The sequence below is a fragment of the Bos indicus genome, chromosome 12, assembly GCF_029378745.1.
Source record: "Bos indicus isolate NIAB-ARS_2022 breed Sahiwal x Tharparkar chromosome 12, NIAB-ARS_B.indTharparkar_mat_pri_1.0, whole genome shotgun sequence".
Taxonomy (NCBI): Eukaryota; Metazoa; Chordata; class Mammalia; order Artiodactyla; family Bovidae; genus Bos; species Bos indicus.
In genome coordinates, this window is record NC_091771.1 from 15,760,516 (window position 1) to 15,904,694 (window position 144,179).

A 144,179-nucleotide genomic window follows, 5' to 3' on the forward strand; every position below is an offset into this window, starting at 1 on the left:
GGAGGATGGTTATTCACTTTGCAGAAGGATCTACAATGGAATTCTTTAAGTTGTAAATATTATATGGGGTGCTTAGCTTGTGATTTAGTTCATCATTTCAGGAAGAGGTCTACTGGCACAATGCACTCTACTTCTGGGATTTTGGTGTTTCTTACTTAAGATGATTCACCCCTTGCTTCCCAACCCACAGCAGCATCGGGACAAGCCAGAACTCAGGAGATCATCCTAGCGGTAGCTGCTTTGAATCCACAGGTTTGATCCTAGAACTCTAAGCCTCTCATCCTTTATGGTGACAGGTCCTATAAGTTGGCTCATGTAGTACAGATTCTAATTGCTTTTAGTTTGCTTTGTGGAGCTAGAGATTCTGAAAGCTAAGACCAATTCTGCCCAGTTTCCCTGGCGTTAAGACCTTCTCCTATGATTTAGGAATTAGATCTCCTGGCAAGTACAGTAGTAGGGATGTCTGACCCTAGTAGGGAAGGAAAATACTGTCCCACTACCATCACTGACTCAATGGATGTGAGTTTGAGCAAACTCTAGGAGATGGTGAAGGACAGGGAAGCCTGGTGTGCTGCAGTCCACAGGGTTGCAAAGAGTCGGAAACAACTTAGCAACTCAAGAACTACTGAGTTCTTGGCTTCTGAGTTCTTGGCTAAGACTCCTGTAATAAAACACAGATGCACACAAGAAACAAACAGGAGTTTATTAACATGTCCACCTCATGTATATGTGAGAGACACCTGGAGAAAATGAGTAACTCAAAGAAGTGGCTTAGAATTCAGGCTTGGACTTCCCTGCTAATCCAGCAGTTAAGAATCTGCCTGCCGATGCAGGGACATGGGTTCGATCCCTGGTCCGGGAAGATTCCGCATGCTGTGGGGGCAACTGAGACCATGCGCTGCAACTCCCGAAGCCCTCAAGCCCCAAAGCCCATGCTCCACGACAAGAGTGGCCCACGCACTGCAACTAGAGAGGAGCCCCTGTTCGCCGCAACTAGAGAAAGCCCGTGTGGCAATGAAGACCCAACACAGCCAAAAATTAATTAATTAATTAAAAAAAGAATTCAGGCTTAAATATCATCTTAACAAGGACAGGAGAGGAGGATGAAGTCCTCCTGTTAATGGGAGGAAAAATTGACTTCCAGGAAAGTTGAATGGACCCTTAGAAGAACAGATAGGAGAGATGATAGTTTGTGAGGAAGTTTGTCTGAGTGAGGTAGTGACTTCTCTTCTCTCCTGTGATACAGTCCATCTTCCCTGGTTGGTGAAATTCCTAGGGAGATGGTTTATGACAGTGGACTTCCTTCTGGAAAATCTCTTTAGGTAGATATGGGGCGTTCAGAAAAAGCCTTCTCCGTGTATTTGCTATTTTCCAAGTGCCTAGGGCTCAATATAATCAATATGTCAAAGTGGCATGTTTTGGGGTGCTGCGTCCTGAACTCCCACAGTCATATTTTGGGGAGCCATATTCTGCTACCCTGGAGGCAGCCATGGCCAAGTCTCTGACCCCAGCATCCAGCGTCCTGGTATCAAGGTGTTGAGAAGCAGAAGGCGACACAGTGGTATTTCTGCCAGAAGAATTTGGTGCTATATATAGCTAGGTAGTTTTCGTTGTCTGCTCTGTCCCCGACTCTATGACTCTCTGGCCCTCCTGTGAACTACCTCATATATTTTCTGCTTAAACTAGCTACAGCAGATTTATTGGCCACAACCAGAAAGCTTTACTGACACACTCCCCGATTCCTGTGTGTCCTGGGTGGTTCGCACTCTGGGCTATGGTGCACTGCTCAGCTCCAGAGGACACCATTCACATGGGCTGAACCCTTTCCCTCATGAACTGCTCTGGTCTTGCAAGCCTCTCATCGGTGTCTCAGCTCTGCTGCTCCTGCTGCCTTAGTTTGGGCCTCACTCCACGGCTTGTACTGTAGCCACCCAAGCATGAAGGGAAAATTTTCTACAGAGATGACAACTCTATCAGCTCTCATGACATTCTCCAAGGGATTAAAACTCTTTAAGGCTATAGTTTCTTCTGTCCAGACACTTAGGACAAAATATTCCAGGGGCTGGGTGCATTAATCATGAGTTTTATTTTCAATATTTTATGATGTTTTGACATGTTGGGGACTTGAGGACCCCAGAGAGGGACAGCCCCTCTGAAGGTTAGATGAGTCATTCCTCAAGAGAGTAGACAACGTCCCTGAGAGCATGCCTTTGATGTGTAAATCAACCAATCCTGAATCCACAATACTTTGGCCACCTGATGTGAAGAGCTGACTCATTGGACTAGACACTGGGAAAGATTTAGGGCAGGAGGAGAGGGGGCAGCAGAGGATGAGATGGTTGGATGGCATCACTGACTTGATGGACATGAGTTTGAGGAAACTCTGGGAGATGGTGAAGGACAGGGAGGCCTGGCGTGCTGCAGTCCATGGGGCCGCAGAGAGTCCAACATGACTGAGCGACTGAACAACAACCTTCCTCCTTTTATCAGGCACCTGCTCTAAATCACCTCAGGGGGCAATAACCTTGAGGAGGCCACTGAGATTCAAATACCCAATCCTCAACCCGCTCAGCTGCCTCCTCCGCCTCACCCAGCCCTTCTCAGGAAAAGCACAACGGTGGCTTTTGCCATGTTGCTTCACCCTCATTCCTGTCTCCTGTCTGCCCTGATGTTTCCTTGTGTGGCTCTGGGTAGCACGGGGACCCCCCCTCCTCTTGGAAATTTTTACATAATAAACTTTTCACTCACAGGTATTTGTCCCTGTGTCTACATCTTATCATATCTGATTAAAACAAATCCTGGCCAATTGAAAACACTGGGAAAGAAACTATTTGAGCAGTGCTACATAGTATCACAGGCTTCCCAAGTGGCTCAGTGGGAAGGACTCCATCTGCAATCAGGAGAGGCGAGAGTGCGTGACTGAACGTCGCTTGGTCGTGTCTGACGCTTTGCGACACCATGGACTGTACAGTCCATGGAATTCTCCAGGCCAGAAGACTGGCGTGGGTAGCCTTTCCCTTCTCCAGGGGATCTTCCCAACCCAGGGATCGAACCTGGGTCTCCTGCACTGCAGGCGGATTCTTTACCAACTGAGCTATCAGGGAAGCTGAGATGAAAGAGACATGGGTGTGATTCCTGGGTCTGGAAGGTCCCTTGGAGGAGGAAATGGCAACCCACTTCAGTGTTTTTGCCTGGAAAATTCCATAGAGAGAGGAGCCTGGTGGGCTACAGTCCATAGCGTTGCAAAGAGTATGACATGACTGAGCCTACACGCACAGTATCATATTCCAAAGTCTTTATTTCTTATGATGAACTGGACTCCTCAAGACAGAACCCTTGTATTTTGATTGTCTTCTGCCTCAGCGAAGTTACATGAAGGATTCCCCATCAGTGCATTCCCTCTCATTGTTGAGTCACTGACCATCAGACGCGAAGTCTCCCTTATCGTTTATTTCAGAGAACCTAAGAACTAACATGAGTAAGGCTCTCTGTGACCTTCTAGAATCTCTAGCTCTTCTAGAATTTTGGAGGTGAATGTGTAGATTAAGACTCTAATAGGATTGCACATCTGGAAGAAAGCTCAAAACACCTGTAGAATTTATAGTTACTCTACCAAGTCTCTAAACAATTACAGAATCTTAGAGTGATAAAGGAACCTAGGAATTACCTAGATTCCTCCTCTGTGACTCTCTTCATCATTCAGTGCTTGCTTATTTATTTTTCGACTGCACTGGGTTTTCACTGTGGCATGTGGGCTCCTAATGATACACAGACTCACTAGTTGTGGCTCACAGGCTTAGTTGCCCCACGGCATGGGGATCTTAGTTCCCCATAGGGATCGAACCCATGTCCCCTGCGTTGGAAGGTAGATTCTTAATCACTGACCACCAAGGAAGTCCCTATTCAGTGATTCTTCATCAAACCCTCTTCCTGTTGAATGAATCCCTTCTGCCATTTCTGATGGTCAGTGACCCATCCATTTGATCATGCCATTGCATGTGTGTTTAAGTGAATTGTTGTGTATTCTAGTGCCGAAGTTGATGAACTACAGCCCGTCGGACAAATCCAGTCTGCTGCCTGTTTTGTAAATCGAGTTTTATTGGAGGACAGCCATGCTCATTCATTCAGGTGAGGTCTAAGGCAGCTTTCACACCACAATGGCAGAACTAAATAGTTGCCCGAGAGAACATATGGTCTGCAAAATCTCTAGTATTTACTATCTGGCTCTTGTCCTAGCAGATAGAATGGGCTGGAATCTTGGACCTTATTTACAAGTTCTGCAGGGACAATGCCAAGTTATTTCTCCATGAAGCATTTTTTAATCATAATAGCTTCCATCAAGTTCCTCCTCAAACCATGTCAGTTAAAGTCTTCATCATTTCATCATTTCGTTAGCTCTTTATTCTTCAAGGCTGTTATACATCCATTGAGTCAGTGATGGTAGTGGGACAGGTTCAATCCCTGGATTGGAAAGATCCCCTGGAGAAGGGAATTTCAATCCACTCCAGTATTCTTGCCTGGAGAATCCCATAGACAGAGGTGCCTGGCTGGGGGCTACAGTCCTTAGGCTTGCAAAGAGTTGGGCATGACTGAAACACACAGGGTAATAAAAAAATAATCTCTTCAGAAAGGAAGATGGGCAGACTTCCTAGCAACCCTACCTAAGATCAGAGTCTCCTAATCTCAGGGTCCCTCTCCCTAATGCTCCCCAACTCTGTGCTCAGGTAGCATCTGTTCATTGTCCTATTGGAACTGGGGCTCAGGAAACCTAGACTCAAATATTATTCTTGTTGTAAATAATAAATTGTCTAGGGACTTCCCTGGTGGTCCAGTGGTTAGGAATCCGCCTTCCAATGATAGGGACACGGGTTTGATTCCTCTTCAGAGAACTAAGCTCCCACCTGCCTCGGGGCAACTAAGTCAGTGCGCCACAGCTAGAGAGAACCCCACGCACTGCAACGTAAGATCCCGCACGTGGCAACCAAGACCCAATGCAGCCAAAGAAAAATGTCCCAGTCCATCTGGGCTCATTGTCTTCTTCTGACCAGAATTATGGATGCATGTCATCTAAATCAACCAAATGCCACTGGGCTGCTGCTTAGAAACTGCTGGGCCATTAGACAGTTGCTTGATGCACATGTAAATGTATTTATTTTGTCTCGTTGAGTTCACTATGAGGTTCCTGAGGGCAGGGACCAAACTGTTCTTCCCTTTGTATCCTCCAGTAAGCCCAACACATGTAAACACTACTATTTTGTTGCTCTTGCTGTAGGCTCTCATACATCCTGTCCTGAAGTGCTCTTCTTGATGGTTGCCTGAAGATGTGGGACTGTTTATAAATTGCCATGGCTTCCATGTGCCCAGTTGACTCAAGACTCTGGGCTCTCAAAACACCCCAGGCTTTGTTAAACAATGGAGGTGAGTTCCAGTCCCATCAGTGCCCACCCAGAGGGCAGCCCACTGTGAATGCAGGAGCAGAGTCTAGGGAATAGCCCCACCAGCCCTGCAGCCAGAGAGCTGGCCATACACATGGCTCCCCAGATTAGGAGCAGAATAAGCAAAGGGCAACACTGCCAATTAGGGCTTGCTGTGGCTGGTAACCCACACCCACAATAGGACAAATGCACTTTATGGACTTGTTCCTCTTAGGTTTGCCAGATTTAGCAAATACCCTAATACTTTGATTTTACTAAGTGGTCCTACTCTCTGCACTCTCCCCTCTAGAGCCCATTCCCCAACTGAGCCTTGCCCTCGGGGTGTGGCCACATCACTAAAGCAGACCCAGTGATAATGGTTTTCCTGATTCTCATTTTTCACAGAGCCTCGCACCTGGGCTGGTGAAGATGTAGATCTGAAAGTTTAGAGGGTGGACCTAGACTTCCAGGAGACCTTCCCTGAGTTTTGCTGGCTGCCTTGATCTTCTGTCATTGTTTGCAGGAAGCAGGATCACCAGGTAGGTGGTGGGCTTGGCTTTTGAATGATCTGGAAGCGTTTCCATTGCAGGAAGGGGGACCCCTTCCAGGGCCTGAGGGTGGGATCAAACACTCAGAAATGAATGATCAGAGGAGACACATGTGCTGACAAAGCAAAAGACTTTATTGGGAAGGGGCGCCCCGGTGGAGAGCAGCAGGGCAAGGGAATCCAGCTGTCACATGGCTCACAGTCTTGGGCTTTATGGTAATGCAGTTGGCTTCCGGGTCGTCTCTGGCCAATCATTTTGCTTATTGCCCATGTGTGGTCTGAATCAGAGTCCTTCTCAGCCAAGGTGGATTCCAGTGTGTGAGTTTCTGGGAGGTTGGTAGGATGTACCATCTCCTCCCTTCTCCTTTCGACCCTCTCCAGTTCTCTGGTGAGTTTTGGCTGTAGCATCGCATTCTTTATCGGGACCTCCTGTTGTGAGACAACTCAGGCAAGCAGTTTATTTTCATGCCCAGCCAAGGCGGCCAGTTTCACTCAACAGTTCTCTAACATTTCAATGTATTGAGGTGCTTGATTTCCTGTTGATTGTGTTTTGTTTTTTAAATCTGTAATTGCCAGGATTATAGAAATCAAGAAATGTCTATCTCTGTGTGTTAACAAAAGTTGATACAGAACCTAGGAAGAGGCAGAGAGAGGGGAAGATGGAATTACCTCCTGGATGGGTGATAATCCACGTCCCCAGCTTTGATCCTTAATAGATGCTTTTTCCATGGGCCCCCTTGCAGAGGGTGTACAGAGTATACCTTGTCTACCTCTAGGCTAATAAGAAACTAGTTCAGTGATTTCCTTTCCTCTCGCCCCATAGGCAAGACTTATGTGGGGCTTAGCTCTGAGCCGCTGCTGAAAGTGGCCTGATAATTCACATCCCCCACGGACGGCCCTGGAACAGTGACACCTGCTCATGCGTCCTGGGGGAGATTTGCAGGATAAATAAATGACTCCCTGGGGATTTGAGAGGTAACTCCCTGTCAGGGCTAGGGGCAGAGATTTAAATATGAATTACCATCCCAGCCTGGCAGGGGTTTATAGGATGAGCCGCTTATGTGCTCATGGGGAAGATTTACACAGTCCCTTCATCGGCACCAGGCTGCCAGAGTTGTGACCACGTGGCACTCGGCACTGGGGGCCCTTCCATGCTGGCTTCCGTCTGCCAGCCCCGGCCACGGCTCCGGCATCACGGCTGGTGACCTCCAGTGTCCTGCCTGCCCAGCTCTCTTCTCTCCCTCCTCTGTGCCTGTCACCCACCACCTCTGCCTCCAAGGGACAGGAGAACAGAGTTCCCTCCTCTGTTGCTCTAGGGAACCCCCGCCTGACTCCTCTCCTCTCTGGACTCTGTTAGTTTCCTGCTCCCCCATCCGAATGTAACCGGTCCCTTCCCGTCAGCTTCTTTCCTGCCTTCCTCCCTCTCAGGAAGGACCGGCTTGCTTCTTCAGGAGGTTTTATCTGCGCCTTTGTTTTCTGTGGCCCCTGTTACCACCAGTGTGCTCAGCTCTGGATTTGAGAATCCAATCATTGGTCACATAACCCTTGCAGAATCCTGGGGGAAAGAGTGTTAAAATCAGAATCTTGGGTTCCACTCTGAGTCTCCTGAATGAGAATCTCTGGTTTCTGGATCTCAGAAATCAAGTTCTGTTGATCACTCTTTATGTACATACATATGCACACACACACACACACACATATACACTTAATTTACTTATTTTTGACTCTGTCAGGTCTTCGTTGCTGCTCAGGCTTTTCTCTAGTTGCAGCGATCGGGGGCTTCTCTCTAGTTGCGGTTCATGGGCTTATCATTGCTGTGGCTTCTCTTTTGTGGAGCATGGGCTCCAGGCGTGAAAGTTTCGGTAATTGTGGCGTGCTGGCTTAGTTGTTCGGCAGCATGTGGGAGCTTCACAGACCAGAGATCAAACCCGTGTTCTGTGCAGGCCAGGCGGAATCTATACCACCAAGGAAGCCCTGTTGATCATTCTTAAGCACATTCTTAAGCACACTGAAGTTTGGGAAATAAAGCTCTGCATCCCAGGGAGGGTTCTGGGCTGGACCTCCCTCCCTGGCTGAATTTCTCGATGGGTGAGTGTCCCCCTTCTTTCAGTGGAGTCTCTCTCTGGCACTCAGCAACCTTACTGCACATCTTTAGCGTATTTTGAGGGCAATGGAAAGTATTTGGGACACCCCAGGGTGCAGAACTGTTCCAAGAGAGGCCATGGCCTGACAACTAACTTGGTTCATGAATATTCATGCTGGTCCTGTGGTCAGTTTTGATCACTCAGCTCAATTCAAGGCACTCTCTATAAGCCTCTGTGAGAGCAGGAAGTAGGTTCTGGGAAGAAGGACATAAGGAAGAAGATGGAGGTTAAGAATTGACAGGCAATAGGATTAAAATTCTTGCTCAATCCTGATCTTGCGAGTAACTAACAGTGGCCTGAAATTAAAGAATTAAACCATGAAGGCTCCCTTGACAACTGATCTGATAGGCCCAGAAGTAAATTTCAGGGACCCTGCTGTCAGACAGAGGCAGGGAAGAGCTCAGATAAGGGGTGCTGGTAGGAAGGGGGTGGGCAGTGATGGCCATCGGGGAAGGCTGTGGTCCCTCTTCTCAAGGCAGCACCAGAGGCTGAAATAGTCCTGGGGGCACATTAGTTGCCAGGGCTTTTATTCACCTTCAGAAATACTTTCCTCCTTGCATCCAACTATGACTTTGAAATGGAGGCAGAAAAATGAAACAGGGAGAAAGATAATGAAACATAGGTCAAATGTGGCAGCTGGTGAATTTCTGATAATTGCACTTTCCCGTATAGCATTTCATTTCTATTCCCTGAAGTCGCACAGAACCCTGTGGGGAGGAAAAAACTCCAGCAACAAACAATAACAACAAGCAACTCTGAAGGGTTCAAGGAAACAATATCAAATGCAATTTAATGACATTTTTCATGGGAGACAGGGTAGAGATAAAGTGATATTCTAAGCCTGCTTCTTCTAACATCATAAGAAAGCCTAGAAAATAACATAAACATCAATTTAAGTCAAGTAAAATGATCCTTGATTTCCTTTCTGTCTCTCTCATCTCAGTACCCCAAAAAGAGGTTAAAAGGGGAGAGGAATATTTATAGTATAGTATTCTATATACTATACTATATTAGAAAAGGCAAACTCTAAGCCATGTAGGTAACCTATGTAGTAATCTGATTTGGGGGGAAAAATAAATGCTTATCTACAACAGATTGTTTGGGTCTTGTAACAGTGAAGTTTTTCTTGGCTGGCTGTTCTCCAGGTTAACACAATAGAGAGCTCAGCAATTCTTAAGGAAATCTTCAGAACAAATCATCTGAAGGTCTAACAATCTACTGGGAGACTCTGCTCTGGATGCTATTTGTAGCTGAACTTTAATCAAAGCGTAATTCTTTGATGTCGCAACCATGATCCCTTCCCCTTCCACCAGAAACTGCATCCAAGTGGAAGCTTCAACAAGCCTCACTTCTTTCCCTTACACTGAAGCCACTGGGATCAGAGTCACTGATTCACTATTGGCCTTGGAGATTCTGCCTCTTACCAGGTACTCAGCCTGGAGTTTCTCTGTGACTTTTATCCTTGTGGGAACCAGGCCTTAATGTGAAAAGTGTGCTGGCCTGGGTGAACGGGATACTTGTTGGGTTGCAGTTAAGTAGCCGGATTAAGCTAGATTAGTGCTGGGCTACTTTCTTCGTGTAACATCCCCTGACCTGTTCCCTCTCAGTCCCTCAGCTTCATGGTTGAGGGTCCTGTTTTTGCATTCACACGTTATGCCATGTTATAGTCACTGCCCACTGTTGGATATTTCCAGTCTCTTGTTGCAAAGTGAAATATTTCTTTAGGGTTTGGTCTACATGTGGAGTGAGACAGATGACCAATGAGAACAAGTAACGAGAAGCTGTACTTTTGTAGAGTTTGGTCTTCTCTTTTGGACAGGAATTGCCAACAGGCTGGTTTTGTGAGGCATAATTTTTCCATGAAAGTCATCAGATAGAACTTTCCACACTAACTACAATAGGGAAGCATCTGGAATAGGGAAAGGAATGCCCTGGAAGCTGCTTTAAAGCCTCAGACTCCCTTCTCCAAAACAATTTGCGCCTTCCCAATAATTTGCTATTTGGCTGGCTTGGCTGTCATTTCTGTCCTGTCACTGTGGCCACTGGGATCTTATTTCTCCTTCCAAAATCCCCTTTCCCCATCCTGATGTATGCATCAGAACTGTCCATGCAGTGATAATGCTGGTAAATGTTTAATGATTAGTTCTTCAAATGGGAAACACCTTGGCTTATCGCACTGCCAATTTCCATGGTGTAAACGCTGCCACCACGGCCAATTTCAAGCTGTTCCCGTGAGATCACCAAACATGGGGATGGTAGCACAGCATTATATAGAATGTTCACCATACGTATGTGATCAAGGTAAACAATCTCAAGAGCATGGAAAATAAGAGTAGTGAAATAATTAGGAAGTGATGAGTTTCAAGTATTTATTACTCTTGTTTTAATAGAACTTAACTGTAAATTTATATAATTTAATTTTTAATCATGGCTATGCTTAACAGTTTGTAAAATTCCTAAAAAATTTAACAACTGTTACACAAGCCAGCTCTAACATACCACTCTGTCTTGGTCTGGGAAAAGATGGAGTAAAGGGAGAGATGAAAGGGTGTATTTAATACTAAAGTACTAAAAGGCCTCCATGCCATTCAGACTTTATGCATGGCCCTTCTGAGCCATGGGTCCATAAATTCCTAGAAATGACATAGTTGGTATTGGTTCGAAGCCGGGACTTTGGAGCAAGACACACTGAATTCCAGTCTCCGCTGTACCATTTGCTAGCTCTGTGACCTTAAACAGTGCCTAATCCCTCTTTGCTTAGGTTTCTCATGGGTGAAATAATAGTACCTGCTTTATAAGGTTGTGTGTGTCCGTGCTAAGTAGCTTCAGTCATGTCTGACCCTTTGCGACCCTACGGACTGTAGCACGCTAGGCTCCTCTGTCCATGGGTTTCTCCAGACAAGAATACTGGAGTGGGCTGCCATTTCCTTCTCCAGGGGATCTTCCTGACCCAGGGATTAAACTGGCATCTCTTACATCTTCTGCATTGGCAGGTGGGTTCTTTACCATAGTGCCACCTGGGAAGCCCTCATACAGTTGTAATGGAGATTAAATAAGGCAATATGCTCAAAGTACTTAGCCCACTAAGTTACATAATAAACCCTCAATAAATGGTAGCCATGAGTACCATTGTGATTAACCTGATCAATTTCTAAAAGATCCACAGTCTCCACAGGTGGTGATGGGATCTACCCTAGATGCAAGTTCATGCAGAGAAGGATAATTAAGGCAATCTTCTTCCTTGCATGGTCTGATTCCATTGTACACGGACCATTTATGTAAGCTCAGCCTCTAGGCTGGGATGTCCTTCTCACCACACTTCCTGCTTGAAGATCACATGCTGGTAACTCATTTCTTGCTGTGAAGGGCTGCTGTCTTCCTAGGCCTACTTTAAAATGCAAATAAAACTGGTCCCCCACATCTGTGGTTTCTGACTTGACTGTACTGAGCCTTTTTATATGAGGGACTTGAGCATCCATTGATTTTGATATCTGGAGGTTGGTGGCGGGTGGGGGGCTTATCCTGACACAGACCCCTGAAGATATAGAGGGCTGACTGTACTGTTTAGAAAGTGGGTAATAAGTTTGCACCTAGATGTGCGAGTGGCAGTCAGATCCCAGGGCTCTACATTGAGCTGCCTCCTGGGAATCTAAAAACGAGGAGCCTGAAGTGGGTGATGGGATACGGAGTAGGGCCTGAGATCACTGAGGACCCCACTCTTTGGTTCCCCATCCCTGCCATGTCCCTCCCCACACTTCCAGGTCGACCAGTTTTTTGAGCTGAGATGCCTCTAAAATCAAAGCCACTTCACACTCTGTGTCCCTGCTCCCCCAGGTCCTGGAACCAAGACCCAGTGGACCCTGGGGCCCACAGTCCACAGATGTGGTGGGAATCCCTGTTGTTTTTAGTTTGCTCCTTTTTCTTCCATTCTTAACGCATGGCTATCGAGACAAAGGCCTTCTGGGGACCATCGTAGATGGGTGACAATAACCCATCTCTACCCTGTAGTCTAAACCATTTCTGGGAACCAAAAATATCAGTTCCTGTCTGGGCTCACTTATTCATAATACAGTCTTGTGTGCACTAATAATAACCTAATGTTATTCTCAGTTTGGCTCACGTAACTTGGCACTACAGGAAGGCAGAGATGATGTCTGCAGGAGCCCTAAGGCCCTGTGGACAGTAATTAGACTCTTGCTGAGGTTTGATTTGTTTATCTTGGGCACCTGTGATGCTACACAAATGTTTCAAAGTGGTGGAGGACCAGGAACCAGAGGAGGAATGCAACTTCCGGAGGCAACAGACTTACAGCCAAGTGGGGAGGGTCTTAGGTTCTGGGGAAGGGCCTGGGGGTAAAGGAAGGAGCCAGTTTCTCCCCACATGAGCCAACCGGTCTTGGCTTGTTCTGTTCTTGGCGGGAGATGCTGGCGCCTTGTAGGATGCTGTGACGGTGCTGAGAAAAAGGACTCTTTCCTTGGGGCTGCAGAGCTGGTGTCTGCCTCCATCAGTAACACGATGTTTATTAGCCTCCTTAGGGCTCTTAGAGAATAAAACTCCAGCTCCCAGGCCCCAGCAGTTACTGTGTAAGTAGAGGGGGCTGTGTTCTGCACTCCTCTATGGACTGGCACCGCCCTTCTGGAGCTGGAGCTGCAGGTTAACAGCACAGGTGACCACAGGGTTGTTGGGGGAAGGTTGCTCTTGTGTTTCAACATCAGTTATTTTTGGCTGAGAAAAGATGGCTGATGCCCAGCCAGGGCATGCTGCCTGAAACTGTCCTCAGTGGGAGGCCTGCCAGGACCCAGCCGAGATGGCCGAGGTGAGGGAACGGGGCTGAGAGCAATGTCTGGTTGGCGAAAGGTCCACGAGTGAGCGTCATGTGGGGCTCGGGGGGCCCACGCTTCTGGTGCGGATGGGGAGTGGCCAAGGAGAGAACGAAAATGACAGGAGGAGGTAGGAGAGGACCTCCTGGGAAGACTTACAGGTGTTCAGCTTTCGTTAGAAGAGACGACATTGACTAAACACGCTTACTTTATTCAGAAACCCGAGAGACTTCCACAACAAGACGTTGGCATATTGTTCTGACGGCCGAATTAAGAGAAAGCCACTGTACCCACAGGCAGTGTGGATTTTTGTGGCCTCTTCATTCACCCTGCAGCAGAGTGGTGGATGCAGACTGACCAGTGATAGCATCTGTGTGCTGAATGGGGCCCTCGGCATGTTTTATGTATTTATTTTTTCAGCTGCATCGTGTGGCTTGTGGGCATCTTAGTTTCCCGAGCAGGAATCGAACCCATGCTTCTGGCATTGGAAGCACAGAGTCTTAACCGCTGGACCACCGGGGCATTTTAGAAGTAAGGAAAGGAAGGAGGACTCTCCCAGGTGTCTGAGTGATGGGGCCAGGCCTCCGGGCCAGAGGGCCAGCTGCACCCTCCGAGTTTCTTGTGTCTGCTGCTGAATCATGGTTCTGAACTGTCCAGAGCAGAGGAATCCTTGCTGGATACAAAAGCACTCCACCCCGAGGGAAAACACTGATGGATTTTATAACTTGATAATAAAGCTCTCTCCGGGGAGAATGCCCTCCCAGAGGTAGGAGATTAATTTTATCTTTTGCTTTTTTTGGCTGCTTCTCTTCCCCTGTGTCTTACCCATTCTTTTCTATGACTTGCTCAACAAAGGGCAAAGCGGTTTTCTAGAAAGCACCAAACCCTTGAGGCCTTTGATTTCAGAGCAGGAAAAAAATGGCCCGGGCTGAGGGCAAGCTCACAGCAGCCTGCCAAAAGAGGGTTCAACCTCTTGCCTGCTCCCCTGAACCCCAGGATCAACCCAGAGGACACATGGCATGATGGTACCTCCAGCCCCGCACCCTGGAGGAGACGCCGTCTAGTGTCCAGGCAGTGTGGCCCCAGAGGTTCCTGGGAAAGTGGCAGAGCTGTGTCTAGCTGGTCTGCAATACACACCCCCGAGCTGGCCAGGCCCCCTTCCGTAATCTGCTGTCTCCACACCCTTAGGAGTTAGCTCAGTCTGAAATAGACTAAAAGGAGGAGGGGGAAATGATGTGGACACTCAGTCTCCTTTCAACCCCAAGAGTCTGCCTCGTGACCTCGGTGACTGTTGCTCGTTTGAGAAGCAGGAGGGAAGGGAACTGCGGGTGGCAAGCAATCACCATTCTGATGGAATGTAAAACTCATTCTGTAAAACTACACCAACAAATCAGGACAAACGTCACACCAAGGTCTTGCATCACAGGATGTTTACATAATATAATGCCCATGGCAGACAGATACCAAATACCACAAAGTACCTGAGACAAAAAAACAGAAAGGAAGGAAGGAGGGGAGGAGGGAGAAGAATGGAAGGAGCCCGGAGTCCTGGTACGCAGAGATCTGAGGGCCCAGGCAGTTTCTTGGTAGAGGGGTGGCCGCACGTGAGTGTCCGGCGGCCTCTGTGTCACATCTCAGCCTCTGAAGAGCAGATCTCCGCGGCTGCAGAGATGGCAATCCCGATGGCCAGGCTGCCGTTGTCGGAGAAGTGCTGGGCCAGCGAGGTGTTGATGACGAGGCAGTCCCCATTGGTGATGACCGAGTCCACGCACTCCAGGACAGACCGGGGCGTGGCCTCCCACTTGAGACACCGGTGGTTTCTGTTGAGCTCCAGGCGATAGGTGAAGCTGTCGGCCTGGGTGGGGGTCCCGATCAGCATCATGGTGGCGAAGAACTGGGGGTGCCCTGCGTGCCTCTCCTGTTTCCTGAGCACCAGCAGGAAGTGGTGGCCAAAGCAGGAGTGGATGATGAGCCAGTCGGCCGGCGCCGGGAGGTGCATGTCCGTGGCCAGGAAGACAATGTCGGCCCCCTGGAGGATGTCCACCCTGTGCATCTGCTGTAGGTGGGGCACCACCACCTCCAGGTGGCCCTCCCACTGGCAGGAGAACAAGGGGCACAGGCAGGGCATCACCTGCGTGGCGGGCGGCCCCACCTCCTGGTGGTGCAGGTGGTGGGGCCGGGCGTGGTGGCAGAGGCGGTGACGGGGCTGGAGGGGGCAGTGGCGGTGGCAGTGGTGGTGGGGGGCGTGCGGAGGCGGGTAGCTGCTGGGCTCCGGGGCGCTCTGAGTGACGGCGTGTCTGCTGGACACATACTGTAAGAGAAGGAGAAGAGCCTTAGTGGGTTCGTGGCTGTGAGATCAGCCTCTCTGGCTGAGGACCACCTACCGCCACCCCCTCCACCAACCCCTAGGTTCAGAGTGTGGAAAGCAAACGCTCCAGTACAGGTGATGACGTGCAGTTGCTCCATCTGACTCTTTGAGACCCCGTGGACTGTAGCCCACCAGGCTCCTATGTCCCTGGGATTTTCCAGGCAACAATACTGGAGTGGGTTGCCCTTTCCCTCTCCAACCGATACAGGTAGACAAAAGCTTTATTTTGTGGAAAAAACAAAAAGAGAACCTCTAGACTGTTTTCTGAAATGGCAGCACATTTTACATTCCCATCAGCCAAGTAAGAGGGTTCTGATTTCTCCATGTCCTTGTCAACACTTGTTATTATGTGTTTTGACAAATAGGTTAATGAGACCGAATTAATTGTTTTGAATGTTTTGCCAAATTTAGATGCTGAAACATCTGTACATTTGCGTGTCATTTCAGGAGACAATGTAAATTTACCCAATTGAAAACAGAACCTCCTTCAAAAGATTCCTCCTGCAAGAAGAGACTTTCCAAATGTATTAGAGTATTACAAAAAAAAAAAAAAAAAAAACCTTAAAAAAAATGAGGGACATGGTGGATGTCTTGGGTGGTTGAGATTCTGAAAACTCAGTCGAAGAAAATGCAATATTTATGCCTTTCTGATTCTTTAATAAGATACTCAAACAGGCAATTTTCCCCTTTGAATAGCATGCATTATGATGGTCATAAGTAACAAAGAAATCAATTTTTCTGTTCTTTTTTGATATTGTTGATATTTTTGTGCAGGGACTGGAGGTCAATGGATCCCCCCCCCCCATTTTATCATTACTGATATTTTTAGAACAAAATTTCGGTAAATACCGGTTTGTCCTTCCAGTGCTGCCAGGGATTGGTACTATCTGGGGTGCCCTTCTGGGTTGTAAAACAACCATGGCACGCAGAGCTGACTGTGTGCCACTGGACTGTGGTCCCCAGGGCGGGAGTCTCAGCTGTGACTCCTGGGACTTGGCTCTACCAGGCACACTTCTGACCTGCTTTAGACTCATTGTTAAAGAACAACTTACCAGGGGCTCACCACCAGGCTTCCTAGGTGGCACTAGTGGTAAAGAACCCACCTGCCGATGCAGGGACACGTTAAGAGATGCAGATTCAATCACTGGGTTGGGAAGATCCCCTGGAGAAGGGCATGGCCACCCACTCCAGTATTCTTGCCTGGAGAATCCCATGGACAGAGCCTGGTGTGCTACTGTCCATAAGGTTACAAAGAGTTGGACACGACTGAAGCGACTTAGCAAGCACACACGCAGTATTGATATAAAATCAAAGGAAGGAGGGAGTTAGGAAGAAACACCATAGCCTCCCTTTCTCCCCTCCCTCCAGCCTCCTGCCGGTGCCTCCTGTTGGCTGAATGCAAGCAGAAGGAAGCCCGGGAGATGCACTCAGCCAGGGTCAGCTCCCCTTGGAAATGTGCTTGTGAAGAGGGAATGTCCACCTGCATGCAGATGTCTCAGTTCTCTCCTTTGTGATGTTCCTTGATCCCACCATGCTGGGCTTCCTCGGCCAGGCTTTGATAAGGCTGGTGAGGGGGAGGTAGGGAGGGCTGATACCTGTCCACAATCATTAAGCCGTCTGATGAAAATGTATATACCAGCTGACACATGCACCGCCTGGGCATGGGCTGAGAATACTGAACAGGGTACCATCCCTGCTCCCGTCTCAGCGGCTCACTGTGATTAGTGTAACATAACACAGTGCAAGGATGTAGGATGCCGGGAGGAACTCTGAGCGTGCAGATTAGGGGCGGTAGCTGTTCTGGTCAATGCAAAGCGCTGTCTACCCTCGGTGAAGCAGGAAGGGCGATGCTCTAACAAAATGGGCAAAAGGTTTGTAACAGGTTCCAAGGAGCCGGATCTGAAAGAACATGGGATGTTTAAGAAATGAGACGTTCCAAGTGGCTGTTGCTAGGGGATCTGGCAGAGATGGCGAGGAGCAGGGCCAGAGAGCAGTCGGACCATGTTGCCAAAGAGTGGGCACGGAGGTAGCACCCAGCCCTAGGGGCAATCGGTAGGAGGGCCCAAAGGCTTTAGGGAACCCCCTCAGGCAGTGCGACGCCCCAAGCCCAGCAGTAGAGCTCGCACTCAAGATGGGACCACAGTGGAGTCCTGGCACTTGTCCAACCCCTGGACTCGAGCCAGGATCATTCCAGGGAGACTCTCCCCTTCCTTCCTTCTGGCCTCATCTTCTCCTGGCCTTCCCATTGTTTAATTGCTGCAGGGTAACAAAGCCGTCAGGGATGTATTCCAGAGTGAATGACTATGCAAATACATCGTAAACTCACAGAGACTCTTGTGCTTGCTTGCTCTGCCCTGGGAAGGCGCTGAGAATAAACACAGCCTTAATCCTTTATTTCTTCATGCTCCTTCTCCTGATGCAAAATATGTTTCATTTATATACACGATCTTTGGGGTGAGCGAGGTCACAGGGCCGCTGGCTGGGAGAAGGGATTCTTTTAATTGGCAAAATGCTAATCGTTTTGGAAAATGAATTCTAATCTTCCCATCTCATACAGTGGATGTGTGAGTAATTACTTTCCTTCACTAAACTGTTAATGCAACATTAGTGATTACACTAATTAAAACTAATGAACTCTTCCAGGCTGATAAACCCCTCAGTCAGTCCAAGATCGCCTTCCTTCCATTGGCTGTCCTTAACTTGCCATTTGGAAGAGAGATCTTGAATTAACCTTTAGAATAATTCGCAAAATTGGGTTTAGAAATGTTAGGCTTTATGGACTGGGTATAATTCTCTCCGCAAGCATTAGTGAGACCATTTCCACTGAGGGTGTAATTGAATTTAAAGACATCTTCCTTAATTTCATCAGCCACACTCCCATGGTTGGTAATGGCTATCCCTCCAAATCCTGGTGTCCAAAGAGGAAACCTGCCCCTGGAAACACCATGTGACCCTTTCTCCAGCCTCTGCTCCCTCTGATCTGTGAGCTCATTTGGAGGACTGCTCTGTCCTTCTGCCTGATTCCAGGAACAGTGCCATGCTAATGGAGGCATTTCAGCTGAAGGTGGGTTTTGCACCCAATTTCAAATGACAGTCATGGGTTTTGAGTTTGCTCATGTCCTTATTTATGAGAGTTAATGAAGTGAAGCTTTTAGTACTTTCAGCAATGCTATCGATGTATTTCACACACAGGAGGGAAGATGGGGAGGAGTTATATTTCAGGGCAGGTATCAGAACATTGGAAAAGACCCTGATGCTGGGAAAGAGTGTAAGCAAAAGGAGGGAGGGGGTGGCAGAGGATGAGATGGCTAGGTAGTATCGCCAGCTCAATGAACATGAATTTAAGCAAACTCCAGAAGATAGTGGAGGACAGAGAAGCCTGGTGGGCTGCAGTCCATCAGGTCACAGAGTCGGACATGACCTCGAGACTGAACAACAGCAACAACCACAACGTTGGAAAACAGTCACGGCCAGAACCTAGCCGGGCATCAGGTCTGCAAAGACGGAAGAGTAATTGTATCTGCTTCAGGTCCCACTCTGTAGTGTTTAAAAATCCCCTCTGTTTCTGGGAAGGATGGTCAAGGCTGAAGGTTTAGTGTTTCCCATTCCATTTTCTCACCTCCCCCCCACCTCAAAACCTAACATGAGTGTGCATGTGCACACGAAACCCAGGAGGGCTCTGGAAAAGCTTCCGCCAAACAGTCAAGAAATGAGTTACGCTGAGATAGAAAACAACGATGGGGCTTTTATTTCCACTAGACTGTCTTCCTTCAAAAATGTGTCTTATGCTGCTTTTCCCCAGACTGTTGTACTTAGAACACGGAATGAATGAGATCTTCATGTGGGCAGCATGATAATGTCTGTAATTTTCTTTAAAATGCTTCAGTTGAGAGATTGTGATAGAAATGTGTACATTTTTAACCTACACTCCAGGGGCTGTCAATTCCCTAATCAGGAATTCACACTTCGAGGTGATCACCTAACATTTTATCCGAAAGGCCACACTTCAGAGATAATGACTACAGTTGCCTCGCTTAGTATCCATATTTCTGATCTACACCAGATGTTGCTAATTAACATTTCCACAGAGGTTTCCATTGGTGAAATTAGTAGTTTGTTAATCAGCATAATAGATGTACTAAGATTGTTTAAAACATTTCAGAATAATTCTGTACTTTAAGGATGAACCCAGGAGTTTGTTCCATAACTATTTCTGAATCTAGCCACTGAGTCAAGGACTTCCCATGGTCTGATGCCGTCTCTAAGAATATCAGAATCTTTTTCTTGTTAGATCACTACATACATACAAACTTTTCTTGCTGGCAGTCAAAATTATATAAATTGAGCAAGGAGACATTGGTTAGCAAATACACAGAAACTTTGAGTCCTGAGCTATATATGCCATGTGTGAGTGTGTGCTAAGTCACTTCAGTCATGTCCGACTCTCTGCAACTCCACAGACTGCGGCCCTCTGTCCATGGGATTCTCCAGGCAAGAATCGTGGAGTGGGTTGCCATGCTCTTCTCCAGGGGATCTTCCCAACCCAGGGACTGAACTTGCATCTCTTACATCGGCAGATGGGTTCTTTACTACTAGTACCACCCAGGAAGCCCCATATATGCCATAACTAATTAGAGAAGAGGGAAACGAGTTATTATTGTGAAAAGAGGAAGATAAAAATTTGGGTGGATCGATTTTAAAACCCAAGGTCTGTGGGTGAAAAGGGGTGAAAGGTATCCATACAGGTGTCTATACAGGTACTGTTCCTATGGTCTCAAAAATCTCCTGACCAAGCTGATCATCTTATAAATCCAGACCCTGGCTGTGTGAGAGGCTGGGAAGAAATATGTGGACAACACTGTGAAAGCAAAAATATAATTCAGTCCTCAAGCACCCTGGGCCTTTCTTGAGTTCCTGGATCCTGGCCCATGGCCGCCCAGCAGGTGTCCTGGAGCGTATCCATGCAAAGGCCACTGGCCTTCAGTCAGAGGCTCTGTCCTCTACCCTTCCTTCCTGTAGAAATACGTGGGTGTGTATGTGTGTGCACATGGGTGAGCATGAGTTGATAGCTGTGGGCTCATTGTGGTTCCATGGTGGTCTCCTGGTGGTTCCTCCCCCAGAATTCGAGAGTGACGGGACACTGGGACCTGATTCACGTCCAGGCACTGGTTCGTGTCCAGCCGCCATTACAGGAAGTGTAATAACAGTGTTAAAGAAGCAACTTTTCCTGCCAGTTAGGCACTCTCTTTGCTTTTACTTTTTACAGCGATTACTTCCCGAGTCTCAGCATCCTCTTTATTCTTAGCAGATGATTTCTTACCATCTGGGAAGGACGGTCTGGTGGACCGACGCCCACCTGTTAGACTGATCTGGACCCACTTTCCCCACTAGGACCAGTGACCTAACAGAAGGCTGGATGCCCCCATACCGCCTCTTCGTTTTCTGTCAACAATCACCAGGAAGCAACTTCAACCCAAGATTACAGGCCCGCCCCCCGCTGCTCCCTCCCCTTTAAGATGAGGGCCTACTGGGTTGTGCCTTCGCACCCTGAACTGGCCTTCTAGGCCGCACTCCAGATAACAGGGGTCCTAGAATTCCCTACCCAAGGACTCTTGCCTCAGCTTCCAGGAGCCTGAGCTACTTCTAGGATCCAGTACCCAGAAGGCGGGCAACGGCAGACGTGAGGTGTGGCCAGTGGGGAACTAGCTGGAGCTTGGATGGGTGGGCCGCGGGTGTGCACTTGCCTCTGCCTTGGGACTCATCGCAATGCAAGACGAAGCCTCAGTAAAAAGAAAGTGAGACAGGCTGCTGGCCGGTGACTGCAGTCTCCGGATCATCTCAAAGGGCTAATTATTAAAGCAGGAGGGTATTCGAAGAGTCGCTTCCCTTGATTTTTAGCCTCGAGGTATCCAGATAGGCAGCGTGTGGGCCTCCGCCGGCTCTTTGGCCTCCAGCCCCCGCGAACGTTAGGGGCGGGTCTGCCGTCAAACCGCGCCGCGGAGGAATCCCGCACCAGTGGCGGAGGGATCACTATTTCTTCCCCGACTCCGCCTTTCATCCGTGGGCTTTTGAGCATACTAATGAGTTTTATGAGTCTTATAGATGAAAGACCTTTCCTTAAAAGCAACTTTTTGAGTCATCAGACTTTTATATCTGCAGCCAGCAAGTGAATCCCAGGGCCTCTAGGGAGCCGTTGATAGGTTAAGATTTAATTACCTAAAGACTGTAAGCATCTGCATCGGATGACTTCAGGACCCCGGGGTGACTCAAGGGCAGGGCCTAGCCTGCTAGGAACACAATCTCAGCCAATCTGAACAACTGCAGGTTGTGGGCAACGGTTTTGCTCGTGTGCCTGGTGTTGCAATAGGTAGGATCAGGGCTGGGGGTGGGTTGCTAAAAACAGTTACACATGCGAAAGCAAACTTCAGCAGCACCAGTGTTGGCAGGCTGTGAGTGGGTGGCAGTTAGTCCTGGGTGGTCTGAGACATGCTGATGGCCAGGCTGCCCCAAGACCTCATGCCACCCTTGTTTGTGTGGTTCTTTAAAGACATCTTGACCAGACATTCCATAAGTTCAGCTCTCTCCAGCTGGACTCGCTACCCTCCCCATCGCCCACCTACAATGCACGCTACTACTACTACTAAGTCGCTTCAGTCGTGTCCAACTCTGTGCGACCCCACAGACAGCAGCCCACCAGGCTCTGCCGTCCCTGGGATTCTCCAGGCAAGGACACTGGAGTGGGTTGCCATTTCCTTCTCCAATACCTGAAAGCGAAAAGTGAAAGTGAAATCGCTCAGTCGTGTCCGACTCCTAGCGACCCCATGGACTGCAGCCTACCAGGCTCCTCTGTCCATGGGATTTTCCAGGCAAGAGTACTGGAGTGGGTTGCCATTGCCTTCTCCGACAATACACGCTATGGCCTGGCTAAGTTGTATTCCTCCTTCCAGTGTTCTGTGCTGACCAGTGCAGGTCTGTCTGCCCTGTGTTCCTTTGTGACACAGGATACACTGAACATCCAATTTTGCTGCGGGACTGTGATGTGAACTCAGGTTCCTGAACATTGCATCTTTTCTTCCCTGCTGTATCCTCAGTGCTGGCAGAACTTGGAACATGGTTGGTACCCAAGAAATATTCCTGGAGATGCTGAATGAGTGACTCTTCCCCATTGAGCTCTCACCCTAATACAGTCCAGCCACTCACTATCTGGCTGCTGCCAATCTAAGGCAAGTCAGCCTCACTGCCTTTCTGGGCTAATGTGGCAGCCTCTTAACTAGTTGTATTGAGTTGAAAGGTGACCCCCAAAAGATAGGTCTACATCCTAACCCCTGGAACTGTAAATGTGACTTTCTGTGAGAAAAGGGTCTTTGCAGATCTAAATAAATGAAGGATTTCAAGAGGAGATCACCCTGGATTATCCAGAGAGGCCCTAAATCCAATGATAAGTGTTCTTGGGAGAGACAGAAGAGAAGACGACATAGACACAGAAGAGGAAGCCATGTGAGAATGGAGGTGGAGGTTGGAGTGCGGCTGCCACAAGCCAGGGAACACCTGGAGCATCAGAACCAGAAGAGGCAAGGAAAGGTTCTCTCCTAGAGCCTGCAGAGGGAGCGTGGACCTGTTGACAACTTGATTCTAGCATTTTGGCCTCTGGAACCATTGAAAATAAAGTTCTAGTATTTTGAGCCACCAAATTTGTGGTAATTTGCAGGGCAGCCCTAGGAAATGAATACGCAAGTCTTCCTGCATCCATTCTTGGCCTCATACAGACCGTAACTTTTGTCACAGAATCTTTTAATGGTCTTCCATCACTGTCAGGATGAAACACAAACTCCTACGTGTGCCATCAAGAACCAGCATACTCTAGAAGATGTACAGGTGGCCAGTAAGCACGTGCAAAAATGTTCAGCCTCACGAATTCTTAGAGAAATGATAATCAGTGAAATCACATTGGTCAGAATGGCCATCATCAAAAAAGTCTACAAATAATAAATGTTGGAGAGGGTGTGGAGAAAAGGGAGCCTCCTATATTCTTAGAATTTAAATTGGTGCAGCCACTATGGAAACAGTATGGAGATTCCTTTAAAAACTAAAAATAGAGCTACCATAGGATTCAGCAATCTTGCTCCAGGGCATATATCCAGAAAAGATGAAAACTCTAATTCAAAAACACACCTGTAGCCCAATGTTCATAGCATCACTGTTTACAATAGCCATGACATGGAAGCAACTTAAATGTCTATAGACAGATGAGTGGATAAAAAAGATGTGGTATATATATAAACACATTAAATATATAGGGGAATATTACTCAGTCATAAAAAGTGAAATAATGCCATCTACAACAACATAGATGGAGCCGGATATTACCATACCAAGGGAAGTCAGACAAATATATGATATCACGTATATATACAATCTAAAAATGTGATACAAATGCACTTATTTATAAAACAGAAATAGACTCACAGACATAGAAGACAAACTTATGGTTACCAAAGAGGAAAGAGAGGAGGAGGGATAAACTGGGACTTTGGGAGTAACAGATACACACTACTGTATATAAAATAGATAAACACCCAGGACCTGCTATAGAGCACAGGAACTATATTCAATACTCACAATAATCTACAATGGAAAAGAATGTGAAAAAGAATATATATATATATATATTCTTATATGCATAACACAATCACTTTGCTGTAAACCTAAAACTAACACAAAGTTGTAAATCAACTATACTTCAAAGAACAAAATCCCATATTCTCTGCATCATCTTTTTTTTTTTCTCTGCATCCTATTTGCTACTCAGCCTAAGCACATTGACCTCTTACTGTTTTTTTGAACACACTATCCACACACTTGCCCCGGGTTTTTTGTCTATTCCCCTTACTTGAAACAATCCCACATACCCACGTGGCTCACTGTCACACTTCATTCACATCTCTGTCCCACAACTGCCTCTACTCTGAGGCTGTCCTTCACTTAACTGTTAAAGAAACCCTCTCAATCCCCTTACTCTGCTTTAGTTCAATTCCTAGTATTTTTCAGTTCTATACAACTATACATTATAGTATATGTAGGTCATACATTTTTTTTTGTATACTGTCAGTATTCCCTACTGCAATGTAAGTTTCTTGGGACTAGGAATTTGGCTGTGTTCACTGTTGTATCTCTAGAACATTATAAGGTACCTTAAAGAGCTCAATAACTGTTTTTGTTTGTTTTTGAATGAATGGTTACATTCCTTTGGGTCTTAAACTTTTCCATCTGGGTTGGGAAGATCTCCTGGAGAGAGAAATGGCAACCCAGTCCAGTATTCTTGCCTGGGGAATCACATGGACAGAGGAGCCTGGGGGAGTGGTGTGTACAGTCCGTGGGATCACAAAAGAGTCAGACACAACTGACCGGCTAAACAACAACAATGATGACTTTCAGGCCTGTCTCATCCTGGCTCCCAGTCCGTCTCCAAATCTCCCAGCACTGAGGAATTCATGCCTACACATCTGCATTCCTCTGAATCTTCCAGGTCCAAGATGATAGAAGCAAGGGTTTCCTCTCTGTCTGCTTAGGACCTCTGCTCAAAATTCTGGTTTCCTCCCTGAGGCTTGCTTTAGGATGACTGGGACAGGGAATGGCCTCGCTGTCAGGAAACGTCTACAGCCAGACGTGGATGTAGCCAGTCTTTCCCAGAATGATTGTCAGCTCAGTATCCCTGGGCTAACACCAGAGCTGCATAAATCTAGAGCAGAGAACCAGGTCATTTCACATACAAAAAAAAAAAAAAAATCCATCTTCAAACAGCACACTTAATTCCCAATAATCATTTTAGCAAATTGGGCCTTCCGATAAGCCTGCCCCTAAAATAGGAAGTGTGTCGTTTGACCAAGGGTGGATGGGAAGATAGTGCTGCGGGGAAAAAGAAAACATTTTTGAAGGCAGACCCGCCAGGGTATGAATCCTGGCTTTGCTATTAAAAGCTCTGAGGCTGTGGGCTCATTAATTAACCTCTCCATTCTTGTTTCTTCCTTTATAAGTTGGGAATTGTAATATCTCATAAGGTTGGAGTAAGGACTGAATGAAATACAAAATATTGGGTTGGCCCAAAAGTTCGTTCGGTTTTCTCCATAAGCTGTTACAGAAAAATCCAAGTGAATTTTCTGGCCAACTCAACACATTGTATAGTGCCTAAGCCAGAGTAAGAAGATATTATTGTCATTATTGCCATCATCACTATTATTATCATGGTTATTGAATAGCTAGCTGCTGAAGATATAAGCTAAGGAAATTCACTCTACATAATTTCTAGATTCATAACTGAATTGGATGGAATCATAAAAACACCAAAACCTTTCCAGACACCCCCTCAAACCTCCCTGACAGCTCTCACTCCAGACCAGTGTTTGCACTCGTAGAAAGCCTTTTACTCAATATTTTCATCTCGTCACTAGCCAATGGATGCTGGCTGCAAGGTACAGAGTAACTTAATCCATGTAGAGAGCCTAGTTTAGTGCCTGAAACATAGGAGGTACTCAATAACTGATCGTTATTATCTTCATTATCATCATCTACTTGGACAGTAAGGAGATCAAACCAGTCCATCCTAAAGGAAATCCACCCTGAATATTCATTAGAAGGCCTGATGCTGAAGCTGAAGCTCCAATACTTTGGCCACCTGATGCGAAGAGCTGACTCATTGGAAAAGACCCTGATGCTGGAAAAGATTGAGGGTAGGAGGAGAAGGGGGCGACAGAAGATGAGATGGTTGGATGGCATCACTGACTCAGTGGACATGAGTTTGAGTAGACTCTGGGAGATGGGGAAGGACAGGGAAGCCTGGTGTGCTCTGGTCCATGGGTTTGCAAAGAGCCCGACATGACTGAGCGACTGAACATCATCATCTACTAGCATTTTGGGCACTGCAAAGCTGCTGGAAAGTTCAGGCAATTCTATGAGCAGGTGTGCATTGGTCCCCCCAGCTTCTTAGAAGCTCATCCCTTTCTCCTCCATTGATCGAGCATTTCTCCTAGGGCCTCTTACCCATGGTGGCCAGGCCTAAGTGGCATTACGTAATGCAGTGCCCTCCCCTAAGACAGGCTCTCCCTGCTTAAGAGAGCCTCTTCCGCCCTTTCTGTGTCTTTTTTTTTTTGGCTGCACCATGAGGCATGTGGGATCTTAGTCCCTCGACCAGGGATCAAACCCACAACCCCTACATCAGAAGCGTGGAATCTTAACTACTGGACTGCCAAGGAAGTCCCTTTCTACGTCTTTAAAATATGTTTCCTGAGAGAAGATTGCCCTGTGTGTCTGCTTCCTGGAGCCTCATGCCTACACTACCCACGGCTTACCTGGTATATGGCTATTAATATATAGTTGACAAATGAAAATTTGGTAAAGGCAATAATATTCATGTTGATCTGAACCATCATTTTAAATGACCTCTAAGCATCTGCTATGTGGAAGAGTTCCTGAATAAACAAAGGCATGCCCACACTGGGATGGCTTAAATGAAACAGATCAACAGTACCATGTGTGGGCAAGGAAGTGGAGCGGGTAAAACCTCAGACACTGCTAATGGGAGTATAAATTGGTACAGTCATGTTGGGCCACTTTTGGGGCAATATCTGCTGCAGCTAAATACAAGCCAGCCACTTTGACTCAGCACCTTGATCCCTCAGCATTCATCTGTTGGGAAACAGTTCTCTGTTCAACTCTTGCATTTCTGTACACCTGGCAAGCCAGGCATTCAATGTCTGTTGTTTCAGATTATGTTTTCAAGGATGTTTGCATATTGAACAGCCTTGAGATAGAGAGATACTGTTTCACTCTGGAGCAAAAGAAAGATTTGCTTACAGCCTTGGGACTCAGATGGGGCTTCCCTGATAGCTCAGTTGGTAAAGAATCCACCTACAACGTGGGAGACCTGGGTTCGATCCCTGGGTTGGGAAGATTCCCTGGAAAAGGGAAAGGCTACCCACTCCAGTATTCTGGCCTGGAGAATTCCATGGACTGTATAGTATATGGGGTCACAAAAAGTCATACACCACTGAGCAACTTTCACGTTCTTTGGGACTCAGATATTGTATCTCCCTCTAGAACTAAGGGCAAGCATACTTACTGTCCATTATAAAAAATTGGTTGGGAATACTTCCTGGTGGTCCAGAAAGACTCTGTGCTCATCCAATGCAGGGGGCCTGGGTTTGATCCCTGGTCAGGGAACTAGATCCCACGTGCCACAACTGAGAGTTCACGTGCCGCAACTAAAGATCTTGCATCTGCAACAATCAGAGATCCCACGTGCCACAACAAAGTCCTGCTACAGCCAAATAAATCAATAAAAATAATTATTTTTTTTAAAAATTAGAACTCCCCGAGCATTTGTAAGGCACCCTACTGTGGGTGGGTGTCATTTGGCCTTCTCTGTGTTAATTACTCTTTGAGGATTGAGTCTCAAGGAACTGGTGCAAAAATGCAAATATTCTGGCTGCTGCTGTTGCTGTGAGTGGGAAATTGCCTGACCTCTCTGAGCCAGGAGTGTTGTGTCTTCTGCCAGCTTCAGTGAAACAGGTAGGCTACTTTGTGAGCCAACCAGTTGAGTAAAATCTCAGACTCCTTTTGGTTACATTGAGCCCCTGACAGAAGTGAGCAAAGTAAGATCAGCAAACATACACACAGATATTTATAGAAGGATTAATTCACAGTAGCTAGAAATCTAAAAACCACTAAGTGTGCTTTCAATGGATACACTACTGTCTAAGCTGGGATGCTATCTGGCTGTCACAGGAGAGTGAACGACTGCTACACATATGGATCCATTTCAGAAACGTCTTGGTTAACAGAAGCTAGACACAGAGGAGTACATCCTGAACGATGCCATGTGTATGAAGTTGAAAAACACGTACAGTTGACCTATGGTGAGAGGTTTGTGTGGGGGCGCATCGACTAGGAAGAGACGTGAGGGAATCTCTGCGAGGGGGCGGGGCTGGAAATGTTTCAGCAGTTGCTGCTGCTGCTGCTAAGTCGCTTCAGTCGTGTCCGACTCTGTGCGACCCCATAGACGGCAGCCCACCAGGCTCCTCTGTCCCTGGGATTCTCCAGGCAAGAACACTAGAGTGGGTTGCCATTTCCTTCTCCAATGCAGGAAAGTGAAAGTGAAGTCGCTCATTCGTGTCCGACTCTTTGTGACCCCATGGACTGCAGCCTACCAGGCTCCTCCGCCCATGGGATTTTCCAGGCAAGAGTACTGGAGTGGGGTGCCATTGCCTTCTCCGTTAGTAGTTAGGTGGATCAAAATCTGTTATGTACTAGAGATTTGTGTACTTTACTGCACGCTATACATGAAAAAACATAAACCAAACAACACATAGAAAAGAAGAAAGAAGGACTTCCCTGGTAGTCCAGTGGTTGAGAATCCGCCTGCCAACACAGGGGCCATGGGTTCCATCTCCGGTCCAGGAAGATCCCACACGCTGCAGAGCAACTAAGCCCGTGGCGCCACAACTCCTGAGCCTGCGCCCTGGAGCCCAAGCTCTGCAGCAAGAGAAGCCCGCCCACCGCAACTGGAGAGTAGCCCTCGCTCGCTGCCGCTAGAGAAAGCCCGTGCGCAGCAATGAAGACCCAGCTCAGCCAGAAATAAATAAATTAATACAGTTTTTAAAAAAAGAATCTTACCGTTAAGATTTTTAATACGGATTTTTAATCCGTATTAAAAAAGAATAAAGAAGGAGACTGGGGGAATGGGGGTGGATGGCTCTTGTCTCCAGGTCACTGTTAAATGGGCATACTGTACGGTCCTTAAGGCAGAAAACTTTTTTTTTTATGTTCCCACGTGTTCATTTGCTCCTCTGTGGATCTTGGTGCCCTGTGATGCTAGTAACTAGGGTGACTGGAGGACAAGGGTGGGAGTTAGAGAAGGGCCAGGCACTGGGCATCCACGGAGAGTGAGAGTCCCTTGGGCTTGGAAGATGGGGTCAGACTGACACTTCCGGGGAGACTGGAAATTTGAGGAAAGGATTGAAGGGATGCATAGCCATGCCTGGAATGGGGCAGGGCCAGCCCTTTGGTCGTGGGAGCAGAAGACACTTTTTTGAGTCTAGATGAGGGGCTAAGGACTGAGACTAACACCAGGGCAGGACCGAGAACTAGAGGAGACCCGCCTCTGGCTGTGGGACGAGAGCTGTGTGTCTCCTCTCTCTGGGGCAAGGCCCCCCTCACCCCTGCTGACGGCTCAGACTCAATCCCCTTGAGCAAGGTAGGGGCAGGTGTTTTATTGACTCTAAAGCTCTCCCAGTCGCTGGGTACATATTTAATAAAAATTTCAGGCTTAAGGGGGCGACTTGGGAAGGCAGGAAGGAGAATTGCTGCCTGCTGGGCTTGGAGGGTGAGCAGTCCAGCCAGTCCCTAATAACTCCTTCATCCAATATTCATCTCTGAGTTATTACGGTCACCATGCGTCTCTAAGGAACATGATTATTAGTGTCCACTAAGATAATTAGTCCAATATACTTCAAGGCGGTTGAAAGCATCCCCATAATTGTATTTCTTTCTAGAATTCACTGTGGCTGCATTTCAACATTGGTCCCGTTTTGGTCCCATTTCCTTCACTTCCTCCCAGAGTCCCAAACACTCCATCTCCTAAAGGGAAGATGATCATGGGGCCCCAGACTCCAGCTGGGCCCTCTGCAGGCTATGCTGGTTGAACCCTGCACAGCACCTGCAGTGTGGGTCCCCTCTAGGGTCACCCCAGGAAGGGGGCTAGGCTGGCTTTCTATCACCCCATCATTCCCCTCGCTCTTAGGGGATATTCTAGAAGGGCAAGCGCATGCCCTGCACTCATGTGAATCTTCCATAGCATCCCCGGCAGTTCCATCAGCAGAAAAACTCCCCTTTCACTAATCCACTGAGAGGGGGCTAGACCTGTCTAGCTCAAACACCGCAGCGTGCATGCGAATGACCTGGGCATCTTGTGAAAAAGCAGACTCTGACTCAGCCAGCATGTGTGGGACTGAGATTCCTGGATTTCAAAGCTGCTGGGTCATGGACCACAGTTTGAGGAGCAAGGGGCTAGACGCACTCTTCCTGTCAGCTTAGATCCTACTGGGCATCTCCTGGACTCAAATAGATGGTTCTCAATGGTCTCAGACATTTCTCTTAACTCTCTGGTTCTTTAACAAACTTCAAGGGCACCTTCATAACAGGCTCCCCTCTTCTGCAGGATAACGACTTGATCTGTCAGTCGTGTGGGGTCCCCGGTATCCAGGCAGAGCCTGGTAACATGGACTTGCTTCCCAGGAGGGGCAGAGGGGGAAGAAGGGAAGGCAGAGCACTGAGGGACTTTTTAAGCACAGAGTGGGAAGTTGGTTTATCTTCTTTATTTTCACAGTATTTAAATTCATTTTTTAGGAGCGAGTTTAGCTTTAATTAATAAATTCTTCATTTTTTTTATAGCTGCCTGTAATTTCCCACTATTTAATTTAATTGGGTTTTCATGTTCGGAATTTAGAAGCAGCTTCCTCCTCCGAGTTTAAAGTAGTAAAACATAAACAAACAAATATCACCCTCTCCAGCAGCGTCCGTTGATTTCCATGCTGTTCTGCTGTCACATTTCTTGTTGTTCAGTTGCTAAGTCGTGTCTGACTCTTTGCAGCCTCATAAGCTGCAACACGCCAGGCTTCCCTGTCCATCACCAATTCCCAGAGCTTGCTGCTGTCACATAGTGAATTCATTTATTCACTCAGTCATTCAGCAAATCTATATTAAGCAATTAGTATGTGCCGTGGGAGGTGCACAGGGCAATGAGTCCCCATCTTCTCAGAGCTGACTTTCTGAGCAATGGGACCACGTGCTCATAGGTGTCAGGCAGGGATTTGTAGAATGATCAGGGTGTGCTCTGTGTGGTGTCTTGTAGACAGAAGCTGAGGGCAAACTGCTCTGTCCTTTCTGCGTCCTCCTCTGTTAATGTCAAACCCAATGGTGGGGGTGGGGTGCTTCCCTGATGGCTCAAGCAGTAAAGAATCTCCCTGCAATGCAGAAAATGCAAGAAACTTGGGTTCGATCCCTGGGTGGGGAAGATTCCCTGGAGGAAGGCATGACAACCCACTCCAGTATTCTTGCCTGGAGAATCCCATGGACAGACAAGCCTGGTGGGCTACATTCCATGGGGTCGCAAAGAGTCAGACACCACTGAGCTATTGAGCATGCACACGCTGAGAGAATGGGGGTGCGGGTAAGAAAAGCAAAGAGGGCAAGGAACGTGGCTTGGGTGGGGATGAGGAAGGAGCTAGAATCCATGTAGACTCTAAGGTCTGATCTCTGTATAAATTCCTTGCAGGAAGCCAGGTTTGGAAGGACTTTATCCTCCCCAGCCCTTTCCCTATACCACCATGGCCAAAAAATTCTTCCACGAATCTAACATCCAAGAATATTTCAGAAGGGAGATAAGTTGATGATGGCAGGAAGGCCTTCCTTCATAAAACATAGGAATGACAAGTCCTCGATCCTAGCCCTGCCAACGTGCCAGCCTCGTGATGAAGAGTCGGAGTGAGCGAAAGTCTCTTCAGTTTCTCCCCATTACCGGAACTTGGCATATCCACAGCATTTGAACTTGGCCAAGCAGTTAACAGTAATTTCCTGGCTAATCGTCACAAATCTTTGCAGACAGATCTTGAAGTGAAACTTAAATGTCCTTGTGAGGGCTTAGAAAGGAACCGAGGTGTAGAGTGGAAACCCCACCCCACCCCCTCTGCCCACCATGTGTGATGGGGAGTGGGTAGCCATCAAGACTCCTGCAGAAATGCGATGTGGTCCCAACTCTTCCACTCCTTCTGAAACCAGAAGCAACTCTTTTTGTTTTTTTTTTTCCAGGCCTTCATTTCCATGACTGTAAAATGAGAAAGTTGGCACCTGCCCCTTAACTGGAGGATGTGAAGGAGATGTTATGTTAGAATGTGTTTTAAACAGTGAAATCCATTTGGAAGAAAGTATTATATGAATGCAAATCAGGCAGGGGCGTGCCCCCACTTAATTATTCTGGCAGACATCTGCCAAGGACCTGTGTAAAGCGCCTTACATGCATCACCTCACTGAATCCTCCTCTGGGCTCCAGGACGTGGGAACCATTATCAATGGCAATTTGCATCCCGGGAAACTAGAGCAGCAGAAAGAAGGATCTTTCAAGACTCTGGGGTTAGCAGTAGTGAAGCTGGGTTTCGATCCTTGGGAATCCGGCTTCCGAGCAGGGGAACTGAGCCCACCCAGGGGTTCCTGCCCTCTTGGTGTGCAACTGAAGCTCAATTATCTGCCTCTGGATTATCTGCAGCTCATATTTCATTTTATTCCAAGCTGACTCTTTCTCGCCATCCAGTTCAGCTCATTAGTTGGCAGGGGAGCTTAGGGACTTAAAAGTAATCCTAATATTAAGTAAAGAGCAAAGCCTAATTAGGAAGATAAATCTTCTGGGGAAAAAAATGTATGCAACATATTCCAGAGTCAAACCTGGGTGCTTTTTCCCATCTTCTAGATGATCTACATGGCTCACCACTGTCCTCTTTTTCTAGCCCAGATAACTATGGGTTGATCATGGATCTTTTTTTTTTTAATGGATTTTTTTTTTCTGATGAAAAGGAAATGTATCCTGGTCAAAGAAATTTCAGAAAATTCTGTACAGTATAAAGAAGAAAATAGAAAACTCAGAAGACCACCGTCCTGTCAATAGCACTATTAATATTTTGGTGGTGCTTTTTTTCAATGCCTTTTAAACGTAAATACCTAAACATTGTATGTATGCCTGGTGGGCTAAAGTTCACTGGATCTTGAAGAGTTGGACATGACTTAGCAACAGAGCATGCACGTATTGTGTGTATGATCTTGTACACATTTTTTTTTTCCCATTTGAGAGCTTATGGAACGATACATGTCAAAATATGCTGATTGACACCATCATTTTTACTGGCTCCAGTGATCTCAGAGAACTCATGGAGAACTCATGTGGAGGTGGCATAATTGGTTTCGTACAGATCTGGCTAAGAGAGACACAGTTGCATGTATTCAATCGTGACTGAGTCATTCATTCAGCAGACCTGGCAGATCCTGGCATAAAAAGAAAACTAAGATTCAGTTCAGATCCTCTGAGAGTTCACTGTCTTGTCTCAGAGTCTCTGGATCTTTCTCTTTTGTGGCCCAACCTGCTTGTCCTCTGTTGTCCCCTCTGTCCTTGTCCACAGAGTCCAAGAAGTAGCTCTGTCCCTGGAAGCAGCCAGGCCTTATTCATTGCCCTTCCCCCTACTCCTTTCCCTTCCCCCCTTTTGCCTCTGGGTTTAACAGTAGCATAAAACTAATTTATGGCTCTTGCCAGGAAGAGGACAAATTTTCATCTCAGCCCGTCATGCGAAAAGCTCCAGCACAAAATGAATAATTGGTGACCCATGCTACCTATTAGAGATTGTGCTGGGGTCACCTCGTTTGTTGTTTTAACACAAGAAATTAAGGGCCCTGGCAAGGGTTTCCACGGGGACTGAATTGGTAATGAGGTAGAACGTTGTCTTTGTGGGTGACCTCTTCCAGTGCCATGATCACAGCGGGGGTGGGGTGGGGAAACTCGGGCCTTGCTTCCGCAACCATCCCACGAGAAGGGCTGACTCTGCCTGTACCCACTTCTGCCTGTAGGCTCAGGGCCATTTCCCCCCAGGGTCCTTATCAGCCAGCACAGGTAGGGTGTGCTAGACACGGTGTGATGAGTTGAATGGAACGTAGACAGAGATGTTGCTGTTTCAACCATCAGGGGGTTCGCCAGCACAAGCCATATGTGAAGCCATATGTTTCTACAATATAAGACAGCGTGGAGTGATGCAGGCTGCCTTCCCTGCAGGATCAAATGGCTTGAGTTGTAGGAAAAGCCTTGTGCAGGGGGTGACCCTTAAAATGGGCCAGAAACAAGAGGTGAGAGCTGGGTGGTGGAGAGGTGGGAAGAGAGAACTCCTGGAGGCCAGGGAACAGCTTGAGCTCAGTGAGGAGCTAGTCTTTTCATGGGCGGGTGAGGCCTTAGCAGAATAATGAGAAATAAAGGTGTGACAACATTACCAAGAGCTTTGGAAGTAAGTTGGGGGTTGGGAGGGGTGGCATGGGGGTTCACGTTGGATTGGTTCCGTATCCTGGATACATGATCAGGATACACAGGGTAGACTGAGTGTGGCATGCTTTCTACTATAAGTGACTGGAAATCATGATGGAAATAAATTGTGTGTGTAGGGCTTTTCACCCAGCAGGGGCTCAACAGATATTTAATAACGTGTTACATTATGCATTGCTTTGCCGTCTCTTCAGTGAAGAACTATCACCCCGAACCATCACTTTCGCATTTTAAAAGTGTTTTCATACTTAGTGTCTCATGCAGTCCTGAATATACGGAAGGTCAGGTGCACTTGTCACCCCATTGATGACATTTGCTGATATTCTGTATGTTCCAGGCATTGGTCTCGACAGTAAGTGTCAGAGAGGCTGAGCTTTGGTGGAGATTCTGCCAGTTTATGCTGACTCTGGAAGAGACGGGGAGCGGGAGGGGAAGATGCTTTAAATGGAAATTGGGATATGTAAAAGAATCAACCAGAAAATGGGTTTTAAAACACAAGGAGTTTAAGGTTCGATGAAGTGGCAGAATGACAGGGGTATAGTTTTTTTCCCATGGCCCAGTGACGCAGGTGGTGAGTTTACAGAGCGAAGTGGGGTGAGCCAGGGCAGGAACTGTTGAGGAACTTTGCCTCTTGGATTATGGTTCTTGAGCTAGAAGGAGGGTGGGAAAATCTTCAGCATTATTAGGGTAATTCTCAGCCAAATATCCATACACTAGACTGAGGGGTCACTTTGGCTGCCACCGTTCGTGCTTTAGGAGAGGGAGTGGGGATGCTCTAGGAGGATGCACTATTTTAGAACAGAGCAGTGGCCTCGGTGAGCCTCACGCAAGTGCCACGCTAGCTCTAGTTGTGCATTCACACATGCTGTCCCACATGGTGCAGTGGGTAAAGAATCCACCTGCAGTGAAGGAGATGCAAGAGACATGGGTTCGATCCCCGGGTTGGGAAGATCCCCTGGAAGAGGGCATGGCAACCCATTCTAGTATTCTTGCCTGGAAAATCCCACGGACAGAGGCTCCTGGTGGGTGACAATCCATAGGCTCCCAAAGAGTCGGACATGACTGAGCATGCGTGCTGTCCCCAATTGTTTGCATCGAAGCAAGCGAAGGAAGACAGAACCAGGAGTTCTGGGTTGAAGCAGCCTTGCACCAGAAAGCTTGCTCACTAGCGTGTGAGCCACAGTAATGTACTCTCCTAAGTAGTTTGAAAGTGGGGACTGTGCTTTATACAACTCTGACTTGCTTGGGTCACTGATAGGTATGTTCAGTTTGGTGCATTTCAGTCGCTCAGTTGTTTCAGACTCTTTGCGACCCCATGGACTGCAGCCTGCCAGGCCTCCCTGTCCATCACCAACTCCCAGAGTTTACTCAGACTCATGTCCCTCAAGTTGATGAGGCCATCCAACCATCTCATTCTCTGTCATCCCCTTCTCCTCCCACCTTCAATCTTTCCCAGCATCAGGGTATTTTAAAATGACTCAGTTCTTCACATCAGGTGGCCAAAGTATTGGAGTTTCAGCTTCAGCATCAGTCCTTCCAATGAATATTTAGGATTGATTTCCTTTAGGATTGATAGGTTTGATTTCCTTGCAGTCCAAGGGACTCTCAAGAGTCTTCTCCAACGCCACAGTTCAAAAGCATCACTTCTTCGGCACTCAGTTTTCTTTATGGTCCAGTTCTCTTTCCATGCATGACTACTGGAAAAACCATAGCTTTGACTAGATGGACCTTTGTTGGCAAAGTAATGTCTCTGCTTTGTAATATGCTGTCTAGGTTGGTCATAGCTTTTCTGCCAAGGACCAAGCATCTTTTAATTTCATGGTTGTAGTCACCATCTGCAGTGATTTTGGAGCCCAAGAAAATAAAGTCTGTCACTGTTTCCATTGTTTCCCCATCTATTTCCCACGAAGTGATGGGACCAGATGCCATGATCTTACTTTTCTGAATGTCGAATTTTCAGTTCAGTTCAGTTCAGTCTCTCAGTCATGTCTGACTCTTTGTGACCCCATGAATCGCAGCACACCAGGCCTCCCTGTCCATCACCAACTCCCGGAGTTCACTCAGACTCACGTCCATCGAGTCAGTGATGCCATCCAGCCATCCCATCCTCTGTCATCCCCTGCTCCTCCTGCCCCCAATCCCTCCCAGCATTAGAGTCTTTTCCAATGAGTCAACTCTTCACATGAGGTGGCCAAAGTACTGGAGTTTCAGCTTTAGCATCATTCCTTCCAAAGAAATCCCAGGGCTGATCTCTTTCAGAATGGATTTGTTGGATCTCCTTGCAGTCCAAGGGACTCTCAAGAGTCTTCTCCAACACCACACTTCAAAAGCATCAATTCTTCGGTGCTCAGCCTTCTTCACAGTCCAACTCTCACATCCATACATGACCACAGGAAAAACCATAACTTGACTAGACGGACCTTTGTTGGCAAAGTAATGTCTCTGCTTTTGAATATGCTATCTAGGTTGGTCATAACTTTCCTTCCAAGGAGTAAGCGTCTTTTAATTTCATGGCTGCAGTCACCATCTGCAGTGATTTTGGAGCCCAGAAAAATAAAGTCTGACACTGTTTCCACTGTTTCCCCATCTATTTCCCATGAAGTGATGGGACCGGATGCCATGATCTTCGTTTTCTGAATGTTGAGCTTTAAGCCAACTTTTTCACTCTCCTCTTTCACTTTCATCAACAGGCTTTTGAGTTCCTCATCACTTTCTGCCATAAGGGTGGTGTCATCTGCATATCTGAGGTTATTGATATTTCTCCCGGCAATCTTGATTCCAGCTTGTGCTTCTTCCAGCCCAGCATTTCTCATGATGTACTCTGCATATAAGTTAAATAAATAGGGTGACAATATACAGCCTTGACGTACTCCTTTCCCAATTTGGAACCAGTCTGTTGTTCCATGTCTGGTTCTAACTGTTGCTTCTTGACCTGCATACAGATTTCTCAGGAAGCAGGTCAGGTGGTCTGGTATTCCCATCTCTCAGAATTTTCCACAGTTTGTTGTGATTTACACAATCAAAGGTTTTGGCATAATCAATAAAGCAGAAGTAGATCTTTTTCTGGAACTCTTTTGCTTTTTGTATGATCCAACGGATGTTGGCAATTTGATCTCTGGTTCCTCTGCCTTTTCTAAATCCAGCTTGAACATCAGGAAGTTCACGGTTCACATATTGCTGAAGCCTGGCTTGGAGAATTTTGAGCATTACTTTGCCAGCGTGTGAGATGAGTGTGATCATGCAGTAGTTTCAACTTTCTTTGGCATTGCCCTTCTTTGGGATTGGGATGAAAACTGACCTTTTCCAGTCCTGTGGCCACTACTGAGTTTTCCAAATTTGCTGGCATATTGAGTGCAGCACTTTCACAGCATCATCTTTTAGGATTTGAAATACCTTAACTTGAATTCCATCACCTCCACTAGCTTTGTTCGTAGTGATGCTTTCTAAGGCCCACTTGACTTCTCATTCCAGGATGTCTGGCTCTAGGTGAGTGATTACATCATCGTGGTTGTCTATATCATGAAGATCTCTTTCATATAGTTCTTCTGTGTATTCTTGCCATCTCTTCTTAATATCTTCTGCTTCTGTTAGGTCCATGCCATTTCTGTCCTTTATTGAGCCTATCTTTGCATGAAATGTTCCCTTGGTATCTCGAAAATTTTTGAAGAGATCTCTAGTCTTTTCTATTCTATTGTTTTCCTCTGTTTCTTTGCATTGATCACTGAGGAAGGCTTTCTTATCTCTCCTTGCTATTCTTTGGAACTCTGTATTCAAATGGGTGTATCTTTTCTTTTCTCCTTTGCCTTTAGCTCCTCTTCTTTTCACAGCTATTTGTAAGGCCTCCTCAGACAGCCATTTTGCCTTTTTGCATTTCTTTTTCTTGGGGATCATCTTGATCATTGCCTCCTTTACTATGTCATGAACCTTTGTCCATAGTTCTTTAGGCACTGTGTCTATCAGGTTTAATCCCTTGAATCTATTTGTCATGTTTACTGTAAAAGTGTAAGGGATTTGATTTAGGTCATACCTGAATGGTCTAGTGGTTTTTCCCTACTTTCTTCAATATAAGTCTGAATTTGGCAATAAGGAGTTTGTGATCTGAGCCACAGTTAGCTTCTTTTCTTGTTTTTGCTGACTGTATAGAGCTTTTCCATCTTTGGCTGCAAAAACATAATCAGTCTGATTTTGGTGTTGACCATCTGATCATGTCCATGTGTAGAGTCTTCTCTTGTGTTGGAAGAGGGTGTTTGCCATGTAGAAGGTATATGCTAAGTCACTTCAGTCGTGTCCAAACTCTGTGTGACCCCATAGACGGCAGCCCACTAGGCTCCCCCATCCCTGGGATTCTCCAGGCAAGAACACTGGAGTGGGTTGCCATTTCCTTCTCCAATGCAGGAAAGTGAAAAGTGAAAGTGAAGTCGCTCAGTCGTGCCCAACCCTCAGTGACCCCATGGACTGCAGCCCACCAGGCTCCTCCGTCCATGGGATTTTCCAGGCAAGAGTACTGGAGTGGGGTGCCATTGCCTTCTCCTAGAAGGTATGTAGAAGTGATCAAAGAGTGTCTGTTGGTTTGCCTAAAGCTGGAGTGTATGGATTTTGTTTTCTTCATTTATTCATCACACTTTATCAGCCATCTTCCATGAGCTAGGAGTTGTGATATATCCTGATGATATGTCTATCATCATTTATGTCTGCCCCTAAAGAGAGCACAGTTTGATGGAGGGACAGGCTGGAAAACAGACATGGCAATACATCCATGGGCAGTGCTGTGTTAGAAAGAAGCCGAGGGAGGAGTGGGAGCAGAGGGGAGACAGGGAGAGAGGTCCAGCCAGGGAACGTCTCATGGAGGAGGTGACAGCTGAGCCCAGCCTTGATTGACAAGTGGGGACTGTCCTGGCAAAGGGCAGGCTATGAGGAGACAGCAAGGACATTCAGGTAGACAAGAAGCTAGGACATGTCAACAGAGTTCAAGGCTACAGACAGTTCCGCCAGTCTGGGAGGTGGAGGTGGTCAAGGTGATTGGAGATGGTGAGAAATGACACAGAAGAGTCCTTGGAACACGTGGGTACCCTGCTAAGGAGTTTGGATCTCATCATGAAGGCTTTGGTGGGGCCACTAAAGGATTTTAAAAGAGAGGGGAAGAGGCTGACATAAACTAATTTCTTACTAAAACTTTGCCAGGTGGGTGGGTTGGGATGTGAAGAGGGATATAAGGTTAGTAGCAATTAAAAATGTGTATTTTTATCAGTTACACAATCCCTTTTTGGAGATGCATATAGTTGGACACTGAAAACAGATGGATTCCTATAAAGTAAACTGTGGTTGAAACTTTTACAAATAGAATGGTTTTACATATTATATCTTTAAAAATAAAATCACTTTACATGTTATTTAGGTGAGTTCATTATTACCATTCCTATATTACTATATTAATGTTGTTATAAGTATATATGAATTAAAACAAATCTATCTCTAAAATACAAAGACTGCTTTTCCACTGCATATACTCTAAGGCTGTGATGTCATACATTTAAGTTTTATGTACAATATCAGGTATTATTTTTTTATAGTTTTTCTTTTGAACTCATTTTATTTTTTAAAAATATTTTTTGTGGGCTTCCCAGGTGGTGCATTTTTTTCTTTTAAACTCATTTTTTAAAATTTTTATTTTTTAATTGGTGGAAAATTGCTTTATAATTTTGTGTTGGTTTCTGCCATACAACAGTGTAATCAGTCATAATTTATATATATATATATATCCCTTCCCTCCTGAACCCCTCCCGTCCTGCCATCCCACTGCACAGGTCATCACGGAACACTGAGCTGAGCTCCCTGTGCCGCATAGCAGCTTCCCACTGGTTATCATTTTCACACATGGTAGTGTGTATATGTCAATGCCACTTTCTCAATTCACCGAACTTCACCTTCCTCTGCCACGTCCCCAAGTCCATTCTCCGCTAGGTTCGTCAGTACCATTTCTCTAGATGTAGAGAACCAAGTTGCAAAAAAATTTCAGAGATTTCCCATGTACATGAATGCAGCTTCATCTATTGCTAACAACTCATACAACCATCTTGCAGTGATCAAAATCAGGCAAATAAAATTGGTGCAATACTCTTAACCACTTACAGATCTTTTTCAAATTTAGGAATACGTTATTAATACTTCCTAAGTCTTGATTGCCATGTGTTTGTTCAGGGAATCACTCACAGGGAATTGTTCACAGGGAATGAGAAGAATGTTCACAAGAATGAGAGGAAAACGGCTCTTGACTTGATGGGACACGGATCGTGTCCTGTGTGGAGACCCTGGATTGAGCGAGCAGGGTCTAACTTCTTGTTTCACATTCAAATTGATCCACCAGGGCTAGAGTCCAAAGGTGAGACACACAGAGGGCTCTCCTTTCTCCCAGGAACACCTTGAGTCATTACTAAGGACTGTGGACAAATATGAAATGAGAATAAACTCAGACAGAAAGGAAATTTGTAAAAATTATAAAATTACTTCAGTCTATGCAAATATAAGGGAGTTCCAGGTTAAGGGAGTTCGTGGTTAAGAATCTGCCTGCCAAGCAGGAGACTCAGGTTTGATCCCTGGGTCAGGAAGATCCCCTGGAGGAGGAAATGGCAACCCACTCCAGTATTTCTGCCTGGGAAATCCCATGGACAGAGGAGCCTGGAGGGCGATATACCAAGGGGGGTCACAGAGAGTCGAACACAACTGAGCGATGTATGTGTACGTTCCCTGGAAGAGATGAGTTCACACAAGTGAACCTCAGAGATGGCAAATCTGAAAAGCAGTAGAGGAAGCTGCTGTTCCTCTCTCACATCCTCCGAAGATATAACCCCCAGGCCCAGACGGCTCCACACACGACTGCCGCCAAATCTGTACCAAACAGATGATCCTCAGCATATCTAAATGGTTAAGCAGTCCAAAAAGAAATCTGATTTTTTTTAAAAGCCCACCAAAATACTAATTATAAAATTTAATTAAGACAACATAAAAAGAGAGCTTAGACTAATCTCACTTATGAATACTGATATAAAATTGTAATAAAATGATACAACTCGAGTATGGCAGCAGCATATTGAAAGAATAATAACCCTTGGCTAAGAAGGGTTCATACCAGGGATGCAAGACTGATGGCAATATTAGAAAGTCATTAATATGATTTACCATATAAGTAGATCAAAAGGAATCATGTAACTATATTCCTTGATGTTGTAAAGATATTTGATAAAGCAAAAAAAATGAGAGACACTATGTACAAATCATATATCCAATAAGGGGCTTATATCCAGAATATATAAGGAACTCTTACAATGTAACAAGAAGACAAGTAACCCAACTAAGAAATGGGTTAAGGCTTTGAAGGGCTTCCCTTGTGGCTCGGCTGGTAAAGAATCCGCCTGCCATGTGGAAGAGTTGGGTTCGATCCCTGGGAAGATCCCCTGGAAAAGATAAAGGCTACCCACTCCAGTATTCTGGCCTGGAGAATTCAATGGACTGTATAGGGTGGCAAAGAGTCAGGTACAACTTAACATGTTTCACTTTCACTTTCTTTTGAAGATGAATTTCTCAAAAGAAGTTATATAGCCAACAAGCAAGTAAAAAGATGTTCAATGTCATGAGCTTTTAGGGAAATACAGTTCTAAACCACAATGAGATACCTCTTCATACCCCCTAAGATGGCTAAAATTAAAAAACAAACAAAAAAGGTAACAAGAATTGCTGAGGATGTGGAGAAACTGGAATCCTCATACACTGTGGGTGGAAATGTAGAATGGTACAGCCAGAAAACATTCTGGCTGCTCCTCAGAGCGTTAAACGTACAATAACCACATGACCCAAACACATATGGATTGCTTTAGTGGATTTAGTTGAGCGGAAAGTTACCATTGTGTGTCTTTAGAGATAAGGATCTCCCAACTCTTCTAATGAGTTATTTATTTATCTGGTGGCACGTGGGCTCTTCGTTGGTGGCACACAGACTGTCGCGTTATGAAGGGCAGGCTTAGTTGCACTGAGGCATGTGGGATCTTAGTTCCCTCACCAGGAATCAAACCCATGGCCCCTGCATTGGCAGGTGGATTCTTAACCACTGGACCACCAGGGAAATCCCCTGAGTTTTAGACTCTGCATCTACGTTCATCCATAGAGGCACAGGAGTGAGCGGAGAGCTATGGACCTGGAGAAGACAGCGTGTGTAGACAAATCAGCACACGTGGTAGGAGTATTTAGGAAATTCTCAAGTACTGGAAATCAGGGTTTGATTCTCTGTTTCGGTTTTTCAAATTTTTTGATTGTCTAGAGGAGATTGAAGAAAATAATGGAGAACATGTTTTTCTTTTTAAATTAATCTAATTGCTTTACAGCGTGGTGTTAGTTCCTGCTATACAATAACATAAATCAGCTCTGTGTATCCATATAGCCCCTCTCTCTTGGGCTTCCCTCCCACCCCCTTGGGTCATCACAGGGCACCAAGCTGAGTTCCCTGTGCTGTACAGCAGCTTTCCACTAGCTGGCTATTTTATACATGATACTGTATATATGTTAATGCCACTCTCTCAGTTTGTCCCATCCTTTCTTTCCCAAGAAAATGTTAATAAGGCAAATTACATTTAAAAATGCATTGGGTATAGAGCTGTTCATTTGTGTTAAATAGTGCAAAAAATTGAGGAAACACTCTTTTAGTGTGTTCTAAGATAGTTATCTGATTAAGCCAAGGGGTCATTCACACACTGAAGTGTGAGTGATACTCTGACATGTACCTTTGCTGGTTCACTTTTATCTTGTTAACATGAAAGAAACTCTCGACCAACACTCACAGGGAAATCACACACATTCATCAGCTCAGTGGCGATGTCTCATGATGACCTGGTCTTGTCAAGTGATGCTCAAATTGTAACTATAAGTTGGCTATGGGTATAAGAGTCCAGCAAAACCTATGAAGGCATTCTGTGTGGCTATATGGAATTTAAGATTAAGAATATTGTGTATTTTACTATTTTTTTAGACTGGTCACAGGTAGTTTATATCAGTAAAGTTTATAGTAAACTTATGTATATGTGTGTATATATACTTTTTACCCCAGAGAGCTGATTGCTAAACTTTGATCAGAACATCATGTCAGGGAATTCCATGGCAGTCCAGTGGTTAGAAGCCCCTGCAGGGGGCACGGTTCAATCCCTGGTCAGGGATCTAAGATGTTACAAGCCATTCTATGTGGTCAAAAAAAAAAAAAAAAAAAGAAAAAAAGGACACCATTTCTTAGGCCCCTCAAAATGTGGACAAAACTCTGGGCAAAAGTGGGGAATCTTCAACTTGGCTAAGATTGTTTCCACTCTTGGTGGAATGGGAAGCCAAGATGTAAATTCAGTTATAGAGAAAAGAATGTTGTATTTCTTACACTTCTCAAATTATGAACATGTCTACAATTTGGACCTATTTCTCATCTCAAAGGTCTTAGTTGATTAAGAAGCTTCTGAGGCTGCAGTGCCCTGAGTTTCTGCCTTCAGTGGCATGTCCCCACACGGGGGATGAGCTGGCTTCCAACCCCGTTGGAACAATATTGATGGTCTACTCTCGGTCCTGATACATAAGAGAAGTCGATGAGGGTCAGTGAGTCCTGAAGCGGACATAAATCCTGAGGCTGCCTCATATAACCCTTGAACTTTCAGCAGCTGCTGCCTTAAAGTAATTGGCTGAGTTGTCGGGAGTGAGGGTGGAGGGAATTGGGGATACTGGGGGCTCTATAGAACCGAGACCTTTAAATGGACTCCATAATTTCCATTCCACACTTAAGGCTGCCCTGGAAATTTATAGACTATGGTTTGGAAATCATTACAAGTACTGGACATGTTTTTTTGTGCCTGCAGATCAGTGGAATGAACATCTCTGAATGTTCTAACAAATGCCCTAGATAAATCAGATGTGCCCAGTAGAGACGGAGAGCCATGTCTCTCAGGGGTTTTGCCAGGCATGACTCCTGATTGTGGGCAGTTCAGCTGCTTCAAGACTGCAAGGAAAGTCTCAGCCAAGAGCATCAGTCCTTTTGGGCCATGTTCCTCTACCCTGGGTGAGACTCAAGTTGGGAGACACTGGACTTAAAAGTGCCCAAGGGGCTTCCCTGAAAGAGTCCTACCTTCATACTGACCTTGTAAAATGTTTAAAATATATTAATTTTTTAAAAAGCAAGGTAAGACCATATATGGATAATGCTATTTAATGCTCTTCTTGTAAAAATACAGTCAAACATGTTGCATTAATATTTTACTGGAAGCACAAATAATAGAATTGTGGTGATCACTGGGTGGGATTGACTATAGGCAATTTTTTTTCTCTTGGTGGTTTTCTATATTTTATAAGCATCCTTACAGAGCATGTGCTGGTTTTGTCATTAGAAAAATAAATGCTATTTTTTAAAAAATGTATGTCGCAGGGAAAGAAGGAGAAAGAGAAAAAGAGGGAGAGAAATGAAACAAAACATAAACAGGAAAAAAAAAACAAACCCGTATCCATTTAGAACTCCTTTCAGCAGCTAGGTCCAGGGCAGTCACTTAGCTGTGAGCCCCCTGTTGGAGCCAGTTCTGACCCATAGCCCAAAGTTCCTAAACCACTGCAAAGTCCTGGGGTGATGACTGAAGGCGCAATTCACAAGGGTGACTAAGAAGCCATCAGCTTGCATCACAGTGGCCCACAGCCAGCGTTCTAGACCTCCCAGGAGACCAGGCTCTACAAGAATAGCTGGTAGAGATGCCAGCCCCTCCGGTTGCTCAACTCAACACCCTCCTTTCAACGAAAGAAAGAGACCACCAGCTTCAGCCGTGTCCCATGTCCATTAGGGATGCTCTGCCGAGGCTAGCTGGCTGAATGGGTGGATGCACTTCTGTTTTGCACAGGAGAGGAGACTGCTTCCACTCAGGGCGTGGGTGAGGAATGGTTTGCACCAGAATTGCACATATATCTTGGTTCTTGCACGTGTTGTCGGGCTGATGTACTGCTGCTGCAAACCACTCTGGATACTTAAAATCCAGGAGGCATTTTTCAAACTCTGCTTCCAGTGGCTGGTATTTGGGGGCTCAGACACGGGGTATTGATGTGTCCTGGAATCAGAGTAAATCGCTCTCAGAAAATAGAAAAGTACTGAAACCCATGAAGGACTGGAATTTTAGCCCAGCGTTTGCATGGAGCCTGTCAATTTCTCACTTCTAGGCTCAGAGTCGGAGGCCAACATTTAGAGAACTATGTGCTGCTCTATTCATGTGGATGATAGAAATCTAGAGTTGATGCTCTTCCAAAATGATTATTTTGAACAGATTCTTCTGCTAAAATTTGACTGTGAGTTGTCACTACTGAATCACTTACAGGCATCTCTGGAGATGTGAAGCAACAAACTTTACAAACTTCCCTGGGCTCCCTGGTTCATTGTCTTTAGGTGAGGGTCTGCATGTACAGCCTGAAAGAGCCTAGAACAGACTCTCTGGAAACTAGGCACAGAGTCAGAAAGAAAGAAAACCAGCAGCTCACTTGTCCGTATCTTTCTGCTTGGCTTTTGCAGGAATACAGTGAGGAACTATTCTATTATGCTTAGGGGCAGTAAAATAGGGAAGGAAGTTAAAAGCATGAATTTTGGAGACACGGATTTGAGTCCTGGTTTAGCTGTTCATTTGCTGTGCAACCTAGGGAAAGTTACTTAACCTCTCTGAGCTTCCTATGTAAAACCAAGACAGTAAGAGAATTCTGTCATAGGGTGATTTTAAGAAAAAGAGAAAGTCCTGTACCATAGCACATTATCTGGGACAGAAGAGTTGCTAGTCAGTATTGGTAGTGGTGATGATGATAGCGATGGTGCTTGTGGTGAAGGTTTTTGGAACTTAAAGGCAGGACTAATTGGAGGGGGTGAAGGGTGGTGGTAGGGGGTACTCTGGCCAGGAGGGAGGCAATGAACAGGAGAGAAATTAATGTTTTCAGCCTAACTAGATTTTGAAAACTCTGTAATTGTGCTTTGTTTATAGGACAAATAGATGTTCTGGAAGTATTTTTAGAGCCTTCTAAATGACACCTCCTATGGGTGACTTTTCTTAATTTCAGGAAACCACTATCAGAGTCTTAGGGCTATGAAACTGTGGTCCTGGCATACTCCCTGTCCTGACGTTCCTTGCAGACAGGAAATAACTGCTTCTGTTGTCACCTGCTCCAGTTTCTCCTTCCAAGGGTTCCCTGGGCCATCCTATCCTCGAGCTTGCTGTTCTTGGTTTAACTTCCGTTTCTCATGTCCATCAGCCTCTACTTACGTAGGACTCGAAAGTCGTTTAGGGGAAGATCATGCAAATGGAAGGTGCTCTGTCTCTGGGGAACCAGGGAAGGTCTAAGCTGGTCCTGCTGTGAGGATGGCTCTGCATTGGGATCCTATGGGAAGGCTCTGTCTGGACTTTCAGAGATTCCTCAGCTGTCAGTTTGGGAGAGAGAGATCATTTGGAGAGGGACAGCTCACCTGGGAAGGGCTAGATCTCCTGGGAGAGATGGATCATCTGGGCATGGATGCCAGGGACACATTCAGAGAACAGGAGCCAGGCTCATGCTGTGCGCTCTTTTTAGCCTGGAGTCAACCAGAGCACAGCTCCCAGCACAGGTGGAGATGAGAAGAAGCAAGTGGGCCACATCGAGCAGACCAAGGACTTTGAGGAGGAGCTGCCAATGGGCTCCCAAGCTGCTCAGTGCAGAAGCGTGACCTGAGGTTGATCGTGCAGGCCAGGCTGGAGATGGGTCCCAAGCTCGCTAGTTTTCCCAGGACGTTCACTTTCAGGATCTCTTTTTGTCCTCACCTATGCCCCAGGATCGTTGATTCAATGGACATGAGTTTGAGCAAATTCTGGGAGATAGTGGAGGACCAGGAAGCCTGGCATGCTGCAGCCCAAGGGGTTGTGAAGAGTCAGACATGACTGAGCAACTGAATAACAGTAACACCCCAGAAAAGAGGACGGACAACCCCCGAGCCCATTTTACACAACCTGGACAGGGCAGAGTGATGGTCCCATTCCTAGTTCATCCTTTTTTTTTTTTTTTTTTTTCACCTGAAAGAGGTTAAAAACAGTGCCTGCTGATGAATTCCTCAAGGACTTTGTTAACCGCATCCCATTACTCTTCACAGTCATTCTGGAGCAGTGGGTGGCTAATATTACATGATTATAATGATCATTATCCTGACATAGAGTCTCCGGGAACCTGCGGCATTACTGCCATACTTTTCTGTGGCACATATTGGGGGCACGAGTGTGTGTATGTATATGTATGCATGCGTGCGTGCTAAGCTGCTCAGTTGTATCCTACTCTTTGTGGCCCTATGGACTGTAGCCCATACAGTCCAGGCTCCTCTGTCCATGGGACTCTCCAGGCAAGAAGACTAGAATGAGTTGCCTTCCCCTCCTCCAGGGTATCTTCCCGACCTGGGCATCGAGCCTGTGTCTCTTACATCTCCTGCATTGGCAGGCAGATTCTTTACCACTGGTGCCACCTGGGAAGCCCCCGTATATGTATAGATGTATCGATACATAGATAGGTAGGTCCTGTTGATTCTTCAAGGAGATCCAACCAGTCAATCCTAAAGGAAATCAGTCCTGAATGTTCATTGGAAGGACTGATGCTGAAGCTGAAACTCCAGTACTTTGGTCACTGGATGCAAAGAACTGACTCACTGAAAAAGACCCCAGTGCTGGGAAAGATTGAAGGAGGGAGGAGAAGGGGACGACAGAGTATGAGATGGGTGGATGGCATCACTGACTTGATGGAGATGAGTTTGGTGATGGACAGGGAAGCCTATGCTGCAGTCCATGGGGTTGCAAAGAGTCAGACATGACTGAGCAACTGAATGAAACTGATTGGTTCTGTTCTCTGGAGAACCCTGATTAATATATGTGGTGTATTTTTATAATGATAAAATATCATTATCTTTAGGTTCACTTGAAAGTGTTACATCTTATCTACCAGGAAACACCATGTGTTCTGGCTTTTTCTGTTGATCACAGGTGCTCACAGTATGATCCCAGAGGGCTTGGTAGGAAAAAAAAGTACAGCCCTGAATTCCATGCCTGCCCCAGCCCGCTGAGTTTCTAGAGTCTAGACAAGTCAATTAACTTCCTGGGAATCAGTGTCTTCATCTGTCACATAGCTGACATCAGCAGTTAAGGTGCCATGGCAGCTCAGGGAGTTTCATAATAAGAACGAAAACAGGTACTACTTAAGAGAACTCTTTCCAGGAGCCAGGCCTCCCATGAAGCATGCCATATGCATCCTCTCATTTCATTCTCACAACAAAGCCACAGGTTAGGAATCATCATCAACCCCGTTCTAGAGATGAGGAAACTGGGGCACAGAGAAATGTAGCTGCATTGCCCAGGTTCACACAGGAGGTTGGAGGCAGGAGTGAAGCCCAGGCTAGACCTTCCTGCTAGACCTGCATTGAGACCAAGGACCGCGGTTGGAGCCCCCTCTGTGCATGTTAGGTCACTTCAGTCACGGATCATAGCCCTCCAGGCTCTTCTGTCCATGGGATTCTCCAGGCCAGAATACTGGAGTGGGTTGCCATGCCCTCTTCCAGGGGATCTTCCCAACCCAGGGATCAAACCCAGGTCTCCTGCACTGCAGGCGGATTCTTTGCCATCTGAGCCACCAGGGAAACCCGAGAATACTGGAGTGGGTAGCCTATCCTTTCTCCATTGGAACTTCCCGACCCAGGAATCGAACCCGAGTCTCTTATGTCTCCTGCACTGGCTGGCGGGTTCTTTACCACTACACCACCTGGGAAGCCCCCCCTGGTTTGTGTCTATTCTGCACCGTCCCATCACTCTGCTCCAGGGGAAAGAAAGGACACGGGAAGGGTGCCCTGAGGTCTTGCAACCTGCCGGCCCCTGGTTCCACCAGCCTCTTTATCTCAGGATCCTGGTGACCAGACAAGACTGGCATCAAGACAGTGAAGTGAGGCTTATCTAGTGTTCATATCCCAGCAGAAGGAAGGGAGCCCCGTATTTCCACTAACATGTGGAGTGGGAAATTATGTGTATGCATCTATTTTTTTTAAGTGTTATAAATTAGAACAGCTGAGTCATAAAAGCCCTGCAGGAACAGCATTCATCCGGATGTAAATGTCAACAAAACCCCCAGGACAGCAGCCCTCTGGGGTGCACCCTCTGATTACTCTTGCTCTGAGCAGTCACGGAGCACCTCCTCACCTTTGCTTGCCTCGCCTCACCGAGATGCTGAAGGCTCATGGGGCTGCTCTCTTCAAAGCATAGAGGTATGAGATGTGGGCTTCCACCTGCCCCAGGCCCACAGATATTAGGGGCAGGTCTGCTCAATGGCGATGGTGCCTAGTGGTTCTCAAGTCCTTCCGCGTAGCCACTTCCCTACTTCTCACCTCTTTCCCTGAGTAACCTGGGGAGAACAGACTCTCCACCAGGGCCGCTTCTGTGAGTCTCTGAGTTCCCTGAAGCTTCTCTTTCCCCTTCTTTCCCAGATCCTGGGGTCCTTAGAGCAGCCTCACTGGGGAATAGCTATCTGTGGGGCTTTTTCCTAACATGCTGCTGCCTATCCTGTTTCCTGGGGGGCCCATCCCTGCCCCCTGGGCCTTTGCACCACATATCCTGTCTTCCTGGAAAGTCCTCTCATCCCCAAACTCTCCCAGCCAGGCTCTGTTGCTCCTCCTGTGTGTTCCCCTCTGTGCCTTGTACACAGATGCGTGCATGCGTGTTCAGTCGCTCAGTCATATTCTACCGCTTTGTGACCCCATGGACTGTAGCCCTCCAGGCTCCTCTGTCCATGGGGATTCTCCAGGCAAGAATACTGGAATGGGTTGCCTTGTCCTCCTCCAGGGGATTTTCCTGGCTCAGGGATCAAACTCTCTTCTTCTGCATTGGCAGGCGGATTCTCTACCATGAGCCACCAGGGAAGCCCTCTAATTAATGACACAAAGATGCAAATTACAAGCATGCCTTATTTTAGTGGCTCCATAGCCCTCTTAATTTTATCATCACCTAGATAGGACCCCCAGGAAATACCTGTTTGTGATGATTCGGTTCATAATCAATGAAGTGGGGCAGAAAGGCAACGAAGGGGAGGATTTGCAGCTCAGCAAGCTGGGTAGAAGAGAGAGCAGAACAAATGTGCCCTGTGAGATGCCTGGAGGTTCTTCTTCACGTGCTAGATTGATGTCTGGTTCTTATCTTTCAGCACCACCCTCCAGGATGCCGGGCTGAGGGCCTGGGGAGGGGGCAGAGTGATTTATGGGGGCCATCAGCAGTGGTTACAGGGAATGCATCATACCTGTGTGCTCTTTGCTGGGACTACCTGCTTCTGCTCTTGGAGCATCTGTCCCCAGCTACAGGGGACGTGTGGGACCCAGGGCATCTTGGAGCAGTCTGGGTCCTGGAGTTGCCAGTCCAGGCTCCCCGGCGTTAGTCCTAAGAGCCTTCCAGCTACTCACTACTTTCTGAAGACACTGAGGTCTTGACTCAGATCTATTATCCTGCTCCTGTAATTGGGGAACCATGGGCGGAAAAATTGCAGTCTTTTCGGAATGTGATTTGGGGACTTGTTTTTCAACTCTGTTGTAAATTTCTTAGAGGGGAATATGTGTATTTGTGCTAAGTCGCTTCAGTCATGTCTGACTCTTTGCAACCCTATGGACTGTAGCCCACCAGGCTCCTATGTCCCTGGGATTCTCCAGGCAGGATTACTGGAGTGGGTTGCCATGCCCTCCTCTGGGGGATCTTCCCAACCCAGGGATCAAACCCACGTCTCTTAAGTCTCCTGCATTGGCAGATGGGTTCTTTGCCAATAACACCACCTGGGAAGCCCAGAGATTTTTTAAATATATTACCCCATAATCACTCATTACTTTTTCAAAGTGTAGGCAGACCTCAGAGAGATTGCAAGTTCAGTTCCAGGCAGGCATGATAAAGAGAATATTGCAATAAAGCAAGTCACACACAGTTTTAAATTTCCTAGTGCACATAAAAGTTTACACTATACTGTAGTCTATTAAGTGTGCATTAGCATTATATCTAAAAAAGCAATGTACATACCTTAATTTAAAAATGATTTATTGCCTAAAAAGTACCAACCATCCTCTGATAATTCAGGGTTGCCACAAAGCTTCAAACCTTCCATTTGTAAACAACACAATATTTGTGTAGCATACTAAAACGAGGCATGCCTGTATAGTAGGCAGCATATTAGATCACATGGAAACACCCTGAGTTAAATGGGTTTGTTTTATAACTAAATAAACTGCATTTGAACTTGAATCTTTTCTGATCTAAGCTTTAAATCTGAATTATTACTCAAGAGTGATTAATGCCATGGAAAAGTGAGCTAAAGTTTTCATTATCAAGTGTGCACACAGAAAGAAAGAGAGAGAATGGGGGGAGCAAAATTTATTAATTAATATTTATAAGAATTGCCTCTGGGATGTAAGGTTATGGGCCATTTAAATTTTTAATATTTTTATTGCCAGATTTTGAAAATGAACGTGTATTTTTCATACAATCAGGAAAATGTTATTTTTAGAAGAGTCAGTATCCTCAGTACAGTTGACACATATTTGTTGTGTGAGAGCGGGGTATGCACAGACATGGGGGATGGACACTCATCCTTACTCTGAAACAAGAGGAGCTGGTCTGAAAGCTACTGTGCTCTCCACCTCCTGCCCCCATAGCCTCTATCCCAGCCTTAAATATTACCTCCATGCAGTTCTGTTTATTTGCTTTATTAAAGAGCATATGGAGGCTGCAGGTCACCTGGTTCTCGTGGACGTCTATGCTCGAGAAGCCCGAGGGATTCTTTTAATCCTCAGGGCAGACAGCTTCTCCTTTGGTTTAACTGGTCCCTTCTGCTGTTGATGTTCAGTCACTGACTTGTGTCCAACTCTTTGTGACCCTATGGACTGTAGCCCACCAGGCTCCTCTGTCCATGGGATTCCCCAGGCAAGAATACTGGACTGGGCTGCCATTTCTTCTTCCAGGGGGTCTTCCTGACTCAGGGATTAAACCCTCATCTCCTGCATCAGCGGGTGGATTCTTTACCACTGAGCCACCAAAGAAGCCCTGCTGCTGTAGCTTCAAGCTATTAGCTCTTCTTTGAACCTCAGTTGAAGGTGGGCACCATAGTCCGTAATAGTGTTGGGTCTACTTGCATAATAACAGAATCACAACTCATATTTGCAGGAAGCTTCTGAGTGGCGGTTTCTCTTTGCTCAGATGATTTGCCTGGGGAGCTTTTACTGCCCCACCCACCCCCGCCTGCTGACTTAATCAGTCTGGGGTGGCCCCCCCCACTTCTGGAGGCTTGTGAAGGCTCCCTAGGTGATTCTGATAGACAGCCAGTGCTAAGAAGTGCTGCTTCCAAGTTTTTAAAGCACTGGTCTACTATTTTAGCTGATCCTCAGAACCGCTAGAGGCAAGGCAAGTCTGCCCCAGTTTCTGAGGTAAGTCTTTTTATAGCCACTACTTTAGAAACCTTAAGTCTCGTGTTCTACCTCTGGAGTTTTTCCATTTTTTTTTTTCTTTTGTGAAACCTACGGCTGATATGCCTTCAGCTTTAAAATACTCCAATTACCTGAATGTTAACTCTCAGCTCTGGAGAGCTTGGTCTGTTCTGTGATTCCCCTCAAGCACTGGCAAGAATTTAGCCTCAGTCTTTTACTGTCCATGAAATTAAAAGATGCTTGCTCCTTGGAAGAAAAGCTATGACAAACCTAGATAACATATTCAAAAGCAGAGACATCACTTTGCCAACAAAGGTGGTTTTTCCAATAGTCATGTACAGATGTGAGAGTTGGACCATAAGGAAGGCTGAGTGAAGATGTTTTCAAATTGTGGTGCTGGAGAAGACTCTTGAGAGTCCCTTGGACTGCAAGGAGATCCAACCAGTCCATCCTAAAGGGAATCAACCCTGAATATTCATTGGAAGGACTGATGCTGAAGTTGAAGCTCCAAAACTTTGGCCACCTGATGCGAAGAACTGGCTCATGGGAAAAGACCCTGATGCTGGGAAAGACTGAAGGAGGGAGGAGAAGGGGGCAACAGAGGATGACATGGTTGGATGGCATCACCAACTCAGTGAACATGAATTTGAGCAAACTCCAGGAGATAGTGAAGGACAAGGAAGCCTGGCGTGCTGCAGTCCATGGGATCACAGAGAGTCAGACATGACTTAGCAACTGAACTACAACTTTTACTATCCAAAGACACCAGGAAGCTTTTCCTACTCTGCTCCACCCACATTATCCTTCCCTGCCCTTAAGACAAGAGGTCCTCAGATGCACATGCCTTCAGCACAAGTAGATACCATGAAAATGTTCGTCTGGTGGTTTAATCCCATCGACCCACAGTGGCGAGGGGAGAGGGGTGTGTGACACTGGTTTGTATCAGGAGTGTGTCCGCCCCACCTGTCATCTTGGGTGCCTCGCTTCTTGCTCTGAGCCTCAGTCTATCCCTCTGAAATGTCATCAGGATGTTGTTTTGCCAGCCTACATAGAAGACCCTACAAAGTTCAAAGACACGTTTTGTTCCGTTTCATCTCCGCTCGCTGTAACTTAGGGCAATTTTTACATCCCGTTTTACGAACCAGGCAAATTTGACTTAAAGAGGTTTAAGTGACTTATTCAAAATCACACAAATAGAAACCGGCAGAACTTGGTTTTGAAGTCAATTCCTATTAGTTCCAAGCCCTTAATTCATCTCACTGTGCCATATTAAGTTCCCTGAACACGTCAATTATGTTCTCCGCCCCCGAGGGTTGTCAGTGGGATTGAGTGTGATAAGACCCAGGAGCAGGCAAGGCACCTGGCCCTTCTTGCAGTCACTAAAGCATTGTTATTAATAAAAAGATCAACAGTGACCATGGCCCCACGCCATGCATTGTCTTTCCCACACCTTCCTTCTCTCTCATCTCTATATTGTCAAAGGTTCTGGGCCTGATGTCATCTAATTAAAGCAGAATCTCTGGGGGTGGTGCCCAGGTTTGGGTATGTTTCCCCCCTTCTTTTAAAGGTTGCTAGCTGAGTCTACCATGCAGGCAGCGTTGGAAACCACTTGATAAAATCTCTCTGGACCCCTAGACTACATCACACAGAGCCTGGAATGTAAAGAAAGTGGGGTTGTGGATTTGTAAAAATAGTACACTGGAACTGGAAAATCCAGTTTTAAATCCTGCTCTACCACTTATTAGAGAAAAGGACTTATTCTCTCTGAGCCTCAGATTCCTCAATTTAAAAAAACAAAAATAGAAAACAGGCTGTCCTCTCATGTCTGTAGGGCTGGGCTGAGAAACTGGGAGACTTAGCCCATGCAGGTGTGCTCACATCCTTGAGTGCCAGTATGTGGTACCCGGTTGGGCGCTAGGATAGCATCACTAAATATTTAGTGATTTCACAAGATCTTGCCTACCCATCTATTCTTCACCCTTAAAGATGAAGCCAGGAGAAATAAATAAGAAATATAATTGCGTCTCACACTTCAGGACTCCCCAGGCAGCTCGCATTAATAGGTCTCTTCTGCTGTCGTCTAAGTGCTAATAATTCCTGGGCGTTTTGATGGTAGCACTTTCTCCCAGAGATGAATTGACCCCAGCTAAGAGCCCAGCTCCTTCCCAAATCTCATTACAATCAGGCTTGATGGCAGACAGGCTTCAGAATGTAACAAAATTAGAGCTTTTAAATCATTATCTCAACTCTAGGAGCATCACATTAATAAATGGGAAGGAAGATGATGGAGAAAGGCAGAGAAGGGATTGCAGCCTCCATAACAGAGCCTCACATCACACTGCTCATCATTAAACACAGGAAGGGGAACTGATTTCACCAAAGCCCGTAGCCTCGTTCCCAGCCAAGTCACAGTGATGTGCTTAGCGCTAAATCTGAACTGACCTTTTCACACCTTTGTAAATTAGTGCTCTAGCTGACTCGCTTCTCCCAGTTCACTTTCCTACTGAAGGTTATGGTGTGTGCGTGCTAAATCACTTCAGTTATGTCCGACTCTGTGCAACCCTATGGACTGTAGCCCACCAGGCTCCTCTGTCCATGGGATTCTCCAGGCAAGATTACTGGAGTGGGTTACCACGCCCTCTTCCAGGGGATCTTCCCAACCCAGGCATCGAACCCTAGTCTCTGATGTCTCCTGCATTGTCAGGCAGGGTCTTTATCACTAGCACCACCTGGGAAGGTAATGGTAGGGGGAAAGAAAAAGTCAGTGTCTTTTATGAAACATCTTGGTAAGTGACTTAGGAGGCAGCCCTTTCTGTTGGGGCAATGACTTTCCCTGTCACTGCTTTCTGGAGCTTCTCAGCCTCTCATCACCTGTCCATTCATTCCACTACCATCAATGCACACCTGTCACAGGTGAAGTGCCAGGTAGATCCTGCGGAGCATCTGAAGATCCTACTTATCTCCCAGGTAGACTGAGTTTCCCACCACCCAGCCCCCTCCCAAGTGTGTATCCTCGACATTTGTTTTCTGGATATTTTTGATGCTTCTAGAGGGCCTTCTGCCAGCATTCTCTTTCCTGAGTTGAAGACATCTCTTTCCACTCCTGGCCCCCCACCCAGAGACAGTTATTGGAGAACCTTCTTCTTCCCCCAGGTCACACCTGCCCCAGCCACACACAGCCTCTGGGCTTTGTCATTATCCTGGTTTGTCCATAGGATGGCCCCCCTGCTGCTCCCTCCTCACTTCTGGACTCATCCTCTAAGACCCAGCTTTCCTCCAGAGGCTCCCCATGCACGCAGACAAGACCCAGGACACTCAGGGGTCCCTGCCTTCCTCGCTCAGGCTCCCAACACCCCAGCCCTGAAGCTTTCTTGCTTGGTTTCATCTCAGCCTTTCCCCCAAAGATGTTTTCCCCCAAGCCTTGCAGGGCTGGTTCTGGAAACTTGCTCTTCATTTAAATTTGAACTCATATGCTATTTGTTTCGGAGAAGGCAATGGCACCCGACTCCAGTACTCTTGCCTGGAAAATCCCATGGATGGAGGAGCCTGGTGGGCTACAGTCCATGGGGTTGCTAAGAGTCAGACATGACTGAAGTGACTTAGCAGCAGCAGCAGCAGCAGCAGCAGCTATTTGTTTAAAGAAGGGGTGACTCAGTTCATTGTTGTTGTTCAATCCCTAAGTCGTGTCTGACTCTGTGACCCCATGGACTGCCGCACACCAGGCTTCCCTGTTCTTCATCTCTCCTGGAGTTTGTTCAGACTCATGTTCATTGAGTTGATGATGCCATCCTACCATCTTATCCTCTGTCACCCACTTCTGTTCTTGCCCTTAATCTTTCCCAGCATCAAGGTCTTTTCCAATGAGTCAACTCTCCATATCAGGTGGCTAAAGTATTGGAGCTTCAGCTTCAGCATCAGTCCTTCCAATGAATATTCAGAGTTGATTTCCTCTAGGATGGACTGGTTTGATCTCCTTGCTGCTCAAGTTAATACATTTGTTTATTTACTTGAATTTTATTTTTCTTCCTCCCTGGACTAGATTGAGATCAGCCCCATGAGATCAAGAACCTGTTTATCTTATTCATTAATATGTCCCCAGAGCCTAGGACAATGCATGGTACATTCTATGTGTTAAATAAATATTTTAATGGATGGATGGATGGATGGCTCAATCAACCACCTTCTCTGCAAGCCCTCCTTGGCTCTCCAAGTTGTGTTATTACAGGAACTCTATGCTTTCTCTTATTACTCTCCTTCTGTCTGTGTTGCAGCCTTTATTAGCCATTAGTGGACTGTACCAAAATCAGAGTTCTTAGCCATTGACATCCTTAAATACACTTGCTCAAATCGGAACAATGGATTTGCCTTCCAGGAGTTTACCGTCCCACAGGAGGGGAGAGGCATCCTCAGAAAGACCTCAGTCCTCTGTGTGAGTTGTAAGTGCCCTAAAGGGAAGAGGTGAGGGGACACAGGGCCACAGGCCATGCCTGGGCTTCAAAGTCTGTCTAGCTGCCCACAGTCCTGGGGTAACGGACGCCCCCAGATTGATACCCAGGCCAACCATAGTCTCAAGTTTCCCTCAAACTGTTTCTGGGAGACATACATGTGGACTGGGATGAACTCCGGGCACTAGATTTGTCCATGGAGTAACCAGCAGCCTTAAGACATAATACTAGTTTGTTTTCTTCATGGTTAATAGCAATTCATGGCAGCTGAATGGCCATTTACAGCTCGGAGCCAAGTACTGTTCTTGTCTCCATGCCCTGGCCATTCTGGGCGGCTGTGTGACCAGCTCTGGTCAATGAAATTCAAGGGCTGCTGTTTGGAGGGGGGCATTCTGAGAAAGCTTTCGCTTTCCCTTCTGGGTGCACTGTTACCCCTTCTTCTATTTGTCTTGAGTGAAGTCAAGATGGCTGGAGCTACAGCAAGCATATTGCAACTATGAGGCAATACCCTGAGACAAAGGGCAAGAGAATCACAGAGAGACCAAAACTGACATTTGAGAACCAAAACTAATCCTGCAAACTACCTACTCTTAGGCTTTGTTTTGTGAGAAAAATAGACCTATATTTCTTCAAGCTACTTCAGTTCAGTTCGGTCGCTCAGTCGTGTCTGACTGTTTGTGACCCCATGGGCTGCAGCACACCAGGCTTCCCTGTCCATCACCAACTCCCGGAGCCTGCTCAAACTCATGTCCATCGAGTCAGTGATGCCATCCAACCATCTCATCCTCTGTCACTCCGCTTCTCCTCCTGCCTTCAATCTTTCCCAGCATCAGGGTTTTTCCAATGAGTCAGTTCTTCGCATCAGGTGGCCAAAGTACTAGAGCTTCAGCTTCAGCATCAGTCCTTCCAGTTAATATTCAGGACTGATTGCCTTTACAATTGACTGGTTTGAGAGTCCCCTGGACTGCAAGGTGATCAAACCAGTCAGGCTACTTACTGATGTTTAATTATTCTGTTATTTGTTAATGGGTAGGGAACTATACAGACAAGTCTAGTCCAGGCCTGGAGCTGATCCAGAAGGTCACGGAATTCTCAGAGGGATTGGGGAAAGTACTAGACAGCAGAGGATGAAGCCAAGAACTGGCAGCTTGCTCCTGGAACAGATACCCAAGTCCCGTCGGCTTCAGGAGATACCTAAGCTCCTGGCTACATCTTGCTCTGGTTAAAAAGCACCAGTAGGGTGCTCTCGGGTCTGACTACATGAAACCAAAGTGATATTCCCCTTCCAACTCATTGCCACCTCTGTAAATACAACTTTTTGTTTTATCAGTCTTCCCAACCGTGATAAAGCCCTCTTTCCTTCCACAGTTCTTTGCCACCCCTTCACTCAAGGCTGGCTTCATGGGCATCAGAAATGTCCAGGTACACAGGGCTCTGCACTTAAAATGGTCTCGGCCTTGATTTAATGCACTACTGTCACTGCTGTGAATTCTTAAATTAAAATTTTTTTTATTCTATTAATATTTATTTTTAAAGTATGGTTTATTTACAATATAATATTGGTTTCAGGTGTAGTGCATAGTGCTCCAGTATTTTTTTTATTTACAGATTATACTTGATTAAAATTTATTACAAGATAATGGCTATAATTCCCCCTCTTATGAATCTTTGTTGCTTGTGTGGGAGGGAGGCACAGGAGAGAGGGACTGTATGTACACCTAGAGCTGATTCACTTTGTTGTACAGCAGAAACTAACAGAACATGGTAAAGCAACTACACTCCAAAAATAAAATGTAAAAAATAGAAATTCTTAGTTTTTTAACATAGGGTTCTAGATTTTGACTTAGATCTGTGTCTCGAACGTGATGTAACCAGTCATGCCTCCACTTACAGTCTTCGACTTTGGGCCATGTCTTAGCTCTCTGAGCCTCATTTTCCTCATCTGTACAATGAGAATAATCCTCACTCCTTTGCCTGGTTGTTGGTGGATTTTATGAGACATTAGTGGAGCAGCTCCACCATGCCTGGCCTGCTCGAGTGCCCCGTTCTTGTTCCTCGTCTGCCTGAGGAACTACTGGGGTTGTAGTTCCTACTGGGGTTGATTGCACCCGTGTCCGTCTCCAATGCTGAAGTTCACTTTCCGGGTTCGTTATTTAGGAGTTTGATGCCAGGTAAGCTCTTTGAGGGTTGAGACCCTCTTTATTTCCTCCATGGCACCTGGGATGGTCCCTTGTCCTTGGCATCACCTGGTAAGGTTTTGATGATGTATAGGTGCTGTTCTGGAAGCTTCTAGGACTCGAGGAGAAGCCTACTTCTCCTTTAGAAGTTGAATTTAGAGAAGAGCAGAATTTAACAGCAGTATTACAAAGAAGTGGCTTCTCCGGTGGCTCAGTGGTAAAGAACCCACATGCCAATGGAGGAGACGTGGGTTCAGTCTCTGGGTTGGGAAGATACCCTGAAGAGAGAAATGTCAACCCACTCCAGTATTCTTGCTTGGGGAATTCCAGGAACAGAGGAGCCTGGCAGGCTACCGTCTGTGGGATCACAGAGTTGGACACGACTTAGTGACTGAGCACACACACACACACACACACACACACAACAAAGAAGGCATAGTTGATATTTTGTGAGACTCCAACTGCTGTCCTCGCTTGGCTGACCTAATATAAAACAGTCAGAATCTCCTCTCTACCTCCTCTGAGCTTCCGAGTGGAATTAGATCAGAGCTGAGACATTACCACAAGGAATGAAATGCGGCCAGGACCAGGCCTCTTTCGGGCCGGGGTGAGTTCCACCACAAGAGCAATGAAGGTCTTTGTCAATAATCCCGTTTCCATAGCGGGCTCTAGTTTCCCTGAGGATTGAATTCCAGTCGTGTCCCAGATGCCTGATGGCCAAGGGGCAACCTGCTTGCCAGGCAGAAGAGTCGGCACCTAGCCGCAAGTGTGGTTTCCAAGAAATCAGTCAGTGAAAATGAGTGGTATTGACAGACTAGTTAGACGAAGGAGAGTTTTGGACAGAGATAACACATTTTGTTGCATTTAGAAAAAATATACCTTCAACAAATCTGTTTAAAGTTTTAAGCATTTTAATAAGCACCAGCTGACATAGCTGATGCACAAGCAGTTAATGGAGTTGATATAATTTGATAACCACCAGCGATGAAGCTCTCTTGAGGCGCACCTCTGCCCTCCCCCACAGCGTTGTGAGGTAAGGAGTTGACCTTACCCACTACGCAGTGAGTGAATTAAGGTTTTTGTTTTTGTATGTGTTACTTTTCCCATTTAAGTTTTTGAAAGTTGATATGCCTTATTTTGATTTTTAGTCAACACATTTTCTTTTCCTCTTTTTGGCTGCATAACAAGCAGGATCTTAGTTCCCCAACCAGGGATCGAACCCATGCCCCCTGCAGTGGGGGCATACAGTCTTAACCTCTGGACTACCAGGGAAAGAAAGAAAAGTCGCTCAGTCGTGTCTGACTCTTTGCGACCCCATGGACTGTAGCCTACCAGGCTCTTCCATCCATGGGATTTTCCAGGCAAGAATACTGGAGTGGGTTACCATTTCCTTCTCCAGGGGATCTTCCCGACCCAGGGATTGAACCTGAGTCTCCTGCATTGTAGGCAGACGCTTTACCATCTAAGCCACCAGGGAAGCCCCAGTAAACTCAGATTTAAGAGGATAAGTAAATTGCCAGAGGGCATGGAGCCGGCTAGCCCCAGGCTGCCTGACTCCCCAACTGCTCCTGTGTGAAGTACATTCATCTCAAGTGTGAAGCTTGGGGAATGTTAATATGCGCAGGACCCAGTAACCGCCATTCTAATCAAGATGTGGAACACTTCCAGCATTCTGGAAGCTTCTGTCAATACCCCTCACCCCCACTGCTCCCAGTAATTCCTCCTCTGACATAAATTAGTTGGAGGCAAAACAGTCTTGCTGGTTACTTTGCCTGCATTTGGTCCTCAGAGAAGCAAGAGGTGCTTCTGTCTCTTAGCCCTGCTAATAAAATCCATATGTTATCATATGTGTTCGTGCTAAGCCACTTCAATCGTGTCTGACTCTGCGACCCTATGGACTGTAGCCCTCCAGATTCCTCTGTCCATGGGATTCTCCAGGCAAGAATATTGGAGTGGGTTGCCATTCTCTTCTCCAGGGGATCTTCCTGACTCAGGGTCACATGTATTCAGTTATATGTAAAATCCCCAGAGTAAAAAAGTACCTTGTATTTCTAGAGGCTTCTGTATCCAAGTCAGAGCCCCGCACTTCATGATGCCCATATCCCGGTGGTAAGGACTTCCTTCCTGTCTTGCTGAGGCACAGGCCTACCCTTGACATCAGGGAGACCCTGGGCAAGGGTCAAGGAGAGGCCCCCAGACCTTTCGTTTTCGGCTGTGTTGGGGCTTAGTTGCAGCTTGGGCTCGGTAGTTTCAGCGTGCAGGCTTAGTTGCCCTGCAGCATGTGACATCTAGTTCTCCAACCAGGGATCAAACCCGAATCCCCTGCATTTCAAGGTGGATTCTTAACCACTGCACCACCAGGGAAGTCCCAGTCATTTGACTAGATGTTTCAGAGTTACAGCTAAGCCTGTTAGAGTACTCCCCTCCCCCCATCTTAATAAGTAAAACTTTTCATAACACCAGGCTTGAATTTAGAGCACCCAGACTCCTTGGAATTCTGAAACGTGGCAGTAGAGTGTCAGCTGTGACTAGGCTGGGCAGCCTGCCAGCTCTTTTCCTATTTCTGGCTCTATCCCATATCTGATGTATGTATGTGGCCACCCAGCCGGTCCACCTAAGTTCTGTGCACAAAAAGGAAGCCTTGACCGGGCCACCTGGCCTACCCTCAAGCATGCTGGTGGCATGGGGCATCTTTGGAAAGACAGTCTGTGAGAGACCAGCTCTGGACGTCCAGAGAGAGGCCTGGAAGGGAAGATACGAGCTTCAAGGAGGAGCATTCATTTGGGGCTGCAACTCCCTCACCCCCACAGGTCTGGACACAGCCTGGGGAGGGCCAGGTGGAACCTGCAGAACTCAGAGCTTAAAATGCCCTTTTGTCTAGTCCCAGGGTGGTTCTACAAAATCAAGGCCATTTGTCTCAATCAAGAAATAGTTCTTGTCCTTCTCAAATTCACTCTGAATAGTTGGGTTTTTAGCCACTGGACCACCAGGGAAGTCCTTGAAATGGATATCGATAGCAGGCACTGTGGACAAGGGCTTCCCTGGTGGCTCAGCTGGTAAAGAATCTGCCTGCAATGCAGGAGACCCCAGTTTGATCCTGGGTTGGGAAGAACCCCTGGAGAAGGGATCGGCTACCCACTCCAGTATTCTCGGGCTTCCCTGGTGGCTCAGACAGCAAAGAATCTACTTGCAATGCAGGATACCTGGGTTCGATCCCTGGGTTGGGACAATCCCTTGGAGGAGGGCATGACAACCCACTCTAGTATTCTTGCCTGGAGAATCCTCATGGACAGAGGAGCCTGGCAGGCTACAGTCTATGGGGTCGCAAAGAGTTGGACATGACTGAGGGACTAAGCATAGCACAACAGCAATGGACAAGGCAGAAAAAGTCTCTGCTCTCAAGGGGTTTACATTCTAACAAGAAGGTATGGATACCATAGATACATAAAGAAATAAATACTTCAAATTATTTCAGACAGACTTAAGTGCTGTGGATGATGAATCATGAGCTAGAGATGAAGGAGGGAGTAGGGAGTGCGTTCGAGGCTCTGAAGACCTGCCAAGGGTTCCACTCCCACCAGGGCCCTCAGGCTCTTGTCCAGTGGGTCCAGCAAACCATCCTGGGTCTTTTCTGGAACTGAACATTGCCTGCCATGACCATGATTCTACAGGGTGCTTATAGCTCTGCGAGAAATTAGGACAAGATAGGTAGGTTGCCTTGAGTCCTGTTTAAAACAAAGAGAGCTAAGCAGACAAATAAAAGGATGAGGACGGGGCTAATTCATCCCAATAATACTGTCCACCCACATTGTGATTTAAAGATCAAAAAACCCTTTGCCAGGTATTTTCTTGTTTGCTCCTCACCTAAGCCATTGAGTTTGGCGGGGTGAGTACTGCAGTCCATCCCAAGATTTGCAGGAAGGGACAGATTGAGAAAAAAGAGACCCGCTGAAGGTCAAGCTGAAGCACCAGGGATGGCCTGTCTCCAGGCCAGGCGCCCGCTCCCTCTTCCCCCACACGGTGGTGACTCTCCCCTGCCTTGCTGCCCTCAACCTGCTCAGGGCTTCAGGAAGGAGCTCAGCCAGGCTTTTAATAATCAATCAAGAGTTTTCCTGAGGCATCCACACAGACTTTTGGCTAGTCTTCTCAGAAGCTGTTCTCGCAAAATGCTTTCTGATTTTTCGCCCAATCAGTAGTGAGGTTTTAAAAAAAAAAAGGCCCTTCCATTCTCTTTTTCTGCACCAGCCAGCCTGGCAAGGCCTATTTCATTTCTGAGATTCAAATTGGAAACTGCCTTCTGTTCTCATTAGTTTGGGTTGTAGTGGTCATTACATCCTAAACAATTAATCCCTGAATGCCAGTTTCTTACTAGAATTATCCTGGACTCAACAACTGGTTTTCTTAGCAGCAAGGCAGAAGCAATTATTCCTGGCTTTTGTAACTAAACATGCTGTGCTTGGCACTTTACAATGTTTTCATCATCATTGAGTTATCAACATTTATCTCTATCAGGGGAAAGGGAAGGCTGTCCAGTTACGAAGTTCTGGCAATCACATAGACCTGTTTACCGGTATCTGTGCAGCTCCCTTCACTTGCTCAGATGCAGGAGGAAGCCCCTCAGGCCCTAGGCCCTGTGCCTGAGTCTGGGCCCATCTGAGAGGTAACAGAAAACCAAGGGGGAGAGGTGGTCTACCTCTGAGGTCTCAGGTTACAGGGCTATGCTCTCAGGTTATGTGGGAACTCAGGGCCCATGGCCGGTAGACAGTGTCCTAGAGCTCGTGGGGACTGTCTGCTTGGGTTCTCAGATTCTTTTCTGAGGAAGCTTGCCTTCTAAAGCTGGGCCACTTGGAGTCAACCTGGGAGTCTGATGGGGTCTGTGGGATTCCCCTGTCCAGTAGGACAGACAGAGCTATACTGGGACCATCAGGGAGCTCAGCCCACCCTGGACTGGGAGAGGCCTGCTTACCTTCCTGTGCACTGACCCACACTTAGGTATTCTGGAGGGTGGCGTGATGGGAGACACTGGGGCAGCCCTGGGGCCGGGTCCTGAGGTCATGCTCCTGGCTCCACCCCTCACTGCTGCGTGACTGTGGGCACACTGCTTACCCTCTCCCTGCCTCATTCCTCATCTGTTAAGCAGTGATGGTTATCACTGTATTTCACAGGGAAATTTTGCAGGTTAAGTGAGTTAATATTTGTCATTAGAACAGCATGCCTGGCTCATAGTAAATAGCTATTAAGTGTGCATTTAAAAACAAAAAGGAATTTTCCTTTAACATCTAAAGGAGATTTTTAATGTTCTTTTGTCCTCTTTAGACAGAATATAAAGACAGATAGCCTAAACCACAAGGCCCACTGGTTGCATTTGAATGCACCAACAAACCAACCCTAAACTTATGGTCTTTTTTTTTTCAATTGGAGTGTAATACAAAGTTGTATTAGTTCCTGCTGTACAACGAAGTGCATCGGTTATATGTGTACAGACATCCCCTCCCTCGGGGACCTCCCTGCCCCACCCATCTGGGTCCTCACAGAGCACTGCGCTGCGCTCCCTGTGCTGTATCGCAGGCTCCCACTAGCTGTCTTACCCGCGGTATGTATATATGTCAGTGATACCCTCCCACTCCATCCCACCCTCCCCTTCCCTGCCACATCCACATGTCTCTTTTCTGCATTTACATCTCTATTCTCGCCCTGCAAATAGGTTCATTTATACCCTTTTTTTTCTAGATTCCACATATATGCGTTAATACACGGTATTTCTTTTTCTTTTCCTGACTTACTTCACCCTGTATGACAGATTCTAGGTCCATCCATATCTCTACAACTAACCCAATTTCATTCCTTTGTATGGCTGAGTAATATTCCATTGTATATCAGTGAGGTGGGGGAGGCAGGTTTGATTCTCCCTGGGGAGAGGTGGTGTGGGCTGCTCCCTGCTGCTGTGTGTCCCTGATACCAGTCAGTTGCCTGGAATTTTGCTGGTTGTCTCTTTGCCTGCCCACATGTACCCACATGACCTCAGAGAGCAAGAAAAAATTGCATTTGTCATCTTTCCTTTTTAATTGTTTAGTAGAAAATGTGCAGACAGCTGCTATTCCAAGGGTCTTCCCAGTTGCTACAGTGGTAAAGAATCCGCCAGCCAATGCAGGAGATGCAAGAGATGCAGGTTTGATCACTGGGTCGGGAAGATCCCCTGGAGAAGGGCATGGCAACCCACTCCAGTATTCTTGCCTGGAAAATCCCGTGGACAGAGGAGCCTGGTGGGCTACAGTCTGTGGGGTCACAAAGAGCCAGACATGACTAAGCACACGCACGCACACACACACACACACACACACACACACACACTGCTGTCCCAATGCCTGCTTCAGGAACAGAGGAACAGCAGATTCTAGTGCCCCCTGGACTACCCAGGCATCCTGATGTTGCAAAGCTTCGTGTCTGTGTGGAGCTGTGCCCCTTGCCCTCCTAATAGTGGCTCTGCCTGGGGTCTTCTCGCTTCAACGTGCAAAAAACATCCTCCCAGCATTCCCTGTTCTGTGCCCACAAACCCTTGGGAGCTCTCAGGTGTCAGAGAACCCATCATAATAATTCCATACCCAGATAACAAAATGGAGACGCAGAGAATGTGAAGGACTCATCCGTTGACTTTGGATAAGTTAGCTGAGTCATTCCCATCTTGAAAATTTCTGCCTTCCCTGCAGGACAAGTCTCTCCCTTTCATAATCTCAAGCTCTTTCTCAATCCTAGAGAGTTCCCTCTAACCTATTATTCAAATATGAACTATTTCCATGTTAAATACATAGAAAAACATGAAAAGAGGAAGGGAAGAAGGCAAAAGAAATCAACCTCCAAGAGGATACTCCTATGTGTTGGGCACTGATCTAGGTGCTTTTGTGTGTTTTCGACACATTTAATCCTCCACCAGCTTCACATTGTTTGTCTTCTAATAGTCACTTGCCTAGAGTCACTTAGGTATGAATATTGGAACTAAATTTGAAGCCATATCTGAGTCCAAAGGCCACGATCTTTCTAGTACACTGAGAGGTGCTTAAGACACATCGGTAGAATTTCACTTTTCTACTAAATTTCCGTCACTCACGATAAATGGGTTAAGCTTGTACGGTTAACTATTCACATCCTCCATTTTACTTCTGTCTTATTCACCTGTTCATGCCACCATTTGGCTTAAACTGTCTCAAACCCCTTGGAAAAGAGGCCACGTGTGGATGAGGTCAGCGGTACAGAACCGTCTCTGCACACCAGGGTCGCCCAGCAGGGAGGCACTGGGCAAGTGTCACCTCTCACCTGCCAGATGGCAACGCCAAGGTTAAGTGACTCGCGCAAGACCCCATAGGCATGGAGCCCGACCACTGGCACAGCTTCTCAGCTCTGAGGAAACCTCCTCGGCCGAGCATTTTCAGGAGCCCTGGTGAGTGCCTGGGAGTGCCCCTTTGTACTCTCATTTCTTGTGGGTTCTTGGAGGGCCTCAGGTGTCTAGCATTGGCTTCGGCAGGTGCACCGAGAAGGGTCCAATTGGCATTTCTTTAATTACCACAAACAGATGTAGCACTTGGGCCTCAAGAGGCAGCTTCTGGCTTTTTCTTGACTTTTATTATTTATTTGTTTGTTTTAACTGAACTGTAGTTGATTTACAGTATTGTGTTAGCTTCAGGTATACAGCAAAGTGACTCAGTTACATATATATATATATTCTTTTTCAAATTCTTTTTCAATTATAGCTTATTACAAGGTAATGCATATAGTTCCCTGTGCTATACAGTAAATCCTTGTTCTTTATCTATTTTATATACAGTTGTGTTAATCCCATGCATGCTTGTGTGCTAAGTCCATTCAGTCATGATTAACTCTTTGCGACCCCAAGGACTGTAGCCTGCCAGGCTTCTCTGGAAGGAATCCAGGAATCCAGTCCATGAGGATTCTCCAGGCAAGAATACTGGGGTGAGCTGCCATGCCCTCCTCCAGGGGACATTCCTGACCCAGGGATCCAGTTTGTGTCTCTTATGTCTCCTGCATTGGCAGGCAGGTTCTTTACCACTGGTGCTGCCTGGGAAGCCCTGTTATTCCCATACCCCTAATTTATCCCTATCCATCTCCTTTCCCCTTTGGTTACCATAAATTTGCTTGTTTTCTATGTCTGAGTCTATTGCCATTTTATAAATACATTTGTTTCTATTACTTTTTAGATTCCACATATCAGTCCAGTTCAGTCACTCAGTCATGTCTGACTCTTTGTGACCCCATGGACTGCAGCACACCAGGCCTCCCTGTCCATTGCCAACTCCCAGAGTTTACCCAAACTCATGTCCATTGCATTGGTGATGCCATCCAACCATCTCATCCTCTGTTGTCCCCTTCTCCTCCTGCCTTCAATCTTTCCCAGCATCAGGATCTTTTCAAATGACTCAATTCTTCGATGGCCAAAGTATTCTTCAGGTGGCCAAAGTACTGGAGTTTCAGCTTCAGCATCAGTCCTTCCAATGACTATTCAGGACTGATCTCCTTTAGGATGGACTGGTTGGATCTCCTTGCAGTCCAAGAGAGTCTCAAGAGTCTTCTCCAACACCACAGTTCAAAAGCATCAAATCTTCGGCACTCAGCTTTCTTTATAGTCCAACTCTCACATCCATACATGACTACTGGAAAAACCTTAGCTTTGATTACATGGACCTTTGTTGGCAAAGTAATGTCTCTGCTTTTTAATATGCTGTCTAGGTTGGTCATAACTTTTCTTCCAAGGAACAAGCATCTTTTAATTTCATGGCTACAATCACCATCTGCAGTGATTTTGGAGCCCCCAAAAATAAAGTCAGCCACTGTTTCCACTGTTTCCCCATCTATTTGCCATGAAATGGTGGGATAAGATGCCATGATCTTAGTTTTCTGAATGTTGAGTGTTAAGCCAAGTTTTCACTCTCCTCTTCCACTTTTATCAAGAGGCTCTTTAGTTCTTCTTCACTTTCTGCCATAAGTGCCATAAGGGTGGTGTCATCTGCATATCTGAGCCCAGCGTTTCTCATGATGTACTCTGCATATAAGTTAAATAAGCAGGGTGACAATATACAGCCTTGATGTACTCCTTTCCCTGTTTGGAACCAGTTTGTTTTTCCATGTCCAGTTCTAACTGTTGCTTCCTGACCTGCATACAGATTTCTCAAGAACAGGTGCAGGTCAGGTGGTCTGGTATTCCTATCTCTTTAAGAATTTTCCAGAGTTTGTTGTGGTCCACACAATCAAAGGCTTTGGCATAGTCAATAAAGCAGAAGTAGATATTTTTCTGGAACTCTCTTGCTTTTTTGATGATACAACAGATGTTGGCAATTTGATCTCTGGTTCCTCTGCCTTTTCTAAAACCAGCTTGAACATCAGGAAGTTCACGGTTCACATATTGCTGAAGCCTGGCTTGGAGAATTTTGAGCATTACTTTACTAGCATGTGAGATGAGTGCAATTGTGCAGTAGTTTGAGCATTCTCTGGCATTGCCTTTCTTTGGGATTGGAATGAAAACTGACCTTTTCCAGCCCTGTGGCCACTGCTGAGTTTTCCAAATTTGCTGGCATATCGAGTGCAGTACTTCCACAGCATCATCTTTCAGGATTTGAAATAGCTCATCTGGAATTCCATCACCTCCACTAGCTTTGTTCGTAGTGATGCTTCCTAAGGCCCACTTGACCTCGCATTCCAGAATGTCTGGCTCTAGGTTGATGATCACACCATCATGATTATCTGGGTCATGAAGATCTTTTTTGTATAGTTCTTCTGTGTATTCTTGCCACCTCCTCTTAATATCTTCTCCTTCTGTTAGGTCCATACCATTTCTGTCCTTTATTGTGCCCATCTGTACATGAAATTTTCCCTTGGTGTCTCTAATTTTCTTGAAGAGATCTCTATCTTTCCCATTCTATTGTTTTCCTCTATTTCTTTGCATTGATCACTGAGGAAGGCTTTCTTATCTCTCCTTGCTGTCCTTTGGAACTCTGCATTCAAATGGGTATACCTTTCCTTTTCTCCTTTGCTTTTCCCTTCTCTTCTTTTCACAGCTATTTGTAAGGCCTCCTCAGACAACCATTTTGCCTTTTTGCATTTCTTTTTCTTGGGGATGGTCTTGGTCCCTGCCTTCTGTACAATGTCATGAACCTCTGTCCATAGTTCTTCTGGCACTCTGTCTATCAAGCCTAATCCCTTGACTCTATTTCCCACTTCCACTTTATAATCATAGGGATTTGATTTAGGTCATACCTGAATGGTCTAGTGGTTTTCCCTACTTTCTTCAATTTAAGTCTGAATTTGGCAATAAGGAGTTCATGATCTGAGCCACTGTCAGCTCCCAGTCTTGTTTTTGCTGACTGTGTAGAGCTTCTCCATCTTTGGCTGCAAAGAATATAATCCATCTGATTTTGGTATTGACCATCGGTGATGTCCATGTGTAGAATCTTCTCTGGTTTTGTTGGAACAGGGTGTTTGCTAGATCCCACACATAAATGATATCATATAATAGTAATATTGTCTTTGTCTGACTTGGCATTCAGTATGACCACCTCTAGGTCCATCCATGTTGCTGTAAATGGTAGTATTTCATTGTTTTTTTATGGCTGAGTAATGATGCTTTTGAGCTGTGGTGTTGGAGAAGAGTCTTGAGAGTCCCACGGACTGCAAGGAGATCCAACCAGTCCATTCTAAAGGAGATCAGCCCTGGGTGTTCTTTGGAAGGAATGATGCTAAAGCTGAAACTCCAGTACTTTGGCCACCTCATGCGAAGAGTTGACTCATTGGAAAAGACTCTGATGCTGGGAGGGATTGGGGGCAGGAGGAAAGGGGGACGACAGAGGATGAGATGGCTGGATGGCATCACTGACTCGATGGACGTGAGTCTGAGTGAATTCCGGGAGTTGGTGATGGACAGGGAGGCCTGGCGTGCTGCGATTCATGGGGTCACAAAGAGTCAGACATGACTGAGAAACTGAACTAACTGAATATTCTATTGCCTATATATACCACATCTACTTTATCCACTCATCTGTTGATGGACACTTAGGTTGCTTACATGTCTTGGATCCTGTAAACAGTGCTGCTCTGAACATTGGGGTGTGTATATCTTTTCAAATTAGAGTTTTTGTCTTTTCCAGATACTATATATTCAGGAGTGGGATTGCTGGATTCTATGGCAATTCTAGTTTTAGTTTTTTAAGGAACTTCCATACTATTTTCTATAGTAGTTGTACCAATTTACATTCCTACCAACAGTGTAAGAGAGTTCCCTTTTTTCCACACCCTATCTGGTATTTATTGATCTAGACTTTCCCATGATGGCCATTCTGACTGGTGTGACATCGTACCTCATGGTAGTTTTGAATTCCGTTTCTCTAATGACTAGCATTGTGGACCATCTTTTCATGTGCCTCTTGGCCATCTGTATGTCTTTTTTGGAGAAATGTCTATTTAGGTCATCTGCCTATTTTTTGATTGGGTTGTTTGTTTTTTTGATACAGTTGTATGAACTGTTCATATATTTTAGGAATTAAGCGCTTGTCAGTTACACTGTTTGCAAATATTTTCTCCCCATCCATGAGTTGTCTTTTTGTTTTGTGGATGGTTTCTTTTGCTATGCAAAAGCTTTTAAGTGTGATTAGGTCTCATTTGTTGCTTTTACTTTTGCAAGTAAAAAGAGACTTATGTAAGAAAATATTGGTACAATTTATGTCAGAGAAAGCTTTGTGTTCTAGGACTTTTAAGACGTCATGGTTAAATGTAAGCCACGTTGAGTTTATTTGTGTGTATAGTATGTGGGTTATTCTAACTTCATTGGGCTACATGAGGTTGTCTAGGTTTCCCAGCATCACTTGGTAAAGAGACTGTCTTTTTTTTGGCTCCACTGTGCAGCTTGTGGGATCTCAGTTCTCCGACCAGGGATCAAACCTGTGCCCTGCAGTAGAGGTGCAGAGTCTTAACCACTGGACCACAGGGGAAGTCTTGAAGAGAGCTGACTTTTCAGTGGGGCAGCTTCTTCACGTGCTCATCAGCCCTCCTGCTTACGGGGGGATGGGGGTGGGGGTGGGGGTGTGCAGGGCTGGGGGCAGCAGAGGTGCTTCAGGGCCAGGCCCCTGCGCACTGTGGTCCTCCAGGTGGTCAGCCCGAGGGCCACAGAGATGCATAGGCATCACGGGGGCTGGGAATGGCGGTGATGGCACATGGCTCCAGTCCGAGGCACTTTCCTCCCAGAATTCCTTTAGCTCCTTCGTGTCAGCTTCCCCCGTGAGCCCTCTGCAGCCTCTGTGAGTTTCCCCAGATGTCAGGGCTGCTGCTTGAGGTGACTCTGGGGTTGACTACCTTGGTGACCTCCCTCCACGGTGCCTGGCTGAGCGTTTTCCTCAGAAGTCAGTATAGACGCTGCCCTGCACGGCTCCAGCTTGTATACTGGGAACAAAGACCGCAAGCATCACTCCGCCCTTCTGCCATAAGCCCACCTCTAACCCGATGCCTCCCTCAACTCAGTTCTTCTCACAGCAGCTTTGGAAAGAAGAAACGTTTGAAGAGCATCAGGAAAAGGGCTGACCAGAAGTCAAGGTAGAGGCTGAGTTAAATTAGGTAGAAAATGGTCATTAAAAGTTCGCTCCTCTTTGATTTGAGTTAAAAAAAATAAATTTGATAATAAAGTATGGCTGCTAATGGGAAAGAAAATTTCAAAGTTCTGTGGATCTCTGAGAGAGCAGGTGTGACAGGGTAAGAGCCTCATTCTCTTGAAGTATGTTTTTGATTTTGAATAAAAAGCTTTCTTTCCTTTCTTCTCAGAGAAAAAGTGCCCTGTTTAATGATATCCGAGTGCTTAAGGAGTGTTTGCATTCTGACGCGGTCAAGTAGTTCCCATTGTCATTGAGAAGCAATTGAGGTATTGACAAGACAATCACGTGGCCTGGATTTAGGGGTCAGTGCTAGGGCCTGCCAATGCAGGAGACACGGGTTCAGTCCCTGTGTCAGAGAGGATCCCCTGGAGAAGGAAATGGCAATCAACTCCAGTATTCTTGCCTGGAAAATCCCATGGACAGAGGAGCCTGGCGGGCTACAGTCTATGGGATTGCAGAGTCGGACACGGCTTAGTGACTGAGCACACAAACACACACACATAACAAAGAAAGCATAGTCATTGTTTCGTGAGACTCAAATTGCTATCCTGGTTTGTCTGACCTAATATCAAATAGTCCATAGGGTCAGGAAGAGTCGGACAAGACTGAGCCACTGAGCACGCATGCCAGTTTTAGACACTCTGTCCTCCTCCAATCATGTAATCCATTTGAAAAAAATGATCATGGGACACGAACTTCCTTTTCTGCAGATAATTTTGAGTCAAGCACTCAGGTAAAGTTGTTGCCAAGATTTCCTTCAAGTATTTTATGCAAATCGTAATTTTTTAAAATCTGTGTATATTTATTATTTATTTGGCCACGTGGAGTCTTAGCTGCAGCGTGCTGGATCTTCACTGCGTCATGTGGAATCTTTTGAGGCAGCACATGGGCTCTCTAGTTGTGGTGCTCGGGCTTCAGTAGTTGAAGGGGCTGGGGCTTAGTTATTCCTCGGCATGCGGGATCTTAGTTTCCTGACCAGGGATCGAACCTGCATCTCCTGCATTGGAAGGCAGATTCTTAACCACTGGACCACTAGGGAAGTCCCCCAAAATCATAGTTGTTATCAAGCCTGATTTGGAAGGCTAGGCTCTTTGTAGAAGCTTCCAAGTAGGTGGTCTGTGATGGAGCGGGAGAGACAGCTTAACACAGAGGTTAAAAGCACCAGTTAAACTCTACCACTCATTGGATGCACCCTTGGCCAAATTACTTAATTTCTCTGTACCTTAGCTTCCCCCCACGTGATTTGGAGATAGACTGTCGGCATTGTTCTGAGAATTTTTAAAAAGGCAATTTCGGTAAATCACTTAGCATGGCACTTGGCACTTAGGAAATGCTCAATAAATACATGTTAATTAGGAAACATATACACATATGTGGACTTCCCTGCGGCTCAGACAGTAGAGAATCTGCCTGCAATGCAGGAGATCTGGGTTTGATCCCTGGGGTTGGAAAGATCCCCTGGAGAACGGAATGTCAACCCATTGCAGTATTCTTGCCTGGAGAATCCCATGGACAGAGGACCCTGGCAGGCTACAGTCCATGGGGTCACAAAGAGTAGGACATGACTGAGCGACTAACACTACTACTACACACATATGTAGTTTTAACTTGGGTTCCCCAAAGAAGAGCCTGAGAGAAGGACTTCATACAGTGGTTTCTTTGGGAAGAGATTCCAGGAGGCAGGAGGAAGGGACAAAGTCGCTGCCATTGGCCACAGGGTCCATCCCATGGGGCAGCCCAGGGAATCCTAGAGCAAGCCTCCCAGGATCGTCCCCCAAGAGCTGGGGCATCTGTGTGTGTTTAATGTCTGTACATACAGAGTGAATGAGCCAGGATCTCAGCTCAGTATTTTTAAATGAAATATAATACACTCAACATTAGTCTTATGGCCAGTTGTTTGTTGTGAAATAGGAATGCTGAGGGATGACATACGAAGAAATTTTTTAAAGCACAGGATTTTTTTAAAGGATTCCTTTTTTTATAATTTATTTTGGAGTGAGCTGGGTCTTAGTTGTCGCGCAGGCTTCTCTCCAGTTGCAGTGACCGGGGGCTACTCTCCAGTTGACGTGCGAGGGTTCTCATCACGGTGGCTTCTCTTGCTGCAGAGCATGGCTCTGGGGCTCGTAGCTTCAGCAGCTGCAGCGCATGGGCTCAGTGGTTGTGGCTCCCAGGCTCTAGAGCACAGGATCAATAGCTGTAGTGCACGGGCTTAGCTGCTCCATGACATGTCGGATCTTCCCTGATCAGGAATCAAACCCGAACCTCCTGCTTTGGCAGGTGGATTCTTTACCACTGAACCACCAGGGAAGCCCCCAAGCACAGGATTTTAATTTTAAATGGTTTCACTGCACAGAGTTGTGTATCACTGAGCAAGCTTTTTTCCTTTCCTCTGCTTTGATGGAATGATAATAATATACTATTTCCTAGGGAGAATTAAATGCATAGCATTTAACACAGTTCCTGGACATAGCATGCCTGCCATAAATGGTAGCTATTTTGTGGTTGTTCTGATCATTATTGTTATTATTGTATGCATAACTGGGACAGCAGAAAAGCACAGCCTGTGGGTTTCAGGATATGCAGCCAGCTTAGCCTAAGTCACAATATACCTGTAATTTATAGAAAGGGAACACAAGGTTCTCAGTGGCTTTCTGCCTTGGACTTCCTGGTACATCCTTGGCGAAGTCGTAGGAATTAGATCTGAGGGACCGTGGCGTCTGGCTACAAAGCTGGGCAGATGGCTAGACTAGCTGGCCCATCTTTTGTAAAATCTTGTATTGATCTGGATTCGGTTCAGTCTCTGTGGAGCCTTCCTAATGCCATGCTCACCCTCCCCAAAATGGTCGCAGTGGCCTTTCCCCTCCATAGAGGACACTCTCCAGTTTTGTCCTGGGGGGCCCTGCCCCTTCCACAGTCCAGTTTCTTCCAGCTGGAGTTCCTGGTACTGCCTGGAGACAGCCCTGCAGCACACAGCTCCCTCCTAATCACAGGTTCGTGATTAAAAATACATTAAAGGACCGAGAAATGATTAAGAGATACAGCGTCTTGCAAGTAAAACTGACATTTCCAGTTAGACCACAATTCTAAATGATCCACAGGGACCCTATTCGTCTGCTAAAAACATCGGGCTGATCACAGATTGGTTTCTGATGGTGCTTTCATCCCAGGCCCCAGGTCAAGATGAAAACGTCACCTTTTGTAGCAGAACTTGACCCACCCTGCTATCTGAAAGTCTGGGGTTATGGCTTTGTGTCTTGGGTGATTTCACTTGCAGCCTCATCCCAGTCCTTTGCTATGTATTTATGCCAACAGTAGAGATGCGAGGAACACTGCCTTTTTAATGCCCCATGTTTTCCTGGCTAGTTGTTACCTTGCCAAGGTCCTAAGGACAAGGACCCCCTGGGAAGATGCCCAGCATGTGTGGCTCACATTAGAGAGGCAGCATCTTTATCCAACGCCCCAGCCCCCAGCAGTGTGGTAGCATAGATAGAGCAGCGGGCCCTGCCCTGCCTCAGTTGTGACCCTGGGCATCACCCCTTTGGGTCTCATCTGTTTGAACCAGGACCTGGACTCTGTCTGGTTCCCTGAGCTTGAACCTGTTGTCGTTTAGTCACTAAGTCGTGTCTGACTCTCTTCGACTCCATGGACTGTAGCCCACCAGGCTCCTCTGTCCATCGGATTCTCCAGGCAAGAATGCTGGGGTGGGCTGCCATTCCCTTCTCCAGGGTATCTTCCCAACCCAGGGGTCAAACCACGTCTCCTGCATTGGCAGGCGGATTCTTTACCACTGAGCCACCTGGGAAGCCCGAGCTTGAACCTACTATGCTTCAAAATCTTGGTCAGGTCCTTTTACTGCTGACCCTTCCCTCTCTCTCCCCCAACATCCAGTCTGAGAAGTTTGATCACTTGTCCAAGTTGGGCAGAAGAATCTTGGTACATCTTGCGCATCAGGAACATCTCTAAGGAGCTCCACTTGCTAGTGATGACAGCTACCATTTATGGAGTATGTACAAGGTGCTGGGTGCTGTACTAAGCAGTTTATCTACATTATATTTCACCTTCATGACAAGCATTTTAATAGTTGAGGAAATGCGGGTTCTGGGAGGTCAAAGAGGTTACTCAAGGGAACTGACATCACTGGATCCAAACCCAGCTAGGTCTGAGTCTAAAGCCTCAACTAGAATGTTCCTCTTTTCTCTCCCATCTCTCCCTTTACCTCTTTCCTGAGGCTGGAGGTCAGTGACAGTTTGGGTGGGGAAGAAAGATCCCTTCTTTCCTCCACGGGGGTGCTGGGGACCCCATCCACTGGGCTTTACACCCTCTGATCTTGCACTGCTATTCAGAGACCACTCAGGGTCCAAAAAGTCTGGCATCTCAGAATCGCCATGGACCCTGTGTGTGTGTGTGTGTGTCTGTGTGTGTGTGTGTGTGTGTGTGTCTGTGTGTGTGTGTGTGTGTGTGTGTGTGTGTGTCTGTGTGTGTGTAGAAACTCAGGTAGAGTAAGGAAGAGCCCAGCCCTGTGGCCTTTCTCGGTGCTTTTTATAGACTTGCCTGAACATAGGATCCAGGAAATTCTTTCTTGGCTTAGAAAGGCCAGAGCCTCTCTCTCCCTTGATTTCAGGGGCTACAGGTGGCTCAGTGGTAAATCAGCTTGCCAGTGGTGGCTCTATGGTGGCTGGTGGCTCAGCCTGCCAATGCAGGAGACTCAGTTTCCATCCCTGGGTCAGGAAGATCCCCTGGAGGAGGAAATGGCAACCCACTCCAGTATCCTTGCCTGGAGAACCCCATGGACAGAGGAGTCTGGCGGCCTACAAGTCCACAGGGTCTCAAAGAGCCGGACACGACTTAGCAGCTCAATAAGAACACCAAGCTTCCGTTAAGCATCAACCATCCCAACTAGCTCAGAGGCAAGGGACTTCCTCAGGGCAAAATGAACTGCAGGCAGAGAGAAAATGAATGTCCAGTTTCCCAGGGAGCCTGCAGGTTTTGCCCGCTTACCTCTCCCCGCCCTGTTGCGTCTCTCAATGGTGTCACTCAGCCTCACACCCTCACCCCGATCAGATGTCCCTCACAGACCCGCTGGCCCTTGTGCTTACTCGGCTGCCGCTAATGAAAAGAAAGCATGCATACATCATGAGGACCCTTCTCTGGCAGGAGGAGAGGGGACCTTGTGGCAGGGCTCCTGGCTCTGCGGATGTTGGGCACCAGGGCACACGTGCCAGCCCGTGTCCCACCTGGCATGCTCATCCTCCCCCAATCCAGCCCCTCGCCCACTGCACTTCCAGGCTCGGAACTCAAGCAGGGCTCAGGGTTTTCTATGAAGTTAGGCAATAAGGACAAATCTGACTTTTACCTAGGGCAAGAAATTGTTCTATTCAAAACTCTCTTGAAGGCCAAGGGCAATTCACAAGTACTAAGGAACAGCAGGCCCGAGGCTCGAAGGAAGGGAGGGGCGGTGGAGGAAGACAGAAGGTGGAGTGGTGGGGAGACTGACTCCAGCTTCCGAGGAGCGGCTTTTAGCTTTTATCATAATGACCCGTGTTGACAATAACGGCTGCTGTTTACCGACTCTCTCCTCCACGGCAGACGTTTTCCTTCTGTGAGCTCATTTACTCCTTGCAGCCCCATCGAAGGTGGGCGTTCTTTCCTGCTTTTTATAGAGAAGGAAATGAAGCCTCTGAGAGGCGAAGTCATTTGTTCAAAGTCACCCATCGGCCACTGGAACAGTCTGGATTTGAGCTCAGCTCTTTCTGCCCCAAAGCCTGTGTGTTTTCGCTACACCCACTGCTTCACCCCCGTATTGATCTGGTAGATTTACAAACTGTGTGCCAAGGGCAAGATCTAATGCTCTATGCTTCTGACAGTGTATCTCTTTATCATTTGATTTTTAAAGTCTGATGTGCAGGCATCCACATAGATTATATTATTTTTAAAAGAATTTGAAACGGGAAAGAAAATTTATGGAAGGGATAGGAGAATAAGGAAGGATGGTGATAAAGAGGACTTCCCAGCTGGTGCTAGTGGTAAAGAACCTGCCTGCCGATGCAGGAAACATAATGAGATGTGGATTTGATCCCTGGGTCAGGAAGATCTCCTAGGGAAGGGAATGGCAATCCTCTCCAGTATTCTTGCCCGGAGAATCTTATGGACAGAGGAGCCTGGTGGGCTGCAGTCCATGGGGTTGCAGAGAGTCAAACACAAATGAATTGACTTAGCACTCCGTGCGGTGATGAAGAGGGCCTGATTTGCTAAGGAAATGTGGCTCTGATAAAGGAGAGATGACAGGGTGTGTGGTGCAGCCCATGGGGTCACACTGGCTGGTCTAGGGCTGATGGGGTGCAGGAAGGGGGTCCCCGCAATTTCCTGCTCCCACAGCACGCACTCAAGCAAGGGGTGTTTAGTTTGGACTAACTGGAAGGCAGCCTGGGGCAGCCGGGGATCTAGGTCTGACCTTTGGCGACCTAACTTCCAGTTCCAATTCTGTCACAAAATAGATTGAGTCTGCAAGAGGGAAGTAGTGGGTTGAATAAAGATATTCACATCTTAGTGCCTGGAACTTCTGAATTACCTTAAAGAGCAACAGAGTGAATATTATATGACCAAAGGTGTGATTAGCCTTGCCTTGTGGCTCAGATGGCAAAGAATCCGCCTGCAATATAGGAGACCCAGGTTTGATCCCTGGGTCAGGAAAGATTCCCTAAAGAAGGAAATGGCAACCCATTTCAGTATTCTTGCCTGGGGAATTCCATGGACAGAGGAGCATGGCAGGCTACAGTCCATGGGGTTCCAGAGTTGGACATGACTGAGGGACTAAAGCTTTCAAAGTGTGATTAAATTAAGGATCTTGCAATGAAAACTAATCCTGGATTGTCCAGGTAGGGATAATCCAGATAGGCCCTCAATACAGTCACCTGTGTCCTTATGATATGGACACACAGAGGTGAGAAGGAGCCCATGTGACCCCAGAGGCAGAGGTGGAGAGATGAGGCCACAAGCCAAGGAACATAGGGAACCCTCAGAAGCCGGATGAGCAAGGAACAGATTCTTTCCTGGAACTTTGGAGGGAGCCTGGCCTTGTTGGCACCTTGATTTTGGACCTACAGCCTCCTGATTTCTTTGAGAAATAGATTTCTCTGATTTTGTGCCTCCCCATTTGTGGTAATTTGTTACAGCAGCTGTAGGAAATACAAGTCATTTCCCTCTCTCACCTCAGTTTCCTTGACTGTAGACTAAGAAGATTCAGCCTCCCAGTTCTGACATTCTCCCCATCATTCTCTGAGCTGGCGATCCCCGTGGGAGGGTGGGGCTCCATTCTCTGGGGTGGGACCCTTTCCACGTGACACCTTGTGTCTAAACAGGCCGGCTTTTCCCTCTGGGGAGCACAGCTGGTTGAATCCAGATGACTTTTTTGTTGTTGCTCAGCCGCCAAGTCGTGTCCGACTCTTTGCGACCCCAAGGACTGCAGCACTCCCAATCCCTCACCATCTCTGGGAATTTTGCCCAAGTTCATGTCCATTGAATCGGTGATGCCATCCAACCATCTCATCCTCTGTGACTTTGCCAAGAGTCAAATACCACCCCAAGACAGTTCATTTTTCTCTTATTGTCAATTGCTAGAAAAATATTCTGCCTTAACCTCAGGGAAGCCATCAAAATAATTCTGACCTCTCTGTGGATTTCAAAGAAAGCGTTCAGTCCCTGTTTTCTCCTTGCTTCCAAACAGTCCCTGCTGCTTGAGGGACCGTGGTGAAGGGAGGGCCACAAAATTTGCTTCAGGGGGCTACCAGAGAAAGGCAGTGCCGAGGTCGTGGGCTTACCTCACCTCCACACCGGCTTCAGCCTCCTCTGCCCTCCCCATCACAGCACACCGCTACCCGAATGGCCGCCCGGAGCCTCCAGTTATGTGACTCGGGAGCCTCATTTACAATCACCATTAACCAGAAAAGCCGCATGACTGCTCTGTGCCTGCAGAGCCAAGTGTCATACAGTATTCACAGAAACCAAAGGGCTGGAGGCGGCGACACGGGAAAGCCTTTAGACTGAAGCTCAGAGAGTGACTCAGGGACCATCTTCAGCCCCCCTTATCCTCCTCCACTGGTCTCCCCATCCCCCACCCCCATTCCCTCCCTACCACCCCCATCTAAGGCGCTAATAGAGCCTCCAGCCTGGACAGCAAAGGAAGATGCTGACATGTCCAGGGAATGGGGGATGGGACCCTCAGAGGTGGCTGTGTCAGGAAGAGCTGACACGCCGGCTACTAAACCATCTTGAACTGCCGGAAACTAGGCATTCAGGCTGAACACTCCAAGGCCGCCTTTACATCTCTAAAAACAACATCCAGGTCTTTAGCTTCCCTTCGGCTGCCTGCCGTGCTGTGTCAGTTAGTGAAAGCCCTGAGGCTGGAATGGGATTTCCAAAGGTTTCCTGAACAGTGGAGGCGCTTGAGGTGAGGTTTGCCTTGGTTCTCCCTTAATCATCCCCTCCCCCAACTCCATGCAGCCCCTACCCCATCCCCACCGTCACTCAGCACACATCCATCCAGATGGCTTGGTCTCAGAATGAGAGGCAGGTGGATGCTGCAAGTCCTGGTACTAAAATGCCCTCATTTTGGGTTTAGTGTCTGCTAGGCTTCCCAGGTGGTGCCAGTGGTAAAGGATCCACCTGCCTGTGCAGGAGATGCAAGAGATCTGGGTTTGATCCCTGGGTCGGGAAGAGACCCTGGAGGAGGGCATGGCAACCCACTCCAGTATTCTTGTCTGGAGAATTCCATGGGCAGAGGAGCCTGGTGGGGTCACAAAAGAGTTGGACACAACTGAAGCAGCTTAGCATGCACGGGCACTTAAAGCCCACACTGTCCCGCATGTCCCGCCCACTGTGTGTGTGCGCATGGCTCTGAGTGTGTGTATGTGTGTGTCTGTCTATAGACTCAAGGTTAACGGGTTACAACAGAAAAGGGCTCTGGGGATTGGACCCACTGGATGGAGGCATGAATGGCCTCCCAGGAGCGGTAGGGAGGTTAGGGCCTCTGGGAAGTTTGCCAGAAAGCCTTTTGCAAGACTTGTTTCAGAACCTGGTTTATCAAGCGCTGTGGTTACAGGGAGGAAGTCTCCTAGCCAGCCCCGGCTCAGCGCCAGTCTGCTTGGGAAGTGCTGAGCTCTGACCCCAGAGGGGCTCCAGCGGACACTGCAGACCCTTCCCTGGAGAGGCCGGGGTGCACAGACTGGCCAGTCCACTCTTCAAAGGGCACCGCTGGAGATGGGGCAGGAGCAGAGAGGGCTGCCGGGGCAGGGCATTGTCCAAGCAGCGAGTGTGGGTGGGAGAGGAGCCGGGAGAGAAAGGCTTTCTTGGTTTGTAAACAAGCGAAGGACAGGAGGGAGAAAGTGGTGCTAAATCAGGACATGAGCCTGCACCCTGCTCTGTGCAGCCCCTGGGCCACATTTCAGTGACCTCCATGAGCAAGGAAGCAGACGGCAGCCAGGCAAGATCACCAGCTCCTTGGCGGTCGCTTTCCACAGGCTGGGACGGGGAACTGGGGGGCCTGATCCCTTCAAGGAGCCACTTCTACAGGCAGAGACAGACAGACACAGGACAACACAGGATGCCGTCTGCAGTCCATGGAGCCAGCTCTGCAGTGGATTCTTCTTGAAGAAGGAGAACCTCTTATTTCAGGCCAGCAACTCTAAACACCCCTTTTAAGAAGGGTGGGCTTAAGGAGTGTAATGGGTTTAACTGGGTTGTCTGCATTCCCTGGGAAGGCCTTTGCCTCCACTTAGAAGCAAGCTTCTAGAACAAGCTTGCTTGAAGGAATCCCAGGTTGCTGAGTAAAGCGCCATAATGAGATTGAGAATGAAGGTGACCTATAGAAGCATGGTAAATACACGGTTTTCTCTGCTCAGTAAGTGGTTTTTGATTATAACTCAGCACTTGCCTCAGATCCCGAAGTACTGCTAGCATTCTCAGGAAAGAACAGGAAAGGACAAAGTGTAAAAATGCTTCCACAAAGAAAAACACAGGCTTCCCAGTTCCTCTTGGGAGCAACACACAACCTAGAAACTTGAAAGCGGGATTGCGGTCTCTGTGTCCGTGGTCACCACATCATGTACCGGCCTGTTGTACAAAGTGCGGGGAAGCACCGCAGATCAATAGCCATCCTGGTTTAACATGGCCACAACTATTTTTTTTTTCTTTAAAAAAAGACTTTTTCTTCCTATGTGGATTGCAGCTTTTTACATCCAAGGCATATTTCCGTGGCCTGTCTTTGGAAAGGAATGGTTGGAAGGAGCACTTTCTTTTGAGGTTTTATACACTTCTTAATATTCATGATGGAGCAGCAGTGTTCCTAGAGAATTGTGCCTTTAAAAGCTCCAAAAAAAGCTCCAAGCTGTTAGCTCTCAGGTTGGAGAAGCAGGTAGAACTTACCTGCTGGGCCACCTGGAGCATGGATGAGACTTTCACAGAGGCATCCTGGGCTGCAGAGGTCTGTCTGTACCTGGCACAGCCTCTGTAAATGCTGTGTGTCCTGTCGTACCCCCTGGTAACATAAGCATCCCTCAGTTTGATTTGTTTATCTGTGAGGACACTCATCTGAGCAGAATCTCTAAGTGGCTTTTTATGGGAAATAAAAAGTCAAATGAGTATGTACATGACAAAGTGAGCCATGGAAAACAGCTTCTAAAAGCACGTGTCACCTATTTTTATATTCATGCTTATATAGTTTCTAAGTTGGCTGAAGGCTTTAAGTAATAACTTTTGAAATTCCTAATGGAACCCTACAAATGACATGCAATAATATAATTTGGGGGGTGGAGGGGAGTGTTAATAAAGCCCATCTACCCTGAGTATCCCTTCACAGCCTCACAGAGCCACGGAGGAGGCAGGCTAGAGATTCATTGGTTCATTCTGAAGATGAAGAAGGGAAGGCTCAGAGACACTGAGTCATTCAAGGTCACAGAGCTGGTCAGCACTGACCTAAGGTCTCCAACCCTGACTCTGGAATCCTGGGTTTGGGCAGCAGGACTGCCTGTCAAAATCCAGGCTGACATCACAGAAACAAGCACAGATGACTTTCAGTCCACCCCCTACCAAGATCTTAGCACCCTGTTTCCCCTCCATCATCAGCTGTAGCCAACGAACCATATAAATTGAAACTTTGGAAACACTAAGTCTCATAAACAATTTGTAAAAGTTTTAAAATGCAAAGCAGGAATAAACAGAATTTCTTGCCACAGGGAAGAAACAAATGTAAAGTGACAAAATAATGGGAGTTTGAAGGCGGTCTCAAAAGTAGTCATAAAATGGAATTCAGAATCATATTTTAATACGTACATCATACACTCACTTTGCCAAGGATGACTGGGGGTGAATTCCCATTTATAAAAGTAAGCCATGAAGGGAAAAAGAAACAGGGGAATGAGGGGGAGAGGGGAGGGTGGAGCGAGAGATGGGGAGAGACAGAGCAGGAGACAGGCAGAGCAGTTGAGATGGTGTTCATCACAGCTTGGATCCTGCAGAAAATCACTTCCTAGGTCCGGAGCACCATAGTGCTCTCAAGGTAATCCATCACCCTTCCATCCAGGAAGGGCCTTGGCATATGGCCCCAGGGGCTCCGGGCCGCTGGCCCTCCTGGGGACTTCCAGGAATTGTTGGGGGTAGGGGTGCGAGGAGGTACCCATTAGCACTGGCCTGCAGGGCTCTAGTTGAAGAGAGTCTGACTGCAGGAGTATATAAAGTGATGAGCAACAAGCAATAAGACCTGCCCCACAGCAGTGGTCAGAATGACAGATCTATGCTCGCAGAGACTGTTCCTTTGCTTAGCGGCACAGATGCCCTTTCCCCCCACCTCCCCTTCTTCTCTCAGCCCCGATAATGAGAGCAACTCCCAAACGAGTCCATCGTTTATTCTGGGACGGAGCCCAGGCGGCTGCGACTTTCACACTGGGGTGCGGGGGAGTTCAGCTGCATCCTCGCACTGCCCCCTACCGCCCCCACTGCCCATCTTCCCTCCTCCCCTAGCCAAGCGGCTCTCGGTTCATTTCCCCGTCATCTTGGCTGGGGATGCAGAGCGGTCCCTCGAGCCCGTGTTGAGGCTGTCCTCTTAAAGGGCGCTGACCTAAAGAGATGAGAGGGCTGCAGCGCCTGCAGTGATCCCAGCAGTGGCGGCTCCGAGCGGGGTTCATTACAATGCTACTGAAACAATCTGCCTGCTCCGGTCCTCGATACACCAGGCGCATCGCGCATCCAGCTCTCAGGATGCAAAGAAGACGAGCTCCTACCGACACCCCCGCCCCGCGCCCCCCAGGCTGAGTCTGAGCACAGGGAAAACACACTTTGCAGAAAGCGCCCCCTCCCCAGCTCCCAGACCCCTGTCTGGTGTGGGAGGGTTGGGTCCCGTCTCGCGACCTCCCAGCCCAGCTACTTCAGGAGCAGAGGGGGCTTCAGAAATCCGTGTGCTTCCTGCCTGCCTTTCCAGCACACGGGACAGCCTGCAATGTGGGTAACTTTTCAAACCCTCTCCTAAACACTTGCTCACAAGTATTTGGGAGAGGGAGGGGGACGCCCCCTACTCCCTCCAACACCCTCACTTCTGACACACACACACCCCCACCTCCGACTCCTAGGCTGACAGCGTGGGGTAAAAGAAATAGACGCTGACTCTAGTCTCCCCCGCCAGGCAGGGAAATACGCCGTCGCGAGAGCATCCACACACCCAGAGAGGGAGAAGGAGCCCAGCGCGGGCTCCGGGTGCCCAACACCGTCTTATGTAGCAGAGGGATGACCTTTGCCTGGAGCGCCCCGGGCTCCGTGGGAGGGTCCCTGACGCCACTCCCCCGCCCCCGCCCCCCTCCCCTGCCGAGGAAGGACTTGAACCCGAGCCACGGGCCACGGGAACATCAAACGGTAGCCAGCCACTCACCTTTAGGTCGTGCGTGGGGTTTACAACGCAGACAAGTTGCCCGGCGGCGGAGAACACCCGTTTAGCCTTGTTGTGCTGAAAGCGGAGGTGAATGAGATCTAACACAGCCCCAAAGCACTGGGTGAAGAAAAGCATCACAACTTTTTTTGGGTGATGATTGGCACAGGAAGGTGGCGGAGGAAGCCGTTAAGTCCTTGGGCTCTGGAAGGCGCGCAGCCTCTGAGACACTCGCTCCAGCCCGGCTTAGCATGCCTTCATATTCATCATCAAAATAAGACGGTTAGAATCTTGCAGCAGTGAGGCGGCCAATCAAAAGGACAGAAATGTTATCCTTGAGGTGCAGAGACAGCCAATAACAAATGCCTCCTCTACCGAAACTCCCTGATGAATTGAGCCTGGCGGAGAATGTATTATTGAACATTACCATAGATCAGCACATTGCATTTATCTTGTGATTACAGCCAACCATACATAATGCCGGGGAGATAGGCTGACAAAATTGATTGCTTAATGTGTCTCATTTATTAATTGACTTAATTTAACATGAGAGCCTTTCTTAATGCGCTGGCAAAAACGTGAAGCATTTAAACCGCCAAATAGTAAAACACCCAGCTCCAAAGTAGGCAGATGGATAAGGCAGATCGTGGCTCCGATTCACCAGAGCTGCTTGGGAGAAAATCAAATATTACAAGACTCCTCCAATTCCAGATAAGGATTTGGCAGCGGCAGAATCGTGCATCTTTCAATCTTGAGCTCTGACTCTCTCTGCGATTTGGATTTCAGCCGCTTGATAAATCTTACTCTCCAGTCTTTATCAAAGAGAAAAGCATTCCTGACATGCATTTGGAGTTGGAGGGGGGGAAATGTGTATGTATATCCGTAATACTGTAATTATTGAAGCCTGAAAGTATTAAAGCTTAAAAGTGTACAGTGTATGCTTCTAAAAATAATGAAATCCCTGGTGCATGAATGCACACACAGAGGGAAAAGCTACAGGGAGAGGAGAGAGGCTTGTAAATCAGCAAAATAATTACAGATGCGGAGGGCTTTTGCTTGTCATTCATTTGCATATTGGTGGGCAGCAAATTGCTAATTAACCACTAGATTGTTGGAGACATTAAAATAGAGATTAAGAGCACACATACCACAATACCACATCGTTTGCTTGTCTCTTTGAAGGCCAGCAGCACATTTCTGTGCTGGAGCAGGCAGAGGGCATTCCAGTCCTCAAACGGCACTCTGTCTCTCTTCAGAACTGGGCTGCTGGGGGTGCTTAAGCCCGCCTACTTGTTTTGGGAGAAAGGCTGTGAGTAGTACATGAGGAGTCTTAGAGTTTGGGGCGGACAAGCTCTGATGACTTGGTCATTCTCTGGGGCTCACGCAGCAGAGTGGCGTGTGCTGTGTTTCCCATCCTCTTTGGCTGTTTCTCCGGTGGGAAGTCAGCCTGCACCCAGCGAGCCTGGGTGAGTATCAGGCTTGGGTGTGAATTACACCCAGAGTGTGAGAGCACATTGCTTCTTCCTGAATGGCTCTCGCTCCACTCGGGCTGCCGTGCTTGGGTTGTGATGTAGGTAGAGCTTACACACAGCTGGGACAGTGACGTCTGTGACCTGGTAAGGCAATTAAACCAGCTACTGATTAAAGTATAGAGAGAAAAAAAAAATGTGTGGGTTTCCTGTAACCAGGACAAAACCCAGGTGTTCATTTTCAATTGAGTTTGAAACCAAACCAATGTTTTCAGAAATGAATAAGCCAAGCGCCCATTAAAATGGAAACTGTACTTTCTAAAATAATTGCACTGGCGCAAAGTTAGAAGATGACAACATTTGAACTGATTAGAACCTCATCAATGTGATACTTTTATAGGATATGAGTCCCTGGACCAACGTGTTCATTATGTGCTCAGGGGCTTCAGTCATGTCTGACTCTTTGCGACTCCATGGACTGTAGCCTGCCAGACTCCTCTGCCCCTGGGATTTTCCCGGCAAGAGTACTGGAGTGGCTTGCCATGCCCTCTTCCAGGAAATCTTCCTGACCCAGGGATTGAACCTGCATCTCCTGCATTGCAGGCAAATTCTTTCCTGCTGAGCCACAGGGGAAGCCCTGTTCATTGTACGATTCATAAATAAGAGTTGCTGGTCTGTACTTCTGGAGTTCTTTTTCTATGGTTTTCATTTTCCAGAACAAGCTTTTAGCAGGAAAACCTTCAGTATTCTTTTATTGTCTTCCTTAAAAATATAAAAATAAAAATTAGCATATACTCCCATAGATTCCTTAAAGACGCAGTTCGTAATTCAGAAGGTCCAAACTTTCTCTTTCTACATCCTTTGTTAGAATGGAACTATTATGCAGTTTGTTTCTCCCTTTGGGTAACCTCAGACAGGTTTCTTGAAACCTCACTGAGGCTCAGTTCCCACTCCTGTAGCATAGAGATAATAGCAACTTATTTCTCCCTCAAGGTTACTGGGAAGACTAAGATATGATGTATCTGGAAGAATCCATCCCAGGGCCTGATTCAAAGCAGCCTCTCAATTCTTGAGCCTATTGAGTGTCTTTAGTGGAAGAGTGATTATTTCTATAATGTTTTTCCTTTCTGCTCTGTGAATTATTTTCCCCCATGGATGTTTACCCATGGGAGCACTGGGCATGATAAGAACAGACTTGACTCTCGCTATGTTCTTTTTTTCTCTAGCTGGGTCTTTGTTGCTGCACACAGACTTTCTGTAGTGGTGAGTGGGGTCTCTCTAGTTGTGGTGCATGGGCTTCCCATTGCTGTGACTTCTCTTATTGTGCAGCACAGTCCCTAGAGGGCGGGCTTAGCTGTTGTGGAGCATGGACTTGGTTTCTCGGAGGCAGGTGGGATCTTCCTAGATCAGGGATTAAACTGGTGTTCCCTGCATTGCAAGACAGATTCTTAACCACTGGACCACCAGGGAAGCCCTTGCTACGTTCTTAAGTGTATTGCTGCTGCTAAATCGATTCAGTCGTGTCCGACTCTGTGTGACCCTATAGCCGGCAGCCCACCAGGCTCCCCGTCCCTGGGATTCTCCAGGCAAGAACACTGGAGTGGGTTGCCATCTCCTTCTCCAAAGCATGAAAGTGAAAAGGGAAAGTGAAGTCGCTCAGTCGTGTCCGACTCTTTGTGACCCCATGGTCTACAGCCTACCAGGCTCCTCCATCCATGGGATTTTCCAGGCAAGAGTACTGGAGTGGGGTGCCATTGCCTTCTCCCTTAAGTGTATTACTTGGTATCAACTGGACATTGGGCTTGGGAATGAGGCCTGAAGGGCTAAGGAGTGCATATTGACATCAGTGACTGACTAGGCAGTGCCACAGATCTGCTAGTAAGGATGCTTTTCCTTAACCTGACCTCTTGTTCTAACTCTCTACCCTCAAACTGGTTTGCATCACTCTATTTTTGAATATTAAGCTTATCCATCTGTTCTCAGAATCAGTCCTCAAAATAATCATCCATTGGGAAATGTCTGAAGCTAACCCTGGTAACAGATTCTCATGGTTGATGTACCCAAAATATGGTGGCACAAACAAGCTTTCAAATAAAGATTTAGAGCTGTTTTGCCTCTTGCCACTAAGTTGGCCCCTTGGCAGCAGCCGCACCAACCCTCTCCTGCTGTTCCGCAATGCCTAAGGTTTCCCCTTCACCTCCTTAGCAACCAGATTTACATTTTACCTGGACCAGAAAGTCTCAGAGATAGGTAATTGGACAGATTTGACTTGGAAACCTACTTCGCTACTTACTGCTACTTTGGGCAAATTATGTGATCTCACTGATGCTTAGTTTTGTTTGTCTGTAAAAATGAAGCTAACAACTCCCTTGAAAAGTAGTTTAAAGATGAAATGAGATAATATAAGTAAAATAGCCAGCCCAATGACTGGTTTTAATAATAACTTTAGTGAGAAGGTATTATCATTATTATCATCTTCCCATCAAAATTATTTTTGTCCAAGTCAACCCAAAGTTCTGATGAGCATGTGGAACAACCAAAATTCTCATGCCCTGCTGGAAACCACTTTGGAAAACTGCTTGGAACCATCTAGTAAAGCCAAACATATGGCTACCCTACAATCCTGAAAGGTGAAAGGGTTAGTCGCTCAGTAAAAGAGTTGGTCTGACTCTTTGTGACCCCGTGGACTGTAGCCTGCCGGGCTCCTCTGTCCATGGGATTCTCCAGGAAAGAATACTGGAGTGGGCTGCCATGCCCTCCTCCAGGGGCTCTTCCTAACCCAGGGATCAAACCCAGGTCTCCTGCATTGTGGGCAGACTCTACCGTCTGAGCCACCAGGGAATCTGATGACGAGCAGCAAACCCCCAGAAGCCAAGGGAGAGGCGTGGGACAGATTCTCCCTCACAGACTCTAGGAGGAACTGACCCTGAGGGCACGTCGACCTCAGACTTCTCAGACATTTCCAGAACTGTCCTATAGATGCCTGCCGTGAAAGCCAGTCAGACTGTGATACTTTGTTATGGCAGCCCAAGAGAACAATACAATGGGTATATCCATTTGGTGGAAATTCTTTAGGCTGTGAAAAAAAAAAAAAGTTTTTATTTATTTATTTTGGGCGGTTCTGGGTCTTTGTTGTGGCTTTTCTCCAGTTGTGGCCAGTGGGGACCACTCTCCGTTGGGTTGTGCAGGCTTCTCACTGCGGTGGCTCCTCTTGTTTCAGAGCTCGGGCTCTAGGCACTCGGGCTTCAGTAGTTGCAACGCGTGGGCTCAGTAGTTGTCGTGCATGGGCTTCATTGCTCCACAGCGTGTGGGATCTTCCAGGACCACGGATTGAACTCATGTCCCTGGCATTGGCAGGCAGATTCTTATCCACTGTACCACCAGGGAAGTCTGGCTATGAACTAATGATCAGTGCACTTTTCTGTATGTGAGATACTTGCCCCAAATATATTGAAATAACGTGTGGATGAGCAAATAATCAAATTTTGAAGTACTGGAATATTCATAAATATTTTAAAAGACTATTGAAGTAATCAGAAAGGAAAATACTGATTACATAAAATGCTAAACTCTACATCAAAATAATGTCTAACAACTAACATTGAAAAAACTCAAAACATTGAGGGATATATTTGTAGCAGTTATAACAACAACAGATTCATAAATGAATGATAAATGTTCAATAGAACTAGAAATCAGAGAAGTCCATGAAGCAAGATAGCATCTTTTATGTGTCAAATTGGCACTTCTTATTTTTAAACAATCATATTCAGGGCTGATAAATCTTAACTGAGATTGACATTCTCCTCTGCTGCTGATGAGACTAATAATAACAAACATTTAAATTCTTGATAGAGGGCTTCCCTGGTGGCTCAGTGGTAAAGAACCCACCTGCCAAGGTGGGAGACATGGGTTCAAACCCTAGTTGTGGAAGATCCCACATATCCCACATACCAGGGAACAGCTAAGTGCGTGTGCCACAACTTCTGAGCCTGTGTTCTAGACCCCTGGCACTGCAGCTACTGAAGCCCGCTTGCCCTGGAGCCTGTGCTCGGCAACAAGAGGGGTCACCGGAGGGAGAAGCCCACTCACTGCAACGAAGAGTAGCGCCCACCTGCTGTAACAAGAGAAAATCCCACACAGCAACAAAGACCCAGCACAACCAAAATTAAATAAGTAAAACGTTTAAAAACTATTTAAATGCTTGGTAGATATCAGGCAGCATGCTAAATAGTTGGCCTGTGAGGTCAAGTACCTCTACAGTGAAATATCTTATTTTCCTCTTCACAACAACCCCATCAGATATTTAAAAAGAAGTAAATTGGCAGAAGTACCACACAGAAGTACCAAAAAAGATGTCCTTTTCATCATAGGGGACTGGAATGCAAAAGTAGGAAGTCAAGAGATACCCGGAGAAACAGGCAAATTTGGCCTTGAGTACAAAATGAAGCAGGGCAAAGGCTAACAGAGTTTTGCCAAGAGAACACACTGGTCATAGCAAACACCCTCTTCCAAAAACACAAGGGAAGACTCTACACATGGACATCACCAGATGGTCAATACTGAAATCAGATGGATTATATTCTTTGCAGCCAAAGATGGAGAAGCTCTATACAGTCAGCAAAAACAAGACCAGGAGCTGACTGGCTCAGATCATGAACTCCTTATTGCCAAATTTAGACTTAAATTGAAGAAAGTAGGGAAAACCACCAGACCATTCAGGTATGACCTAAATCAAATCCCTTATGATTATACAGTGGAAGTGACAAATAGATTCAAGGGATTAAATCTGATAGACAGAGTGCCTGAAGAAATATGGATGGAGGTTCCTGACATTGTACAGGAGGCAGGGATCAAGACCATCCCCAATAAAAAGAAATACAAAAAAGCAAAATAGTTGTCTGAGGAGGCCTTACAAATAGCTGAGAAAAGAAGAGAAGGGAAAAACAAAGGAGAAAAGGAAAGGTATACCCATTTGAATGCAGAGTTCCGAAGAATAGCAAGAAGAGCTAAGAAAGCCTTCCTCAGTGATCAGTGCAAAAAAAATAGAGGAAAACAATAGAATGGGAAAATCTAGAGATCTCTTCAAGAAAATTTGAGATACCAAGAGAACATTTCATGCAAAGATGGGCACAATAAAGGACAGAAATGGCATGGACCTAACAGAAGCAGAAGATATTAGGAAGAGGTGGCAAGAATACACAGAAGAACTAGAAGAACCAACCTGGAGCTAGACATCTTGGAATGTGAAGTCAAGTGGGCCATAGGAAGCATCACTATGAACAAAGCTAGTGGACGTGATAGAATTCCAGTTGAGCTATTTCAAATCCTGAAAGATGATGCTGGGAAAGTGCTGCACTCAATATGTCAGCAAATTTGGAAAACTCAGCAGTGGCCACAGGGCTGGAAAAGGTCAGTTTTCATTCCAATCCCAAAGAAAGGCAATGCCAAAGAATGTTCAAACTACCGCACAATTGCATTCATCTCACACGCTAACAAAGTAATGCTCAAAATTCTCTAAGCCAGGCTTCAACAGTATGTGAACCATGAACTTCCAAATGTTCAAAGTGGATTCAGAAAAGGCAGAAGAACCAAAGATCAAATTGCCAACATCTGTTGGATCATCAAAAAAGCAAGAGAGTTCCAGAAAAACATCTATTTCTACTTTATTGACTACGCCAATCCTTTGTGTGGATCACAACAAACTGTGGAAAATTCTTAAAAGATGGGAATACCAGACCACCTGACCTGCCTCCTGAGAAATCTTTATGCAGGTCAAGAAGCAACAGTTCAAACTGAACATGGAACAACAGACTGGTTCCAAATTGGGGAAGGAGTATGTCAAGGCTGTATATTGTTACCCTGTTTATTTAACTTATATGCAGAGTACATCATGTGAAATGCCAGGCTGGATGAAGTACAAGCTAGAATCAAGATTGCCAGGAGAAATATCAATAACCTCAGACATGCAGATGACACCAATGTTATGGCAGAAAGCAAAGAAGAACTAAAGAGCCTCTTGATGAAAGTGAAAGAGGAGAGTGAAAAAGTTGGCTTAAAACTCAACATTCAGAAAACTAAGATCATGGCATCCGGTTCCATCACTTCATGGCAAATAGATGGGAAAACAATGGAAACAGTGACAGACTTTATTTTGGGCTCCAAAATCACTGCATATGGTGACTGCAGCTGTGAGATTAAAAGACTCTTGCTCCTTGGAAGAAAAGTTATGACCAACCTAGACAGCATATTACAAAGCAGAGACATTACTTTGCCAAGAAAGGTCCATCTAGTCAAAGCTATGGTTTTTCCAGTAGTCATGTATGGATGTGAGAGTTTGACTATAAAAATAGCTGAGTGCTGAAGAACTGATGCTTTTGAACTGTGGTTTTGGTGAAGACTCTTGAGAGTCCCTTTTGCAGGGAGATGCAACCAGTCCATCCTAAAGGAAATCAGTCCTGAATATTCACTGAAGGACTAATGCTGAAGCTGAAATTCCAATACTTTGGCCACCTGATGTGAAGGACTGACTCATGAAAAAGACCGTGATGCTGGGAAAGACTGAAGGTTGGAGGAGAAGAGGATGACAGAGGATGAGATGGTTAGATGGCATGACCGACTCAATGGACATGAGTTTGAACAAACTTCGAGAGTTGGTGATGGACAAGGAAGCCTGGTGTGCTGCAGTCCACGGGGTCGCAAAGAGTTGGACACAACTGAGCAGCTGAACTGAACATGGTTGGATTGAAAGGGGCCAAATTAGTATAAAATTGATAAGAAGCCTTTGGACCCTGAGGTCCTATTGGTAGGAAGCAAACTGAGAAAACTTTTGAGCAGAAAACATGGGCTACCTTTTATGAAAAAGAAAAGATGACCTCCAGGGTAGAAACAAGAGCTCAGAGGCTGGAGCTGAAAGTTGTGGAGACTCATTTTCAGACCTGGCCTAGACAAGGAACTTTCACCATAGAAAGTGATAGCCATGACTCTGTATGATTTTTGAGGCTTGATTACCCAAGGAATTGCCATTCATACCTTGCATTTTTTACCAGCTCACTTTGAGAGAAGCCAGAAATCATGCTTTCTGGACCCTCCAGACCCTGAGAAACTTAGGCCCAGACCCTGCAGCCAAGCTGCTTATGATTTGCTGATCCACAGGTACCGTGATGCATATTTGTGTTTGTTGAGGCTTTGAACCATTCGTTTTGGGGTAATTCAATGTGTGTGTATTGTTGATGAAGCAAATGACTAATTATGGTGGTGTCATTGATGTAAGAGAAAGGAACCACAGGTATAAGATTGATGAGGTCTGAAAAATACTGTAATCTTGAATTCAAATGGCAATCATTGCAAGGGAGTATTTTATGTTAAGGAGCAGGCAGAGCAGGAGGAGGAGAGAAGGACGAGGAAGGGGGAGGGGAAAGCCAAAGCAAAGTTGCTTAATTCTGTCCACAGAAAAGACCTTGAAGATGAATACCTTAAAACCCAGCTTCTATATAAAATTTCCCACTTAGAAGCAAACAAACTGGATCTGTTTAAAGAAATGACTAGCTCTAGATCTGGAACAGAAAATGTTTAAGATGAGCCTGGAACATCCCATAACAACAGGAAGTAAGGATGTAGTTTTTAAAAAGCACTAGGAAAAAAAAGCTAGAATCTGTTTAAGGATTTAGAAAGCAAAGTGAAGAGGCTCCTACTGGCTGAAGATGGGACCATTGGCACATGATTAAGAATAATAACTGCAATGGACTGAAACACATCAAATATGTTTAAATCCACGCATTCATAATGATGCTAGAAAAACTAATTAGTTCCATTTGCATGGTGCTTGGCACTTAATTCATTATTTTGATAACTGGCAAATAAAGGGAATAAATTACACGTTTATCCTGCCTTCTATGAGCTATGCCTCAATATAATTAGAGTCAATGAAGAGAACTTTCTCCTTATAACTTCAGTTAACGAATGTAGAAATAGTGGTAAAGTGAGAATATTCATCTGTTTGAAATTCCTAATGAAATAATGAATCTGGGCAGTGATCATCTTTGACTTCTGCACAGAAGGACAACCAGGTATTGGGTACCTCCTGGGAAGTGTCAAAAAAGCAGTCCTACCAAAGGAACAACATGAATCTGATCAAACTTTGAGATGTAGCTAACATTTTTTAGAGAATATAGGGGACAGAGGAACATGATCAATGACAAAATAGAATATGATAAATGACAAAATGGGGAGGTCCTATTAGCAAAATCAGGTCATTGGAAACTCTACAGGAAAAATGACCAGTTTATTTAATAAATAAAACAGTGCTTAGAGAGAGAAGGATGGTAGAAAGGAGAGAGAGAGAAACATCATGTTTCAAATAGTTTTTTAAATGTGCAAAAATGCCCAATGTATATTAATTTGGGAAATCAGGATATAAAATTATAAAACAAAGCCATCTGATTTTTAAATAAACATACAGCATGAGAGAAAAAATGTTCAGAAAACAAAGTGTTTTGTAGCAGGATTATTGGTAATTTTGGAATATTGTTCTGTATTTTTCCAATCTGTTTTAAGACACAAGTATAACTGTTCTAATCACTGTCCTTCTTGAAATAAGGACAAATAGATAAATTAGTAAATGCATGTCTATAGAGAGGGAAGGGGACAGCGTATTAACACTTGTTTTTTTCACGTGGTGGCCCTATGCTGTCCATTGAGATTGTCTTCTGTAAGAAAGAACACTGGCATATCCCATTGGATTGTAATGTGTTGGTGGGTCCCCTCTCACCAGCAACAGGTATATATTTTATTAAGGGTCCTTTAGGAAGACTTGAATTCAAATGAACCACCAGCCCTTCTAACTCTGAGATGGGTGTGAGAAGTAAGCCCTCATGGGACAGCTGAGGAAGGTCAGTATCTGAATTATGAAGCCTGACTTTCAGCAGATGATGAACAGGAAAAGGAAACAAACTGCCCTGACACAACCCGGGTTGGGTACAGCTGGTTCAGAAGCAACAAGTTTATCCTGTAATGTTGCCAAGGCAACAGCATCTGCTTCTCACACTGCCGAGGGTGGGAGGAGGGAGCAAAGAGGAGCAATAAAGAGGCAGAATGATTCTGTACATCTTTCCTAGGAAAATAGGAAAGAAGGCTGTAAGATATTGACTATTTTCTGGATGAACGTGCTTCCATAATGCTTAAAGTGTCATCAGGGAAAGGCAAATGGTGTTTTTCATATTACAATCTGCCTTGAACCAAATAGGAGCCCCGTGCCTCTTGTAATATTGTCATTTTCCCTTCTGTGACTCCTAACAGCAGTGGACAGGGCTTTCTTACAGTTCTGTCCCCTTGAGTGTGAAAGCACATTGATGCTTTCTTGTGACATTTACTGCAACATCTGTTCACGCGGCTGAAAGATGCTTATTATGTTTCGACTGTGTCTGGATTTGCAAGGGAAGAAGAGAGGAAAGGAATGGCCTTGGTTCGCCTCCTCCTCTTCTCCTCCCCTTGGCTCCTGCCTCCAGATCTTTCTACCTGTAAAGGAGGAGGATGAAGCAAGGACAACGTGGCAGTGAGGAGGGAAATGGAGCAGCAGGTCTGGGAAGTGTGCTAGAGATATTTTTAGCTGAGGGCAAAACAGACAACAGGCTATCTGGCCACGAGGCAGCCCGCGTGGGGACACCGGGAGCCTGGGAAGAGCTGAGTCAGGGGCAAGGTAAGCGGGGCTGGAGCCCAGCTCTGCATCTAATGGCCTTAGAGGGAGATAGGAGCTGGAGACGAAGACAGAGCTCTGGAGAAGCTCAGTGGCATATGTTGAGCATCAAAATTGTTCTCAAACTGGAGAAACACTCAGCTCGGTTGCCCGGGCTCAGGGAAGGATGCTCTTTCCTGCCTGAACCTCATTTCATGTGTTTAGAACCTGAAGCAAACAGTCTCTGGGTAGCTCTCACTGACTCAGAAACAAAGATAATTTAGACCCCTGCCTGTGCCCAGTTGGGACTGAATTTTTTTTTCAAATGCAACCGCTTTTATGACATGGCAGGATGTTCCAGAGGTCAAAAGCCTGAACTTGAGAGTCAGGCAAATCAGGGGAACCTGAATCTGACCCTCCAGGCCCACCGCTTTCAGCTGCTTATACGTTACTCATTACTCATTATTTCACTGGAGTCACATTTACAAGGGAAATGCAGGTAACCCAGCCTCCCCAGGCCTTAGCTTCCTCTCTTTTGGTGGGCTACGAGGGCCGACTTCCTAGTGGCAGGCTGTGAATTTGGGGGCACAGTGCTTGGGACTTTCCTGTATTGTCATTCTCATTTGTCTTTGAACATATCTTTGAAAAGTGGGAAGGAATGGAGTTCACCTGTGTTTGCTTCTTGGATTTGAAAGTGACACCAGATTAGGTAGAAACCCTGATCAGAAAGTTCTGTCCCGGGACTTCCCTGGTGGTCAAGTGGTTAGGAATCTGCCTTCCAATGCAGGGACACGAGTTCGATCCCTGGTGGGGAACTAAGATCCCATGTGCTGCGGGGCAGCTACGCCTGCATAGCACAACTAGAGAGAAGCCTGTGCCACAACCGAGACCTGATGAAAAGCGAAAGTGAAAGTTGCTCAGTCGTGTCCGACTCTTTGCAACCCCATGGACTATACAGTCTATGGAATTCTCCAGGCCAGAATACTGGAGTGGGTAGCCATTCCCTTCTCCAGGGGATCTGCCTGACCCAGGAATTGAACCAGGGACTCCTGCATTGCGAGTGGATTCTTTACCAGCTGAGCTACCGGGGAAGCCCTGAGGCAGCCAAATAAATAAATATTTTAAAAAAGGAAAAAAAGAAAGTTCTATTACAAGTTGGCAATGGACTTGTATTAAAGTTCTCTAGAGAAACAGAATCATCAGATTTTATATATATATATGTATATATATAATATAATATATATTACATAATATATTATGTAATATAATATATATATTACTTATTCTATCTCATATATAGCTATAATTATATAATATGTATCTATAATCTCTATGTATTATATATAGAGAGAGACAGCAAGGGGCCGGGGGTGGAATTTATTTTACAGAATTGGCTCATACATAATGGATGCAGGCAAGTTCAAAATCTTCAGGCAGGCCAGCAGACTAGAACCCAGGGAAGAGCCGACGCTGCAATTTTAAGTCCACAGGCAGAATTTCCTCTTCGTCAAGGAGATCAGTTTTTTCTATTAAGGCCTTCACCTAATTGGATGAAGCCTGCCCACATTATAGAGGGTAATTTGCTTTACTCAAAGACTGCTGATTTAAATGTGAAACTCATCAAAAAATACTTTCACAGAATTATCTAGAGCTATGTTTGACCAAATATCTGAGTACCATGACCTAGCCAAGTTGACAGATAAAATTGACCATGAAAGGACCCCCTTTTGCCCTGTCCAAACACAGGTACCTCCTCACAAGCCAGTAACCATGACCCCAAAGAGTCACTCATGCAATAAGTAAGTTCCATGAAGGTAGCTAATTTCATGGCATCTGCAGAAGAGCTGGGACCAGCTATTTTATTTTTTCTTTATTTGTGCTATACCCTTCTTTAGGAGAGAAAAAAAAATCAAAACACAGCAAAAATTGATAGCAGGAATTATGTCGAAAAGGTAATTTTCACCACAGGTCCTGGGGTTAATATGTATTTATTCCAAATATTGTAAACATTAAGGGAAAGAGGATAATACTTAAAGGGAGCTCTAGACTGGGGACCAGAGATTCAACACTCTACCCTACCATTTAGGCAAATGTCCTAATTCACAGTGAGGTGGATAATTACACCTGCACCAAATCAGGGAGCAGAGAGGCCTTACCACGATCATCTATACCAAAGTGCACAGATATCAATTATACTTGAGTCTGGAAAGGCTTGAAAGCTGAAACCTTGCTGTATGAACAGAAAGTGTTGCTGCTCTTAACACTGCAAGTAAGGGAAGAGGGAAGCAAGCCACCTATCTCTGAGGCTGACACCTCACTCTTTTCTCTCGAGTGAAATCCCGCTATGTCCTGACAGCAGTCTCAGCTGTTCCTCTTGTGGCTGCCGGCCCACCTCTCTTTGTTCGGTGCCCACGAGTGGTACAGAGTTCTTTCTGTAAGCTGCTGTCGGGAAGGGCGCACGTCCTAGTTGGGAGTTCAAAGGGCTAAGGTTTTAAACAGGATTTTCAAAGTGCCTCTCATGCATTGAGGGGGAAAGACTCTTAGACACTTGCTAAAAGTGTAAATTGGTACAAATCCTGGGGTACAGTTTGGAAATTTCTAGCAAGTGCCTCAAAAATGTGTATGTACCTAGTAATTCCATTCTAAGGACTTTATCCTTAAGAATGTAACAGACAAGTATGCAAATATAAGTACAGGGATACTCATTAGAATCATACTCATTTGACTGAAGCAACTTAGCAGCAGCAGCAGCAGCATTAGTTTTAAAAGTGAAATACTGCAAGCAACCTGAATATCCAGTGATATCCAGGGGTTCCCAGGAGGCACTAGTGGTAAAAAATCCACTTGCCAGTGCAGGACACACAAGAGATGTGGGTTCCATCCCTGAGTTGGGAAAGTCCCCTGGAGTAGGAAATGACACCCCACTCCAGTATTCTTGCTTAGAAAATTCCATGGACAGAGGAGCCTGGTGGGCTATGGTTCAGGGGATCACAAAGAATTGGACACAGCTCAGTGACTGAACACCACCATCTAGGACTGCATATTATCATCCATTTTGAGAGTAGAATATTATTTAACCATTAAAAATAATAAAATGATCATGGGCATGTGTATACAAAAATATTCATGATACATTAAGGGGAAAAGTAAGTCATAAAATATTAACTATAGATTTAATTCCATTAAAATATATACACAGATATATGAAAAAGTTTTGATGATGTCTTAGTTCATATCGGCTGCTATAATAAAATACCATAGACAAAGTGGCTTATAGCAACAGAAATTTTTTTTCTCATTGTTCTGGAGGCTGGGAAGTCCAAGTTAAAGGCATGGGCATGTTCAGTGTCTGCTAAAGACCCACTTCCTGATTTGAAGATGGAAGTCTTTTACATACTGTTTCCTCACATGATGGAAGGGAGGAGGGAGCTCTGTGAGGTCTCTTTTATAACGACACTAAACCCATTCATGAGGCCTCCACCCTCATGACCTAATCACTTCCCAAAGGTCCTGCCTCCTAATCCTATGACATTGGAGGTTAGCATTTCAATGTATTTTGGGGGAGACATACACATTCAATCTATAGCAATGGATATATACCAAAATATTTACTGTCATTTTCTGAGTAATAGAATGTAGAATTAATAGAATTCAACCAATAGAATGGTTGATTAACTCTTTTTAATATCTGTATTTTCTATATTGAATGTATCAGTTCAGTTTAGTCGCTCAGTTGTGTCTGACTCTTTGTAACCTCATGGACTGCAGCACACCAGGCTTCCTTGTCTTTCAACAACTCCCGGAGCTTGCTCAAACTCATGTCCATCGAGTCAGTGATGCCATGCAATCATCTCATTGTCTGTCATTCCCTTCTTCTCCTGCCTTCAATCTTTCCCAGCATCAGGGTCTTTTCCAGTGAGTCAGTTCTTTGCATCAGGTGGCCAAAGTATTGGAGGTTCAGCTTCAGCATCAGCCCTTCCCATGAGTATTCAGAGTTGATTTCCTCTAGGATTGACTAGTTTGATCTCCTTGCAGTCCAAGGGACTCTCACAAGTCTTCTCCAGTTCAAAAGCATCATTCTTCAGCATTCAGCTTTCTTTATGGTCCAACTCTTACATCCATACATGACCACTGGAGAAATCATAGCTTTCACTAGACGGACCTTTGTTGGCAAACTAATATCTCTGCTTTTTAATATGCTGTCTAGGTTGGTCATAACTTTTCTTCCAAGGAGCAAGCGTCTTTTAACTTCATGGTTGCAGTCACCATCTGCAGTGATTTTGGAGCTCAAGAAAATAAAGTCTGTTACTGTTTCCATTGTTTCCCCATCTATTTACCATGAAGTGATGGGACTGGATGCCATGATCTTTGTTTTTTTTAGGTCAGCCTTTTCACTCTCTTCTTCCACTTTCATCAAGAGGCTCTTTAGTTCCTCTTCGCTTTCTGCTGTAAGGGTGGTGTTATCTGCATATCTGAGATTACTGATATTTCTCCCAGAAATCTTGATTCCAGCTTGTGCTTCATCCAGCCCAGCGTTTCTCATGATGTACCCTGCATATAAGTTAAATAAGCAGGGTGATAACATACAGCCTTGACATACTGCTTTCCCAGTTGGAACCAGTCTGTTGTTCCATGTCCAGTTCTAACTGTTGCTTCTTGACCCACATCCAGATTTCTCAGGAGACAGGTCAGGTGGTCTGGTATTCCCATCTATTTAAGAATTTTCCACAGTTTGCTGTGATCCACACAGTCAAAGTCTTTAGCCTAGTCAATGAAGCAGAAGTAGATGTTTTTCTGGAATTCTCTTGCTTTTTCTATGATCTAACAGATGTTGTTGGCAGTTTGAGCTCTGGGTCCTCTGTCTTTTCTAAATATTGAGTATATGGTTACTTACATAACTAAGAATATAAAGGGGGAAAATGCCTTTCCTATGTGCCCTCTGGTCTGCTCATCTTTGATTAGAAGGGTGAGTGCTGTGTATTTCTAGGCCCATTAGGACATCTGGGGAGGAAAATTGTTCTTGGCATTATTTGTTATTTTTCACCTTCCACTGGCATTTTAACATCAATGTTGATAATAAGCTCTCAGACTGATATTCTCTGTGCTGTCAAAAAGAAAATTCTAGCAGACACCAACACTGCATAGCTCTTTCTACCAAGTCTAGATCACGGACCATTTCAAGGTAAAGCAGTCGCTTAATTCCATAAAAGCACCATATTGTCACATAGACTGTAGTTCCTTGAGGTTGTTAACAAAAGTTCATCAAGAAGTTTCTGGGGTTAATGGTAAAAACCAGAAGTCAGGAACATAAACAAAGGTGACACTGAGGAACCTCGATAGGTGTGTGTGTGTGTGTGTGTGTGTGTGTGTTTCTGTGAGCAGGGTTGATAATCTTCCTTCTGTTTGGCCAACCATGTGAGCTGATTTTTAAGTGTATGTAATGGCAGGACTTGAAATGATGCTATTTCTTGATAACACTGGGGCATTTCACCCTGAGTGCTCTTTTACCTTGAGATATGCAGGTAACCCAGAAAACAGCCAGCACTCTTCAGATTGGACACTGCAGAAATGCCAGTGTATAATCATATTACCCTGTTCTCCTTTTACACTGTTGACCTGTAATCAGAGATCTAGTCTCCTGACTGCATGTATGTTGGGACACTTGAAGTAGTTTCAGGCTTTGAGATCCTGAAACACCAAGCAGAAGGCTCAAATCATTCTATTTCTTAAAGAGGCAGCAAGTCATGAGTCAAGATGGAGAGAGAAGAGGATTGCAGGTAAGAAGATGAGTGTATACCCCTGGATCTGCAGTGTCAGATCAGCTCAGGAGGCAGGTGCTCAGTGTTCTGAATGGCCTCTTGCTTCTCCCCATTCTCATGCAACCACAGAGATGACAGATTCTTCTCTTGCCACATCTCTACCACCTCAGAACTAGTCTTTATTTGCATTTCTCTCAGAGTATGTACCTTATCCTGCCTTGTGTTATAGTAAAATATGAAGACTTCGTAGACTCTAAGTAAATTGCAAGCTCCCTGAGAGCACTGACAGTTTCTACATTGGCTTACTGCTGATGATGTCCAGATAACTCAGTAAAAAAAAAAAAAAAAAGAATGAATGAATGAATAGATAGTAGCCCTCAAAATTTACTCACTTCCATTGACAGAAAGAACACAAAGTTGATGCTCTTTAGGAAAAACGAAAGCTGACTTTTCAATCTCCTAATGGTTCGGTGGTTGTGTGTGATTCTTTCTTCTCAGAGAAGACTTGGCTCTGATATCCCTGACGTCACCACTTTGATGCTTTCTTACACTTCCCCTTCCAGTAGAGAAGGTGAATTTATTAATAGCAATGCAATCCAAGGGGTTCATTATTCAAGGACCTGTTCTTATCTGGGACTCAGCCTGGTCACTTTCTTTTTGAATGCCACTGGTGACAAGCTGTCCAATGGTGGATCAGGCTTAGTCTTTCCACCTACAGTCTAGGAAGTGGGTTCATCAAACTACTCCATAGATATATATTATTTAACTATTACATGCACTTCATGGCAAATAGTTGGGTAAAAGGTGGAAACAGTGACAGGTTTTATTTCTTGGACTCCAAAATCACTGTGGACAGTGACTGCAGCCATGAAATTAAAAAACATAGCTCCTTGGAAGAAAAGCTATGACCAACCTAGACAGCATACTAAAAAGCAGAGACATCACTTTGCCCACAAAGGTCTGTCTAGTCAAAGCTATGGTTTTTCCAGTGGTCATGTTCAAATGTGAGAGTGGGACCATAAAGGATGCTGGGTGTAGAAGAACTGATGCTTTCAAATTGTGGTGTTGGAGAAGACTCTTGAGAGTCCCTTGGACTGCAAGGAGATCAAACCAGTCAATCCTAAAGGAAATCAATCCTGAATAGTCATTGGAAGGACTGATGCTGAAGTTGAAGCTCCAATCCCTTGGACACCTCATGAGAAGAGCTGATTCATTGGGAAAAAAACCTGATGCTGGGAAAGATTGTGGGAAAGAGAAGAAGGGGGAAACAAAGGATGAGATGGTTGGATGGCATATCCGACTCAGGGAACATGAGTTTGAGCAAACTCCGGGAGATAGTGAAGGACAAGGAAGCCTGGCGTGCTGCAGTCCATGGGATCACAGAGAGTCAGACATGACTTAGCAACTGAACTACAACTTTTACTATCCAAAGACACCAGGAAGCTTTTCCTACTCCCCTCCACGCACATTATCCTTCCCTACCCTTAAGACAAAAGGTCCTCAGATGCACATGCCTTCAGCACAAGCAGATACCATGAAAATGTTCGTCTGGTGGTTTCATCCCATCGACCCACAGTGGCGAGGGGAGAGGGGTGCGTGACAACAGAGGATGAGATGGTTGGATAGCATCTTTGAATCAATGGACATAAATTTGAGCAAACTTCAGGAGTTAGTGAAGGACAAGGGAGACTGGTATGCTGCAGTTCATGGGGTCACAAAGAGTTGGACATGACTTAGCGACTGAACAGCAATTACATGCACAACCCCGAAAAGGTACAATACTCATATTTATAGGATTTTTGGACTGAGTAGGAAAGTAAAGTGGCTTTTTGTAGAGTACATGGAGTAGTCTAAACCACTTAATCCAACTCTGTTACAGAAAAGACTGTACCAAACCATTCCAAGGCATCCTCATCACCAACATCCCCTCTTCTTCCTTCTCCTTTCTCCCCCTTCCCCTCCCCCTTCCTTCCCATTCCTCCTCCCCCCCTCCTCCTGCTCCTCCTCCCCTTCCAATCATCAGCCACAACCATCACCAAAGGCCCTGTGTACTAAGTATTATGCTCAGTGCGGGAAATGAAGCCCGGGAACCATTGGATCAATATATATGCATTCGTAGAATAGTCTTTCATGGTGTCATTTTTAATGGTGGACTGAAAGAGACTTCATCTTCCCTTTCTAATGGTATCCTGGGATTCTGTCATTTCTTTGAAGGAGGTGCTAATAATGGTAATAAGCATGTATAGTGATTTGCTGGCCCCATGCCCCTCTCCCTGTCTCCAGGTTCACAGGAGCATGGCCAGAAGCCAACTCTGGGTGTTTCTGTTAAAGGTGGCCACAGCCTCCCCACTGAGAGCTCCCAGGAGAGGGAGGCTGCCTCTGTAATCAGGTAGCTGCCCCAACTTGAGCTCCTCCAAGAAATATGAGCTGCAAATGTTATTATATGCATTAGCCCTTCCTTCCTTCCTCCTATGGTACCTGTAGGTCTTTATTCAGTGAGGGAACTCCACTCTCCCTCACCTCAGAGTTAAATGGAGCCTTGTGCTTGCTGCATGCTAAGTCACTTCAGTCATGCCCAACTCTTTGGGACCCCATGGGCTGTAGCCCTCCAGGCTCCTCTGTCCATGGGATTCTCCAGGCAAGAAAACTCGAGTGGGTTGCCATGCCCTCCTCCAGGGCATCTTCCCAATCCAGGGACTGAACCTGTGTCTCTTATGTCTCCTGAATTGGCAGGTGGGTTCTTTACCACTAGTGCCACCTGGAAAGCCCATAATGGAGCCTCAAGTGCCCCCAAATCACTGGGTCAAATCCTCCAGGAATCATTAAAAAAATGTTTCCAGGAGTGAGTGCTATCTGGCAAGGAATTCATTCACTTTCTGGAGCTCCTCATTTCCTTCCATTATGTTAATTATCCCAACTCAATAGCCTCATCCCCTGCCCAGCCCCTGCACACATTTCCCTCTCCTCCCCCACCCCAGGGAAGACACTGATTGATGCTGAAGTCACAATCCATACAATTTTGTGATGGTCTGGTACTCCAGACAATTGCCCTGCAGCAGCCACTGGCTGTCCTCAGCCTGTGCCAGAACAACCACAGTTTCAGCAGGCTCATTTAGAGCAGCAAGGAGGTCGGAGGTGTGTGCTGGGTGTGCGTTTAGGAGTTTGTGCCACGTGTCTTGGATAAACGCCAAGGTCAGGAAGTCTATAGAGGGTTTTCCTCGTACTTCCTCTTTGATCTGTTTCAATCTGCCTTTGTACCACCTGCAGAGGGGCTGCTCCAGCCGGTTGGCATCACTCCCTTGCACAGTCTGTCTTCACTCAACGCTTATTTATTATTCAATTATTAGAGTTATTGGATGTGCTCATGGCTTATTACCCTCTGGGTGCATTTACAAGTAGGATAGGAAAAACCCACTGCAGTTTAATTTCTGTTGTTACCAAGAAGCCTGTACTTACTGTGAAACCTCATCTTCGTGTCATAAAGCTTTTATGGCATATTTATCTTCTCAAACCTCGATTTTCCTTTTAGGGGCTACCTAAAATGTATATATGCATTCTCCATACAAAGTAGGTTAGAAGCAAGCGCTACTGATCAACAAGCTGGGCAAAGAGCCAAGAGCCCCAGCTACTGGGGAGAGGAGCCTGTGAGCTAAAACCTGCTCCCTGAAGGTGATACCTGGTTCTTGATCATGTCTACATTTGCTTCCCAGACTGTGTTTCCATCCCTTTCTGGTCTTTCTCCAAAGCTTGTTCTCTCTCTTCTCTGTGATGTGTGGACAAACACCTGTGCATACAAGCACGTGCACACACACGTGTACACACACACACACACACACACATAGCAGCCTCCTATCCACAACACAAACAAAGACGTATCAACAGTTTTCTGGGGACAGTGGGGACACGTTTCATGTCATCATAACAGACCTCCGTTTTGGATTCTTTCAGAGGAGAGAAGGTTGCTAATTTTCTCTCTTCCTGTAAACCCTTTTGCAGAAGGAAGGCCAAGAATACATGGACTGTACCCAGGGCTGGTCTGCTTCTCTGCACATGATAAAAGATTCATAAAGCACCAAGAATGCAGACCGCTTCTTCCCAGGTGGCTCGGTGGTAAAGACTCCACCTGCCAATGCAGGAGACGCCGTTTCGATCCCTGGGTCGGGAAGACCCCCTTAGAGGAAAGGGCAACCCACACAAGTATTCTTGCCTGGAGAATCCCATGGACAGAGGAGCCTGGCAGGCTACAGTCCATGGCGTCACAGAAGAGTCGGCCACAACTGAGCAGCTGAGCACACGTGCCCGAGTGCGGACCCTTTCTGCTTCCTGCTGCGGAAGAGGAATGCTCGAGTGAAAGGGGCCTGGGAATCAAGTGTTATTATTCTGGCTATAAATGTTCAGTGATTGTCAAGAACACAAGGGAACATGAGAGATCTGTCGTTCCTTCTTTCTCACTTTCCCTCATTCATGTCATTGTCTTAGGGTAGCTAGTCCATCCCAATGGTTAGGCAGCACACCCCTATGACTCGGCGCCCTGGCATCACTGCAGGACCATCTGGAGCCCACGTGATGTCTTTGCCTCCTGACAGCTCATGTCACGGGTCCAGACCCTGTCTCCCCACTGGGTATTTACCAGAATTTGTGCTCTACCTTCTCAAGTTCCCTGCGGGACCAGGGCAGCACGTAGCTCTGATCTCTCCTGGCAATAACATGTGGACGCTTTATCCAGTCAGAGTTTCAAGGCTCGAAAGGAATGTGTCCCAAAGTACTTATAAGCAACCAGAGCCTGACATGCTCTGGTTACTCTCTGGAGAACAACCTAGGACTGGCCAAGGCAGTTTCTGTTGTTGTTCAGTCACTAAGTTGTGTCTGACTCTGCAATCCCATGGTCTGCAGCACACCGGGCTTCCCTGTCCTTCACTCTCTCTCAGAGTTTGCTCAAACTCATGTCCATTGAATCAGTGATGCTAGCAAACCATCTCATCCTCTGTCACTTCCTTCTCCTCCTGCCCTCAGTCTTTCCCTGCATCAGAGTTTTTTCCAGTGTGTTGGCTTTTCGCATCAAGTGGCCAAAGGATTGGAGCTTCAGATTCAACATCAGTCCTTCCAATGAATATTTAGGGTTGATTTCCTTTTGGATTGACTGGTCTGATCTCCCTGCTGTCCAAGGGACTCTCAAGTCTTCTCCAGCACCACAGTTCAAAAGCATCAATTCTTTGGTGCTCAGCCTTCTTTACAGTCCAACTCGCACATCTGTACATGACTACTGGAAAAACCATAGCTTTGAGTATACAGACCTTAGTTGGCAAGTGATGTCTCTGCTTTAACTAGAGGCCATCTGAAATAGTCCATATGTTGGACTTGGCTGGATGGGCTGGAGTCCCCAGAGAGAGCATTACATAGGCTTCCATTCTGGCCTGTGAGGGAGTCACTGTGTCTGAACCTGGAGCTATAGGAAAGTCAGAGGGCAGCAGGGCCTTCACTCCAGTGATCCCCAAAGCCATAAGCCCAGAGGCATCTGGTCTCCTTAAAGCAAATGTGCAATTCACGTGGATCTGAGTTAGGGGGTTTGGCTTGTTCTGCCTGGGGTCCTGCTCAGCCAGCAAAAGCAACACTAGCTCTGAAGCCCTGAAGAGGAACATTCAGAGTATTTAGACACTAAAAGAGTGTTTGCTGATTGTCCATTGATTTCCTACTGCTGCTCTGTTATCTGGGGAGCCGGAAGCGCTTTCTCCCTCAAAACCCTCCCTCCGTATAATTTGCCAAGCTCAACAGGACAGCACCTGAACAAAATGCTCTTCCGCAGGAGGCTGCGTTAGTGCGTCATTTTCATCTCAGCATCCCTCTTCCTTTAGAGGTGCCCACAGCAATTCTCACTCCCTCCTGCCTCTCTAAACAGTTTCCATTGCCCATTTCCTGATGATGCACTTAGGTTTGTCTCTTGAAAAACACTGTTATTCCACCCCAGAAATACAGCCCACCAAACTGTTGCATCTGGTCCTTTTTTTATTCTTTTTTTGCATCCAGCCTTTTTTTTTTTTTTCCCCTTCACTGTTTGAATCAGAGGTCAAGGGCGTCTGATGCTGCAGTACAATAACCAGCAATCACTTATTGGACTAGCTCCCTGGGAGAAAAGCTTTGCCCGTTGAATTGCAAATGGCTGATCAAAAGCAGTAAATCTTTTCCAAGAACAAGGTCTGGCTTTGCCATGTTGGGCTTTGCCAAATATTTCAAATGGCCTTTCTGGTCTAAGCAAGGTGGGGTGTTGGTATTTATCATTAGTTGAAGGCAGTGTTCTTAAACTATAGGTCCTGATCCACTTCCTGCATGCTCAGTGACTTCAGTCATGTATGACTCTTTGCCTACAGTCCCTGCCAGGATCCTCTGTCCATGGGATTTCCCAAGCAAGAGTACTGGAGTCTTTCAGGAGATATTCCCCACCCAAGGACTGAACCCTCATCTCCTGCATTGGCAGGTGAATTCTTTACAACTAAACCACCAGGGAAGCCCTATGATCCTCTAGGGGGATCTAAAATCAGTTGAGTGGCTTACAGTGGCAACCCACTCCAGTATTCTTGCCTGGAAAATCCCATGGACAGCAGGCTAAAGTTCATGGAGTCACAAAAGAGTCGGACACAATTTAGTGACTAAACAGCAACATTTTACAACCAGCATCACAAAATAGAATTGAGGGGATTCCCTGGTGGTCCATAGTGTTTATTCCACACTTCCATTGCAGAGGGCATGTGTTGATCCCTGGTCAGAGAACTAAGATCTCTCAAGCCATGTGGTACAACCAAAAAAAAAAAAAAAGAGAGAGAGAGAGAGAAAGAATTGATCAAGTAGAATAAAATAAACATTTGAATACACCTCAAGACAGGCAATGGCACCCCACTCCAGTACTCTTGCCTGGAAAATCCCATGGATGAAGGAGCCTGGTAGGCTGCAGTCCATGGGGTCACTAAGAGTCGGACACGACTGAGCGACCTTACTTTCACTTTTCACTTTCATGCATTGGAGAAGGAAATGGCAACCCACTCCAGTGTTCTTGCCTGGAGAATCCTAGGGACGGTAGAGCCTGTTGGGCTGCCGTCTATGGGGTCGCACAGAGTCGGACACGACTGAAGCGACGCAGCAGCAGCAGCAGCAGCAGCATGTAATATGTAATAAAAGTAGAGTTCTCTGGAAAATTTTTGTTCTGGTATGTATTTATACACACCTAGGTCTATAAATGTGTGTACTGAAAAGTCAAAGTGAAAGTCGCTCAGTTGTGTCCAACTCTTTGCAACCCCATGGACTGTATAGTGGGGTGCAGTATACCCACAATACTAGAGTGGGTAGCCTTTCCCCTCTCCAGGGGATCTTCCCAACCCATCATCGAACCCAGATCTCCTGCATTGCAGGCAAATTCTTTACCAGCTGAGCCACAAGGGAAGCCCAAGAATACTGGAGTGGGTAGCCTATCCCTTCTCCAGCGGATCTTCCTGACCCAGGAATTGAACTGGCATCTCCTGTATAGCAGGCAGATTCTTTACCAATTGAGCTATCAGGGAAGCCTAAGGTAGGACCTAAAATGTATTCCCTTTTTTTAAAAAAAAATTTATTTTATTTTATTTTTTATTTGACTGTGTCAGGTCTTCGTTGTAGCACTTGGAATCTTCACTGGCAGTGCACAGACTCTCTAGTTGAGGTTTGAAAGTTTAGTTTCTCCCAGTCATGTGGGATCTTCATTTCCCAACCAGGGATCGAATTAGCGTCCCCTGCATTGCAAGGCAGATTCTCAACTACTGAACCACCAGGGAAGTCCCCTATTTCTGGTTTTTTTTTTTTTAATCTTTATTTTTATTGTGAAATATATAAAACTCCCAGCTACATATATGCAATTCATATTTTTTAATTTATTTTTTATTGAAGGAAAATTGCTTTACAAAATTTTGTTGTTTTCTGTCAAACCTCAACCTGAATCAGCCACAGGTATACATATATCCCTTCCCTTTTGAACCTCCCTCCCATCTCCCTCCCCATCCCACCCCTCTAGGTGGATACAGAGCTCCTGTTTGAGTTTCCTGAGCCATACAGCAAATTCCTGTTGGCTATCTAATTTACATATGATAATGTAAGTTTCCATGTTACTCTTTCCACACATCTCACCCTCCCCTCCCCTCTCCCCATGTCCATAAGTCTATTCTCTGTTTCTCCATTGCTGCCCTGTAAATAAAATCTTCAGAACCATTTTTCTAGATTCCGTATTTGTGCATTAGAATATGATATTTATCTTTCTTTTTCTGACTCACTTCAGTCTGTGTAATAGATTCTAGGTTCATCCACCTCATCAGAACTGACTCAAATGTGTTCCTTTTTATGGCTGAGTAATATTCCATTGTGTATATGTACCACAACTTCTTTATCTATTCATCTGTCGATGGACATCTAGGTTGCTTCCATGTTCTAGCTATTGTAAATAGTGCTGCAATGAACAATAGGATACATGTGTCTTTTTCAACCCTGGTTTCCTCAGGAGTGGGGAATCCCTAGGAGTGGGATTCCTGGATCATATGGTGGTTTTATTCCTAGTTTTTTAAGGAATCTTCATACAGTCTTCTCTAGTGGCTGTATCAATTTACATTCCCACCAACAGTGCAAGCGCGTTCCCTTTTCTCCACACCCTTTCCAGCATTTATTGTTTGTAGACTTTTTGATGACAGCCGTTCTGACCGGTGTAAGGTGATACCTCATTGTGGCTTTGATTTGCATTTCTCTAATAACGAGAGATGTTGAGCATCTTTTCGTGTGTTTGTTAGCCATCTGTATGTCTTCTTTGGAGAAATGTCTGTTTAGGTCTTTTTCCCACTTTTTGATTGGGTTGTTTATTTTCCTAGTATTGCGTTGTATGAGCTGCTTGTATATTTTAGAAATTAATCCTTTGCCAGTTGTTTCATTTGCTATTATTTTCTCCCACTCTGAGGGTTGTGTTTTCATCTTGCTTATAGTTTCCTTATATATGGCTTTTACTATGTTGAGGTTGGGTCCTTCTATGGCCATTTTTTGAAGAGTTTTAATCATAAATGGGCGCTGAATTTTGTCAAAGGCTTTTTCTGCATATATTGAGATTATCATATGGTTTTTATTTTTCAATTTGTTAATATGGTATATCACATTGATTGATTTGGGTATACTGAAGAATTCTTGCATTCCTGGAATAAACCCAATTTGATCATGGTGTATGAGCTTTTTGATGTGTTGCTGAATTCTGTTTGCTAAAATTTTGTTGAGGATTTTTGCATTGATGTTCATCAGTGATATTGGTCTATAGTTTTCTTTTTTTGTGTTGTTTTTGTCTGGTTTTGGTATCAGGGTGATGGTGGCCTCATAGAATGAGTTTTGAAGTGTTTCTTCCTCTGCAATTTTTTGAAAGAGTTTTAGAAGGATAGGCATTAGCTCTTCTCTAAATGTTTGATAGAATCATCCTGTGCAGCCATCTGGTCCTGGGCTTTTGTTTTTTGGGAGATTTTTTATCACAGCTTCAATTTCAGTGCTTGTAATTGGGTTGCTCATAATTTCTATTTCTTCCTTGTTCAGTCTTGGAAGATTGAACTTTTCTAAGAATCTGTCCATTTCTTCCAGGTTATCCATTTTATTGCCATATGTTGTTCATAATAGTCTCATAATCCTTTGTATTTATGCATTGTCTGTTGTAACCTCTCCTTTCTGATTTCTAATTTTGTTGATTTGATTCTTCTCTGTTTTTTTCTTGATGAGTCTGCCCAAAGGCTTGTCAATTTTTTCTCTTCTCAAAGAAACAGCTTTTAGTTTTATTAATCTTTACTATTGTTTCTTTCATTTCTTTTTCATTTGTTTCCACTCTGATCTTTATGATTTATTTCCTTCTACTAATTTTGGGGTGTTTTTTTTTTTTTTGGTTCTTTTTCCAGTTGTTTTAGGTGTAAAGTTACATTGTCTATTTGATGTTTCTCTTGTTTCTTGAGGTAGGATTGTATTGCTATAAGCTTTCCTCTTAGAACTGCTTTTGCTACATCCCATAGGTTTTGAGTTGTTATGTTTTCATTGTCATTTGTTTCTAGAAATTTTTTTATTTCCCTTTTTATTTCTTCAGTAACCTGTTGGTTATTTAGAAACATATTGTTTAATCTCCATGTTTTTGTGTTTCTTACTGTTTTTTTCTTGTAATTGATATCTAGTCTCATAGCGTTGTGGTTGGAGAAGATGCTTGATATGATTTCAACTTTCTTAAATTTATTGAGGTTTGATTTGTGACCCAAGATGTGGTCTATCCTGGAGAATGTTCCATGTGCACTTGAGAAGAAGGCATATTTGTCTGCATTTGGATGGAATGTCCTGAAGATAGCAATGAGATCCATCTCATCTAATGTATCATTTAAAACTTGTGTTTCCTTATTAATTTTCTGTTTTGATGATCTTTCCCTTGGTGGGTGAGTGGGGTGTTAAGTCTCCTACTATTATTGTGTCACTGTCAATTTCTCCTCTTATGTCTGTTAGTGTTTGTCTTATGTATGGAGGTGCTCCTATGTTGGGTGCACAGATATTTACAATTGCTGTGTATTCCTCTTGGATTGATCCCTTGATCATTATGTAGTGTCCTTCCTTATCTCTTGCAATATCCTTTATTTGAAGGTATATTTTGTCTGATATGAGGATTCCTACTCTAGCTTTCTTTTGCTTCCCATTTGCATGGAATATATTTTTCCATCATCTCACTTTCAGTCTATATGTGTCTTTAGGTCTGAAGTGGGTTTCTTGTAGACAGCATATATATGGGTCTTGTTTTTGTATCCATTCAGCCAGTCTGTGTCTTTTGGTTGGAGCATATAATCCATTTACATTTAAACTAATTATTGATATATATGTTCCTGTTGCCATTTTCTTAATTGTTTGGGGTTGAGTTTATAGATCTTTCTCCTTCTCTTGTATTTCTTGACTATATAAGTCCCTTTAACATTTGTTGTTAAGCTGGTGTGGTGGTACTGAGTTCTAACTTCTGCTTGTCAGAAAAGCTTTTTATTTCTCTATCAATTTTGAATGAGATCCTTGTCAGGTACAGTAATCTTGGTTGTTGATGTTTCCCTTTCAGTACTTTAAATATATCCTGTCATTCCCTTCTGGCCTGCAGAGTTTCTGCTGAAAGATCAGCTGTTAAATGTATGGGGTTTCCCTTGTATGTTTCTTGTTGCTTTTCCATTGCTGCTTTTAATATTCTTTCTTTGTGTTTAGTCTTTGTTAGTTTGATTAGTATGTGTCTTGGCTGTTTGTCCTTGAGTTTATCCTGTATGGGACTCTGCACCTCTTGGACTTGATTGACTATTTCCTTTTCCATGTTGGGGAAATTTTCAACTATAATCTCTTTCAAAAATTTTCTGATACTCTTTCTTTTTCTCTTCATCTTCTGGGACCCCTATCATTTGAATGTTGGTGCATTTGATATTGTCCCAGAGGTCTCTGAAACGATCCTCAGTTTTTTTCATTCTTTTTACTTTATTCTGATCTTCAGAAGTATTTCCACCACTTTATCTTCCAGGTCACTGATTCATTCTGCTTCAGATATTCTGCTATTGATTCCTCCAGAGTATTTTTAATTTCAGTAATCGCATTGTTTGTCTCTATATGTTTATTCTTTAATTTTTCCAGGTCTTTGTTAATTGATTCTTGCATTTTCTCCATTTTGTTTTCAAGGTTTTTGATCATCTTTACTATCATTATTCTGAATTCTTTTTCAGGTCGTTTGTCTATTTCCTCTTCATTTATTTGAATTTCTATGTTTCTAATTTGTTCCTTCATTTGTGTAGTATTTCTCTGCCTTTTCATTATTTTTTTAAACTTACTGTGTTTGAGGTCTCCTTTTCCCAGACTTCAAGGTTGAATTCTTTCTTCCTTTTGGTTTCTGCCCTCCTAAGGTTGGTTCAGTGGTTTGTGTAAGCCTCGTATAGAGTGAGATTTGTGCTGGGTTTTTGTTTGTTTGCTTGCTTCTTTGTTTTTCCTCTGATGGGCGAGGCTGAGTGAGGTGGTAATCCTGTCTACTAATGATTGGGATTGCATTTTTGTTTTGTTTGTTGTTTAGATGAGGGTGCACAGGGTGCTACTGGTGGTTGTGTGATACCGGGTCTTGTATTCCAGAGGTTTTCTTAGTGTGAGTTCTCACTATTTGATACCCCAGTGGCACCCCACTCCAGTACTCTTGCCTGGAAAATCCCATGGATGGAGGAGCCTGGTGGGCTGCAGTCCATGGGGTCACTAAGAGTCGGACACGACTGAGCGACTTCACTTTGACTTTTCACTTTCATGCATTGGAGGAGGAAATGGCAACCCACTCCAGTGTTCTTGCCTGGAGAATCCCAGGGACGGCGGGGCCTGGTGGGCTGCCGTCTATGGGGTCGCACAGAGTCAGACACGACTGAAGCGACTTGGCAGCAGCAGTAGCAGCAGGGTTAGTTCTCTGGTGGTCTCGGGTCTTGGAGTCTGTGCTCCCACTCCAGAGGCTCAGTGCTTGATCTGGTTGCACTCTTCTTTCTACGTACTGAGCTCCACACCCCCTCAGCACCTAGAGAATGTGAGAATTCTGCTGCCACAAATCCCCCTCCGGGGACTTTCCAGCCAGGCAGGAGGACCATTCGCACCAGCACCTTTTTCTTCTCTTTTCCTTTGTGCTTAGTTCCTAAGGGGGCGCATGCAGAGGCCACACATCTGGCGCCTCAGACCTGAGTTCCTGGCATGAACCAGCTAGGCAGCAGGTCACCTCAGGACGTGTGCAGAAGCGCCTGAAACACAATTCGTGTTTTTTAAAGACTAAGCCAAATCCTGAATTCCCATCACTCTGGTTAAGAACTAGGACAGAACCAATACCTTCTAGAAAACATCTGAATGAGACTCCTCACTTCATTCCCCTCCCTGTCCCAAGAGGTAGCCCCTGTCCTGACTTTTATGATAATAACCCCTTTGCTTTCTTTATAGTTTCAGCACCTATGTATACATCAGGAAAAACAGTTTAGTTTGGTCTGTCTCTGATCCCTTCATAAGAGTTTTCCCCGATCTGCTTCTTTCACCCCATGTTATATTCGGGAGATTTATTCCCATCAGTGGAGTTCATTTGTTTTCAGTGCTGCGTGCTTTTCTTCCTATGATTGTATCATGATCCATGTTCTGCCCCAGGACTGGGGGACATGGAGATGGTTCCAGATCGGGTATTCACAAATAGTGCTAGTATGAACCTTCTCCTTCATTTCCTTGGCACACTTGCAAAGGAGTTTCTCTGGCTACACAAGAGACAGGTGTTGGGTTTGTGATTCTTGCATGTTCTACCTGGTGAGGTGCAGTTCAGGGCTTGTACCTATTTCCCCTTACCAGCTCATACATGATTTTATTCAAATATTTTTCTGATTGGGTGTTGTGATTTTTAAGAGTTGGAATGCATGAGCCTAAAGACTTCTAAGGTCAGGGGCAGAGGAAGGAGACATTGGGACAAATTGAGAGTAGCCTTGACATATACACACCACCATGTATGAAATAGCTAGCAGGAAGGTGCTGTATAGCACAGGGAGCTCAATTCAGTGCTCTGCGATGACCTAGAGAGATGGGATGGGAGGTGGGAGGGAGGGAGGCACAGGAGAGAGGGGATTTATGTATACTTATATCTGATCCGCATTGTTGTACAGCAGAAACTAACACAACTTTGTAAAGCAGTTATACTCCAACTAAAAAGTAAAGTAAAAAAAATGAAGACTCCTAAGGTAATTTTTTTTTAAATAAAACTCAGGATTGTCTCATTGCCTGGTGGTGGTATTGATGCTGTGTGTGTGTAGATGGGCTCAGAGGAAATTGGAGCAGCAGAAAGGATGCTTACGTTGACTGAGTGCTTGTTTCCTGCCATGCATGGAACTCAATGCTTTTCCGCTTTCCAAGTATCATCTCCTAAATTTTCACATCAGCCTTAGGAGATGCAACTGATCTCACTGGATAGGAGAACTGAGGTTCAGAGGAAATGGAGGACATGCCCAAGGTCACGTGCAGGGACATGCTGGAGCTGGAGCTTGAACCCAAACCTGTCTGTCTCTCAAGGTCTTCTTCCCAGTGCTTCAGGCTGTGCTCCTCTGCCTCACTGGCACATGACCTTGATCCACAGCTGCCCTGATGTGACTGAAGGAGGCATAATTCATGCCAGTGCATTCCTCCCAATACCAGGGTGACCCAGCACATGGCCCGTAGGATAAATAGCATGAACAAGAGAGAAACTTGTTGTTTTTAGCTGCTGAGTTGGGCAGCTGTTTTACTGCAGTAAACCTGACCAGTCCTCATGGATAAAAATATACAAGCACATTCACACGGTCTCCATTTTTGAGTGCTTGTTTTGAGTTCTTGTTTGAATGCCTAGCACAGGTGGAGGCTTTTCCCTTGGTGTGAGACACTCTCCTGACTACCCAGAGGTGAATCATGGAGGAGAGACGTTTCATTATCAAGGTATTCTTAGAATGTTCTTAAGATGTTCTCAAAGCTCTTAATAGTTCATGCAGTAATTAATATATTCGGATGGATTAGTAACTTACCAGCAGAACCCTCAATTTCTATGGCACCGCTGGAGGCAGAAAACTCACAGTGTTTAACTGACTTAATTAGTAGCTCAGGGTCACAACTAAGATCATTTATAAGGAAAATGGATAAGATGGGGCAACAAGAAGGACCGATCACTAAAGACTGAGAAAATATGTTATTTGTGGCAATGAAATGAAAGGGTTTCCAGTTCATTGAGTGGGGCTCACATTCAAAGGGCTCTATAGGATAAGGACATTTATTCAGCGAGATACTCAGGAGAACCTCCGTTGCCCTCACCTTCTCTTCAATCCTACTTCATGCCAGGAGTGTGCCCAGAGGCCTCAGCTGCCAGATAATATGGCCCGAGGAGTCCTGATGGAGAAGCTAGAAGGCAGACATGCATGGCGCTGACCCTTTATATACCACATATGATATATGTATCCTATTCTAGATCATATTTTCTTAAGCTAAAGTTGATTTACAGTATTGTGTTAGTTTCAGGTATAAGCAAAGAGATTCAGTTACACATACACATAGATATTCTTTTTCGTATTCTTTTACATTGTAGGTTATTATAAGATATTGAATATGATTCCCTGTGCTAATACAGTAGGACCTTGTTGTTTATCTATTTTATATATGGTAGCTTATATCTGCTAATCCCAAACTCCTAATTTATCCCTCTCTGCCTTTGCCCTTTGGTAACCATAAATTTCTTTTCTATGTCTGAGCCTGCTTCTGTTTTGTAAATAAGTCCATTTGTATCATATTTCAGATTCCATATACAAGTGATAGCATATATTTATCTTTCTCTGATTTACTTCATTTAAAATGATGATTTCTAGGTTCATCCACATTGCTGCAAATGGCATTATTTCATTCTTTTTTATGACTGAGTAATATTCCATTGTGTATGTATGCATATGTATGTATATATCATGTCTTCTTTATCCATTCTAGATCATGAATTATATACTACATATATATGATATGTATGCTGCTGCTAAGTCACTTCGGTCGTGTCCAACCCTGTGCGACCCCATAGATGGCAGCCCACCAGGCTCCCCCGTCCCTGGGATTCTCCAGGCAAGAACACTGGAGTGGGTTGCCATTTCCTTCTCCAATGTATAGAGGTTTGATATAAGAAATTGGTTTACCTGATTGGCAAGCCTAAAACCCATAGAGCAGGACAGAGGCTGGGAACTGAGGCAGGATTTCTATGTTACAGTCTGGAGGCAAAATTTCTACTTCTCCAGGAAATCTAGGTCTTTGCTCTTAAGGCCTTCAATTCACTGAATGAGACCATCATGGACTGAATTATGTCCTCCCAGAATGTGTATGTGAAAATCCTAACTTCCAATGCGATATTTGGAGATAGGGTCCGTGTGTGTGTGTGTGTGTGTGCGTGTGTGTGTGTGTGCATGCTTATTCACTCAATTGTGAAATGAGGTCACAGAGCGGGGTGTGTGTGCATGTATGTGTGCACTTATTTGCTCAATCATGAAATGAAGTCACAGAGCGGGGCCCTAAGCCCCAGGACTGGTCCTTATAAGAAGAGGAAGTGACACCAGGGAGGAGCTCACAGAGGGAAAAGCCAGGTGAGGACACAGAGAGAAGGGCTCCAGGTTAAGGAGAGAGACCTCAGGAAAAAACCAGGCCTAGTAGCACCTTGGTCCTGGACTTGCAGCCCCCAGAACTGTGAGAAGTCAATGTCTGTTGTTTAAGCCATCCTCTGCCCCCTCCCACACACCAGTCTATGATGCAATATTTTCTTATGGCAGCATAAGCAAATACAGAGGCCCACCTACATTTGAAAGTAATCTTTTATTTAAAAGCAGTCAATCCTAAAGGCAATTGACCCTGAATATTCATTGGAAGAACCAGTGCTGAAGCTCTAATACTTTGGCCACTTAATGCAAAGAGCTGACTCATTGGAAAAGACCCTGATGCTGGGAAAGATTGAGAGCAAGTGGAGAAGGGGGCAACAGAGAATGAGATGTTTGGATGGCATCACTGATTTCAATGGACATGAGTTTGAGCAAAGTCCAGGAGATACTGAAGGACAAGGAAGCCTGGGGTGCTGCAGTCCATGGGGTTGCAGAGTCAGACATGACTGAGTGGCTGGACAACAAGAGTGGGGCTTCCCTGGTGGCTCAGTGGTGAAGAATCCGTCTGCTGATGCAGGAGCTGTGGATTCAATCCCTGGTCCAGGAAAATCCAACATGCTGTGGAAATATATTCATTTTGTTGCAAATGGCGTTATTTCATTCTTTTTAATGACTGAGTATTATTCCATTGTATATATTATCACATCTACTTTATCCATTCATCTGTTGATGGACATTTACGTTGCTTCCATGTCTTGGCTATTGTAAACAGTGCTACAATGAACACTGAGGTGCATGTATCATTTGGGGCCATGTTTTTCTCCACATTTTTGCCCAGAAGTGGGATTGCAGGGTCATATGGTAGCTCTGTTGTTAATTTTTTAAGGAAACTCCATACTCTTCTCCCCAGTGGCTATACCAATGTACATCCCCGCCCTTTCTGTGGCCATTGAGCAGCCTCACACCTCTTTTAGCCCCCTTTGCTCCCAGAACAGCAGAAGCCGTGCCCTGATGGCAGACACCTGTCCCTGGGCCTCACATCAGAGCTTCCTGGAAAGCTCTTCTTCTTTTCAACTCCATGATTGACATGCTTTTTTTTTTTTTTTTCCTGGTGATTGGGCTGGAAATGAAATTCCACAGGCTTGAAAAACTGTCAAGCAGAGTCTCATTGAAATTGCTTTTTTTTTTTTTTCATTTTTAATTTGAAGAAAACAAAATCCCAAAACCCTGCAGTTGAAGAGTCATTAAATAATTGACTGCACTTGCCATTCTAAGAGGTAATTCAATACACCCCATCAAGCCACCTTTACAACGGAACTTTTCGGAGGCCCTCGCTGGAGCCCACCCCGTAGGGGAGAAGCAGCTTTCTTGGGAGGAGGAGGCTGCGTCCCATGGACTGGGAGCCTGGGGAGCAGAAGCAAGCAGACATCTTCAAAAGGACTGCAGCCCTGACAGAAACCAACTACATCACAGACAGGGTTGTTTAAAACTTGGCAATTTCAGATCAATTTCCCTTTGGGGTAGAACATGAAGATACTTAGGAAAGCAGATGCATTTAAAGGCGGCCTAAAGACTTACCAGGGTTGTGTGTGCCTCAGATCCTAAATCAAGGGGATCTGAAAGGTGGTTTGGAATCTTTGGAATTCAACAACTCTTCCTTCTCTCATTGGCCTTTCAAATTTCACAGTGCTTTTTTCTCTTTGCTGAGTTCAGCTTAGTTAAGGATGCCTTGGTTGTTATTAACAAATAAATCCCAGATGGACTTCTTTCTTAGTTTAATGCATTAATTGCATTTATTTTTTTCCAATCTGGAATAAAATCCTCAGGAAATCACTAGTGATGCTTTTTTTAAAAAAAGTTGTGATAAAATACACATAACATGAAATTGATCATCATGACTATTTTTTGCATCCAGTTTAGTGGCATTAAGTACATTCATGGTGTGCTTCTGGGGACACTTCTGCATTTTTTCCTACCCTCATCCCCAGCAGTCTGGACTCACTAGAAGTGGCAGAGCAAGATTTTGATGATTAATTGCCATTTCTGCTGGGCCCATTGCATCTCTCTTGGAATAGTGTGCCTTTATCCTGTGAGGGTCTCTCCTCCATTTGAACAGTTGTTGTTCAGCTGCTAAGTCATGTCTGACTCTTTTGCGACCCCATGGACTGCAGCCCGCCAGGCTCTAACTACTTTCAATCAAATGCTTTCACCTTAGCCAAACACCCACAGAATTGAGGAATGGCATCTCCCTCTGATTCTAATTCATGGTCACTCTTCTTCACACAAAGACTACAAAGAAAAGGAAAAGTTATGAGTGGAAGGAACCAATGTTTTTTGGGTAGCTCTGTGCCGAAATCAGATTGATTATATTCTTTGCAGCCAAAGATGGAGAAGCTCTATACAGTCAGCAAAAACAAGACCAGGAGCTGACTGTGGCTCAGATCATGAACTCCTTATTGCCAAATTCAGACTTAAATTAAGAAAGTAGGGAAAACCACTAGATCATTCAGGTATGACCTAAATCAAATCCCTTATGATTATACAGTGGAGGTGAAAAATAGATTTAAGGGCCTAGATTTGATAGACTGCCTGATGAACTATGGACTGAGGTTCGTGACATTGTACAGGAGACAGGGATCAAGACCATCCCCATGGAAAAGAAATGCAAAAAACCAAAATGGCTGTCTGGGGAGGTCTTACAAATAGCTGTGAAAAGAAGAGAAGTGAAAAGCAAAGGAGAAAAGGAAAGATATAAGCATCTGAATGCAGAGTTCCAAAGAATAGCAAGAAGAGATAAGAAAGCCTTCTTCAGCAATCAATGCAAAGAAATAGAGGAAAACAACAGAATGGGAAAGACTAGAGATCTCTTCAAGAAAATTAGAGATACCAAGGGAACATTTCATGCAAAGATGGGCACAATAAAGGACAGAAATGGTATGGACCTAACAGAAGCAGAAGATATTAAGAAGAGATGGCAAGAATACACAGAAGAACTGTACAAAAAAGATCTTCACCACCCAGATAATCACGATGGTGTGATCACTCACCTAGAGCCAGACATCCTGGAATGTGAAGTCAAGTGGGCCTTAGGAAGCATCACTACGAACAAAGCTAGTGGAGGTGATGGAATTCCAGTTGAGCTATTTCAAATCCTAAAAGATGATGCTGTGAAAGTGCTGCACTTAATATGCCAGCAAATGTGGAAAACTCAGCAGTGGCCACAGGACTGGAAAAGGTCAGTTTTCATTCCAATCCCAAATAAAGGCAATGCCAAAGAATGCTCAAACTATCGCACAATTGCACTCATCTCACACGCTAGTAAAGTAATGCTCAAAATTCTCCAAGCCAGGCTTCAGCAATATGTGAACCGTGAACTTCCAGATGTTCAAGCTGGTTTTAGAAAAGGCAGAGGAACCAGAGATCAAATTGCCAATATCCGCTGGATCATGGAAAAAGGAAGTGAGTTCCAAAAAAACATCTACTTCTGCTTTATTGACTATGCCAAAGCCTTTGACTGTGTGGATCACAATAAACTGTGTAAAATTCTGAAAGAGATGGGAATACCAGACCACCTGATCTGCCTCTTGAGAAATTTGTATGCAGGTCAGGAAGCAACGGTTAGAACTGGACATGGAACAACAGACTGGTTCCAAATAGGAAAAGGAGTACGTCAAGGCTGTATATTGTCACCCTGCTTATTTAACTTATATGCAGAGTACATCATGAGAAACACTGGACTGGAAGAAGCACAAGCTGGAATCAAGATTGCCGGGAGAAATATCAATAACCTTAGATATGCAGATGACACCACCCTTATGGCAGAAAGTGAAGAGGAACTAAAAAGCCTCTTGATGAAAGTGAAAGTGGAGAGTGAAAAAGTTGGCTTAAAGGTCAACATTCAGAAAACGAAGATCATGGCATCTGGTCCCATCACTTCATGGGAAATAGTTGGGGAAACAGTGGAAACAGTGTCAGACTTTATTTTTCTGGGCTCCAAAATCACTGCAAATGGTGACTGCAGCCATGAAATTAAAAGACACTTACTCCTTGGAAGGAAAGTTACGACCAACCTAGATAGCATATTCAAAAGCAGAGACATTACCTTGCCAACAAAGGTTCGTCTAGTCAAGGCTATGGTTTTTCCTGTGGTCATGTATGGATGTGAGAGTTGGACTGTGAAGAAGGCTGAGCGCCAAAGAATTGATGCTTTTGAACTGTGGTGTTGGAGAAGACTCTTGAGAGTCCCTTGGACTGCAAGGAGATCCAAGCAGTCCATTCTGAAGGAGATCAGCCCTGGGATTTCTTTGGAAGGAATGATGCTGAAGCTGAAACTCCAGTCCTTTGGCCACCTCATGCGAAGAGTTGACTCATTGGAAAAGACTCTGATGCTGGGAGGGATTGGGGGCAGGAGGAGAAGGGGACGACCGAGGATGAGATGGCTGGATGGCATCACTGACTCGATGGACGTGAGTCTGGGTGAACTCCGGGAGCTGGTGATGGACAGGGAGGCCTGGCATGCTGCGATTCATGGGGTTGCAAAGAGTCGGACACGACTGAGCGACTGAACTGAACTGAACTGTGCTGCTTTTGTGCTAACCCAGGTCCAGATGTCACCACATTCGCTGTTGACAAGCATCCTCCACCCTACTAGTTCCATTTAACAGATGAGGATGCTGTGGCTCAGAGAGGTTAAGGAACAAGGTCACACAGCTGGGACTGAACTCCAGGTTCAAACGAATTACAAATCAAATATGGTCTGTGGCCTAAGAGAAATGGAACCCAGAAAGGCAGGAAGATTCTAGGAGGATGATGGGGACGGTGAATAAGTGTGTAAGAGAGTAAAAGAAGAACACGCCCATCACCCTTTCCAGGAGGAATCACCACCATTGATTTCTGCTCTCAACAGCACTCACAGAGTCTCTCACTAGCTGGGCCTCCTATGGAGAGACCTCCCAGTAAGGGCTTCCGGGCCATGCTCTTCCCAGCTGGGAGTCTGATTTACAGACATTTCAGATTACTTTGATCACTTGCATTCTCCTGCACATAGGGTCACTCAGAGCTGCAGGCAGAATTTCTGACTCTGCCTTCAAATTAAAACGCCAACTATTTGTCAAGATGGATTTTCTTAACCAACCGTCTTCCCGTGTTCGAATGTCTCTGGTTGAAAATGCCCCTGAGAGTTACCATGGCAACACCTGTCTGCAGAATGGCGGGAAGGAATCCTTAAAAGAGATTCCAAATTGCTGTGGCCACTTCCAGCCACAGACACGCACTGAGTTTTGCTCTGGGGCTATCTATCTGATGACTCTGGACCGGGAATGAACGACCAGGAGGAAAACTCCAAGGTTCCAAAGATGTGTATGAAGAGTCTCCCCAGCCTCAGGAGGAGGCTCACAGCGTCTTTATCAGGCTGTGCTGATTTTCTTCCGTCCTTCCTCCGTCTTCAGGGCTCAAGGTCAAACACTTAAAAGCAGATTTATTTCTAACAGGAAAGGACTGAATGCAAGTTAAGGAAGAGGCAGCTGGCTCAATAAAGGTGGATAAAAGAAGATAGAAACAGTTGAAAGTTTGAAACCTGGAATTGGGTTTTGATAAAGGATTAAGATAATTTCCAAAACAGATCAATGATTCTTTTTTCTTTCTTTCTCTCTCTCTCTCTTTCTTTCTTCTTCCTTCCCTGCCTCCCTCACTCTCTCCCTCCCCCCTTTCCTTCTTTCATTCTTTCCTTGGAAATGGAATAGAAATGTAAACAATCCAGAGATTTGAACTGTAGAGTCTGACATAGCAAGTTTTACAGTTATATGAACTCCCCTGCCAATATTTAATTAGTGCTATGATCTTTCTAAAGATGGCAAACATCATACTTTAGTATTTAAAAGCTATAAAATTCAGTTACATATGAGTGTAGGGTTTTGTGGGTGTGTGTAGAAAAGATCTGGAAATGTTGTAGATAGTGCAAGTCGCTCAGATCAGATGAGATCAGATCAGTCGCTCAGTCGTGTCCGACTTTGCGACCCCATGAATCGCAGCATGCCAGGCCTCCCTGTCCATCACCAGCTCCCGGAGTTCACCCAGACTCACGTCCATCGAGTCAGTGATGCCATCCAGCCATCTCATCCTCTGTCGTCCCCTTCTCCTCCTGCCCCCAATCCCTCCCAGCATCAGAGTCTTTTCCAGTGAGTCAACTCTTCCCAAGAGGTGGCCAGAGTACTGGAGTTTCAGCTTTAGCATCAGTCCTTCCAATGAACACCTAGGACTGATCTCCTTTAGGATGGACTGGTTGGATCTTTCAGTCCAAGGGACTCTCAGGAGTCTTCTCCAACACCACAGTTCAAAAGCATCAAGTCTTTGGCACTCAGCTTTCTTCACAGTCCAACTCTCACATCCATACATGACCACAGGAAAAACCATAGCCTTGACTAGACGAACCTTTGTTGGCAAGGTAATGTCTCTGCTTTTGAATATGCTATCTAGGTTGGACAAAACTTTCCTTCAAGTGTCTTTTAATTTCATGGCTGCAGTCACCATCTGCAGTGATTTTGGAGCCCAGAAAAAATAAAGTCTGACACTGTTTCCACTGTTTCCCCATCTATTTCCCATGAAAGTCTCTCAGTCGTGTCCAATTCTGCAACCCCATGGATTATATAGTCCATGGAATTCTCCAGGCCTGAATACTAGAGTGGGTAGCCTTTCCCTTCTCCAGGGGATCTTCCCAACCCAGGGAGCAAACCCAGGTCTCCTGCATTGCAGGTGGATTCTTTACCAACTGAGCTATCAGGGTAGCCCCACAGGTGGGGGAGGGAAGGCTAAAGCTTCCGCCTGTCTTTTGGGGAGGCATGGTTCAACCTGCAACAGTTGGGTTCCTCCTGAAACAGACCCTGAGACAAAGTTGTGAATGCAAATATTTAGTTTCTTTGGGAGGTGATCGCAGGAAGCGCTGAAGCAGGTGGAGAAGTGAGAAAGGGAAGGGAGGCAGACAGAGGACGTGAATGAGCGGGACGCTCTTGGGGGCAGATGGGGCCTAATCCTGCTGGGGGCCCCAAAGGACCATGCAGAATATCCTGCTGGAGGAGCTTTGGGTGTGTTTGCTGTAACCTCCTCTGTAGGGCCTCGGGCTGCTGGGGCATTGCCTCCCAGCATGTCCATTGCCTCAGGCAGGAAAGCCCTCAGGCAGACCCGTGGCCATGGCAGGGGGAGGTGGCTGCCTGCAGGAACCCCCAGGACCATGGAGATACCCCCAATAGCATCTGCTCCGACCTCACGTAGTGGGTCTTTCTCTCACATTGAGAATAAGGAATTTTTATTGTCAATCACTTCAGTTTCTTTTTGAACATTGGCAGGTAACTACTGTCTGATAAATTATGAGTGAAAAAGATATTTTACTCCAAAATCACTTCCTTTAGCTATTGTCCAATGATAGCTCATTCCAAAGATTTTCAAATTGATAACTGCATTATCTGAGCTTGAAAAAAACCTTGTCCCTGGGACACATTTTTTCATCTTCCTCCAAGTTTGATTTGCAGGCCTATGCCTTCCCCTCCCCATTCTGTGCCCATCTGGTAAATTCCTACAGGCGTGCTAAGTCACTTCAGGTGTGTCCAACTCTGTGCGACCCTCTGGACCATAGCCTGCCAGGCTCCTCTGTCCATGGGATTCTCCAGGCAAGAATACTGGAGTGGGTTGCCATACCCTCCTCCAGGGGATCTTCCCAACTCAGGGATCGAACTTGCATCTCCTCCATCTCCTGCATTGCACACAGATTCTTTACTGCGGAGCCACCGAGGAAACCTGGTAAACCCCTCTCCAAGCTTTAAGACTGAATCGCATCTCTGTGTCAACGATGAGCTCCTGTCAGTCATCCTGCGGTGCCGAGCACAGTGCCCTGTAGGAGGACGTTATGCCATAAACGTTTGCTGAATGCATGAAGGAGTGAAGGAAAGAATGTATGAATGAGTGCATGTGGGATCATTGGTTATTTCAAGCTCTCCCTACCACACATTTGGGAAGTAGCACCCTAACAGCAAAACTGTAAATTCATTATTCTTCCCAGTGTGCCGTAACTCAGGACACTTTATGTTCACATAAACACCTTGAAAATAGTTACTAACAATTTGTTGAGGTGTCACTGTCAAGGCCCACATATGACTGGTTTTTCTTCCCACAATTTGGTGGCTCTTCGACGTGCAGCCACGTGACTCTCCTCCCAGGCCTGGCAGCATCCTCTTCACGGCCTTTTCTCTTGGGCTTACGGTCAGCTTGCTGCCCGCCCTAAAAGCAGGCAGCTCCAGCCCGCCATCCCACTCCAGGGCTGTCCCCATGTCACTCTAGAGTCCTGGGGTGTCACCGTCCATTCTCGAGACAGTGCTACTACTGCTCCTTGGCGCAGACATGGGCCGGGGCAAAGTTTTTACCTAATCTCAGAGCGTTTGCTTTCTTTCTCTGGATTTCTGTAGGAGCTGAAGAACATCTGAAACACTGGCCAATTGTCTTTAAATCAGTTGTTCACTTTGCCATCATGAATTCATCTACGAGTCCATGAAACCCAGAGCTGCTACCAGGACAGTTCTAGAACAGCCAGCATCCTCAGCTTGCTCTTCAGTTCCTGCCTGTCTTGTCATCACTGTCAGCATCCATTTGTCAAGCACTGAACAGTGTGAGCTGTTTTCCTTGGAGCTGGAGGTGAGGTAACAGAACCCTTAGAGCCTCTACCTTAAGTTCTATTACATTGGCATATTTTTTTTCACAACCATGTTTGAACATCCATCCACTTGTTTAATAAATATTTATGGCAGCGCCATTGCACTGAGAATACAATGGCTTAAAAGACCCAGTTCCCCACAAATATTCATAGCAGTGTTAGTCATCATAGCCAAAACAATTAAACAGACTAAACATTGAAAGAATGTTAAGTTGAAACATTGAAAATAATGTTGAAAACATTATTTGGATGGATGTTCAAATTTATTAATGGATGGATAAACAAAATGGATGGATAAACAAAATGTGGTGTATATAATAGAACACTTCTCAGCTATAAAAAGAAATAAAGGGCTGATACCTGCTACAACATGGATGAACCTTGAAAACTTTATGCTAAATGAAAGAAGCCAGAAACAAAAGGCTGCATTTAAATGAAATATCCAGAATAGGTAAGTCTACTATAGAGATGGAATGCAGATTGGTTGCTGCTGGGGGCTGGGGAGGGGGTACAGAGTGTGACTGCTTGATGAGTTCAGGATTTCCTTTCAGATGATGAAAATATTTTAGAACTAGATAGAGGTGGTGGTTACACAACAGTGTGAATGTACAAAATGCCACCGAATTGTGCTTTAAGTGGCTCATTTTATGTTATGTGAATTTGGTCTCAATTAAAAATAATTTTTTTAAAGACCTGGTTGCTATTCCTCACAGTCTATGAGTTCCAAAGTTTCACATTCAGGCCCCAGAGAATCTGCAAAGGGGAAAAGAGACCACAGTCTGGTGTGGAGTCAATTATTGATGTCACTGAGAACTTTAAAGTAGAAAAGGACATGGAAACCATCAAAGGCCAAAGGCTAGGATGAAATTAGCGGGGAAGTTGGGCCCTGTGGCTCTGTGGTGTTCTTGGTTCAGTCCTGAATTAACAGAGTAGCCTTGTCTTGTCTTGTTTTAGCACTGCTTGGCAGCCACTGGGCAAGCTGGTGGAGGAAGAGGAGATACAAGGATGAATGAGATGGAGACGCAGCCCACTGTCCAACCTACCCGGCGGCTTGTGTCCCAACAAGGGAAGAGACCTGCCCACAGACAGTGAGAAATGGGGTAAGATAAATACTAAATGCTGTGGGAGGGTCACATGGAACTCTCTGGTATAAGCCCAGGAGGAGGAGGGAGATAGACTTCATCCAAGAGAAGGAGTCGCTTTCTGCCTGACAGGGCTGAGGGCAAGTGCCAAGGGCTTAAGAGAACTCCATGCCCCAGACTCTGCCCTGCAAGCTTATGTTTCCATCAGTAAAGGAGGCCAATTGGGTGAGTGGCAGATTGTTTCCCAGTTAGATCAGCAACCCAGGGGAATTAAGGAAGTACCCCCAATGCTGGCTGATTCTGATTCTCTCCCCAAGAGATGCCCACTTGACTCTCCATTTCCCCTGGGTTCTCCGCTGGCAGCAGGAGGCATTAAGGGGCAGAGAACCTCCTCTCTGGAATTTTGCTCTGCTGGAGAGAGTGCCCTGGGCTTGACCTGTAGTATGTTTCACAGTCATCCTTTGAAACAGGGATTATGAACACTTCTTTCTTTCTTTCTTTTTAAAATGCCTATTTATATTTATTTAGCTGCACGAGGTCTTAGTTAGGCTTCCCAGGTGGTGTTAGTGGTAAAGAACCTGTCTGCTAAGGCAGGAGATATAAGAGAAGCAGGTTTGATCCCTGGGTCAGGAAGATCCCCTGGAGGAGGGCATGGCAACCCACTCTAGTATTCTTGCCTGGAGAATCCCATGGACAGAGGAGCCTGGTAGGCTGCAGTCCATAGGATTGCAGAGAGTCGGACATGACTGAAGTGACTTAGCAGGCATGCATTGGGTCTTAGTTGAGGCATACGGGATCTTTAGTTGCATACAGACTCCTTAGTTGAGGGATGTGGGACCAGGTTCCCTGACCAGGGGTGGAACCCAGGCCGCCTGCATTGGGAGTGTGGACTCTCAGCCACTGGACCACTGGGGAGGCCCTAAATGTTCCTTTTTTGCAGATGAGGTTCAGAAAGATGAAATGATTTGCCAAAATCAGACAGCAATAAGTGATGGAATCAGGATATGAACTGGTGTGACATCACGGGCTCTGCTCTGTGTACCTCCGATCCTGTTTGGCTGAGTCGGTGCCATAGGGCATCAACTTTCATTAAGACAAGTCCTCCAATTGGAAACATTAAAGGAAAAACTAATACAAGGCTGAAAAATGTTGACAAGCTATTGCTGGACCTATACCACTGGGCCTTCCTAGGGTTGCTGTGCTTCAGCTGGGCAGGCTCCATCACTCATGGGGCCTCCCTGGCTCCCCTGAGCATCAGAGGCCTTGACCCTGGCAAGAGTCATGTCCTCAGCCCAGAGCTGAGACCTGCAAGGTTTCTGAGGAAGAAAGAACAAAGTGCCTGGAAACTTGAGTTGCACTCTGTCACAGTGAAAAGGCCAGAATTGGCATTTTAAAAATTCATTGTCTTCTAATAATAAAACTGTGTTTACAGAGAGCTGGGCGTCTGAGAGCATCAGGCTTGTGCAAACATCACTTCTGGAATGTTCACAACACAGGCTCAGGGAAGTGAGAAGGTGACTCTGACTCGGGTCTCTGCAGTTAAAAGAAATGGGCCCAGAGGAAAAGCGTCCTGCTCCAGGCGGGCAGAAAGCAGCCAGAGGGAGGTGATGTGAGTTCCAAGAACAAACACTTGCGGAGCACCCGCGCGTGCCAAGTGCTGTCACAGACACACAAGCAAACCTGTCTTTGCTCTGTGGAGCATCTGCCTCCTGCGTCCTGTGCTCAATTCCTTATTCCTTGAATGCAAAAGCCATGGAGGCAGAGGAAGCTGGTTCTTAGACAGCCAGTGGGAAGAAGTCCTCCTTGGTAGCTCATCTTCATCTTGCACTCACCCTCTTTACATCATGCTCTGAGCCTTGGCACAGTCAAGTCCTCTGCAACCAGCCCAGTTGGCAGAAGCCCTGCTTATCCTTCTGACCTTACCCTGAAGACCCCCTGCTCTGTAAAACAATGAGCAATCCTCTGGACAGAGGAGCCTGGCAGGCTACAGTCCATAGGGTCACAAAGAGTTGGTCATGACTGAAGCGACTTAGCATGCATGCACACAACCAGCCCAGCTGGCAGGAGCCTTGGGAGTCACTGTTGTGTGGAACCTGTGAGCTTGGAGAAGGGCCTGGTCCTGGTACCTTCCTTTCTCCTTCAGATCTGGTCCCGTGGAGGAACTGGTTTGCCTGTCTTCCCACAGCCTGGGGCGAGCTCCCTGGGCACACATGCTCCGCCTTTGCTGGAGGCAGGAGGTGGCAGGAGGCCAACTCTCCAGGGATGGGTTGGATAGTGGTCAGAAGTAGTAAAAGACTGCACACCTAAGCCAAAAATCCTCTAGTCTGGCTTTTCCCAATAATAAAGCTGACATTTTCAATCCTCTCCTGTCAGATTCTTGAATGTATCTCTCCATTGGTTCTGAGCTCAGAGGATGGAAACTGAAGTGTAATTTCTTTCTTTCCTAGAATCCTCCTGGGGTATCTTTTCTCCCCTAGCACACTCACTGCCTGGCACATAAGGGTGGTGATTTAGTTGCTAAGCCATGTCCAATTCTTGCGACCACGTGGACTGTAGCCTACCAGGCTCCTCTGTCCATGGGATTTTCCAGGCAAGAATACTGGAGTGGGTTGCCATTTCCTTCTCCAGGGGATCTTCTTGACCCAGGGATCAAACCAGGGTCTCCTGCACTGTAGGCAGATTCTTTACCCTCTGAGCCACCAGTGCCCGGCATATAGCTGCTGCTCTCTATTTATTGAATGATGAAGTCAAAGATGCTAAGATGGGAGGCTGATGCTTTTCCTTCCTTACTGTAGAAATAATCCAAAGCCATTGTCATGGGTCACTTAGTAATTGTGCTTTGGTTGGGAAGGGTCAGGTGAATCAACCCTAATTTGATTGGCTGAAGGTCTCCTATTTTTGAGGAAATTATGTCTGAAATGGACCTAGCCTCAGCCTGAAATGCCCAGGGCAAAACCCCTAGTAGTGTGTTAGTCGCTCAGTTGTGTCTGACTCTTTGCAACCTCATGGACTGTAGCCCAGCAGGCTCCTCTGTCCATGGGATTCTCCAGACAAGAATACTGGAGTGGGTTGCCCTTCCCTTCTCCAAAGGATCTTCCCAACCCAAGGATCAAACCCAGGTCTCCTGCATTGCAGGCAGATTCTTTATCACCTGAGATCTCTATTGAGAATAAAAGCAATGAGAATTTGATGAAGTTTAATTCTTTTGCAAAGGTCTGTCTAGTCAAAGCTGTGGTTTTTCCAGTAGTCATGTATGGATATGAGAGTTGGACTATAAAGAAAGCTGAGTGCTGAAGCTTTGATGCTTTTGAACTGTGGTGTTGGAGAAGACTCTTGAGAGTCCCTTGGACTGCAAGGAGATCCAACCAATCTGTCCTAAAAGGAAATCAGTCCTGAATACTCATTGCAAGGACTGATGCTGAAGCTGAAACTCCAATACTTTGGCCACCTGATATGAAGAATTGACTCATTAGAAAAGACCCTGATGCTGGGAAAGATTGAAGGCAGGAGAAGGGGACAACAGAGGGTGAAATAGTTGGATGGCATCACTGAATCAATGGACATGACTTTGAGCAAACTCCGGGAGTTGGTGATGGACAGGGAAGCCTGGTGTGCTGCAGTCCATGAGGCCGCAAAGAGTCGGACACCACTAAGTGACTGAACAGAACTGAATTCTTTTGCAGGGATGGAAGTACCTGTTCAGGTTTTTGTTTCAAGAGCGTTCAGCTGTCTAAACACTCAGCTCAGCCAAGCCTCACTCTGCATACAGACTACAGAGGGACTTCAGAGGCTCAAGCATCCTGCTCTCATCTTCCCATCAGCAGAGCTCCTCGTTTCCAACCCTGACTGGAAGGAGATGAACCCCACAGCAGAGGGCAGGTGAGGGTTGGAAGAATTCAGGTGTATATTTAAAAAAAAAAAAAGGATTTATTTCCCTTTGGCTGTGCTGGGTCTTTGTTGCTGTGTGTGGGTTTTCTCTAGTTGCATCGAGCGGGGCTACGCTCTAGCTGCGGTGTGCAGGCTTCTCATTGCGGCGGCTCCTCTTGTTGTGGAGCTGAGGCCCTAGGGCGCCAGGGCTTCAGTAGTTGTAGCATATGGGCCTGTAGTTGCAGCTCCCGGGCTCTAGAGCACAGGCTCAATAGTTGTGGTGCACAGCACATGGGATCTTCCCAGACCAGGGACTGAACCCTCATTTCCTACAGTGTAATGCAGATTCTTCACCACTGAACCACTAGGGAAGCCCTGAAGTGTACATTTTAAGGCTGCTGAGGTGGTCACTGAGGCTGTAGTCTTAATGCCAACCCCAGGGAGTGACAAGGTGAAAAAAAAATTTTTTTTTAAGTGTAAAACTGAAAATAAAGAGGGGGACACAAGAGACATCTCAAGACATCTGTCTGTGGGGTGGAGGGGGAGAATGTAGAACTTTCCCCAAGAAAGCAAGTAGAAAGGAACATGAAGTTAAAGATCGGTGGACAGAATAAACACCCCCTAATCACTTCATGGCAAATAGATGGGGAAACAGTGGAAACAGTGTCAGACTTTATTTTTCAGGGCTCCCAAATCACTGCAGATGGTGACTGCAGCCATGAAATTAAAAGACGCTTACTCCTTGGAAGGAAAGTTATGACCAACCTAGATAGCATATTCAAAAGCAGAGACATTACTTTGCCAACAAAGGTCCGTCTAGTCAAGGCTATGGTTTTTCCAGTAGTCATGTATAGATGTAAGAGTTGGACTGTGAAGAAAGCTGAGCGCTGAAGAATTGATGCTTTTGAACTGTGGTGTTGGAGAAGACTCTTGAGAGTCCCTTGGACTGCAAGGAGATCCAACCAGTCCATTCTGAAGGAGATCAGCCCTGGGTGTTCTTTGGAAGGAATGATGCTAAAGCTGAAACTCCAGTACTTTGGCCACCTCATGTGAAGAGTTGACTCATTGGAAAAGACTCTGATGCTGGGAGGGATTGGGGGCAAGAGGAGAAGGGGACGCCAGAGGATGAGATGGCTGGATGGCATCACCGACTCGATGGATATGAATTTGAGTGAACTCTGGGAATTGGTGATAGACAGGGAGGTCTGTCGTGCTGCGATTCTTGGGGTCGCAAAGAGTCGGACACGACTGAGTGACTGAACGGAGCTGAGCTGAATCTTTCCGTGTTTCTGTCGTCTTGGTGCTGAAGCAGGATTGGCCCCTAAGTTTAAGTCTTTCGGGCCACACAAAGGATGTTTGTCTCTCCCCTGTCTTTTTCTGTGTGTGGTGTGGGGGTGATGGTGGGGGATGGGAGATGGAGTCCTAGCCACACGGCAGAAGAAACCCAGGAGGTCTGGGTTTCCCACCACTGCAGATGTGCCTGGGGTTGGGAACAGGAGGCAGCAGGTCTGCTTGATTGAAAAAGAAAAACCCACAGGGGTCCTTCTGATTAAACACAGGTCCCAAGGACCCACTGTATTGCACAGAGAAGGCTGCTCAATATTATCTACCAACCTAAATGAGAAAAGAATTTGAAAAAGAATAGATGCGTGTATATGTATAACTGAATCACTTTGCTGTCCAACCAGAAACTATCACAACATCGTTGACCAGCTATACTCCAGTATAAATTTTTTTTTAAAATGCAGGTCCCATCAGGAACCTTTCTTCTTTTCATTTCAACTCAGCATGGTGAGATGGGGTAACTTGCTAAATGAAGAGAAAATCACCTCTTAGAAGTTGCTGTGCCAGTTAAATACACTAATATTATGTGCCACGGCCTATTTTATCACCTTGTGGTAGATCCAGAAATGCCATGCCTGGGAAGCTTCCCTCTAGTGCACCTCTTTGGGAATGAAGCGTTCAGGTTGCTTCCTAGGACTCTGGGAGGCAAGGCCCTTCTGGGAGGGTCTGCAAATAAGGTCAAGCGTGACTTGATAGGATACTTAGGTGTGATTAGTTGATCAGTCGTGTCCCACTCTTTGCGACCCCATGGACTATAGCCCTCCAGGCTCCTCTGTCCATGGACTTTTTCCAGGCTAGAAATACTGGAGTGGGTAGCCAATTCCTACTCCAGGGGATCTTTCTGACCCTGCAGGATTGAACCTGCATCTCTTGCGTCTCCTGCATTGGCAGGTGGATTCTTTACCACTGAGTCACCTGAGAAGCCTGAGGATGCTGAAAACAGCTACCAGTAACAGAACCATCTGTCTGTTCCAGGGGTGAGTGAATCCTTATTCTCCTTTTGCTTGCGAGGAAACGGAGGCATAGAGAGGTTGGGTCATGCGCTTTACATCACAGCCTAGTACGTTTTATCAAGTCGGGTTTGGGTGGCTTGTGCCCTGCCTTCTCTCTCCTATGCCCTGCTTCCTTCTCACCCCGACTTTATCCCCAGCCCAGACTGGAAGGAGAGCATTGAAAATATCTCTGTAAATCAGAGATGTGATGGTACCTGCCCGTAGGGCCGTCACAAAGATTCAGTGAGGTGATTATGGGACACGCTTACAAGCACGCCTGGTGTGTAGTAAGCATTCAGTAGATGTTGGCTCTTAGGATCAGTGCTGGGTCAGCCAAAGGATTCCCGAAGGAAGAAAGAGAAAGAAGCACCAGAGGCAGGGAGGGCACCAGCAGCAGGGAGAGCAACAGGGCAGCCATGACCAGTAGTGTCCTGAAATCAGATTCTTCTCAGAGGGACCTCAGAGTGATTGCCTGAATCTGCTGAAAGAAATAACTGGTGCTTGTGGTCACCAGATTGAACAGCTAATCACGGCTCTCCATCTGTGATTATAAAGTACCGGAGACTTGAGAAGGGAGAGCTTGTTAGATGAAAATTGAACAAGCATCAGCCGCCTTGAGAGGCAAAGCGCTCAGTGAACATCAGAAACGGCTGTGTCTTAGGCATTCATCGGGCAATGGCTTATGATTTCTTTTTCTTTTTAAATATCCCGTGGCAAGCCTCAAATGCTTTAAAAATGAGGACCCAGAATAGAATATGAGTCTAAAATACAGGAGGCCCAAACGAGCTCTATTTAAGGTTCTAAATAAGGCATGGAGTTTATCACTCAGTACAGAAAGACCAGCTCCAGGCTTCCACTGCTAATTATAGTGCTGACTTCATTTTCTTCTTCTTCTCCCTGGTGTGTGTTTTTAGTCTTTTTTTCCTAACAAGTCTGGGATCACTTGTGGTGGTTTCATTCTCCCCATACCACTGTCCCACCTCTCCCTTCAGTGCACCAGAGCCTGGACAGCTGGGTGGATTCGCTGTCACATCCTCTGATTATTGTGTTTCTCTTGCTGTTCAGACAGGGAGCAGAGTCCTTCCTACTTCACGCTCCCATAGCCGCAGGGTCACCGTGGGGGGCGGGCATCCATCCTCCACGGGTATATGACCTTGCCACCTGAGCAGCAGCTTCCACTGCACAGTCCCCTGGATACACACGAGTCTCTGCACCCCAGCCTCTGGGGACTAGACTCCACAGAAGGCACCTGACCTAAGGGCCACATCGTTTGGCTTATAGAGATGCACTGCTGCTAAGTCACTTCAGTCGTGTCCGACTCTGTGCAACCCCATAGACAGCAGCCCACCAGGCTCCCCCGTCCCTGGGATTCTCCAGGCAAGAACACTGGAGTGGGTTGCCATTTCCTTCTCCAAACAGAGATGCACTAGACCAATCAAATTTCTTTTTTTGAAAAAAATTATGTATTTATTTATTTTTGGCTGTGCCAGGTCTTTGTTGCTGCTCGTGGACTTTCTCTAGTTGCAGCAAGTGTTGGGCATGGGCTTCTTATTGCGGTGGCTTCTCTTGTTGCAGAGCTCAGCTTCTAGGGCATGACGGCTTTAGTAGCTCCAGCACATGGGCTTCATTGCCTCCTGGCATGGGGACTCTTCCTGGACCAGGGATTGAACCTATGTCCCCTGCCTTGGCAGGCAGATTCTTAACCGCTGGGCTGCCGGGGAAGTCCCAAATTTCTTTACTCAGAAATCCAAACTAAAATGGAGACAACACATTCGCTGGCTGGTTGCAAGAGCTTCAAATCAAAGGCTGTACAGTGGAGTCGGGCATGGGGAGACCTCACCTAGACGGATGGCCTGCTCATGGCCCAGCAGAATCAGAGCTGAGGTGTGTGGCCACGTCTGAGCGAGGTCGGGCACCAGAATGAAGGTTCCCAGATCCAAACTCCAGGTGTGTCCACAAGGGGCTTGGCCTGATTAGAGCTCCATCTGGGTCCTCAAGATGAGCCCCATTTTCATACCTAAGTTGGGCTTCCGTGGTGACTCAGATGGTAAAGAATCTGCCTGCAATGTGGGAGACCTGAGTTTGATCCCTGGGTTGGGAAGATCCCCTAGAGAAGGAACTAGAAACCTACTCCAGTATTCTTACCTGGAGAATCCCATGGACAGAGGAGCCTGGAGGGCTAGAGCCATGGGGTCATAAAGAGTTGGACAGAACGGAGACTCACACACACACACACACACACACACAGGATCTTCTTTACTGCAACCAGATGAACCAGTCCTGGTAGTCAGTAACTCAGTCCATTTCCACAAGATGCCATAGGAGTGCAAATCTCTGACGTCAGAGCAAGTCAGCCTGGCCCTTGGCCCTGGACTGGTGCAGGTCTGAAGCAATGGTAACCTGAGGCTGATCTGTGTGGTTGCCAGGACTGCTGTTGGGTGGGTGTGTGAGCAGCTGTGATTCTGGGAGCAGCCTCTAAAGCATTTAAGGCCCATTTACAGGTAAGGGGTGGATGCATCTTAATTCTGAACTTGCTTACTGGGGCCAGTATCTACCCAGCCATTCAGCAAGTATTTATTGGGTCCCTCTGATGTTCAGCCCTGAATATTCACTGGAAGGACTGATGCTGAAGCTGAAGCTTCAATCCTTTGCCACCTGATGTGAAGAGCCGACTCACTGGAAAAAAATCTTGATGCTGGGAAAGATTGAGGGCAGAAGGAGAAGGAGGCGACAAAGGATGAGATGGTTGGATGGCATCAGTGATACAATAGACACGGCTTTGAGCAAACTCTGGGAGATGATGAGGGACAGGGAAGCCTGGTGTGCTGCAGTCCATGGGGTCACAAAGAGTGAGACGTGACTTAGTGACTGAACAGCAACAACTGGTGTCAGTTTATGGCACTAGGTGCTAAGCAGGAGTCAAAGATGAAACGTTCGGGTATCTTGCTCTGGACTTAACAATTAAAAGATGCATGCACAAATCAAGAAAAAAGCGACAACTGTCATGAAGATGTACAAATAAAATGCCATGGGCTTTCAGAACAGGCACCAGCACTTCCTTCCAGAAGGATTATGGGAAAGGTTGAGGCTGAGAGGACGCTGTGTCTGGACCTTGACCCTCAGGGAAGAACTGGAGGCTGGTGAGTGGGAAAGACCAATAAAAAGCAATGCATGCAGAGCTGCAGAGTGAGGAACACAAAAAGGGAAGACCGGAGGTCACATTGGGTTGAGAGCGGTTCATAGGTGATGGAAACCGTCATGCTGTGCAACGGGCTTTATTTTGAAGCTGATGTGATGTCACTGGAGGGGGTGAACAGAACAGTGGTGGGCAGAGAGAGCCTTTGGAAAGATTACCACCGGTCGTATTAATAGGAAGGAGGGAAGCCTAGTGATGCTTAAGGAGCTGTCCATATCGGATCAAGTTGAGGGGCAGAGCGGTGCTCCCACCCAAGGCATCTTCACTTCTGCTTCCTCCTCCGGAGTCTGACCAGTAGCACTTTCCCCTCATGACAAATTCCTCTTTTCCTGATGGACCCCACCTGCTCCCCACCCCCAAATGTAAAACGTTGCCAAATGGATTCAATTCAAATTCTATGTAATAAAAACATAAAGTAAGGCAACATAAATGGAAATGCTTTAAGTAACGTCCTCTGGCATCTCATAAAAGCCTCTTAAATTGATTACACGAGAGCGCAGGGTGCAGACACCAGAAAAAAAGGAGGGTTTTATGGGAACTTTGGCAGCGCCCCAAAGGGGAGTCGTGTGGGGGTTGCCACGGACATAACTCTTCCCCAGATCACGTTTGTGCTTCAAATGCTGCACCCTGCACAATGACTTTCCCTTCCCTACACAGCTCACATATTTAAAAACAAAAACCTGCAGTCATTAGCGATTCGTCAGCTATGATCATTTGGACTGTTACAATTCTGAGGTCCATTTTGCAAAAATCCAGACAACTAGGAGTGTGAAAGAGTTATCCTGAAGGCTGGGGAAGATCTGCTTTTTTACCCACTACGGGGTGGGTTTTGCACGATGCTTAGCCTCAGTCCTGGTATTCAGTGCAGAGGAATATGATGCACTAATTCGGCTGCTGGGAAACCCCTGGGAAATTGGGAGAGGTTTCTTTCCAGCCCATCTCTGGAGTCTTCTCTTGTCTGTCCAATCTTCTGCCCAGATCTCTGCTGCTCGAGCAAGGCAGCCTGGGCGTGGCTCTGCGCGGGGACGGGGCTGACCAATGATACCAGGAGACCGATCCTGCCTTCTGCAGAATGGTATGAGGTACCGTCTGATTGTCGAAACACTGGTCTGAGAACAGAAACACACTCTTGGGAATAGTTTGTGACTCACAGAAGTGGAAGGTTTTTCTTTTCTTTTTTTTTTAGTATTTCTTTATTTGGCTTACACATGGATTCTTTACCATCTGAGCCGCCAGGGAAACCCACGAGTTTGCTAGGGGTTTACTGGGGCTTCCATGGTAGCTCAACAGTAAAGAATCTGCCTGCCAATGCAGGAGACGCAGGTTTGATCCCTGGGTCAAGAAGATCCCCTAGAGAAGGAAATGGCAACCCACTCCAGTATTCTTGCCTGGGAAATCCCATGGACAGAGGAGCCTAGTGGGCTACAGTCCATGGGGGTCTCAAAGAGTCAGACGTGTCTTAGTGACTAAACAACAATAAGAGCAGGGGTCACCAGGGCAGGTAAAGGGAGAGTCCCTTTAGACAGATACATATCCGTGAAAGGAAACCAACTCATTGCAAGGGCTCCTTGCTGCTCTGCAGGGCTGGAATGGACAAGGCTAATAGGAAGTGCTTTAGGCAGGGCCCGAGGGATGGCTGGGGCCAGAGGATCCTGGCTTTGGAGATCTTGCCAACTTATTTGTATATTTTCCCTGCAAGCCATAGGGAAACTTTGAAGAGTTTCAAAAAGGATATGACAGAGTCACGTTTACATTTGAGAAGAATAAACCAGGGACCACGTTGTGAGGCTGAAGCGGGCAAGATCAGTTAGGAAGTTCTTATATTCGTTCAAAAGACAGACCCAGCATCTCCTGGGTCCCAATTCTGTGAGGACAAGAGACCTTTGTCAAACACCCAGGCAGGATGTGTCAGATCCTTTACAGGTGTGTCCAGGTTCTTCGTGTTCATTTGTTCCCATGGAAACCTAGTGCTTTTTTTTTTTTTTTTCCCTATCGCCCTATTGTGCCATCAACCACACACACACCTGGTGTGAGAGAAAGTTTTATAAGCCTCAACCAACACACTCCTAGCTTCTCAGGGCCCCGGGTTCAAGGTGGAAGGAGGTGAGGACGCAGAGCCCGTTAGGTCAGCGTTTACCACGGATTTGTTGATCCCCTCCAGCAGGTAACAATGATAGAATCAATGCCTTCATTTCATGCAAAGGAGGTTTTCAAGGCTGCACAAACTTACATTTTATAGTGAAATCAAAAACAACTTGTTAAATTTACTGTCTTGTGACCATATCCCCTACTTCATGTTCTTTATCCCAAACATACAGAACTGATAAAATACGAATGAATGAACCACTCAGAAGAATTCCCATAGAGTAGCAGACAAATGCTCCTAAGTCGCTACTAAATGGCTCAAAGATAATTTTTCAGTCAAATGCTTGCTTGGCTCTTAGAAATTTGACTCTGTTCCAAAAAGCTTTGTGACCTAAAAAGTAAGCAAATATAGGAAGATTGGGTTCAAAACTTCCAATGACTGAGGTTAAAACAATCTCTAAGAAAGATTCTAAATGGAAAAGCCGATGTAAGAGCCAAATACTAAGTGAAACAACTAAAAATTATGGGTCAGACCCTGTGACTGTGTGTTTCAAATGAATTCTCTAGAGTGTATCAAGGGATATAGCAGTGTTTAAAATATATGCTGGGTTTACAAATTATATCTCCAAGATTTTGTACTATTTTGTGTTGATTATAAAAAAAAAAAAAACTTGGTGTGAGAAAGGGATTTACAAACTCAAGCCTTACATTCGCTGCTTTTCAAACCCCCACTCCTCTACCTTTGAGAATATATACAAGCAGCAAAAATGGACTGAAAAATGCCTTATAGGCTTACTTTTGGTGCATGAGCCTAAATTGTGGTTTTTATATGCATAAACAATGATGAAATCATCAGCAGGGTCAGAAGAAGCCAGAAGGCCCTAGAGAAGCTATGAATAATTAAGCATTTCCAGGTCACGCGGAAATTTGAATTCCGTTTACCAAAGATACGTGTAGAGATGGTTTTCATGATGATTAAGACCTGTTACTGTAAAAATGTGAAATTTATAACATCGTAAAAAGGTTCGTATAAAATAGAAATATACCAGCTGGGTGGGTTGGCCATGGAGGTCTCAGCTGGGTTCCTGCCTGAGCTCATTACCATTCAGTATGGGCATTGGTGTTTTTTTTTTTTTTTTTTTTTTTAAAGGCAGCATGTTATTCTTAAGTAGTTTCTCTGATTATCTTCTGAGCATCGTGATGGCCTCTGCAAATAGTGAACAGCTGTGCAAGGCAAATGCATACGCCAAAAGTGTATTAATTGAGGGTAAATTAGGCATTTTTCCTGCATCCTTACGACTATGAAATAGCTCATTCAAGTTTCCACAAATTAATGATATGTTGTCTGTATGCAAGAGAAGCCAGAGCTGCTGATATCACATGTTTGTGGACATGCAAGGCTGGAGGAGGCATAGACAAGTACAAGATGAGGGAAGGTGGAAATGAAGGAGTTACAGGGTGGGGGTGAGGTTTGCTTTCAGAGACGGGAAAAGAGATGACCTTGTAGGCATTGATTCCAAAAAGCATGACAAGATACTGAGCAGTGTCACTGGGTTCTCTTGAGCAAATGTAATTATCCCCGAGAACGCCTTTCACTGCCCCCACCCTTAGCCAAGCCAACAGGCTGATTGTCGCAGTCCCCTCTCTGGGAGTTATCCCTGCCCTTAGCTTCTGTGGAGGGGGTCGGTCTTGGCAGCCTGGAGTGTATCCTGTGATTGTGATTGACCGTTCACACCTCCAGTCATGGCTGGATGGACCAGGGTCCAATTCAGTGGCTGCAGAGTTTCAGTTCAGTTCAGTTTCAGATCAGTTTCTCTTCTGGGAATTTGAACTCAGACACTGATGCCATGTTGGACAGGGATGCTGCACCTATATTATCATGTAAGTGGGGGCATTTGGAAATGCCTGGATGTATTTTAGGTTGTAATAACAAATAGGTAAGGAGATGTCACTGGCATTTACTGGGCAGGAGACACTAAATATCCAGCACCTCTGCACAGGACAAAGGGCTCAGTAAAGAGTTGTCCCACCCCAACAGTCCTTCAGGAAAAGGCTGGGTGGAGGATGTGGGCTATTTAAAGGGACAGGCAAGAAAAAACATTTCAGGTTAAAGGAATATTAGTTGGCCCAAGCTTTAGGAAACACTGGCATATGCCAAAACATCAGCGTCAAGTCCCTGCCTCTCTCCCTTAGTCCCATAAATTACTCCAGTTCAGTCGCTCCCTCTTGTCTGTCTGTGACCCCATGGACTGCAGCACGCCAGGCTTCCCTGTCTAGCACCAACTCCTGAAGCTTTCTCAACTCATGTACATTGAGTCGGTGATGCCATCCAACCATCTCATTGTCGTCTCCTCCTCCTCCTCCTGCCTTCCATCTTTTGCAGCATCAGGGTCTTTTCAAATGAGCCAGTTCTTCACATCAGGTGGCCAAAGTATTGGAGCTTCCGCATCAGTCCTTCCAATGAATAGTCAGGACTGATTTCCTTTAGGATGGACTGGTTTGATCTCCTTGCAGTCCAAGGGACTCTTGAGTCTTCTCCAACACCACAGTTCAAAACCATCACTTCTTCAGCGCTCAGCTTTCTTTATGGTCCAGCTCTCACATCCATACATGACTACTGGAAAAACCACATCTTTGACTAGATGGACCTTTGTCAGCAAAATAATGTCTCTGCTCTCTAGGTTGGTCATAACTTTTCTTCTAAGGAGCAAGCGTCTCTTAATTTCATGGCTGCAGTCACCAGCTGCAGTGATTTTGGAGCCCAAGAAAATAAAGTCTGTCACTGTTTCTATTGTTTCCCCATCTATTTCCCATGAAGTGATGGGACCGGATGCCATGATCTTCGTTTTCTGAATGTTGACCTTTAAGCCAACTTTTTCACTCTCCTCTTTCACTTTCGTCAAGAGGCTCTTTGGTCCCTCTTCACTTTCTGCCATAAGGGTGGTGTCATCTGCATATCTGAGGTTATTGATATTTCTCCTGGCAGTCTTGATTCCAGCTTGTTCTTCATCCCTTCTGGCAGTTCACATGATGTACTTGCATAGAAGTTAAATAAGCTGGGTGACAATATACAGCCTTGATGTATTCCTTTCCCAATGTTGGAAATAAATTATTTTGCTTTCCCAAACTGCTGTAAACCAGAAATATCCCAGGGCATGCTCTTCTGCTTCGTTCATATCTGAGCTAGAGCAGGCCCCAGGTAATTGTTGTTGTTGTCTTGCTAAGTTGTGTCCACTCTTTGTGACCCTATGGACTGCAGCACACCGGGCTGCCCTACCCTTCACCACCTGCCTGCAACTCCTGTTCTAGTTTCCACAAGCTGTTCCTATAAGCTTCCAATAAGGCACTTTTAAACCTGACCTCACTTGTATTGGATTCTGTTTCTTGCATCTCGAGTCCAGACTAAGACAAAAATGTATGACATGATCCCTTCCCGGGAGCTGGATTGTGGCTGTAACAGAGTGGGCCCCATACGTGAGGTCACAGTTGTATACCTCTCATATCTGCAGAATTATTAATAGTGCTTCCTTCCCCATCTCAAAAGTGTCCCAGTTTAAATGACACAACCGTGCTACCCACAAGGCACGCGGATTGCAGGCTGCTCTTCACTGACCCAGAATCGGCAGACAGGCTAGAAGTCCTGCACTAGGAAGCGTCTCTGGGCCCTGGAAGCAGCCCGCTGTTCTTCATCTGATAATTACGAAACATTTGTTTTCAACTTAGGAAGCCTCAGGCTGAGCTGAGAGCTGGAGGAACCTTAGAAGCACGCCTGAGCTCTGGAAGCTCAAATCCACGGTGCTGGGGGTACCGGTGAGCCACACAGACAGTCTCTCCCCTTGTGGACTTAAATTCTAGCAGGAAGAGACAGTGAACTATATACACAATAAATATGTATATGTCCGACTCCGTGCAACCCTGTGGACTGTAGCCCACCAGGCCCCTCTGTCCATGGAATTTTCCAGGCAAGAATACTGGGGTGGGTTGCCACCTCCTACGCCAGGAGACCTTTCTGACCCAGGAATGGAACCTGCGTCTCTTGGGTCGCCTGCATTGGCAGGCAGATTCTTTACCACCAGCACCACCTGAGGTGATAAATACCATGGGGGGAAAAAAACTTCCAAAGAGAACTACCAATGTAATAGCTAACGATACAAAAAAAAAAGAAAAAAAGTTGGGTAAGAAGACTATGAGAATCTTACGGTGGGGGCTCAAGCTGTAGGAATAAATAAGGCAGTCAGGTTAGGCCTTCCCCCCGCAGCTTTACTGAGATACAACTGACGTGTAATATTGGGAAAGTCTGTGGTGTGCAGTGATTTGATATATGTATAGGGAAGACCTGATTGAAAAGGTTTTATGTCGTTAAGAAACGGTCTCACTGGACTGTCCTGTATGGCCCACAGGATGTTGGTTTCCATGGTTCTTCTCAAACTTTAATGGCCATTCCAATCACCTGGGGATCTTGTTAAACTGGAGATTCTGATTGGGTGGGCCTGGGATGGAGTCTAAGAGCCTGCCTTTTTAACAAGCTCCCAGGTGAGGCTGCTGCTGTTCTCTGTCTCTGTTGGATTAACGCCAGGTAAGTAGAGCCCTGGGGTGTGCAATGGCGAGGCTCAACAAATGACCGCAAGGGAAGGTGAAATAGAGGTTTACCACCCACCACCCCTGGCATGCCTTGCAGGGCCGGGAGGGGGTAAGTTAAGGCAGGGTGCAGGCTGAGAGGCAGGAGCCTGGGCCACAGGTCTTTTCAGGGTTGGTGGGTGCCATGCTTTGGGGTTCCA

At 45.9% G+C, this 144,179-nt stretch overlaps 1 protein-coding gene and 1 long non-coding RNA gene across 2 annotated transcripts in view; one reads left to right on the forward strand and one right to left on the reverse strand.

The window, feature by feature from the left end:
- Positions 1-6,866, forward strand: part of LOC139186132 (uncharacterized) — a 12,719-nt gene extending 5,853 nt beyond the window's left edge. Inside the window, exons 2-4 of the long non-coding RNA XR_011569636.1 lie at positions 4,030-4,128; positions 5,273-5,418; positions 5,820-6,866. This is a non-coding gene — a long non-coding RNA (uncharacterized lncRNA). The remainder of the gene's footprint in view (positions 1-4,029; positions 4,129-5,272; positions 5,419-5,819) is intronic.
- Positions 6,867-12,932: 6,066 nt separating this feature from the next.
- Positions 12,933-85,336, reverse strand: SIAH3 (siah E3 ubiquitin protein ligase family member 3). The gene is made up of 2 exons (XM_019971891.2): positions 85,077-85,336; positions 12,933-15,236 (listed from the first exon to the last, which is right to left on the reverse strand). Exons 1-2 carry the CDS (start codon positions 85,209-85,211, stop codon positions 14,553-14,555), a joined length of 819 nt encoding a protein of 272 aa, XP_019827450.2. The 5' UTR covers positions 85,212-85,336; the 3' UTR covers positions 12,933-14,552.
- Positions 85,337-144,179: the final 58,843 nt, after the last annotated feature.

Coding starts and splice junctions, on each gene's coding strand:
- SIAH3 (XM_019971891.2), bottom strand. CDS start 85,211: ATGCTTTTCTTCACCCAGTGCTTTGGGGCTGTGTTAGATCTCATTCAC. Junction 15,237..85,076: donor ACCCCACGCACGACCTAAAG/GTGAGTGGCTGG, acceptor CTTCTCTTACAG/TATGTGTCCAGCAGACACGC.